The following is a 144179-nucleotide window of genomic DNA, read 5'->3' on the forward strand; positions in this document are numbered from 1 at the left end:
AGTAAAACCAGTGAAATTGTCAAGTGCCTCGATTTGCTTTGAAATCATGTGCTTATGTTAGGTTACTCTCTAATTTTGGAATGCAAAAGGTTTATTAAAATGTATGGTTTATTTAAAATGTTCTAAACCACTAAACATGAACAGACTGGAATCCCTGAATTTGTATACCTTAGAGGAAAGGAGGGACAGGGGAGATATGATTCAGACGTTCAAATACTTGAAGGGTATTAACGTAGAACAAAATCTTTTCCAGAGAAAGGAAAATGGTAAAACCAGAGGACATAATTTGAGGTTGAGGGGTGGTAGATTCAAAGGCAATGTTAGGAAGTTCTACTTTACGGAGAGGGTGGTGGATGCCTGGAATGCGCTCCCGAGAGAGATGGTGGAGACGAAAACGGTGATGGAGTTCAAAAAAGCATGGAATGAACACAGAGGATCTAGAATCAGAAAATAATAGTAAATATTGAAGAACTAAGGCCAGTACTGGACTGTCCAAAACCCAAAATCAAAAATATATAATGAAAATAAAAAAACAAATATGAAAACTTTAATCAAACTTTGTAATCCACTCTCTATAGAGTTTATACAAGGGTGTCCCTTCTGTCGCCATTTTGTTTGCCAGATTGGAGTTCTTCTTGACGAAGTTAACCTGAAACACGATCTGTGTTGAAGAAGGCCTCAATTTACAGATGAGCTCTATACGGAGTGGATTACAAAGTTTGATTAAAGTTTTGATATTTGCTTTTTGATTTCCATTATATATTTTTGATTTTGGGGTTTGAACACTGTTTTCACTGGGGGATCACTGGACTTTACTTTGGGGGATTACCAGACAATGGAGCAGTATATCGAACACGGAGACTCTCGCCTGTGACTACACGGCCTACCTTGTGTCAAGATAAGTAACATCTTTTTTGATTCATCCTTCTCCTGATTTTCAAATATCTTATCATCTAGGGAGGCAGGGGTGGGTTCAATGGTGTCTGGTACACTTGCGCTATTAATACCTTTGCCGGTATTGAGTGGGGTTCGACTGAGCACTTTTATTTTCATTAGAGATATGGTTTTGTGGTTTTTTGTGACTGATTATAAAGATTTTTTTTTTTTTTTGTGGGTAATAATTTTTTTGTAAGAAATCTTGTCTTTATATTTGCTCTCCCGCTGCATTTTGTATTTAAGTGATGTTAACCTTTGTTGCAAATGATTGGATTTCCGATTCCTTTGGGCAAACTCTAGTGACTCCCTCCTTTTGAATTTTGCCATACAGTGAGAAGAAGGAAATGGCAGAACTGTTTGGAGATATTAATTTTAACGTATCAGTTAAACTTACACCAGAGAAACCTGAAGTAAAAGTCATTTTGTTTGATGGAAAACTTAGTGTTGCAGTATTTGACAATCAGTAAGTATACTGTATAAGCTTTGCTATTTCTGAAACCCTAACAATGAAGAAGTCATGAGAAAGAAGAGTTCATGGCAAACGGATCCCTATTAGCACAGAACAATGAGATGATAATTGTTAATGGGGGAAAATGTGTTTGGGCCATTTCTGAACAGAAGGAGAGCCCATGTTCCTGGGGACTCCTTAGTCTTTTTATTTGTGTAGCATTATAAATATTCAGGTCAATATTTAAGACTCTGCAGTACATGTTTCATTGAAATCCTGCCCGCAGTGTTATGCCTGAATGTTCGGCATTGGGCACCCTCTGGATAGTGTCTTGGAATACTGAGGTATGTGGCAATCAGAGAATGACACGGGGACAAATTATTCCCCGTCTCCGCGGAAACTCAATTTTGTCCCATTCCTGTAAGCTCTGCCTTAACCACACAAGCCTCAAACACTTATGATATTAAAGTGTTTGAGGCCTGTGCAGATGAGGACGGAGCTTAGGCATTGGTGGAATGAGGCATTATGACATCACACTCCGAGCTCTAGAATGTTGCTACTTATGAGATGAGGACGGAGCTTAGGCATTGGTGGAATGAGGCATTATGACATCACAATCCGTGCTCTAGAATGTTGCTACTTATGAGTTGAGGACGGAGCTTAGGCATTGGTGGAATGAGGTATTATGACATCACAATCCGAGCTCTAGAATGTTGCTACTTATGAGATGAGGACGGAGCTTAGGCATTGGTGGAATGAGGCATTATGATATCACACTCTGAGCTCTAGAATGTTGCTACTTATGAGATGAGGACGGAGCTTAGGCATTGGTGGAATGAGGCATTATGATATCACACTCCGAGCTCTAGAATGTTGCTACTTATGAGATGAGGACGGAGCTTAGGCATTGGTGGAATGAGGCATTATGACATCACAATCCGTGCTCTAGAATGTTGCTACTTATGAGTTGAGGACGGAGCTTAGGCATTGGTGGAATGAGGTATTATGACATCACAATCCGAGCTCTAGAATGTTGCTACTTATGAGATGAGGACGGAGCTTAGGCATTGGTGGAATGAGGCATTATGACATCACAGTCTGAGCTCTAGAATGTTGCTACTTAGAATTTTAAAGTGTTTGAGGTTTGTGCAGATGAGGACGGAGCTTTCAGGAATGGGGCAGGGACAGGAAAAGAACTCCCTGGTATGGGACGGGAAAATGAGTTCCTGCAGGGATGGAGAAAAATTTGTCCCCGTGCCATTTACTAGTGGCAATAACTGTTATTATCTGTATAACCATATTTTAAAATAATGAATTAACCACTTTTAATTTAAAGTAATGAATTAACCACTTTTAATAAGAGATTCAGCCAAGGTAGTGTACTATAGGGAGAACTTGAAGATAAAGTTGCTGATAACCCAAAGCGATTTAAACGAGTAGGAGAGACTCCGGCCTGCTTAATCGCTCTTAGATGGGCAGTGCTGCTGAATATTGGTTCTGATTGGCCCTCAAAAAGTAGGTTGGTCTGAAACAAGGAGGAGCCAACAGTTATGCGAGTGTAGCAATATTCAGTTCTAAATAATCTGGCTTATAACTATGTGGGTCCCAGCATTGAATACTGATTGGGAGCCACTTAAAAAAAAAATTATTCCAGTTTCGCTCCACTCTGTTGTACCCTCCCTGAGATCCATAGCCCCCTTCCAGCCGACTTCTGATAAGAGAAGCTTCCCGTCCCTCTTTCACAGATCCATAATCCTCTCTATCCCCACTTCCCGTCTCCAATCCAAGATAGTCCCCTAGAGCCTACCTGAGGTGCCTGGTGTTTCAGCAGGGACAGTGAGGACAGGAGCCCCCAGTTTCTGAGAATCCAATATGGCCACTGCAACTTCTTCAGGTAGTCTCATGGTACTGACAGTAACAAGAATAGTTATTTAGAAAATTAGAGTTACAAAACCACTGCTCTAAATATTAGAACACAGGGTTTTGTTTTTTTCCCAGGTCTAGAGAAGGACACGGTGACAAAATTCATCACCATTCCCATCCCCATGGATATACATGTCATTCTTTAAGGAGAGAGGGAAGAATCAGAGTATGAATGGGCCCAGCCACTGACCCTCAAGCCTTGCATTGAAGGATGCTGGTATAGAAGGGACTGAGGTTGAGATAATCACTAAAGAATGACATGGGATGACTTCCCACAGTTATCCACAGGGACAAATTTTGTCCCTGTGTCATTCTCTATGGCTCCACATCGTTCTCTTTTTGGTTGGGCTGAGAACTTTTCAGCGGCCCCTCGTTTTGTGATGACATAATGCCTCATTCCACCAATGCCTAAGAGCCAACCTCACAATGGCTTTCTTTCCCTATACTTGTTCCCATTGACTAGATGCATTTGCTTCATTGAAATGAAAAGTGCCAAGAAAAGTATAGAATAACATGTAAGTTTCAAACTCTTTGTAGCGAATAACACCGGGACAGAATGTGTCCCAGTCCCTGTGTTTAGCCATGGGAAATTATCTCCATGTCATTCTTTAAGGAGAGAGAGAAGAATCAGAGTATGAATGGGCCCAGCCACTGACCCTCAAGCCTTGCATTGAAGGATGCTGGTGGAGAAGGACTGAGGTTGAGAGAGACACTAAAGAATGACAGCATCTGGTATCCAGAGCAGATACTGTGATGTCATAATGCCTCATTCCACCAATAAGAGCCAACCTCATCAGTGATGTCACAATGGCTTGACTGTCCTATGCTTGACTCACATAAGAATCAGAGTATGAACAGGCCCAGCCACTGACCCTCAAGCCTTGCATTGAAGGATGCTGGTGGAGAAGGACTGAGGTTGAGAGAGACACTAAAGAATGACACGGGATTGTTTCCCATGGTTATCCATGGCGACAAGAACGGTGATGAATTTGTCACCGTGTCATTAATATTAAGACCATCTGAGCTATTTGCAGTAGTGAAGAATTTGCTAAAAAAAAAAATTTCACACACTCCTTAAATCGTCTCATAACGCTGCTACTTAGTTTTTTGAATGAAAGTGATCTCACTCATGGCTCATCAACACTTACAAAATGTAGATGTTACACTAGTTGCTGGGAAATACGTAGAATGATTTTGTTCTGTTTAAAAGATTAATAACTGCTCAAGTCCTTTGGATATGGTGTTAACTCTTAATATAAAACCACTTATGGAACCCTTGACTGAACTGTAATCACACTAGTTTGCTCATACGTATGGCAACAGGAAGTGGTTGGGGTGTTTCTCTTTGCAGACCTACAAATAAATGTCCACTCTCCTCTATTGGAAAAAGAGTTCACTCTTAATATTGACTAATAAGAAAAACATGAATCTTCATTCAACAACTTGGGATATGTCATTTGACATTTACGATGTCTTTGCAAACAGCCCATTCCCACCTAGGGATCTATATATCTTTGTAAAATACTAGCAGACATCCTGCAGATATTGAGAGTCAAATGAACCCACGTACTGTATATTTACACCAGCTCAAGAGCAGGTGTTAAGCATATTGACCAAATTCTATAAATGGCCCAGAATGCTCATATCCATGCCCAACTTTTGGCACGAACCTTTTGAAACCTGGTGCAAATCCTTGCACGTACTTTAGGCGGGACAAAGGGATTGAGGGGTACAGATAGGAATAGAGGTAAGGTTATAGGGACAGGATTAGAGGTAAATTATAAATTTACTCAGAGACCACTGTTCAGGCAGTGGGCCTGACGGGCCGCCGCGGGAGCGGACCGCTGGGCAAGATGGACCTCTGGTCTGCCTCAGCGGAGGCAACTTCTTATGTTCTTATGTTCTTATTCCCCCCCCTGAATTGTATAATACCATGCCCCTGACCTGCCTGTGCTCCTCCCTTGGCCACATCCCCTTTTCAGTTGTACGCTAAGGGATATATGGGCATATCTGTATAGAATAGCACTTAACAAGATCCATGAGCAAATCCAAACCGGGGCCAAGTCATGTCAATGATTGATTGTTTGCACCCAGTTATTGGCGCTAATTGATTCGTTAGTCGATTAATTTGCACGCACATTTTGAGCACTGTATATAGAATCCAGGGGAATATGTGGCCTAGCGGTTAGATTCTGCCTCAGCACTCTAAAGTTGCAACTCCTGGTGACCATGGATAAGTCAGTCAACCCTTCATTGCTCCAGGTATCATAGTTAGATTGTGAGCCCACCAGGACTACCGTGTTTCCCTGAAAATAAGACCTAGCCCCAAAATAAGCCCTAGTCCCTGGATTCACCGGCAGCAGCACTGTCTCCGCACAGCCGAACCTCCTCCCGTCCAAACCCCTCCGACCACGCGACCTACAAAGAGCAGCGTCGCCACTCAACAAACAGGCTTCTTCACAGTCTTCTTCCACTGGGGCATTCCCTCTGCCGCATCACTGATGATGTCATCAGTAACGCGGCGCACAGAAGGCCTCGGCAGGAGAGGGCCGCGAAGCAGCCTGTTTAGAGTGCTGCCAACGCTGCTCTTTGTAGGTCGTAGGATCGGCGGGGTTCGGATGGGAGGGTCAGTGGGGGTTCAGCTGCTTGGCGGGGGTGGGCTGCTCAAGGGTTCTGCAGCACAGAAGGGAGGGATAGAAGCTGTGCAAGGATTCTGCTGCACGAGGAATGGGAGGGTGGGAGGGATGGATAGAAAAATGCTGTACGGAAGGGAGGGATAGAAGCTGTACAAGGATTCTGCTGCACGAGGGATGGGAGGGAGGGATAGAAAGATGCTGCAAAGGGAAGGCACAAGGGGATGGGTGAGAGGGGAGGAAAGACGCACATGTGGGAGAGAGAAACGAAAGAGGAAGAATTGGGGTGAAGGAGAGGGAGGGAGAGATGATCATGTACATGAAAAAATAAGACCTTCCATAAAAATAAGCTCTAGTGCGTTTTATGGGCCCAAAATTAATATAAAGCACTGTCTTATTTTGGGGGAAGCACGGTATTTAATATATTGTAAACCACTTTGATATCCATGGAGGAAAGGCAGTATGTGAAATAAATTAACTATAGCTCCAAAGTATTGATGTCAAATTTATGATACATCCAGAACCCCCGTTACAACTATAAATAATAGTTCTGGGAATAAAATTTCAGTTTATCTTTTGGCCTCAGACCAACCACTCCACCGCCTAATAAAAACTTATAGCGGAGAGAAGTACATGGCTCTTCATCATTGGCCCATCAAATCTTTTTCTTATAACCTAGTTTTTACTCATCTTATTTAATAATTTATAATATATTCAATAATTTAGGCTGTAATACTTTGTAATACTAAAACTTTGCTCAATATGGGTGACCCGGGAGGGAGTGACCCGACATGTTTCGCACTATTGTGCTTTATCAAAGGTCCCCCTACAAAAAAAGGAAAAACAATTAATATCCTCCATTAACCTGCTTATCCCATTAACTTTTATTCATATACATCTTCTCAACAATCAAAATTTAAAACTGACTTACCGCGGCCGCCGCTGCCATCCGACCCATATGATATTTAAAGAGCAAGATGGCGGCGGCGTCCTGTCTCAATGGTTAAATACATTCTCTAATCAGCTGATAACCCCTGCCTCCTATTGGACAAGTTTTTATCCTATCAACGACACCCATTCTACCTCCATATTTAAACCCCGTGGTTCCATACTGTCTAACTGATAAATCAACCGCTGTTCCCGTTCATTCAGAATTTTCTCCATATTTCCTCCTCCCCCACCCCTGTTGAATACTATCAATAATACGCCACTGCATCTCCTCCACCTTATGACCCTTAGTAATCCAGTGTTAGACCATCGAGACTTGAAGGCATATGCTGAGAGATTGGAGAAGCTGGGTCTATTTTCCCTGGAGAAGAGAAGACTTAGAGGGGATATGATAGAGACTTATAAGATCATGAAGGGCATGGAGGGAGTAGAGAGGGACAGATTCTTCACACTTTCGAAAAATAAAAGAACAAGAGGGCACTCGGACAAGTTGATAGGAGACAGATTCAAAACAAATACTAGGAAGTTCTTTTTTACCCAACGTGTGGTGGACACCTGGAATGCGCTTCCAGAGGACGTAATTGGGCAGAGTACGGTACTGGGGTTCAAGAAAGGATTAGACAAATTCCTACTGGAAAAGGGGATAGAGGGGTAGAGATAGAAGATTACTGCGCAGGTCCTGGACCTGTTGGGCCACCGCGTGAGCGGACTGCTGGGCACGATGGACCTCGGGTCTGACCCAGTAGAGGCATTTCTTATGTTCTTATGTTATCAATCGCGACTTATGTTCAGTTAATCTTGTCTTCACAGGTCTGCTCGTGCGCCCAATGTAAACCAGTTTGCACGGGCAGACAATTGCATAAACCACTTGACTTCTAGCTCAGTTGGTGGTCACCTTCGATCTTAATACAATACTCCTCCTCGGGACCTGCCAACGGTCACCCTCAATGGTCGTACTGCACCACTGGCACCTGCCACATTTGACATGACCCCCCCCCCCCCTAACTAGGGCCTTTCTCCCCCCAAAATTTTTGAAAATTACATTTTTGCCCTAAAGTCTTAACTACACATTGCACAAACTAAATTACAATGAGCTTATCAAAACTCCAACTGAATCCCCAAATAAACATGGGAAAACAACCCGTTTTACCCTACCCTTCTTCCCTTGTTTCGTATCCTTTGCGATCAAGTCTTTGGGCTCCTTTTACAAAGCCGAGCTAGTGGTTTTTAGCACGTAATAGCACGCGCTAAACCGCTAGCCGCTACCGCCTCCTCTTGAGCAGGCAGTAGTTTTTCAGCCAGCGCGGGGGTTAGCGCGTGATGAAAAGTCACGCGCGTTAACCCCGTTAGCGTGGCTTAATAAAAGGAGCCCTTTGTCTTGACCCTCTTCCCCCCTACTTCCATAGAGATTTTATTTTCTCCTATACTTAGAGTTAACTTTTATTTTTTTTAAAAAAAAATTTTATTTTCTATTTTTATCTTTTTACTATTGTAAACCGACCAGATACACGTGATGGTTGGTATATTAAAATACTAATAAACTTGAAACTTTAAACTTGAAGAATTATCTTTAACTTCTTAAGGATCTGGTGACTATGGGAGCATTAAGTTAAGTGCTAGCTTGAAAAATAGGTTTTTTAGACCTACGATCGAGCTTCATAGCATTAAATATACAGTTCAGCATGATCTGTTGAAAGTTCTTTGAGGGCCTTTTTCCTCCATTTTAATGCCGATAATTTTGACCCTCTTTTTATCAAGCCACGGTAGAGCGTTTCAACACTGGCCGATGAGATAAATGATCATTCAATTTCTATGAGCGTCAGAGCATTTCCCTCTCCGGTCAGGGTTAAGATGTCCTACCGCGGCTTGATGAAAGGGGGGCCGTTCTTTTTTGATTGAATAAGATCCGTATTGTTTGGTCTTATCACATCTCTTTAGAGTATTGGTTTCATATACTAGTGACAAAAGAGCCATATTTCACTCTTTATCTCCAGTTTGGAATTGTTGAGGGGGGGTCTATCCATGCCCTGTCAGGTTTATATCACAGATTCTTAATTCCCCACAATACTTTAAAATCTCTTCGTTCAATGTGTTCAATGTGTTCAATTGTGTTCAATTCTGGAGACCACACTACCGAAAAGATGTGTTGAGAATTGAGTCGGTTCAGCGAATGGCTACCAGGATGGTCTTGGGGCTCAGGGATCTCACGTATGAAGAAAGGTTAAAAAAACTGCGGATGTACTCACTGGATGAGCGAAGAGAGAGAGGGGACATGATTGAGACCTTTAAGTATATTACTGGGCGTATAGAGGTGAAAGATGATATCTTCAGTCTTACAGGGCCCTCAGTAACCAGAGGACACTCGCTGAAAATCAGAGGAGGGAAGTTTCGGGGTGATGCTAGGAAGTACTTCTTCACCGAAAGGGTGGTCGATCATTGGAACGAGCTTCCTCAGCGGGTGATTGAGGCCAGCAGCGTGCTAGATTTCAAGAGAAAATGGGATATTCATGTGGGATCTCTAGGAGAGTAAGAATCAGGGAGTGGGTCATTGGTATGGGCAGACTCGATGGGCTATGGCCCTTTTCTGCCGTCAATTTCTATGTTTCTATGTTTCTAATGTCTCAGAATCTTCTTGTTATACCTTCTTTAAAATTGATTAATACGTTGCACTCCAATAATTTTGCCGTCACTGCCCCTACTCTCTGGAATTCGTAGCCCAACTATTTGCGCAATGATTTAAAACAATTTAAAATAAAACTAAAAACATTCCTGTTCCAGGACACTTTTGGATAACAACAGTCCTCTTAAGGACTAAATTTAGATCAAATTGTTACTTTTTACCCTAACCTATTGTACTTTCCCTTTATGTTGTTCTTTTCTTTAACGACTGTAGCTCTTCCCCACTTTCCTATTGTTTGAAATAAGTCCATACGTCTTATCAGTGCTTTGTGATGACACTTGGATTTTATCCAGTATCCCTTGTTTTAATATGTTTTTAAGTAATCTTATATTGTACACCGCTTAGAAAACTGATTAAGCGGTTTAAAATTTTTTTTTAATAAACTTGAAACTTGAAAACCAAAAAACTGATAGTCTAAGAACATAAGAAATGCCTCTGCTGGGTCAGACCTGAGGTCCATCGCGCCCAGCAGTCCGCTCACGCGGCGGCCCATCAGGTCCAGGACCTGTGCAGTAATCTTTTATCTATACCCCTCTATCCCCTTTTCCAGCAGGAAATTGTCCAATCCTTTCTTAAACCCCAGTACCGTTCGCTGCCCTATAACGTCCTCTGGAAGCGCACTCTACTAAGAAGAGTGATTAGAGGGAAACATACAGAAGTCAAAAACGTCACTCAGTAGGTGTAACAGTGAAATTAATACTTCCAGAACACACACTTAGAATTCAAACATATGCTCAGAGACACGAAGGCAACAACATGGAGCCGCAGCCCCAAGAGAAAATTGCCTCGCCACCCAATCATTGCATATTGTAAATTCAAGGGCAAAACAAAATTCTTTGCTGCAAACTAGCCTAGAAAATGTTCTTATACTTTGAACAGTCACAAGCTATCAATTAGCTTGATCAAAGGTTCCGACGGGGCCCATTTCGATCCTGCGTCAGGGAACCAAATAGAGCACTCAGCAAAGCTCTCAAAAAGTGGTGGTGTCTCAAAAATTCAAGTTTCATTTATATATATGAGAATTTTTTTGAATTCTAAGTGTATGTTCTGGAAGTATTAATTTCACTATTACACCTGCTGAGTGATTTTTTGACTTCTGTAGGTTTATATCACATGCAATATAATTGGTATGTATTCTTTCTGAAAATAACACAGTTGTGTTTTGTTTTTGCTTTCCTTCTATTAAGGGTCCTGGGTTTTAGACTTAACATGAGCAAAATTAACCTATTTGCTCAAGAAATTCAATCACAGGTAAAACTTATCTTTAAAGAACTCATTATTGGATTTTAACTGTGTATTTTATTTATGGGGGAAGTACAGATAATTTTAAAGTGTAACTTTCAGATTAACACACTAGGAAATCATTCTTTGCTTCCTCTATTATTAAAGTGACCATAAGGCCGTTTTCAATGGTACCATCCCCTTATTGGACTGACCGTCCCGTTGTCCCGAGCCACCGCTTTGGGACGCCAAAATGTTTTGTCCCATTTTCAGGGACAGCGTACCGTAGCTGTGCGTGGGGACAAGGGGATGGTCCCTCCAGTGCCGATTTAAACCCCTGCAGTGTTCTCTGTGCCTGGCTAATCCTGCTGCCGCCGCCGATGCTCCTTCCCAGGCTAACTCCAGCATTCAAATTGAACCCACGCTCGGGGGCTCTATGTCCCGGGGGGGGGGGGGGGAGGAGAAGTGAAGGGAAGTCAGCACGCACATTTTGAGCCCCGGAGCAGGAGTTCGCTACGGGCAGTGACGGAGGGAAGTTAAGGGAGACAGGTCTGTGATGGAGGGAAGCTTACAACTTGCTTCGGCCTTCTTCACTGCCGGGTCCTGCCTACTTTCTATTTCCGCGAAGGCAGGACCTGGCAACGAGGAAGGCCCGAAGCAAGGAAGAGCAACAAGTTGTAAGCTTCCCTCTGTCACTGACCTATGGAGGAAAGCTTGCAACTCTGTTGATGGGAGGTATGGGAAGAGAAATGCTGCTGCTGCACCCAAAGGGGGAGGGTAGGAAGAGAAAAGCTGCTGCTGCCCCCAATGGGGGGGGGGAAGAGAACTGCTGCTGCAGCACCCAATTGGGGAGAGAGAGGGGAGAAGGAAGACCAGGGAGAGAAGAGGAAAGATATGCCAAGACCATGGGAGGGAGGGAAAGGAAAGGAGCTACCAGACCAAGGAGGGGGGTGAGAGATGTCAGGGCATATGGGGGGAGGGGGGAGGAGATGGATGCTAGACCAGGAGGAAGGAAGGAGAGAAAGGAAGAAGAGATGCCAGATAATGGAGTGGGAGGGGGAGATGAAGGAGAGGAGAGAGATGGGAAGGAGATAGAGGTGCCAGATCTTGGGGTGGAGTGGGAAGGAAGGAAGGAAAGGAGAAGAGAGAGATGCCAGAGCTTAGGGGAGCAGGTGGAGACAAAGGCTGGAAGGCAGTGAGGGGGACATAGGAAGGAGGCACTGAGGAGACTAAGGACATAGGAAGGAGGCACTGGGGGCACTTAGGACACAGGAAGGAGGCACTGAGGACATAGGAAGGATGGAGGGAGGGAAATAGAATGGGACAATTGTTGGGCCTGAGAGCAGAAAGAAAGAAATGAAAGAAAGGATACACAGACAGAAGGAAACGCAACCAGAGACTCATGAAATCACCAGACAGCAAAGGTAGAAAAATGATTTTATTTTCAATTTAGTGATCAAAATGTGTCAGTTTTGAGAATTTATATCTGCTGTCTATGTTTTGCACTATATTTGTCTATTTTTCTATAGTTACTGAGGTGACATTGCATATTTTAAACTCATCTACCTTGACATCTTTGAACCCCCCCCAAATATAAATTATAATTAACATTTTCTCTGCATATAGTGTGCTTTGTGTTTTTTTAATTTTATGGTTACCATTATGAATTAATAAGATATTATGTGTACATGAAAAATGAATGGAAGAAATTGGGGGTGGAGCCGGGGTGGAGCTAGGGCAGGATTGAGGGTATGGCTAGGGCGGGGTTGGGGGCGGGACTGAATATTAATAGATGTCCTGTTTTGATGAAAAAATAAATGGTCACGTTATCTATTATTCATATGCCCTTCTTGCTAATAATTAGGGCACAAAATGTATCTAGAACAGGGCTGACCAAGTCCAGTCCTTGAGATCTACTGGCAGGCCAGGTTTTCAGGATATCCACAATGAATATGCATGAGAGAGATTTGCATACCATGAAGGCAGTGCAGGCAAATCTTTCTCATGCATATTCATTGTGGATATCCTGAAAACCTGACCTGCCAGTAGATTTCGAGGATCGGACTTGGGCACCCCTGATCTAAAAGATCTTCAGTCTCATAAGATAATATGTAACTTAGGTTCATATTTCCATATGTATAGGATCTGTCTCGAGTATAAAACAAGAAATCAGAAATATTGGGGGACCCTCCCCCCAGTTAAACTGGGGGGATTGTTAACATTGCTGAGAGATTGCCACTTGACCTGGCATGAAGTTAGTGGGGAGGACTGGGAAGAAGGATTGAGGGGTAAGGCTGAAGGGTTGGGCTGAGTGAGGTTCTGCTGGCAAAGTTAAGAGTGGCAGATGGTAGGGACTAGGAGGGATTTTATTGGTTGGTAGTGGGTGTTGATTGGTGGTGCACAAAATGTGGTAGGGGTTTGAGGAAAGAAGAAGGAAATTGTCATTTAGTGTTTAGTGCGTGCTAATTCAATTAGCGCGCACTAGTCGGTAAGCGCACCTTAGTAAAAGAGGGGGGATAAATAAAGAGTAGAATTGTCCTAAACCATTAAAGAAATGTCCTTTCACATTTAGATTTGTAGTGGGATTGGTTGAACCAAACAGAAATTGACCCTGGTACTCCAAAACACTGTGGAGAAGATGGCCAAGATGCAGGCTTGATTGAAGATACAGTCATAAAATCCACATAATAAAATGTCTAGGACCCCTAAGATGGGAACTGTGGACCCGGGCCGTGTTTCGACGACCCTGTCTTCCTCAGGGTTCCGTAAGAGTTCTAAGTCAAAAAACATGGATCAAAGTTGAGAACTGTCCTGCTCGAGAGCTTTGATCCACGTTCTTTGACTTAGGACTCTTAGGGACCCCTGAGGAAGACTGGGTTGTCGAAACACGGTGATGGGATAATCGCGCGCCAGACGCCAGCGTGCCGACAATCCAGCGCCGACAATTCGGCACAAGACAGAAGCGCGCGGGGGAAAAAATAATTTTTAAAGAGCTCCGACTGGGGGTTTGGGGTGGCAGCCCCCCCCCACACTTTATTGGTTAGTGTTCGCGCTGCCATTGCGGGGGAGGTGTGGGGGGTGAAACCTCTCACATTATAGAGAAAACTGAACTTTTCCCGAAAAACATCAGAAAAAGTTCCGTTTTCTCTATAATGGAGGATTCCAAGCCCCCGAACCCCCCTCCAACAGCAACGCGAACACTAACCAATAAAGTGGAGGGGGGAGGGTTGCCACCCCAAACCCCCCATCAGAGCTCTTTAAAAATTACTTTTTCCCCCATGCGCTTCTGTCTTGCACTGAATTGTCGGCGCTAGATTGTTGGCGCGCTGGCATCTTGCGCGCCACTGACTATGAACCTCGAAACACGGACCGTGTTGGGTCCACAGTTCCCATCTTATGGGTCCTAGATATTTTATTATGTGGATTTCATGACTGTATCTTCAATCAAGCCCGCGTCTTGGCCATCTTCTCCACAGTGTTTTGGTTTTTGGTGGGATTGGGTGAGGCAAGTTGTGACGTAGGGAGGTTTGTGATCAATTCACCCACCCTGGGGCTCTCGTTGGGATGGGTAGTGTGGCAGTTTTTGGTGGCAGCCTCTTGGGGGCATGTTTGAGTTTGGGGGGGTTTCTGCACTTGTGAAGTGGTTGTGTATGTGCAATCACAGCTTGGCCTGGTAGGGAACATTTGTGTCACTAGAAGCAGCTGGTAATTTTATGAATTTGGGGGGGATATAGGATGAATTGAAATATTTGCTCATGGGCAGCACCGCCGCAATTGAAAGCGTGGCTTGACAATACCATGAGTCACAAAGGGTCCATTTGCGAAGGCCCGCTAGCCATTATATAGCGTGTGCTAAAAACTAACGTGTCCATAGAATATAATGGGTGCGTTTAGCACGCACTGAATTGGCTATTGCACCTTAGTAGAAGAGGGGATAAGGGGTCCTTTTACTAAGGCGTGCTAACCGATTTAGTGTGTGTAAATTGATTTAGCATGTGCTATCGATTAGCGCATGCTAAATGCTCATGTGTTAAGAACATAAGAATTGCCGCTGTTGGGTCAGACCAGTGGTCCTTCGTGCCCAGAAGTCCGCTCACGCGGCGGCCCTCTGGTCAAAGACCAGCGCCCTAACCGAGACTAGCCCTACCGCGCCTGTTCTTGTTCAGCAGGAACTTGTCTAACTTTGTCTTGAGTCCCTGGAGGGTGTTTTCCCCTATGACAGCCTCTGGGAGAGCGTTTCAGTTCTCCACCACTCTCTGAGTGAAGAAGAACTTCCTTACGTTTGTATGGAATCTATCCCATTTCAACTTTAGAGAGTAGAGAATATAATGGGTGCGTTAGCGATTAACGCACGCTAAATCGGCTAGCGCCCCTTAGTATGAGGACCCCTAAAAGAGGGGGGGAAGAATAGATTTTCAGTAATGGGAGCTTGTTTCGGCACTGAATGGATCCAGGAAGTTAGGCATCCGCTCTGGGCGAATACAGTTGATGATTTAGGAGTTAATACGTTGTATAGGACAGTTTAGAGATTCATATTAGAGAATGACACGGTGACAAAATTCATCACCGTTCCCGTCCCCGCGGATAACCGCGGTAAACCATCTTCATGTCATTCTTTAAGGAGAGAGGGAAGAATCAGAGTATGAATGGCCACAACCACTGACCCGCAAGCTTTGCTTTGAAGAATGCTGGTGTAGAAGGACCGAGGTTGAAACAGACACTACAGAACGACAGTCTCTGGCTTCCAGAGCAGATATTGTGATGTCATAATGCCTAAGAGCCAATCGCATCAGTGATGTCACAATGGCTTCATTATCCTTGGCTCACATAAGAATCAGAGTATGAATGGCCACAACCACAGACCCGCAAGCTTTGCTTTGAAGAATGCTGGTGTAGAAGGACCGAGGTTGAAACAGACACTACAGAATGACAGTCTCTGGTATCCAGAGCAGATATTGTGATGTCATAATGCCTCATTCCACCAGTGCCTAAGAGCCAATCACATCAGTGATGTCACAATGGCTTCATTATCCTTGGCTCCCATAAGAATCAGAGTATGAATGGCCACAACCACTGACCCGCAAGCTTTGCTTTGAAGAATGCTGGTGTAGAAGGACTGAGATTGAAACAGACACTAGAAAATGACATGGGATTATTTCCCGCGGTTATCCGCGGGGACGGGAACGGTGATGAATTTTGTCACCATGTCATTCTCTAATTCATATTTAAGAAATATGGAAAGAGTGAGTGGGAATGAAGACTGAATCAGTGCCTTCTAGGGTGGGAGCCATAACGGAGAAAGAGGAATTCCTATGAAAATCGAGAAATAATTGCCAAAATGAAAGGACAATCAGTAACGGTTGCTGAGATGAATACCCCGAGCTGCCCATTCCCCACCATGCTGATCCGCATGGAAACTCTTAGATGCTAGACTCTAAATGGGTACGTTTCTGTGCCTCGCGTCTGTTTAGCACACTTTCCTGCGCCAAAAATTCAGCGCTGGAAGTAACACCTAACTTCCAGTGCCATATACAGAATTCCCTTGCATATATGCGGTCCAACATGTCCAATGAACGTCTGTGATATCTGGATAAACTTCCTAGCTTGACCCAATTCTGTCCCCAGACAACCTCAGCACGTACCAAAAAGTCAGTAGTAATATCGCTGGCAATAACCAGTTTTTTAAAAAAAAAAAACCCAGTGAATATTATCAGCTGGGCTGGCTAGCGCAATTAAACAGGTTAAATCTTGTCCGGTTGAATCATTTTGAATCTCAGGTCCTCTATATTTCTAGAGGTAGAAAGAACCGGAATGGTGGGGGTAGGGGGAGTGGGGAAGCAGTTCTAACAGGGCAAAATGAGGTCGCCGTAACCATTTGCCAGTTCATCTCAAATGCAGTTCACAGCTGTAATCGACTTCTACCGCGAGGGTTGCCCGTTTTAGGTGCAATTTTATTTTCTCTGGGGGGGGGGGTTCATTATAATCCAGCTCATATTTCTGTCCAGTTCTTGCTGATGTTAAAGTTGGACCTTCTTTTCTTATCCTTTTCACATACAGTTCTCTGAACTATTGGAGAAGTATGCAAACATTTTGAAGACGTACCCTGTCATCATGAGTAAGTTCTCTAGTCTTTGTTTCAATGAATACACATATCAAAAAGTTCTTTGTATATTCTAATTGAGGAACAATAACTATTTTTCTTAAAAATCAAGCTCACCCCTTCAATATTCGAAGCTATTTAACTGGCCAGAAATGGCCGCTGACTGGTTAAATAGCATTCAACCGGCTACCTGCGAATATTCAGCACAAGATAACAGGTTATCTCTGCTAAATATTTGTGATTAGTGACTAACCCCATCTTTTACTAAGGTGTGCTAATCGTAATGCATGCTAAACGTTAACGCATCCATAGACTAACATGCACGCATTAGCGTTTAGCGCGTGCTAAATCAATTAGAGCACCTTAGTAAAAGAGGGTTGAATGTTAACTGGTTATATTGCGTGACAACGGGTAATAGGCAGCGCTAGCCTGGTAAGTTTTGTGGACCTAAATAGCAGTCCCATCTTTGCCTGTTATAACATAATGCTGAAAATCAGCTTAACTGGTTATCTTATAGCTGGTTAAAAAAAACAACAACAACCCACACACATATTCAAATGCTGGTCACTGGAAACAGCCCCAGCATTTAATATCTGGGCTCGCCCCTACCATGGAACTTAGGCGGGCTGCCTCCCGTGATCTGTATATCGGGCTCCATGTACATGTTACAACCATTTCAACAAAAAACAAAATTTCAGACATTATGACGCAAAATATTATATGTGCCAGTTTATACAACATAGTCACAAGGTCTTATCAAACATTTAGAAAATCTTTGAACACTTATTTATTTGATAAATTTGTTTAAGAATTTTCAGTCCAAAGACAGGCATGGGAGACGTCTAGTCAACCAATGAAAGGATCTTTATTCGTAAATGCAGTTCCAACAAGGATCCAAGTTTCGGAGTAATCGAAACGCCTTCCTCAGGGGACACTAATAGAACATTAAAAATACAGGTGTGGACATATGTACAAACACCACATAATTTAAAAAAAGAAAAAACAATCATGGTCTAAAATAAGCATAAATCTAAAAATATTTGAAACATGCAAAATAGAGATCTATAAATGGAAAAAGACATAATCCGGCATATCAAGCGTGTTTTGGAGGTGACGGGATAATCGCGCGCCAGACACCAGCGCGCTGAAAATCCAGCGCTGGCAATTCGGCGCAAGAAGAGGCACGCCGCGGGAAGACTTAGTTTTAAAGAGCTCCGACGGGAGGTATGGGGGGGGAAACCCCCACTTTACTGCATAGTGTTTGCGCTGCCATTGGGGAGATGGAGGGGGTGCAACCCCCCCCCCACACATTATAGAGAAAACGGAATTTTTCCCCAAAAATTGGAAAAAGTTCCGTTTTTCTCTATAATTGAGGGTTCCAACCCCCCAACCCAACCCCCCCCCCCAACAGCAGCACGAACACTATGCAGTAAAGTGTGGGGGGTTCCCCACTCACACCCCGCTTCGGAGCTCTTTAAAACTAAGTTTTTCCGCGGCACACTTCTTCCTTGCGCCGAGTTGTCAGCATTGGATTGTCAGTGCGCTGGTGTTTCGCGCGCGACTTACTATGAACCGTTTTGTATGTTATCTCTCTGCGTTTAGCAGATTCTCTTGATGTAAACTGCTCTGAACTGTTAAGGTACTGCGGGTTATAAATAAAATTGTATTATTATTATTGATTTAATAATAACTTTATTCTTATATACCGTCAGACCATAAAGTTCAAGGCGGATTAGAACAATAGAAAACTGAACAATCAGCAACAATGTTATGAGCGTCTATATTGGTTCAATCAATCGTTTGGTCAATGCTGGATTACTGCAATTCGGGCCCTGTTTTACTAACCAATTAGTGAGCGCTAAACGCTAACGCGTGCATGTTAGTCTATGGGCGCGTTAGCGTTTAGCGCGCGCTAATTTGATTAGCACGCGCTAATCGGTTAGCACACCTTGGGGCTCCTTTTAGGAAGGCGCGTTAGGGCCTCAACGCGCGGAATAGCGCACACTAAAATGCAACACGCGCTAGCCGCTACCGCCGCCTCTTGAGCAGGCGGTGGTTTTTCGGCTAGTGCGCGCTAATCCGGTGCATGAGCTAAAAACGCTAGCGCACCTTCGTAAAAGGAGCCCTTAGTAAAACAGGGGGGTCAGTGTATTTGGGTCTTTCAAAGGTCAGTCTGCAGAGATTTCAATTAATACAAATTATACAAATCGTGCGTTAAGGCCCTAGCGCGCTTTTGTAAAAGGAGCCCTTAGGTTACAAATCTATCGACTAACTGCGTCTTTACTGAGGGCTCCTTTTCCTAAGCTGCGTTAAGGCTTTAACACGCGGAATAGCGCACGCTACAATTCCGCGCGTGCTAGACGCTAACGCCAGCATTGAGCTGGCGTTAGTTCTAGCCACATAGCGCGGGGTTAGCGTGCGATAAAAACGCTAGCGTACCTTAGTAAAAGGAGCCCACAATTTCTAAAGGTATAATAACATGAAACACCTGGAATAATTTCACCGAGCCAATCGTTCATGTTGCCTGCCTGAAAGGCAAGGGTTCTATCAACAAATCTCTTAAAACGATAGGCATTTTACTGTTGGATATGCAAATAAATGAACTCTACGTGTGGCCTTGTTGAAACAATCCAGGGGAAAATGGGAAACCAGGTGGATTGGAGACATGCCAAATATTGATTTAAAACAAATACCAAATATACTTGAATATAAACCGGGATTTTGGGGCCAAAAATGGGGGTCCCAGTTTATATTTGAGCCAATACCCCCCCTTCCAAAATTATTGCAGGCCGCCGCCGCCAGGCTCTGCACCCTGCCGCCTTCCCTGCCCTAGCCTAGAGAATGACATGGTGGCGGGTTACCCGCGGCTAGCCGCGTTTAGCCGCGGGTAGCCCGCCGAAACGGGGAAGAAAAAATAGTGGCCTCTGCGGGACGGGGACAAGGCCATTCACCGCCCCGTGGAGCGGTGAATGGACTTGTCCCCGCAGTAAAGCAATCAAGGATCGCGCGGTCCCCGCCATCTCCCTCCCTCCTCCTTACCGCCGGTTGAATTTCTGCCGGTCCGCGCGAAAAAAAAAAAAAAAGCCTCCTTCCTTTTCCCCTGCTCTTACCGCCATGCTCATGCTGCAGCTACTAAAGCCGACAGGAAGTCTTTCCGACGTCAATTCTGACGTCGGAGAGGACATTCTGGGCCAGCCAATCGCTGCCTGGCTGGCCCAGAACGTCCTCTCCGACTTCAGAATTGACATCGGAAAGACTTCCTGTCGGCTTTAGTAGCTGCAGCATGAGCATGGCGGTAAGAGCAGGGGAAAAAAAAGGAGGCTTTTTTTTTTTTTTGAGCAGCAGGAAGGCAGCAGGCTGGCTTTGGCTAGGGAGGGAGAAAGGCAGGCAGGATTCGGGGATGTGGGTGGGGGTGGGACAAAGTGTAGAAGGCAGTGAGAGGGACATAGGAAGGAGGCACTAGGGGCACTAAAGACATGGGAAGGAGGCACTGGGGCGCTAAAGACAGGAAGGGGCACTAAGGACATGGGAAGGAGGCACTGGGGCACTAAAGACATGGGGAGGAGGCACTGGGGGCACTAAAGACAGGAAGGGGCACTAAGAACATAGGAAGGAGGCACTGGGGCACTAAAGACATGGGGAGGAGGCACTGGGAGCACTAAAGACATGGGAAGGAGGCACCGGGGGCACTAAGGACATAAGAAGGAAAGAAGGAGGGAATAGAAAGGGACAATTCTTGGGCCTGAGTGCAGAAAGAAAGAAATGAAAGAAAGGATACACAGACAGAAGGAAACACAACCAGAGACTCATGAAATCAATCACCAGACAGCAAAGGTAGGAAAAATGATTTTATTTTCAATTTAGTGATCAAAATGTGTCAGTTTTGAGAAGTTATATCTGCTGTCTATATTTTGCACTATATTTGACTATTTTTCTATAGTTACTGAGGTGACCGAGCTTGCGGAGATGGGGCGGAAACAGGGTTTTAAAATTTTAGTCCTAGTAGTTTGCCGGTCCCCAAAATAATTCTTTTATTTCTGCCGGTTCACGGGTGTAAAAAGGTTGAAAAACACTGATGTTTCTTTTTCGCCCAGCCGCATGCGTTCAAAAAGCCGCGCTTGCGCGGCTGCTCGAGTTGATCAATCTTCTCCTCTCTTACAACTTCCTGTTTCCGGTTGCATCAGAGGAGAATATTGAACAAATGAGCACCCGCACGTGCGGCTGGGTGAAAAAGAAAGCCGGCATACTCTACATCTAAGGTGAGATGGAGGGAGGGAGATGGCGGAACACTGCAATCGGTTGGGTGTCTTCTGTTTTTGCGCTCACCTTCCAGATCCTCCTGCATTTTTAGTGTGCACAATTGACCTGATTTGAGCTATAGGTGAACATGGGGGACACGTCATTGCAAGGGAGGACAAGTCAATTGATTTATTTTATGTTCTGTTTTTACTACAGGGCAGAGGCACTGAAACAGATTCTCAGTGCAGTAGTAGTAGTGGCAGGACTCTCTTCTGTCTTCATGGTGTTTCGCAGTACTTAGGCTTATAAGGATGCTGCGGGGACGGGGACGGGGCGGTGAATGGGATGGCAGTGGCAGGGACGGGGCGGTGAAAGGGATGACGGTGACGGGGTGGTGCAGAGGATGGTGGGCCGGGGACGGTGCAGTGACGGGGACAGATTTTTTTCCCCCGTGTCATTCTCTACCCTAACCTCATACCTCTACTGCCGATCCCCGGTGGAGGTGCAGCGGGCAGGAGCGAATTTCCAAGTTCCTGCCCCGCCGGTAACAGGCTTCCGTGAGTGTCTTCAGCCGCTGAGAAGCACCAGCAAGCATGCGATTTGGCGCTGCTGCTCAGTGCAGAGCGGCTTCCTTCATGGCTCCAGCGAATCCTCGTCCATGCAGTCTGCCCAGTAAGATTAGGGTCCTAAATCCTGCTCTGTGCAGCTTTTCTTGCCACGTCTTATATAAGTGGCAAAACCTATTCGCACTAGTTTTGAGCTGAAGCGCTATGCTTGGGAACCGATATTCAAAACTATTTATCCAGTTAAGTGGAAGAAAATTCAGCCTACCAGACAGATTCAATTGCGAAATCTTCTGCCCATCTCTTCTCGGTGCTTATCTCATGCCCTTTTCAGCACTTGTTATAAGCACAGAGAATAAAGCGGCTGGATGTGCCAGTAAGTTGCACTGTCCTCCTCTCTGTGCATTGCCATCTAGGGCAGTCTTTTATTGCTAGGGTCCAGCAAGTATCACTTTCAAAATTTTGTATGGAATTCTTAGGCCTCAAATTCTTTGCATTTGTTACAGTTTCAAGTTTCAAGTTTATTTAATTTTTGATGAATCGCCTATTACAAATTCTAGGCGATGTACATATTATAATTTAGATAGAAGAAACTTACAAAATAAATTCAAATTTCAAATTTAAAACAATACATACATGAGTTTGAGGAATAGGGATAAAAGTTACAATATTTGGGATTAGTTAAAAAAGGAAAAAACAAAAGGAGGGGAATTATAAAACCAAAGCACCATGTAAGAAATAAATTTTAAATTAGTTGAAAAAAACTAATGTTAAAAATCATAGGCATCTTTAAATAAATAGGTCTTTAACAGTATTTTAAATTTTACAATATCTTGTTCAGATCGAATATACTGAGGCAGCGTATTCCACCATTGAGGGCCCATAACTGTAAAGATATCTGATCTTCTGGCCCCAATAATCTTTAATGACGGTACCGAGAGGAGATTTTGTTCAGATGATCGCAGGGAGCGTTTCGGTTTATAAGAAATCAGTGATTTGGAAATGAACTGTGGTTCATTAGATGCTAATGTCTTAAAAATAAGAAACAATATTTTAAACATGATCCTGTGGCCGATAGGTAACCAATGCGCATCTTTCAAGAGAGGGGAAACATGGTCAAACTTTTTTGCTTTATAAATTAATTTTACGGCTGTATTCTGAATTATCTGTAGTCTCCTTTTTTCCTTATTAGTAATATTTAGAAATAAGGCGTTACAATAATCAATTTTTGATATTATAATATTTTTGATACAGTCCATGAAGTCAAGAAATTTCCAGATGTGTAAATGATCTTTCCCATCACTCAAAGGAACAAAATCTTTGCGACACTTCTCTGGATCTTTCTCATATGCTTTTACATCTATTTGAAATGAACTTCCAGTAAACATTAGAATTCTTCCTTTTCTTTCAAGCTTTAGGAAATTTCTCAAAACACATCTGTTTAATACAGGGGTGTCCAATGTCGGTCCTCGAGGGCCGCAATCCAGTCGGGTTTTCAGGATTTCCCCAATGAATATGCATGAGATCTGTGTGCATGCACTGCTTTCAATGCATATTCATTGGGGAAATCCTGAAAACCCGACTGGATTGCGGCCCTCGAGGACCGACATTGGACACCCCTGGTTTAATAGATCTTACTGAGGGCTCCTTTTATCAAGCCACGCTAGCGGTTGCAACGCGCATGATAGCGTGCGTTAAACCCCCCACCGGCCGCGCTAGCAGCCACTGCCTCCTCTTGAGCAGGCGGTAGTTTTTGGCCAGCGCAAGGGTTAACGGATGATGAAAAGTCACGCGCGTTAACCCCGCTAGCGCGGCTTGATAAAAGGAGCCCTAAGGCTGTGGATCCTGTTCAAACATCTTTTTTTTGATGGTTGCTAATTAGATCTGATATAAATATGGGGTCCTTTTACTGTGGCACGCCACCCGTTTAACGCGTGCTAAATAGCGCGCACTATATACTGACGCATCCATTATATCCTATGGAGGCATTAGCATTTAGCGTGCGCTACATCGTCTCGCGCGCCTTAGACAAAGAGAGAATATGTTAAGGATCTTTATGTAAACCGAGTCAAGCTTCTATTTGGAAGATTCGGTATATAAATCTAAAGATTAGATTAGATTTAACTAATCAAAAAGAGACTGAAGAGCAAGGGCATGGTCACGTCGACATACTCAAGCTACTGGCATCTGGGCCAAACTATTTCTGACCTTTTTTTTTTTTTACCACAGGCCTCTTAAATGTTTTCGAAAACCCATGCTAAAATGGGTCCTGTGTGTTATATTGTAATCGGGCACTATTATGCTGATGGACTGCGTTAATATCCACTTAGGGCTGCATTCTGTTAATGATGCTGAAAGTTATTCTATAAAGAACACTCTGGAATGAACACTCTATAGCAGGGGTGTCCAACCTGCGGCCCCGTGGAGTATTTTGTGCGGTCCCGGTTGAAGGCTCCCTTATGAGGTTGTTTTCCTCTGCTGCCCCCAGGTGTTTACTGTCTTGCCGGCTCCCTCCTCTGTCTTGCTGCAGCGTTTGCGTAGCCCCAGAAACCTTTTTTTCGGCCAGTGCGGCTCAGGGAAGCCAAAAGGTTGGACACCCCTGCTCTATAGCATAGAATAGAATTCAACACTCAACATTTGGCGGCAAATTTGGCACTCATGTCAGCTAAAACCCTGGTATACATCCTGGCACAACTACTATAGGATTGAAATGGAACTGAACCTCCTCAATGTAGATAACAAACAAACTTTATACAGGTTCTATATGCAATTGTATAGATTCTTTTGAAAATTTTTAAATTTTTAAGAATTTCTTAAATTTTTTCACTTTTAGACAGGAGGGGAAGACCTCAGAAGCCTGCACCATCAAGAATATCAATTCTCTAATGATCATACAGCAGGACAGGTTTTTAATCATAGGTCTCACACGCCCCTCCACACCGGTTGACAGCTCAATATTCTGATTGTGTGTTTAAACACTTCACTCATTTAAACCGGTGAAAAAATGAAATGCACTTATCTGTAGTTAAGGATAAGAGCCCGACGGGACCCGTTTCGCCACTCTCTAGGCTTCGTCGGGGGACTTTTTTTGAAAGTGCATTCAGTTTAGACTAACACTTCACCGGCGCCATTTTTTGAAGTGTTAGTCTAAACTGAATGCACTTTCAAAAAAAGTCCCCCGACGAAGCCTAGAGAGTGGCGAAACGGGTCCCGTCGGGCATACATCCTGGCACGCCTGAATGGGTCAATCACTATAAGCTACAAAGTATTCCTACTTTTCCATTGGATACTAATAATATTAGTTAACCCATCTTAAAATTATCTGTTTGTTTTTTATTTTTTTATTTTATAAATTTTCAAATATACATAATCAAGATTAACTTGTACGCAAAGCAAAATTCAAGACATAAGGAAAAAAAATCAAACAAGATTATACAAATTCAAGGAAAAAAAAATTCTAGCTTAAATCCAGCTCAAGTCCTCTAATAGGTTCCAAAATAAATTTAAACGGAATTAAGGAGAATTATTTAAAGAAGAAAACAGTTATAGGTTAGCAGAGTCAAAGGCAGCCATCTATCCTTCTAGCCTCGACAGAGACAGAAATGTTGTCAGTTGTGAGGGTTCAAAGAAAACAAATCTATCTGATTTATAATGAATTATACATTTACAGGGATAATGAAGGAAAAAAAGTCGCTCCCAAGGCTATTCTAGCAGGTCTTAACAGAAGAAATTCTTCCCTTCGCCTCTGTGTGTCCCGAGCCAAATCTGGAAACATTTAAACTTTAACATCCAAAAATCTGTTTATTTTAATATTAGTTCTAAGTGGAAAATTGCCTCAGACCTAGAGTGTCTATAACATAAAATGTTTTCTTGCGCTCTGAATTGGAGAATGACACGGTGATAAAATTCTTCACCGTTCCCGTCCCGGCGGATAACCGCGGGAAACCATCTTCATGTCATTCTTTAAAGAGAGAGGGAAGAATCAGAGTATGAATGGCCACAACCACTGACCCGCAAGCTTTGCTTTGAAGAATGCTGGTGTAGAAGGACCGAGGTTGAAACAGACACTACAGAATGACAGTCTCTGGTATCCAGAGCAGATATTGTGATGTCATAATGCCTCATTCCACCAGTGCCTAAGAGCCAATCACATCAGTGATGTCACAATGACTCCCATAAGAATCAGAGTATGAATGGCCACAACCACTGACCCGCAAGCTTTGCTCTGAAGAATGCTGGTGTAGAAGGACTGAGGTTGAAACAGACACTACAGAATGACAATCTCTGGTATCCAGAGCAGATATTGTGATGTCATAATGCCTCATTCCACCAGTGCCTAAGAGCCAATCACATCAGTGATGTCACAATGGCTTCATTATCCTTGGCTCCCATAAGAATCAGAGTATGAATGGCCACAACCACTGACCCGCAAGCTTTGCTCTGAAGAATGCTGGTGTAGAAGGACCGAGGTTGAAATAGACACTAGAAAATGACATGGGATTATTTCCCGCGGTTATCCGCGGGGACGGGGACGGTGATGAATTTTGTCACCGTGTCATTCTCTACTCTGAATATCAGTTTACTGGCTTTTTTCCACCATCGACCCGTATAAATCTGCTACGATATAAGGATATATCACAATGAAGATAAAAAATATGAGAAAATGATTTGCAAAGCTATAAAACCTTTGTATGAATGAAGACTTGAACAGTGATCTAAGGAAACATGAATTAAATGATTAAATTAAATTATTAATTTTTATAAATAGGAATTGAGATAAAATAGTAAATTATTATCAGATTATTATGGGTAGATGGTGGAAAAAAGCCAGTGACTGATATTCAGAGCGCATGAAAACATTCCACTCAGCATTAAATATCTTAGTTTTTTTCTGTTGTAAAAGTCACCCGTGGGCTGTCGTAACTGGTCATGACTAAACACATATGTGTGTGACATGAACAGTTATACTGGTATTCTATAAGGGAAAGTACCTCACCATGTCTCCCCGCTCCTGGCCAAGCTCCACTGGCTTCCGATAATCGCCAGGGTCCACTATAAATGCGCCTGTTTAACTTTCAAAATCCTATATGGTATCCTCCCTCCCTTTATCCCTCTTTCTTGGAATTCCTCAAACCCTAATACCACCAGATCCTCCCACAAATTAAAATTATCCTTCCCCTGGCTAAAAGGCATTTCCCACACAGGAAAGCTAGGGACCTCCCTCCACTTCAAAATCACTGAGCTCTGGAACAACCTTACCTCCCCTCTTCGGAACTTGAGCTCTCTCCAAGTTTTCTGCAAACATCTGAAAACCTGGCTTTTCTCAAAAAATGTAAGTCTCCCTCCAACTTAGGAATCAAGGAAACTCATATTAGAGAATGACACAGTGACGAAATTCATCACCGTTCCCGTCCCCATGGATAACCGTGGGAAACCATCTTCATGTTATTCTTTAAGGAGAGAGGGAAGAATCAGAGTATGAATGGCCACAACCACTGACCCGCAAGCTTTGCTTTGAAGAATGCTGGTGTAAAAGGACCGAGGTTGAAATAGACACTAGAAAATGACATGGGATTATTTCCCGCGGTTATCCGCGGGGACGGGGACGGTGATGAATTTTGTCACCGTGTCATTCTCTAACTCATATCTTGGCATCCCAAGTCCTCTAAATTTTCTTCACACTTCTACCTCTAACCCTCTGTTGTAGTTCCTTCCTGTTTCTCCTACTGTAAACCGCGTTGAGCTCTACGAACATGGAGATGATGCGGTATACAAACCTAAGGATTAGATTAGATTAGATTTGATAAATTATTGTGGGAACAATGGGCAAGGAAATAGGTGGAGTCTGATTTTTGCCTCTCCCACCAACCCCAGAAAACATCCTCTAACTTTTGTATCTTCATGGAGGAAATAACGTTCTAAAAATGTATTCCAGGTGAAACTAAATATATTTCTTTCTCATTTGATTGTTCTTTTTTTATTCTCTTCCAGACTGTTTTGGGAACAACACGGAGTGAAAGGAGGAATCTTTGTGACTGAAAATCTGCAAAATTTTGATTACTCATATGTCTCATAACTGTGTAATTAAAGAGGAACAAGAATGAAAATATAAGGGGAAAATTAAAACTTCTTAATTGATAAGTGGGAGAAAATAAACCAATCTAATTTATTTGGAGTAGAAAATGACACAAGGACAGGAACTCAGTTTCCCCGTCCCGTCCCCATGAATTTTGTTGCTGTCCCTGTCTGTGCCCCATTACTGTAAGCTCTGGCTTTAACCACGCTTATGATTTTAAAGTGCTTGAAGCGTGTAGAGATGAGGACGGAGCTTAGGCATTGGTGGACTGAGGCATTATGACATCACAATCTGAGCTCTAGAATGTTGCTACTTATGATGTTAAAGTGTTTGAGGCTTGTGCAGATGAGGACGGAGCTTAGGCATTGGTGGAATGAGGCATTATGACATCACAATCTGAGCTCTAGAATGTTGCTACTTATGATGTTAAAGTGTTTGAGGCTTGTGCGGATGAGGACGGAGCTTAGGCATTGGTGGAATGAGGCATTATGACATCACAGTCTGAGCTCTAGAATGTTCCTACTTATGATGTTAAAGTGTTTGAGGCTTGTGCGGATGAGGACGGAGCTTAGGCATTGGTGGAATGAGGCATTATGACATCACAGTCTGAGCTCTAGAATGTTCCTACTTATGATGTTAAAGTGTTTGAGGCTTGTGCAGATGAGGACGGAGCTTGCAGAAATGGGGCAGGGGTAGGAAATGAACTCTCGAGGATGGGAAGGGAAAAAGGTCCCTCGGGGACGGGGAAAAATTTGTCTTCGTATCATTCTCTACTTTTGAGTTCTTTTACCAAACAGCAGTAAAAAGTGGCCTTAGTACATCATTTCATTGTTCTTTTCTTTATGCTAAAGCCATTTGTACCACTGGGATAAAATAGCTACATTTTTTTTTTTTTTTTTTTTAAATTAAAGGCCATGCACTAATTTAAAACCTCACATGAATCGATGGAAAATAATTTGCCACATTAAAGCTTGAGAGAAATCCACTTATCGCAACTACTTTAGGGATTACTTTTAAGTAATGATGGAAAAACCTCAGACACCCTCTAGGAATAGGGTTACCAGGTTTTCCGGAACTAAAACTCGGACCCATGACCCTGTTCCCCAGGCCCGCCCATTTTTGCCCGAGTCACGCCCTGCTCTGGTCCCCAGCCCTGCCCCTTCAGCCTGTTCCCTTGTCGGGAGGGCATGTGCTGATGTGAAGCGATGACATCACACCCATGCATATGACATCACCACGTTGCATCCGACCACGCACAGATGCCGTCCCAACGTGCTTCTAGCTGGAAGGTTTTCCAAATCCGGGCAATTTATTCTCTGTCAATTCATGTGATGTTTTAAACAGTTTATGCTGTTCCCTGTGTTTGGTGATTAAGGACTCATCCAATAATTTCGCCAAGAGTCTGTGCCCATGAAAACAAATCAGTTTTTAATAAGACTTGACCTACCACCAATCAGTTGCTTTCATGGGACATTTACAATAATTGATTAATAAGAAAGCAGAAGAAAATACATCAATAAATAAAATATTCATGAAAAAGCATAAATATGTAGCAGTATTCTTTGGAACTAGTCCTTAAAGTGCAAAAAGGTGGAATGTTTTGGGTTATATGCATCCTGAAACAGTTTTGAAGTTAGATTTGAATTTTGTGAAGTATGGCTCTTTGTGTAAGGCAGGAGGAAGAGAATTCTAAAGCATCAAACCTTAATGTCACCCATTATGTACGAGGAGTTGCTGAAAATTTCTCAGCCCAGCCAAGAAAAGAATGACCTGGATATAGTTCAATCGATGATCTGAAACAATGTCAGAAACATAAAATTTCGTTTTTGCAAATTGGTACTTAATGAATTAAGATAACACTCTTTTCAGCTACAGTGGCAAAATAACGCTCAGCACCCCGTGGTATGTAGTAAAAGTGAACCAAGTATAGGACAATCAAGCCATTGTGACATCACTGATGAGGTCGGCTCTTATTGGTGGAATGAGACCATATGACATCACAATCTCAGCTCTGATTACCAGAGACTTCAGCCTTCACTCTACGAGGGTGTGTTGAAAAGTTCTCAGCCCAGCCAAGAATGACGTGGATACAGTTCAATCATTGATCTGAAACAATGTCAAAACCTAGAATTTTATTTCTGCAAATTGGTACTTAATGAAATAAGATAGCAATTACCAGTTTGCTGAAATGCTTTCCAACTGTGATCAAGGTCATTTCTAGAAAACAAGGCAATATTCAGCCATTGTGAACAGAGTTTTTTGTAATATTTAATGACAGCTATGTTGGCCTTAAAATATCCAGAATTTCAGCAACACCATTTCGATAGTAATAATAATAATAATTTATTTTCTTATATACCGCCCTACCAACAGTTCTGGGCGGTTCACAACAAGGAATAAAACTGAACAGTTCAGCGAAGAGGATACAATTTCATAATACAAAAAAACAATACATCGTAAGCAATCAAATGCAGCAGAGACTATTATACAATTTAAAATATTAAAAAGTCTAATGAATAGAAACACATAATATATATTTTAAAAAAGGCCTACAGCAGTTTATTTTTAAAAACCGATCAACTAGTAATTGAACCCATCAGAATAAAAAAAACCATCAATCTAATTTATCAAATAAATATGGTTTTAAATCTTTCCTAAATGTAGTATAAGAATAAGTTTAAGCGACCAATGACTAGTACTAAATATATGGATAAAGCAGTTAGCTGTGGAACTTATCTGGATAGTGGCAATATTCACTCTGATATCGAAATAATTTAGCCAAATAACTCAGGACAGCCTTTTATCTTTTCTTAGTTATCTGGACAAGTTATTCAAATAGCTCTGAATATTGCCTCTATTTGTTTCCCACAACAAAAAAGAAGGCACAACCTCATGTAAAGGAATGCAAAACAAGAAAAGTGGTGAAGGAACACCGCACATCAACCTCAAGGACAATCCATTTATTGAAAACTTATAAATAGTAAAAACATATGCGTATAAATAGCTAAAACATCAGGCAAGCTTTATGGAGAGTCTTTAATCCTTTTTGTACTGGACCCGCAACACGGTCCGTGTTTCGGCTTAAGAAGCCTTCCTCAGGGGTGTATTGATCAACTCTGTAAAACAAAACAGCACAAGCTATATCCAGTAGATGGCGCCAATCTGCATTCATTTCTCACAAAAGAAAACTCGACCATTTCAACCAAAACGGTCATATCACACCTACATCCCTCCATGTCTTCAAAGATTCATGCCTCTAAAAAAAAAAATATTTCCAAATTCTAAGGAGAGGGGGAGCAAACAACCGTAACACAGAAGACACTGGTTCAGTCTCATAAGCCTTCATGGAACAGAAACAAAGCTAAAAATGGATCATTAAATCCCTTGTACCACATTCCAAATCTCTACAGATTTACAGCTTTCCAGGACCTTCTAATTTCCCTTATTCTCAGTTCTCCCCTCCATGCAGACCCAGTTTTTGAATTAGGCACTTATTAATGGGTACAACCTTTGCAGGTGTTGTTTTTTTTTTTTTTTGGGGGGGGGAGGGATTTACTGAGATCTGCTGAGCACACAATTTTAGTTTTTTGGTTTTTTTTTTTTTTAATTCCAACAAGAACATACAAATTGTATATATTAGCTGGCACAAGGAAGTCAGATGAAAGGAACAGCTGTGCTTCACAGAAAAGCCAGGCTACACCATAATGCAGAAAAAGAAACTCTCCATCAGAAAGCTGCAGGCTGTATCATGCCCATACCTAGAGGAATGGCAAGTTTATCTTGGCATCTATGCAATATGGTGTAATATGAACATGAGAATTGCCACTGCTGGGTCAGACCAGGTCCATTGTGCCCAGCAGTCCGCTCCCGCAGCGGCCCTTAGGTCAAAGACCAGTATCCTAACTGAGACTAGTCTTACCTGCGTACGTTCTGGCTCAGCAAGAACTTGCCTAACTTTGTCTTAAATCCCTGGAGGATGTTTTCCCCTATAACAGCCTACGGAAGAGCGTTCCAGTTTTCCACCACTCTCTGGGTGGAGAAGAACTTCCTTATGTTTGTACGGAATCGATCCCCTCTCAACTTTAGAGAGTGCCCTGTCGTTCTCCCTACCTTGGAGAGGGTGAACAACCTGTTCTTATCTACTAAGTCTTCATTATCTTGAACGTTTCGATCATGTCCCCTCTCAGTCTCCTCTTTTCAAGGGAGAAGAGGCCCAGTTTCTCTAATCTCTCACTGTACGGCAAGCCTCAGCACCTTGAGGTTGTGGATTTGATCCCAGTGCTACTCCTTGTCACTTGACCTTCCTTTGTCCCAGGTATCAGAGCTAGACTGTGAACCCACTGGATAGGGGAAAATCTCTCACAATTTTAGGATGCAAGTGGTATAAAAATAACAAATAAATCCAAAACATTTTGGAGTCAGTTTTAAAAGCATCTAGGTCAGGGGTGGGCAACTCCAGTCCTCGAGGGCTGGAATCTAGTCGGGTTTTCAGGATTTCCCCAATGAATATGCATGAGATCTATTTGCATGCACTGCTTTCAATGCATGTTCGTTGGGGAAATCCTGAAAACCCGATTGGATTCCGGCCCTCGAGGACCGGAGTTGCCCACCCCTGATCTATATGTGTATATGGCAGCATTTACATGTCTAGATACCAGCATGGTGCAAAAATAAACTTTAAAATGCCAGTATTTGTATGTGTGTACCCCTTGGGATGCAGAAGATTAAAGGTGGTGTGGCAGGAAAATGGTAAGGGTGTTTTTTGGGTGTGTCTCCAAGACAAATGTTTTCTTATGATTTTGCAATTAGAAGATATACTTACAGTGCAAAGGCCAAATCTTTGTTTAAATCTGTTTTATTAGGGCTGGTGTAATAGCTGAACTCATCCCAACCTTCATACTAAACCTCAAACCTCCTTCCCAGCATCAACACAATACATTTACCCCCTAGCTTTATTATCAAACTCTGTCCTAAGGTCCCTTACCCTAGGACCCCCTCAACAACCAACAGATGCCGTTCCTTCAGAATCTGAAATCCAACAGGCCCTTCCCGTGGATCTTGCAACATCTAAGAGGCGTATAAACACAGCCCTGATTTGGCAACTTAATGGAAGTTCCTGAGCATCTGATTGAACTGAAGTGACTGGGAATCTTTCCTTTTTCTCACTACACAACAGGGAGACCAAGGATAAGAGTTGGGCGGATATGTAGAGAGGGGTGGCCTATTAGATTTCAGAGGGATCTGTATGGAACGGTTCAGCAGGCTATTGGGATGTGATCTATCACATGATGAAGGGATTTGAAACAGGAGAGGGAGGTCTGCTAGACATAAGTTCTTGGACTGGGGATGGTCTCCTCCCACCCCGCCTCTACTCATCACCAGTCCACTATCTGTATTTTGTTCAGATAACATATCAGGGCATGACTCAGGCATAATGGGGCAGGGGAAGGTGAAACTGGGCCGGCCTTGGGGGCGGGGCCATGGGTCTGGATTTTCGTTACGGAAAATCTGGTAACCCTATCCCAAACAATACAGCTCCAGATGGAACTATTTTACCAGGGCCTTGCAAGGATTAACCACATTGGCAGTGGAGTTAGCAGAAAACTCAGGGGTGGACACTTCACCCACTGGGTGGTTGGATTCATGGTTTGGGAAATGGAAAGGCATAATAATTGGACTATTAATATCCTTAGGGTGTCGTATAATCCCATATGTACAAGGTCTAATAAAAAAAAAAGATTTTCTACAGTAACTGAGGATTACTCAATTGCGCAGAGTTTTCAACTAGGATCGGTTGACTCTCATATTTGACCATCTTAGTTTTTAGCCTTTGATCCACGAGTTTTTTGCATTAGGACTTTTAGGGACCCCTGAGGAAGACAGGGTTAAGAACATAAAAAACATAAGAAGTTGCCTCCGCTAGGTCAGACCAGAGGTCCATCGCGCCCAGCAGTCCGCTCCCGCGGCGGCCCATCAGGTCCATAACCTGTAAGGTGATCCTTGTCTAAAGCCCTTTAGTCCCCTTTATCCTTCTATCTATACCCTTTCATAGCCGATCTCTACCTCTGTCTGTATCCCTCAATCCCCGTATCCTTCAGGAATTTATCCAATCCTTCTTTGCATTAGGACTTTTAGGGATCCTTAAGGAAGACAGGGTTGTTGAAGCATGGACCGTTTTGGTTCCATAGTCCCCAATCATTTGGGTCCTAGATAGTTCATCATGTGGATTAATTGACTGTATTTTCAATAAAGCCTGCATCTTGGATATCATCTTCTCCACAGTGTTTTTGTTTTCGGTTGCTTTTCGGTTCAGTGGAGTATTAAGGGCCAATTTTTGTTTGTGCCTTGGGAAATGGAAAATAACTCCCAACTTATTTTTGGTCTGGATTTTAGCTCAATCTTTGCAATAATATACTGCTTTTCAAGACGCCTCAGCCCCACCACTCCACCGCAGAAAGTTACATTCAAATCGCGGGAAGCTTCTGGTGGAACTTCATCATTGGCTGTCTTTGATTTGCTACAAAAATATTTTTTTAGAACTTTTTAATTTTTAATTTTTTCCTTAATTACTCTTATATATTGATAATAAATTTCTCAATTGCATTGGATTAGAAAGTGAAATCCTCCAGGGATAATACTTATCTCAGCCAACCAAGGGAGCCAGACCCGACATGTTTCGCACGTATATCGTGCTTTTTCAAGGGTCTCCCGAGGTGCGCCGCCGTCATCCGACTCCAGAAGATTAAAGAGCAAAAGAGGCTTTGGGAAATGGAAAGGCATGGAAATGAAGTTATTTACTTCCCTGATTGTAGTAATTGGACTATTAATATTCTTAGGGTGTTGTATAATCCCATGTGTACAAGGACTAACACAAAAATTGATAGAAACAGCCTTTACAAATACAGCAATCAATGAGTCACACGTTCTTGTTGAGGGAAGATTTTAACAATGAAAAAGACACTCCAGCTAAATATGAGAGTTTGGTGGAACGAGTGTTGTCTGAATCTGAAGTTGAATTTTCAACTAAAGCAAAATTAACATACGTATTAAAAGAAGAGGAGGGAGTTACAAGAAATAGAATAAGATTAATAAAATTATAAATGACGTTACTTGTTGCAGGTAATTGAGGATTACTCAATTGCGCAGAGTGGAGGGAAGTTGTCTAAGACTGTGTGCATATAGCAGTAAGAATTATTGCTGAATCAAGAGAGAAAGGGGGGGGGGGGCATTTTGGGGATAGTGAATCTGATGCCTCAGCATAACTAACCATAAGGGCTATTGTTCAAGTGACCAGCCTGCATATGTGACCACATGAGGGGTGAGCATATGAGGGGAGGTGCAAGTGCCCAAATATGGGCAATTGTAATTAGGGTTGGAGATCTGGGGAATAAGAGTAATGAGAGAAGTAATTAGGGGCGGAGAGACAGGAAGGAGTCAAGAAAGTATCTGATAGGTTGTGAACTGCTGTGGCTCCATCCAATGAGTAGGCAGGCGGGAGGGACTAAGAAAAGTCTGAACTAACTATATGACTGTATTGAATTCTGTGTGTGCCTACTTTGCCATTCTTTCAATGCAAATTGGACACCCTTTCTGGCCAGGAAGAAATAAAAAGAATTTCTGTTTTACCAAAGACTTTCTGGAGTTTCCTTGTAAGCTGTGTCACCGTTTCAGACACTCACTGCTGCCAATTGAATATGCTGACTCACACAATTCATTTCTTTGAAGGTTCAGCTTTCATAGAGAAGAAGTCTTCCTGTGGGTAGCCCAGCTCAGTCCTATTGACAGAGTTAGGACTCCAAGATCTTGTTTGCTGTACTTATCATTAGTTATTTCAGTTTAATAAGACAGGCACTGCACGCACGAAAGTTACAAACAGTAACTGAGACAACCAGAGCAAGAAATCAGTACTAAAGAGTAACGACATTTTGCAGATAGAAATAATGCTTTATTATTAGAGGTTCAGAAATTAAGCTTGAGTATAATTCTATTTTTGCTGACAAGCTGGTTGCATAAAGGGTCAGATTCTATAAGGAGTGCATCCCTAAAACTCCTTCGCCTTGTTCAATGTCTGAAGTGGAAAAAGAACAGAAAAATACATGTAAAAATATATTTAAATATATTTAAAAACAAAAGTGTGGTCAATGTTCAGTGTCATCGTATTAATTAAAACAGAAGTGCTGGCTTCTAAATTAGTACATGTGGGCCGGATTCTATAAACAGCCGCACTCGTAGGCACTGTTCGGCAAGGTCGTCAGTCAACCGCTAGGGTTCTCCTGACCTAATTTATCGGTGCCTAAAACAGACACCTGTCATACTATGCCTATTCCCTGCCCCTAACCATGCCTACTTTTTGGATAGGTGTGGGTAAGTGTTGCACCGAGTTCAACATGGAACTCGCCATTGTTTGTATTTCTTTTTTGCATTAGATTTTAATGGTGTGGCCAGTTACCATGCCAATTAAGCCAATTTACCAATTTTGAGGTCTGCACAGGGCTCGGCTAGGTGGTGCTAATCTAGGCTCTGTTTATAGAATGAGGCTCATATGTTTAGTCAGCAGTGCTAAATATACGTATTTATGGATTAACTCTATAAGGCATTACGAGTATCAAGTTTTAGGTACCAGAACAGAACATTTTGATGCAAAGCCATTTAAAAACTCCTGACTTACTTCTGCCTTTACTGAAATTTCTCTATCGAGATGCTCTAACCTCCGTGTTTTGATAGTATCCTTCAAAAATATCTTACCCTCAACCTTGTATTCTTGAAAAATTGTCTTTTCTCCACATTCTACAGTGGTTTAACAGCTATTCTGTTTCTTTTATAAACGTTAGCGCCAGCAGCCTGCTTCCACCGTGGTTAAGATGCATTTCACCCTTTTAGAATATGGCTTCTTCTAACCCAGAAAGTTGTCCAGTTTCTAACAAATCTAAGTTCTTCCAACCTGCACCTCTGTTCTCTCACCCATATATTGAGACGTCAGAGATCTTCCTGCCTTTCGAATCGTGTGTGTGGAAAAGGAAGCATTTCTGAGAATGCTACCATGGAGGTCCTAGATTTCGACTTTCTACCTTAAAGCCTAAAATTGTTTTCCAGAACCTCTCCTTCACTTTCTTATACTGTTTGTACTCACATATTTCAAGACAGCCAGATCCTCCCCGTTACTGTCTAAAGTCTTAACTTCATGATGAGGTTCGCTACCTACAAGTTATCAAACGGTCCTCATGTTTACCATCCACTCAGTTATCTACAGTAACTTCCTAATGATGGAATTGTAGGGTCATGAAATGGTTAACTGTTGTTTAAAATATTGCTCTGGCCTACATAGCTGAAGAAAGTTTACAATCTGTTGACTTCATCTGCCTAAAATGTATGTCCCTGCCTTACCACATTGTAAGCTAAATAGATAAGAGTTTGAGCCATGATGTACCCTGCCCTTCTGTACATTTAACATTTAGAACTGTAAGAGTTAGATAAGTGACCTGCTAGTGTGAGCTTAGGACCAATAAGAATTGTAGAAAGTTATAGAAGTAACAAATGAAAATTGTAGTTTTTGCATATATTAGTTTGCGAAAAGGGCATAAAAGTCCGTGTATTTCCTGTTTCTGACACTCTAGTAGGCGGGCTATTAACTGCACTAGAGTCCGGTATACCGTAATAAATCTCTTGTACTTTCTTCACGCCTCTGACTTTGTGTGTCCAAGTGACCTTTCAGAATGACCAGCTAAAATGGCTGCTTTTCCATTCGGGGCACAAACCGCTGGGGACACAACCTCAGTGAGAGACTATATTCTCCTGGAGGCTCACTTCCTGCCACATTAAGGATAAAGTAGTGTTGTTGATGTGTTAGTCCACTTCAAATGTTAATAAACCAAAAAAGGAAATTAAACTGATACCTTTCTATTGGATTAAGTTATTATGCTGTATTCTTTTTATTACCTTTCTGAGAGTAATATTGAATGGCTTAACACAATATGCTGGATAAAGGCCATTTAGGGGCTCTTTTACTAAAAGATATTAAGGGCTAGCTTCACTAAGGGCACGGATCAGATCCGATCCTTGACGGATCCGATCCGTGTCCGGGGGGCTGATTCGCGAATCACCCTCATGCAAATGAGGGCGATCGGAAACACGCCCCCATCCGACTGTTGGGTTCATTCTCTGGCAATCCCAACGCATGTGCAGACCATCTGTAGATGGTCTGCGCATGCTTAAGAGCAGCGACCTTTGTTTACTTAATTTTTTAATTTTTACTTTTTCTTCGCGAGCCGGTGGTTTTAACCCACTTTATATCCATGGGTTAAAACCACAGGCTCGTAATGCAGGGAAGAGCAGGAGAGCTTTGCGGCAGGCAGGAGAGAACCGGAGATTGGGGGCAGGCAGAAGAGAGCAGGAGATTGGGGGCAGGCAGGAGAGAGCAGGAGATTGGGGGCAGGCAGGAGAAAGCAGGAGAATGGGGGCAGGCAAGAGAAAACTGGAGATTGGGGGCAGGCAGGAGAAAACTGGAGATTGGGGGCAGGCAGGAGATTGGGGGCAGGCAGGAGAGAGCAGGAGATTGGGGGCAGGCAGGAGAAAGCAGGAGATTGGGGGTAGGCAGGAGAAACTGGAGATTGGGGGCAGGCAGGAGAAAACTGGAGATTGGGGGCAGGCAGGAGAGAGCAGGAGATTGGGGGCAGGCAGGAGAAAACTGGAGATTGGGGGCAGGCAGGAGAGAGCAGGAGATTGGGGGCAGGCACGAGAAAACTGGAGATTGGGGGCAGGCAGGAGAAAGTAGGAGATTGGGGGCAGGCAGGAGATTGGGGCAGGCAGGAGAAAGCAGGAGATTGGGGGCAGGCAGAAGAGAGCAGGAGATTGGGGGCAGGCGGGAGAAAGCAGGAGATTGGGGGCAGGCAGGAGAGAGCAGGAGATTGGGGGCAGGCAGGAGAAAGCAGGAGATTGGGGGCAGGCAGGAGAAAACTGGAGATTGGGGGCAGGCAGGAGAGAGCAGGAGATTGGGGGCAGGCAGGAGAAAACTGGAGATTGGGGGCAGGCAGGAGAGAGAAGGAGATTGGGGGCAGGCAGGAGAGAGCAGGAGATTGGGGGCAGGCAGGAGAGAGCAGGAGATTGGACCTCAGCGACTGGTCCTCAGCAGTCTCTTATTTTTGGATCGGCCAGCCCAGTCGGTGTGTAAAGTGTCGGTGTCTATAACATGATGAAATGAAAAGCACTCAATATTATGAATATTTCAACTGCTACAATCCAATTTATGATCAATTTCTCAGCATCCAATCTTGATAGTCTCAATGCCGTTTCAAATTAGTAACCAAAAAGCTGAACAGAACCGTCAAAGTCAAAGATAGTAGTTATCTTGCTGAGTTCCATAGCATGTTGATATCCACTTCATAAGCGTGCTACTTTCTGTTGGATTGTAGCGGTTGAAATATTCACAATATTGTGTGCCTTTCATCTCATCGTGATATATACACTGATACTTTACACACAAATTTTCACATGAAGAGAGATCCGGGGTTGTTTCACAAGTAAATACCCGCTTGAGTTTACCTAGTGGCAACTCTAGTTTAGGGGTTTGGTTCCCCACTCAGGAGTTGTGAATACTGAGGACTCTCTTCTCACTTTAAAAAAAATCCCTTCTGCTGCCTAAGTTTAATTCTTGTTTGGATACAAGTGGTTTCATTTGACTGAGTGATATTTCAACTGGTCTACTCTCCTATTATCATCATTTGAAAGAATCTTTGGAGTTTGAATATTCATGGTTAGCATCTAAAATTTATCGAGCTCTATCACGTGATAAGTGCTGATTTTCAGAATTAACCAGCCAAGTTTAGTGGCCAAATCAGGCCGTGCAAATAGTAGCCCTATCTGTGGCCACTAGAACTTAACCAGCCAGTGTTGAAAATTAACTTAGCCATTCAAGTTTGAGGCGGCCAACAATAAACCAGATATTCAATGCCAGACACTGGAAATGGTCCAGCACTGATTATTTGCGGTCAGCGTCAACTGTGGAAGTTAGCTAGCCTGTCTATTGGCTGGTTAATCAATCCCTAATTAAATTTTGTGATAAAAAATGTGTCCTTCTATCATCTGAATTGGGATGAAGGCCTATAAATCAATGGTTGAGTCTGGTGCAAGAAAGAGTTAGGGGTGGAGCGATAGGAATCGAATACTAACAGAAAGGTTCACCAGTTATCCTATTTCTCAACTGCCTTAAAAACAAATAACCACAGGATTTTAAACAGTCATAGGGCTCCTTTTATCAAGGCGCGGTAGGGGTTTAACGTGCGAAATACCGCACGGTAAACCACCTGCCGCGCTAGCCGCTAACGTCTCCATTGACGAGACATTAGTATTTTGGCTTGCCGCGGGGATTAGCACGGGATGAAATGTCCGACGCGCTAACCCCCGTAGCGTGCCTTGATAAAAGGAGCCCGTAGAGTTTATCAATTTATCCTATACTGTCCTTTCCCTCAAGTTTAATGACAATTTCCCACCAGTAAATACTCAAAACATGCAAGTTCCTTACCATAGGAGCAGGCCATGTTTAAGCGTTATCTTGAATACCCTACAAAACAACCAACAGTTTATCATAAAGTCTGTGGTGATTATGGACCCAACATAAATATGTCGATGGACACAGATAGTAGTCAAAGAGCACATACTACACAAACATTGAGCAAGGAATCCACTAAATAACTAGAAGAAAATTTCACACATTTCAAAAAAACTCCAGAAAAACTCATACCAACCCATCCTGCAACCTAGTAACATAGTAGATGTTGGCAGATAAAGACCCGAATGGTCCATCCAGTCTGCCCAACCTGATTCAATTTACATTATTTATATTTTTTTTTCTTAGCTATTTCTGGGCAAGAATCCAAAGCTCTACCCAGTACTGTGCTTGGGTTCCAACTAGAGATTGACACGGGGACCATTTACCGTGGTAAACCGCGAGTCACTGCAGTAAATCTGCAGGAATGGAGACATTTGCAACTGGTTTACCGCAGGAAAGGGGACAAGACTTTTTACCGCACCGCGGGAGCGGTGAAAAGTCTTACTCCTGTGGTAAAAAAAATTGCACCTGTGTCAGACTCGGCATCTTCTCCCCCAGCTCCTCTTGCGCCTAATTTACCTTCAGGAGCCAGCCATGCCACGATGAAGACAGAAGGAATCTAAAACCAAAGCCTGAGACCAATGTGATTTGAAGAATAAAATTACAAGACAACAAAAAGAAAAAATATAAATTTATTTTATATTTTGTAATTAGAATATTTCAGATTTGAAATATGTATCCTGCTAAAGCTGGTATTAGACATAACCGGGCACTGCAAAGTCCAGGCTGTGTTTCTTTAGCTTCCAGCTTGCTTAGGGCTCTCTCTCTGACCAGGGGACATTTGCCCTAGTTGAACTCCCCTAACATTATTCTTGCCATGTGTGACTAAAGTATTCTGTTAGCTTGATTTTTCTATATAGCATTCTGTAGTAATTTGGTTTGTTCAGTTTTCACAATAGTGAAGGATATTTGTGAAAGGGAGGGGAGAGGGGTTTTGTTGAACCTTGCTTTGTTTTATTTGTGTTTATAAAATGACAATTGTCAGAGAAGCTTCCGGCCACACACACGCGACTGTAGGGCGGCACAGGGAGGCTTCGCCAGCATCAGTTTCTTTTCTAAAGCACCGCGAAGGTAAGGGGGAGGGAGGGAGATAGATTTGGCCGGAGGTAGGGAGAGAGGGAAAGGGCCGTGCGTGATCGGTGACCGCACGCCTTCCCTCCCGTATGTTTCTTTACGCCGCGAAGGTAAGGGGGAGGGAGGGAGATTCTTGGGCCGCTGAAGGGCGGTGAGATGGTAAATGAAGGGTGGATGCTGCGGGGATGGTGCGGTGAAGGGGACGTCGGGTTCAGGGATGGGGCGCTGAAGGGGATGGCGGGGACAGGGCGGTGAAGGGGACGATGGTCCGGTGACGGGGCAGTGACGGGGACAGATTTTTTTCCCAATGTCATTCTCTAGTTCCAACTGCCAAAATCTCCATCAAAACCTACTCCAGCCCATCTACACCCTCCCAGCCATTGAAGCCCTCCCCAACCCATCCTCCCCCAAACGGCCATATACAGACACAGATGGTGCAAGTCTGCCCAGTACTGGCCATAGTTCAATATTTAATATTATTTTCTGATTCTAGATCCTCTGTGTTCATTCCAAGCTTCTTTGAACTCAGTCATCGTGTTCTTCTCCACCACCTCCCTCGGGAGCGCATTCCAGGCATCCACCACCCTCTCCGTAAATAGACTTTCCTAACACTGCTCTTGAATCTACCACTCCTCAACCTCAAATTATGTCCTCTGGTTTTACCATTTTCCTTTCTCTAGAAAATATTTTGTTCTACGTTAATACCCTTCAAGTATTTGAACGTCTGAATCATATCTCCCCTGTCACCTCCTTTCCTCTAGGGCAGGGGTGTCAAAGTCCCTCCTCGAGGGCCGCAATCCAGCCAGGCCCCCAGGACAATAGACCACTGCTTCTAGTGACAGCTAGTTTGCAAGGAAGTGTTGCACTTTAGCTGTCATGACTGCTGATATGATGGTTCTACTTAACACCACCTTAATGGTACAGGAAGGCTATTTTTATTTATTTATTTTCAAAAATGATATAATAGATCCTATGATTCTGGGTGCTGCACAATATTAAAACACACATAAAATAATAACATACATTATTCTTTATAAATTTATAAAATAACAGCAAGCAAACCGCCATATTCAAAATACCATCAATCTACGAGGAGGGGCTGAAATGTTCTCAGCCAGAATGACGTGGACACGGTTCAATCAATGATCTGAATCAATGTCAAAACACTGAATTTCGTTTCTGCAAATTGGCACTTAACGAAATAAGATCACGCTCTTTTCAGCTACAGCGGCAAACTATCGCTCGGAATTCAGGAAGTTGGCTGGTTGGGCTGAGAACTTTCAGCGTCTCCTCGTAGGTAGTAAAAGTGAGCCATTGTGACATCACTGATGAGGTTGGCTCTTATTGGTGGAATGAGGCATGATGACATCACAATCTCAGCTCTGGTTACCAGGGACTGAAACTCTTCACACTAGGAGAGGGGTGCTGAAAAGTTCTCAGCCCAACCAAGAAGAGAATGACATGGATTCGGTTGAATAAAAGATCCGAAACAATGTCAAAACGCTGAAATTCGTTTCTGCAAATTGGCACGTAATGAAATAAGATAACGCTCTTTTCAGCTACAGCAGCAAAATAACGCTCACAATTTAGAGAGCTGGTTGGTTGGACTGAGAACTTTTCAGCACCTCCTCGATTCATATGCCCCCCATGCTCACATATAACCTCTCCAGAGCGGTTCATAGACAGTGGCGCGCAAGACGCCAGCGCGCTGACAATCCAGCGCCGACAATTCGGCGCAAGACATAAGCGCGCGGGGGAAAAAGTAATTTTTAAAGAGGTCCGATGGGGGCTTTGGGGTGGCAACCCCCCACTTTGTTGGTTAGTGTTCGCGCTGCTGTTGGAGGGGGGTTCAGGGGGTTGGAAACCTCCATTATAGCGAAAACAGAACATTTTCTGATTTTTTTCAGGAAAAGTTCCGTTTTCTCTATAATGTGGGGGGTTTCACCCCACATTTCACCCCCCCCCCACATCCCCCCACAACGGCAGCGCGAACACTAACCAATAAAGTGGGGGGGGGGTTGCCACCCCAAATCCCCAGTCGGAGCTCTTTAAAAATTACTTTTTCTCCCGCGCGCTTCTGTCTTGCGCCGAATTGTCAGCGCTGGATTGTCGGCGCACTGGCATCTGGCACGTGATTATCCCGTCACCCCCCCCAGAGCAGACCTCGCAAGTAGCTATTGTGATGAATATATGGAATAGCTTTTCGATGGAGGTGGTGGAGATAAGGGCCCTATCTGAATTTAAGAAAACACGGGACAGGAAGAGGTAGTGGATGGGCTATTTGGCCCTTATCTGCCATCATGTTTCTAAGTTAGAGGCAAGGATTTATGCCAGCTGCTGTGCTGGGAAAAGAGCTTTGTTGTTCTCGCTATTTTTAAATGGTTTAACTACAGTCTCAACGAAATGATAATACATGCTTCTTTTTCTGTGTACTCTAGTCTTAATTATGTGAACAGAGTCGAGCTCCATTGGGAGATGACCCGGTATATAAACCGAAGATTAGATTAGATCGCATGAGGGGCATAGAGAGAGTAGAGAGGGACAGATTCTTCAAACTTTCAAAAAATAAAAGAACAAGAGGCCATTCGGAAAAGTTGAAAGGGGACAGATTCAAAACGAATGCTAGGAAGTTCTTCTTTACCCAGCGTGTGGTGGACACCTGGAATGCGCTTCCAGAGGACGTAATAGGGCAGAGTACGGTACTGGGGTTTAAGAAAGGATTGGACATTTTCTTGCTGGAAAAGGGAATAGAAGGGTATAAATAGAGGATTACTGCACAGGTTCTGGACCTGTTGGGCCGCCGCGTGAGTGGACTGCTGGGCATGATGGACCTCAGGTCTGACCCAGCAGAGGCATTGCTTATGTTCTTATAAGCATCTTTGAAAAGAAATGTTGTAAGACCAGATTTTTTTTTTTTTTTTTTACTGCTGTGGCTAGCATTATAAAAACCCACTGACCAACATGGCTAAATACTGACCCATATTTATTTTCAGCACAAATTATAGTCACCGACAGATGCGAGGAATTTTAAGTGCATAAAACAGAGGGGAAAAAAACTCATACTCACTATTACACAAGGTCGAAGCAAAGATGATACCGTTTCTACAGGATTTGTTCCCAAAACCGAAAGTGGCAATTTAGCTGAAAGAACAAGAAACTCATGATTCTCCTGAGAACAGCTACAACACTGAAGCTAATTGCAGAAAAAAAAAACTGTGGTGATGACACTGGGGAAATTCCCATTTTGACCCTGCCAGGCTGATATTCAGACAGCGGGAGGCAGTCCGGCTCTCTCTTGCAGAAAAAAAAACTGTGGTGATGACACTGGGGAAATTCCCATTTTGACCCTGCCAGGCTGATATTCAGACAGCGGGAGGCAGTCCGGCTCTCTCTTGCAGAAAAAAAAACTGTGGTGATGACACTGGGGAAATTCCCATTTTGACCCTGCCAGGCTGATATTCAGACAGCGGGAGGCAGTCCGGCTCTCTCTTGCAGAAAAAAAAACTGTGGTGATGACACTGGGGAAATTCCCATTTTGACCCTGCCAAGCTGATATTCAGACAGCGGGAGGCAGTCCGGCTCTCTCTCACAGATATTCAATGCGGGGCCACTTCTGGTGGCCGGCATCAAAGACCCGGTTGATTTTAACCCGCTATCTCAATAGTCACTGCCGGCTGTTTATAGCGGTGACAGTGAAGGCTGACGTTTGCGCAGCCCGATTTGTCCGCTAAACTTGGTTGATCAGTGCTGAAAATTGCTGGTTAGCTTTTAGTCTCTCTATTGGAAATTAGAGAGTTGCACGGGGACAGAAATCCCACCCATCCCCGCCCGTCCCCGTCAGGATCCTCTCCGTCCCCGTCAGGATCCTCTCCGTCCCCACCCGCCCCCGTCAGGATCCTCTCCGTCCCCGCCTGTCCCCGCCAGGATCCTCTCCGTCCCCACCCGTCCCCGTCAGGATCTTCTCCGTCCCCGCCAGGATCCTCTCCGTCCCCACCCGTCCCCGTCAGGATCCTCTCCGTCCCCGCCTGTCCCCGCCAGGATCCTCTCCGTCCCCACCCGTCCCCATCAGGATCCTCTCCGTCCCCGCCAGGATCCTCTCCGTCCCCACCCGTCCCCGCCAGGATCCTCTCCGTCCCTACCCATCCCCGCAAGGAATTACCTCCTTCCCCGCCCGTCCCCATAAAAAGCAGCAATTACTTCTGACAGGATCATCAATTCCACAGTTTCTTTTGTGTTTGCGCTGCTGTTTTCCTTGTGGAATCTCTTTGGTGGAACCCTTTTTTTATTTTCTGTTCAGGTAATTAACTTATAAACCCCCTCTTTTACTAAGGCTGACGTGTCCATTATATTATATGGACGAACCCTGCTTCCAAAGCCTTCCATCCCCGTGGGAGTCCTGTGGGCCAGAGGGGGGTCCCCGTGAGAGTCCCGTGGGTTAGGGGTGATTCCCAGGGGACCCGTGGGATTCCCGCAATCCTCGTTCCCGTGCAGACCTCTATTGGAAATCCCAGGGGGAAAAAAAGATTGCTTTTTCATCCTGGCTTTACAAGGGAGCTCCAGAAGGGAAACAGAAAAGAGGCCAGAGAGAACTCTCTTATAGAGAGTTGCGCGGGGACAGAAATCCCACCCGTCCCCACCCGTCCCCGCCAAAGTCCCACCCGTCCCCACCCGTCCCCGTGAGGACTCCCACCCGTCCCCACCCGTCCCCGCGAGGAATCCCTCCGTCCCCACCCGTCCCCGCGAGGAATCACCTCCGTCCCCACCCGTCCCCGCGAGGAATCACCTCCGTCCCCACCCGTCCCCGCGAGGAATCCCCTACGTCCCCGCCTGTCCCTATAAACTACAGAAATAGTTATTTCATTTAATTATGCTACTGAATTAAAGGCTCTGGTAGAAACCCATTTAAAAATAAGCAAAAAGACTTTATTAATTTGGAAATATTAATTGGGAAGAATACATACTTTGTAAACGGGTTTCTACCAGAGCCTCTAATGTTTATAAATTTTTATCAACACAACTAATATACTACTTTATCCTTAAGCAAAAAAAAAAAAAATAATAATAATTTTTTTCCTACCTTTATTGCCTGGTTTCTGCTTTCTTCATGTTCTCATTCAATTCCTTCCATCCACTGCCTCTCTTCTCTCTGTGTCTTCCATTTGCTCTGTTACTGTGCCTCTCCCTTTCTCCCCCCTCCCAAATTGGTCTGGCACCCATCTTTTTCCCTCCGCTCCCCCCATAGTCTGGCACCTCTGTCTTCTTCCCTGCCAGCGTCTTCTTCCCATTCCCTCTTCCCCATTTCCTTTCAGTGTCCTTCTCCCCCACCATCTTTCCCATGTCCTGTCAGGCAGCATCCTTCTCCCCTCTCTGCCTTCCCCATGTCCTTTCAGCGTTCTTTTCCACCCCTTTGTCTTCCCCAGTACTTTCAGCGGCCTTCTCCCCCCTTAAGCGTCTTTTCTTCTCCACTCCACCTTTCCTCCCTCCCTGCCTCCACCTTTGTGGCGCTTTTGCACCCGACCGACAACAGAACAGGCCCGGTCGGACAAATCTCCCTATCCTGTAGCCGCGAATCTAAATTACCTTCTTACAGCAGCTGGAGTAGTGAAGCTGCTGTAAGAGGTAATTTAGATTCGCGGCTACAGGGCAGGGAGATTTGTCGGCCGGGCCTGTTGTCGGTCGATCGGGGGATCTGACCGGCTGTGCACATTCTCCGGGGCGGTCCGCCCCCTCCCCCTCCCCCTCCCCCCTCTTTCGTACACCATTGCCTTCTTCCTACCTGCCCTGCCGCACACAGCCGACCGGAAGTCTTCCCGATGTCAGCGCTGACGTCGGAGGAAGGGAGGGCTTTGCTTAAGCCCACCCTCCGACGTCAGCGCTGAGATCGGGAAGATTTCCGTTCGGATGTGTGCTGCGACAGGGCAGGTAAGGAGAAGGAGACTACCCTCGCGGCTCGACCAACCCCGCTGCGATCCAACCCCGCAGGAACCCCGCGACCCTCGGAGGCGTCCCCACGGGATCCCCGCGACCCTAGGGGGCGTCCCCACGGGATCCCCGTGACCCAAAGGGGGAACCCGCGGGATCCCCGCGGGTCCCGCGGGATTCCCGTCATCCCCGTTCCCGTGCAGCTCTCTACTCTCTTACACGTGTCAGGAACTAACAGGAGATATCCTTGATTTAGGACCTGGCTAAGATCAGATAAGGAAGGGAAAGGGGGTGGGACTTGATATACTGCCTTTCTGCGGTTACAGTGAAAGTGGTTTACATATTATATACAGATATTTATTTTGTACTCGGGACAATGAAGGATTAAGTGACTAGCCCCGAGTCAACAAAGAACTGCAGTGGGAATTGAACCCAGTTCTCCTGGTTCTCTTTCATAATAGTCAATTAATCAGAGCAAATAAATAGCAAAAACTTACACACTGCATGTTGCAAAGACTTGCTCAAAAGACCAATCATTTTTTGAATTGCTGGACACATCTATAAGATAATACAGAAACACACAGATCTAGTGACTAAGGAAAATACAATTTGCACTGAAATGTATTACATATAAGGCGGGGACTTTTACTGCCCCCTGATTTACACAGCATACAGATCAGGCATAATTGTTGTGTTGTATTTGATACCACCTTTTTAGGGGACCCCTGAAGAAGACGTGTTGATCGAAACACAGACCGTGTTGGGTCCTATATTGCAAGAAGTGGTTTATTTGTACGCAACAAATTGTTTCTTTGTTCATAATAAACTAGTCTTATAGCCCATTACATTAACGGGTACTAGAATATATGTGTGTGTGTGTGTCTTTATTTCTTTTTCTCTCTCCTTAGCCGCTTTCTGTATTTGTCTGTCATTTTTTTTTTTCCTTGGCTGTCCACTACCACCCCTTGCCTGCTCCCCCTGTCCATTCTCCCTTCCTTTTACCTCCCCTGTGTCCTCCACCACCCCATCACTGCTCACCTTATCGAGCAGAAGCCCTTCTCCCTTTGTTTTACCTCCCCCTGTCCATCATCACCTCCTTCCTGCTCCCCCTGTCCAGCAGTAGGCCTGTCTTCATTTTTCTGCCCCCTCCCTGTTCATCAGCACCTCTTCCCCTGTCCATCAACCCCTTTTCTGCCCCTCCATTTCCGTGTGTTGCAGCATTTCCCTCCCACCCCACTTCCCTGTGCATTTTCCTCCCCCCATACCTTCCTCCTGAACTCCATGCCCTACTTATGTTAAAATGCTTTCCGGGTTTGGCTGCTGCGGCCTGCAGCTGCCGACAGCCGCCGCGGCCGACATCTGACTCGGGCCGCCGCGGCCGACATCCGACTCGGGCCACTGCGGTCGACATCCGCCTTGGGGGGGGGGGGAGGAAGAGAGAGAGCTTCGGACGGCCAGCAGCCACCGCGGCCGACATCCGCCTCGGGCCGCCGACAGCTGCCGCGGCCGACATCCACCTCGGGGGGAGGGAGAGAGAGAGCTTCGCATGCAAGCGCACTCCTATCTGAAGTGCCCTACAGCTCACAGAAAACGGACGCACGCTATGGGAGTGCGCATGCGCGGCCTAGTGTTTTATTATATTATCATAATCATAATCATAATAAATTGTGCCTGTATCTTGTACACTTGTCTGCAGTTCCTTTCTTTGCCCTTGGATGAACAATGCTGCTTGCAAGCCACCTCAAAAGTAGGGTTGTTCCAGTGGCCCAGGAGCATCAGACAACCAAGCCAAAGGAGCAGCTGCAGGCTTGATTATTACCACATAAGTATCCAAACTATTATTATACACCTTTTCCGTCTGTACTTTGGGGGTGAACATAATTGATACAAGTTTTATTATTGTTTGATATGCCACATTTCAAAATAATCTAAATGCAGGGTGCCATTATTACAATAGAAGTAAAAGGAAAAAAGGGAGATGAAAGAGAGAGAGAGTTTAAAAAAAAAAAAGGAGAGATTTGGAAAAGCGGAACCCACAATTTATAATAGAAAAGGTAATGGTGGCAAGGTAATGAAGAAAGAGAAAAAATATATATAGAACATATCTGCGTCTTGCATTCAGGGCCCCGTAACCACGTAAAACTGAGTGGAGGGGAAGAGAAATTAGAAATTGAAGGCGTCTTGGAAATGGAACGCTTTAAGGTTGGATTTAAATTTCTCCAGTGTTTCGGAACTTCTCCGATACAGATTCTTTGCTTCATGGGTTCAAAATTCATTGATTGCCACAGACAGGAGGAATCGGAGAGCTCTTAAAACCAGCCAAATTTGGAGGATAATAATTAGCAAAAGTCCCAACTTTTTCTTAGCAGGCAAGACCTATGAGAGGAAGTCAGTGCAAGGACAGAACAGAACTGTATTTTCATTAGAAATGTATCGTTTACATACTTACCAAGGGAGTCACCAGTTTCTCAAGGTTAAAGGTATTGTATAGCAATTTTTCTGTTTTGACGACATCAATGCTAGGAAATTTCAAATATATTGTTAGAATCTATACAACTATGGGGGAAATATTCAGTTGCTGGCAGTCAGTATTTTCTTAAACATTCAGGGTTGCAGTGGAGCGGAGGGTCTTGGGCTCCACCAAGACCTGGAGAAACTCTGAGATGGTTATAAACCCTGCTATTCAAGAAATCCATCAAGACCAACTAACTCCACAGAAAATATCTTAATCCCCCAAAGTAAACTGCTCGACTATGTAATCTCTTCTGGAATTGTCCAGATAACCTCTAATGTAATCCACCTTGAACCGCAAGGTAATCTAATATAATAAAACCCTAAGCCGCGCATGCGCACTCCCACCTGTGTGCTCCCGTTTTCTATGCGGCTGTAGGGCAACGCAGGTAGGAGTGCACATGCACGCGAATCTCTCTCTGGCCGGCAGAGAATCAGCGTCGTCTTTGCCCCTCTCCCCGACACACCCGAATCCCCGTTCAGCCTCCCATCCGACCCTCCCTTCGGCTCCCTTAGTCCCTTGAGACAGTCAGGGAGGAACTGGAGGGGGAGAGGGAAAGGGGCCTGTTTGGGGGGAGGGGTGTGCTGGGAGACAGACAGCTTTGCTTGGGGGGGAAGACAGAAGGGGGGCCAAGGAGAGACAGTCAGGGAGGAACTGGAGGGGGAGAGGGAAAGGGGGCTGCTTTGGGGGAGGGGTGTGCTGGGAGGCAGACAGCTTTGCTTGGGGGGGAAAGACAGAAGGGGGCAACGGAGAGACAGTCAGGGAGGAACTGGAGGGGGAGAGGGAAAGGGGGTTGCTTTGGGGGAGGGGTGTGCTGGGAGGCAGACAGCTTTGCTTGGGGGGGAGACAGAAGGGGGGCCACGGAGAGACAGTCAGGGAGGAACTGGAGGGGGAGAGGGAAAGAGGGCTGCTTTGGGGAATGGATGTACTGGGAGGCAGACAGCTTTGCTTGGGGGAGGGGAGAAAGAAGGGGGGCCACGGAGAAACAGTCAGGGAGGAACTGGAGGGGGAGAGGGAAAGGGGGCTGCTTTGGGGGAGGGCTGTACTGGGAGGCAGACAGCTTTGCTTGGGGGGGGAGACAGAAGGGGGGCCACGGAGAGACAGTCAGGGAGGAACTGGAGGAGGAGAGGGAAAGAGGGCTGCTTTGGGGGATGGGTTTACTGGGAGGCAGACAGCTTTGCTTGGGGTGGGAGATAGAAGGGGGGCCATGGAGAGACAGTCAGGGAGGAACTGGAGGGGGAGAGGGAAAGGGGGCTGTTTGGGGGAGGGGTGTACTGAGAGGCAGACAGCTTTGCTTGGGGGAGGGGAGACAGAAGGGGGCCACGGAGAGACAGTCAGGGAGGAACTGGAGGGGGAGAGGGAAAGGGGGCTGTTTTGGGGGAGGGCTGTACTGGGAGGCAGACAGCTTTGCTTGGGGGAGGGAAGACAGAAGGGGGACAGAGAGAGACAGTCAGGGAGGAACTGGAGGGGGAGAGGGAAAGGGGGCTGCTTTGGGGGAGGGGTGTGCTGGGAGGCAGACAGCTTTGCTTGGGGGGAGAGAGAAGGGGTCCACAGAGAGACAATCAGGGAGGAACTGGAGGGGGAGAGGGAAAGGGGGCTGCTTTCTAGCACCCGTTAATGTAACGGGCTTTAACACTAGTGGCAAAATAAAAGTCACTAATGTAATATAATAAAGAGGAAGAAGATGATTCGAAACAGCAAGAAAAAGTGATGAGTATCTCCTGGTGATGCTGATGTTGAAAAAAGCAAGGCAGAGAGGGGACTACGGGGTCCTTTTACAAAGGCACGCTAGTGTGTCTTAGCGCATGCTAGAAATGAGCGCACGCTGCGTGCTAAAGTGTCCATTATATCCTATGGATGCATTGGCACACGTTAGAATTTAGCGGGTGCGCTAAGACGCACTGGCGCGCCTTAGTCAAAGGCCCCCTAAGTCTGAACATGTTCAAGGTCTCAACCATAAAGGACAATGTGTGTGTTCAATTCTGGTTCAGTTAGGAAGTTAGGCTTTGTTTCATTCTAGTATGCTAGGAAGCCCATAAGGGTATTGACCCATTTGCGAGGCTTTAAATCTAGTTTGCAAATAACAAACTTTTGCTTAGTGGGGGGTCCACCACTGGCTGAATTGTGGTGACACCAATCCAAGAAGAACCACTGAATGGGCATAGGGTGAGATATTTACCAGTTAGCTTGTTTGCGATCCTAAGTTAACTGGATGGTTATGCATACTGTGGTGCCCAGATAAGTCCTGGCCAAGCCCACACTCTGATCCTGAACTGCTCCAGCACTAAGGACCTGATTCTAGAAACAGTGCCTAACTTGTAGGCACTGGTCAATGTGGTTGTCAATCAACTGCTAGGCGCCATTTATACAATCATGCTAAGCGGCACCTAGGCGTGCTCATAGCTAGGCCAAGTATAGGACAATTAAGCCATTGTAACATCACTGATGAGATTGGTTCTGAGGCACTGTGGAAAGAGGCATTTTGACATCACAATCTCAGCTCTGGAATGTTGCTCTCTTTGGGGTTCTGGAATCTTGCTATTCTTTGAGATGCTGGAATGTTGCTACTCTTTGGGTTTTGGCCAGGTACTAGGGACCTGGATTGACCACTGTGAGAAGAGGCTACTGGGCTAGATGAACCATTGGTCTGACCCAGTAAGAATATTCTTATGTTCTTATGTTCATGAATCCTCCAAATACATTTTCAATATTTCTGGAAAGCAAGAAGGTTTAGAGAAGCTTATTCTACAAACTAGGAACACCAAAGAAGACACAGGTACAAGCTGCAGCAGAACAAACTCTTGTGGCCAGGATCCCCGCTAAGCTCTCATTCTCTGAAAGCAGACTCATTACCTGGTCATACCGGCTCACTTTCTCCATAAGACATTTTGGCCCCGATTCTATATATGGCACCCAATAAATTGGCGCCGAGTGGGGTGGTGCGAAGCATGGTTCTTTAAAAGTTAGGCGCACTGTACAGAACTGTGCTTATTGCCGCCTAAGCAGTGCAAGGTGTCACTAGGCCTAAACACAAGTGCCTAAGTTAGGCGCTCAATAGAGCCTAACTCAAAAACATGCCCACGATGTACCCCCTTAACCATGCCCACTTTTAAGTACATGCTTTGGATTAGGCGCCTACGTTTTATAGAATCACATTTTTCGAGTTAGGCGCTGGACTTTCAATTAACTCCAATTAATGGCAATTATGAGGTGTTGCTTTGCCAACTATTGGCGCCGATTAAGCCTATTAATCAACGAAGTACCTATATCGGCTAGGCGCGCTGATGTAGGCACCTGAATTGAGGTGCACTTTATAGAATTTGGGAATTTATCTCCATCTTTCCCGATACTTTCTACACTATCAGCGATATCTTAAATTGGATTTTCTTCAGAGGACCTCAGCTAGTCTAGAGGAATTTGGTTCCCTAATTGCTCGCATTGATACCCTCAGCAGCTGCATTCTGTACCGACTGAAGCCCCAAATTTCAGGTTCTATCATTTCAATAGATACGATAGAACTGAACTGCACAGTCAACGTGGTATTATACCAGGAAACACACTGAGCACCCCAGATGGGGCATATATGTTCTTAGAATGAAAAGGTCCCATCAGGAGATAAAAGGCACTTCTTAAAGTCTACAGCAAACTTTGCTTATTGGTAATCTTGATGCTTGAAATTCCAGATACAAACCCAGGCTTATCAGTAGCCAATGAAAGTCTTGGTTCAGTAATTTTGCATTTTTGCATTGAAAGTTTAACCTTGTTTTTCGAGTCTTTCAGAACTTTCATTTCGGTGTTCGTAAACATCACCAATGAGATATACATGTCTCCAGGTAGGACACCTTTTGAGATCCCCCTAAAAAAAAAAAAAAAGAAAGAAAAAGCACAAAGTAAGGCCAACAATTCTCCTGCCATGTACTAATGATGAAGATCATTACAGAGACTGCATTATTTTGCACACTGGTATATGAGGTGTGATTAAAATATATATATATGGTGGATGTTGCTGCCGAGCGCCATCCAACGGGAAGGCAGGGATCTTCAATACGAGAAACGATGCGTCAAACCTTAGTAACAGTGTGTGGCAAGTTTTAAATTGTTCGATGTAATCGATCAGTTGTGAGCTACAGTTAAGAGAAGGTGTGTTTTAAAGTGTGCCGCAAATCATTGGATCACAACGCATTAGCGTGAAATTTTGTTTCAAACTACCAAAAAGTGCTAGAGAAGCACACAAAATGTTAAAATTAGTTTATGGTGATACTGCAGTGACCATGAAGATGGCTTATAAGTGGTTCGAGCAATTTCATAATGGTTGTGAATAGGTTGAAGCCGAGGAGAGATTGGGATGTCCTTCAACATCAAAAACCCATCAAACAGGCAATTGAATGTTAGGGAAATTTCTGAGGATACGAACATCTCGTATGGTGCCATTCAAAACATTTTAACAACGGATTTGAACATGAGAAGATTACTGAACAAGCTGAAATCGATAGGATTAGGAGACACTCTAACTACATGGGTTGGGGATTGGCTGAGCGGTAGACTTCAGAAGGTGGTGGTGAACGGTACCCCATCCGAAGCATCGGACGTGATCAGTGGAGTGCCGCAGGGCTCGGTGCTGGGCCCGATTCTATTCAACTTATTCATAAGAGATATGACGCAGGGACTTAGAGGAAGGGTATCACTGTTTGCCGACGACGCCAAACTTTACAACATAGTAGGAAGAAGCTTATTACCTGATAATATGACACATGACCTACTGCTTCTTGAACAATGGTCGACTACTTGGCAGCTAGGCTTCAATATTAAAAAATGCAAGATAATGCACCTGGGTAAGAGAAACCCGCGCAGAACTTATGTACTAAATGGTGAGACCTTGGTTAGGACCACGGCGGAACGCGATCTAGGAGTGATCATTAGCGAGGACATGAAGGTTGCCAATCAAGTGGAGAAGGCTACCTCCAGGGCAAGACAAATGATGGGATGTATCCGCAGAAGTTTTGTCAGCAGGAGACCTGAAGTTATGATGCCGTTGTACAGAGCCATGGTGAGGCCTCACTTGGAGTACTGTGTTCAGTTTTGGAGACCACACTACCGAAAGGACGTGCTGAGGATAGAGTCGGTACAGCGAACGGCCACCAGGATGGTCTTGGGGCTCAAGGATCTCACGTATGAAGAAAGACTAAAGAAATTGCAGCTGTACTCACTTGAGGAAAGAAGAGAACGGGGAGATATGATTGAAACGTATAAGTACATCATGGGACGCATCGAGTCAGAAGATGATATCTTCTGGCTCATGGGACCCTCGACCACCAGAGGGCATCCACTGAAAGTCAGGGGAGGGAAGTTTCATGGCGACTCCAGGAAGTACTTCTTCACCGAGAGAGTGGTGGATCATTGGAACAGACTCCCACTCCAGGTGATAAAGGCCAGCAGCGTGACGGATTTTAAGAGAAAATGGGATACTCACGTAGGATCTTTAAGGGAGTAAACTCAGGGGGGAGGGATACTTGGAATGGGCAGACTTGGTGGGCTATAGCCCTTTTCTGCCGCTTTTTTCTATGTTTCTATGACAACACTCCAGTCACATATGGCTTCTGTTATAGCAATTTCTGACAAACAAAAACATTATGGTGTGTCCTCATCCATCTTATTCACCAGATCTGTCACTGTGCAATTTCTGGCTCTTCCCCAAAGTAAAAGTGACCATGAAAGGTAAACGTTTTGAATTGATTCAGGACATCGAAACAGCCATGACACTTCAACTAAAGATACGAAAGAGGACTTCCAGAATTGCTTCAGAAAGTGGCAAGAATGATGGGATAAGTGTTTTCAAAGCGAGGGGGGAGTATTTTGAGGGGGATGAATGGCAATGTGGCTTTTACTGTAATATATATATATATATATTTTTTATATATCTTTATTGATTTTTAACAGTGCAATACAATTAATTTAACATAAACACTACACAGAACGCACTTTAAATACACAATTAATACATAAAACATTCATTTTCTCCCCCCTCCTCCCCTAACTAATACAAGAAGACATACATATGTAATTACAATATTATATATAAGTAAATTTAGCAAACCAGAATACATACCCCTCCCCCCACCCACCCGCCCTGGATGTGTAAGGAAGTCTAATCAAAGGAAGGATCCATAACAGTTATTGCGACTCAATAAATGCTGTCAATGGACTCCACACCATCTTAAATGCATTACTATAACCCAAACATTCCACATTCATTCGTTCATACTTATAGGTAGAATATAAGTTTGCCCAACAAAAAGTGTAATTCAATCGATCATAGTTCTTCCAGTTACATGTAACCATTTGCATGGCTATTTCCGTCATTATCAAAAAAAGCCGGCTCATATGTCGATCCAAAGAAGGTTTAATATGCAAAAGAGTACCACAATGGCTTCATAAGTCTTTGGTATCGATGACCCAAGTACAACATTGATTTGTCCCCAAATTGACTCGATCATAGTTCTTCCAGTTACATGTAACCATTTGGATGGCTATTTCCGTCATTATCAAAAAAAGCCGGCTCATATGTCGATCCAAAGAAGGTTTAATATGCAAAAGAGTACCACAATGGCTTCATAAGTCTTTGGTATCGATGACCCAAGTACAACATTGATTTGTCCCCAAATTGACTCGATCATAGTTCTTCCAGTTACATGTAACCATTTGGATGGCTATTTCCGTCATTATCAAAAAAAGCCGGCTCATATGTCGATCCAAAGAAGGTTTAATATGCAAAAGAGTACCACAATGGCTTCATAAGTCTTTGGTATCGATGACCCAAGTACAACATTGATTTGTCCCCAAATTGACTCGATCATAGTTCTTCCAGTTACATGTAACCATTTGGATGGCTATTTCCGTCATTATCAAAAAAAGCCGGCTCATATGTCGATCCAAAGAAGGTTTAATATGCAAAAGAGTACCACAATGGCTTCATAAGTCTTTGGTATCGATGACCCAAGTACAACATTGATTTGTCCCCAAATTGACTTTGCATGTAATGGAAGTGACAGGTATGCAAATCTCTCTCATGCATATTCATTAGGGATATCTTGAAAACCCAACTGGCTGGGGGGGGGGGGTCCCCAGGACAGGGTTGAGAACCGCTGGATTAACACAACCAATAGATTTTCCACATTTTGATAAATATTGGTATTTGATAGACATTATAACAGTAGGATTTTTATATGTGCTAATTTCGCCATTAGGGTGCGACCATTAATTGCAAAAAAAAAAAAAAAAATAGAAAATCAGTCATATTCTGACTACAGTAAAAATGATCTTAGTGCACGGCAAAGACCCATATTAGGACTGCACCAGGGCCACATTTTACTGCTGCTTGGTAAAACATCCCTGTGTTCTTTGTGGAACCAACAAAAGTTGCTGGTCTTAAATGCTGGCAGCAAAGCAAAGATACTGGCATGAAAACCTCACTTACGTGACCGCAGAAGATTGATATTACTTTCTAAACCGTCTCACATCTGCCATCAGTCTTCTGCACGCTTCTCTGTATGTTCTCAGAATAGCGGCAGCGGCATGTCGGTAACAAAAATCTCATGCACGAATACAGGATGTCCGGGGCGATACTTGGAGACACCTCCCGGGAAAGAGACTTGGGAGTTCTGATCGACAAGTCGATGAAGCCGTCTGTGCAATGTGTGGCGGTGGCGAAAAGGGCGAACAGAATGCTAGGAATGATTAAGAAGGGGAATCACAAACAGATCGGAGAAGGTTATCATGCCGCTGTACCGGACCATGGTACACCCTCACCTGGAATACTGCGTCCAGCACTGGTCACAGTACATGAAGAAGGACATAGTACTATCGAAAGGGTCCAGAGAAGAGCGACTAAAATGGTTAAGGGGCTGGAGGTGTTGCCGTACAGCGAGAGATTAGAGAAACTGGGCCTCTTCTCCCTTGAAAAGAGGAGACTGAGAGGGGACATGATCAAAACATTCAAGATAATGAAGGGAATAGACTTAGTAGATAAAGACAGGTTGTTCACCCTCTCCAAGGTAGAGAGAACGAGAGAGCACTTTCTAAAGTTGAAAGGGGATAGATTCCGTACAAACATAAGGAAGTTCTTCCTCACCCAGAGAGTGGTGGAAAACTGGAACTCTCTTCCAGAGTATGTTAAAGGGGAAAATACCCTCCAGGGATTCAAGACAAAGTAGATAAAGACAGGTTGTTCACCCTCTCCAAGGTAGGGAGAACGAGAGGACACTCTCTAAAGTTAAAAGGGGATAGATTCCATACAAACGTAAGGAAGTTCTTCTTCACCCAGAGAGTGGTGGAAAACTGGAACTCTCTTCCGGAGTCTGTTATAGGGGAAAACACCCTCCAGGGATTCAAGACAAAGTAGATAAAGACAGGTTGTTCACCCTCTCCAAGGTAGGGAAAACGAGAGGACACTCTCTAAAGTTAAAAGGGGATAGATTCCATACAAACGTAAGGAGGTTCTTCTTCATCCAGAGAGTGGTGGAAAACTGGAACGCTCTTCCGGAGGCTGTTATAGGGGAAAACACCCTCCAGGGACTCAAGACAAAGTTAGACAAGTTCCTGCTGAACCAGAACGTACGCAGGTAAGGCTAGACTCAATCAGGGTGCTGGTCTTTGACCTAGGGGCCACCGCGAGAGCAGACTGCTGGGCACGATGGACCACTGGTCTGACCCATCAGCGGCAATTCTTATGTTCTTATGACCGATGTTAACAGTGGAAAGCGAGGTTTCATGCAGATTAAGCTTCTACAAAAAATCTTTTTTTTTTTTTTTTTGCATTTGTGCCTCCTCCTGGCTAGGATTGCCAGATTTTCCAATCAGAAAATCCATACTTCTAGACCCGTCCCCAGGCCCCGCACAGTTCTGCCCATCCCCGCCCTAATCCCACCCCCAGTCATGCCCTAGCCATGCCCCCCCCCCACACACTGCCTGTTCTTGTCACGCACGTGCACATGCCACGCAATGATGTCACACGCGTGTGCACTCGACATCATCATTTTGGCATCCACGCAGGCGCGGACTTCCTCCCTGCCTGACGCGATTTGAGGAGGCTTTTGAAAAGCCGAACAAATTGCCGGGTTTTGAAAAGCCGTCCGGACCCCTGGACATATCCTCAAAAGGAGGACATGCCATGAGAAATCCAGACGTCTGGTAACCCCTAACCCTTCCTTTCCAAGAAAACATTGTGCGCTAGCCTTGCCCAAAGACTTGCGGACTTTGCTCTGTTTATGCAGTCTAATCCTCTCTTTCCTTTCCCCCTCCTTCTTTATACTCTGCTTCCCTCTATGTTTCACCTTTAATGGAAGAACAAACAGCCATTTTTTTTTTTTTCAACTGATGAGAACAATTTCTCTGAATTCCACTCATTCCATCGCTTCATAGGCTTTGCTGCACTTGGTTGAAAGGAGATTCAGGTAATAATAAGATAGATAGGGTTCATAGACAACCCCGCGAAAGACAAAGGCGCGCGCCGACAACTGAGCGCAAGACGGAGGCGCGCACCGAAGAAAATTACAGTTTTTAGGGGCTCTGACGGGGGGTTTTGTTGGGGAGCCCCCCCCCCCCCAGTTTACTTAATAGAGATCGCGTCGGCATTATGGGGGGTTTGGGGGGTTGTAACCCTCCACATTTTACTGTAAACTGAACGTTTTCCCTAAAAACAGGGAAAAAGTGAAGTTTTCAGTAAAATGTGGGGGGTTACAACCCCCCAAGCCCCCCACAACGCCCCCACAACGCGGCGCGATCTCTATTAAGTAAAGTGGGGGGGGTTCTCCCCCACGTCCCCCGTCAGAGCCCTAAAAACAGTAATTTTCTGCGGTGCGCACCTTTGCACTCAATTGTCTGTGCGCGCCTTTGTCCCGGCGTGCTTTTGACCTGACACCGATACATAGATAGATAGATTATTTTTTTTTTACCTTGAACTAGATTTGCCTGTTAAATTGGTTCTTAGCTGCATAGTGAACAAGTTTGCAGATATGTGGGAAACTTGTAACTCCAGGAGTTCTGCCTCCAATAGTTGTAATCTGGAAAAGGAAAACAGAAGTGCTGAACTAGGCACATCCTTCTTGCATAGACCAATTGATCCTCTGACAGGCTGAAGCTCATTCTAAGACGACAATAGAAACACACCATCAATTAGACTAACAGTTTCCAGAGTTTTGTTCTATAAAAATGATTGCGTGCATGAGCCTTGTTGGTTGGGGTCCTAACCCCCAACTCTAGGGTCACCCCTGGGTAGACTCTCCGTAGGTATATCTTTATGTAGCACCTCGGGGGGGGGGGGGGGTCTCACAATTTAATTTGGCTGTGATCAAAAGGTCACAACCACAAAATGACTGGTAAACAATGCATTGGAAACTTATGACAGCATAATATTTTTCATATAATGCCTCAGGAATATCCCTAACAGTGGCCGCCCCATGCGCCATGCTGGTGTGGGAATCATCTCTAAGCACCAGTCTTTAAAAGGTGCTGTTCCCAAAGCATCCTCCCTTTATCCCTCTTTCTTGGAATTCCTCAAACCCTAATACCACCAGATCCTCCCAGAAATTAAAACTATCCTTCCCCTCGCTAAAAGGCATTTCCCACACAGGAAAGCTAGGGACCTCCCTCCACTTCAAAATCACTGAGCTCTGGAACAACCTTACCTCCCCTCTTCGGAACTTGAGCTCTCTCCAAGTTTTCCGCAAACATCTGAAAACCTGGCTTTTCTCAAGAAATGTAAGTCTCCCTCCAACTTAGGAATCAAGGAAACTCTTATATCTTGGCATCCCAAGTCCTCTAAATTTTCTTCACACTTCTACCTCTAACCCTCTGTTGTAGTTCCTTCCTATTTCTCCTACTGTAAACCGCGTAGAGCTCTACGAACGTGGAGATGATGCGGTATACAAACCTAAGGATTAGATCAGATTAGATTAGAATAGTGTTTAGTGCTGCTTTTTACAGCATGGATTTTCGGCCATCCATTTGTAGAATTCCCTCCTATGTCCACATTTCCAAAGAGGACTATGGCCCAAATTATGCACATGGAGCCTTAAGTTGTGGACATAAATCAGTGTGTCAGTTTGCACACGCAACTTAATCATTTAACCAGCCAATCAGTGCCAATATAATAGACAATGAACACCCAGTAATTGAGGCTAATTGGTACTAATTAGAAGTTATGCGCACAATTTTCTAAGTATCACAAATCACAAAATCAAAACATGGAGGACCTGGAGTAAAAATAAATTCATAAATCTCAAAGAAACTCCAGTTTATCACATGCTGGGTACTATGGCAATTGTTTCCCTCACCACAAACGGTTCATAGTCTTAAGTGCGCGAGACAGACGCACGCCGACAATTCAGCGCAGGACTTCATCGTGCCGAAGAAATACCTTCATTTAATGGGCTCTGACAGGAGGTCTTGGTGGGGTACCCCCCCCTCTAATTAATAGTGATCGTGCTGGTGTTGGGGGGGGGATTTGGGGGGGTGTAACCCCACATTATACTGTAAACTTAACTTTTTCTCTTTTTTAGGGAAAAAGCTAAGTTTTCAGTATAATGTGGGGGGTTACACCCCCCACACCCCCTCAATGCCTGCACGATCTCTATTAAGTAGAGTGTGGGGGGGTTCCCCCCACATCCCCCCCACATCCCTCCCCCTCCCCGTCGGAGCCCTTTAAATTAAGATTTTTCTTCGGCGCGATGAAGTCCTGCGCTGAATTGTCGGCGCTCGTTTGTCGGCGCGCGTCTGTCTCGCGTGCTTAAGACCCGTCACCCCACAATCACCAGTGAATCCACTGAGAGAACTTTTTTAAAGAGGAAAAAAGGCCTCCGAAACCACGGGGCACACCTTTGAATCGGAGCTATTAGAGAGAGCTAGGCATTCTCGTCAGCTCTCCATCTTTAGATAGCAAACATTTCAAAGTTATAATACTGTACACTGCCAATATCTCAGCAATATCTCAGCAAATTAAATATCTATAAAGGAGTGAGAAGCAGCCATAGCTTATCTTTGAAAGTTTGATGCTCACTTCTCCGTATCTCATTATCTGCTCACTTCTCTGTCTTTGTGCAGACTAGATTTATAGTGGGAATAAATCCCTGCTGCATTCAGCCGACGATGGCCAACATGTAACAGTTTACATCATCATTTCTTTAGGGCTCTAAAGGGACAAAAGCGCTTGCTGTCTTACGAGGTACGGAGAAGCGAGCTGTTCTCAGTGGAGCATCAAACTTTCAAAGATAATCAGTTAGTACATCTACGTTTTTATGTGCGAACTGATAAGTACTTGATTAGCAAGTGAGCTCTTACCATCTACAAAATAGGTGTCTATAAGTGCCCATGTGCTAATATTGTATAATGGCTATGTGCTAATTTTAATAAATACGTGGAAATTCTAGTGGTTGTGTTAATCTCTTATGCACTTGTCCTTATTATTAGTGCGGGGGGAAAAGGCTTCAAGGATTCGCAGATAACTGACGTTAGAGTGTTCTTGTCAGGTTACCCTTAAGTGAGCTACCATTAGGCTTCAGACAACCCCCTGTACCTATGTGACTTTGTCTAGAATAAGGCCTGGTTAGCACCTGGATGGGTGACCACCTGGGAATACCACTCCTTCATAGATATTTAATTTGCTGAGATATTGGCAGCAGGGCCGGATTTTCCTATAGGCTAACTAGGCTTCAGCCTAGGGCCTCAAAATCGGTGTCACATTTTTTATAAAGGTTAGTACCAATAACAACATGTTTCATTTAACATATTGATATATATCACAGTCATGATGTATTTTATTATCTCTCGTGTAATTTACAAGCTTAAAAATGGGAAGTGAAAGGGCCTCATAAGTGGAATAGCCTAGGGCCTCTTTTCATCTAAATCCGGCCCTGATTGGCAGTGTACAGTATTAGAACTTTGGAATGTTTGCTATCTAAAGGGGGAGAGCCGACGAGAACGCCTAGCTCTTTCCAATAGCTCTGATTCAAAGGTGTGCCCCGTGGCTCCTGAGGCCTTTTTTCCTCTCTAAAAAAGTTCTCTCAGTGGATTCTCAGTGGATTCACAAAAAAAGTTTGTGGCTAGGGAAACAATCGGCATAATACCCAGCAAGTGATTAACTGGAGTTTCGTTGAGATTTACACAATTTTCTAAGTGCATTCTAGAAAGCGGTGCACATAACTCCCAGGGCATGAATCTAAAAGGGGGCATGGCCTGGGGGAGGATCATGGGTCTTCCTAAAAGTCAGGCGCACTGTTCTAGAATATGCCCGATCTGCGTAATAAAAAAAGCAACGGTCCCAGCACAGATCTCCATTGAGAATATTGACCACGTAACCCTATTCTCTGTTCCCTGTCTTTTAATGAGCTCTTAAATCCCCAATAGGATACTGCCTCCTATCCCATGACTTCCTAATTTGCTCAAGGGTTGTTCATGCAGAACTTTGTCAAATGCCTTCTAAAAATCCACATATGCAATATCAACCCACTCACCTTTATCCACATGTTTATTCACCCCTTCAAAGAAATGTTGCAAAATGTGTTCACCAGTAATATATTACACTTGCAATTTACTTGCTTAATAAAAGTAATGTTAAGTTGTCCTGACCATATGAAATAATGAGTCATTATTATATTACTTGTTAGTGGAAAAAGTAATGATTAAAGTTATTTCATATAAATGCATGAAAGTAATCATTACAATTACATGCTACTTTCAAAAGTAATATATTACTACTCAACACTGGCCCAATTCCAGATTTCAAAGAGAAGCTCCGTGTGAAATTTTCCTCTAAAAATGGGTTGCAAGATCCACGATGAGTCTTAGTGTTGACCTAAATAGATTTATTATTGCTGTCAACATCCTTTAATTCCAATATGTAACTTACCCTGTGAGTTCTTTAACCATTTTCTTAGCTTGTTCTACAAGCTTGAGGACAAACTTTTTTCTCATGTCTTTGTCCCTCATTAACTCTTGAAACGATGCTTTCTTGGCTCCATAAGAAGCATCTTTCAGAATCTGGATTGCTAATCCTGTAAAAAGATCCCATGAGTCCAAGCCTTTTAATACATAGGTTGAATAACTATACGCTCATTCTGCACCAGGACTAGCTCACCATACATACTAACTAAATCAGTTCCTGATAACATAATATAGCATTACATTCTGCTTATATACCACAGAACCGTGAAGCTCTATGCAGTTTACAAAAGAGAAAGTTGTTACAATTGAATAGAATAACTTAGGGGTTCTTTTACTAAGATAATAATAATAATAATAATAATAATAATTTTCGCCATACCCAGCGAGTTCTAGGCGGTTTACAATAAATTAGATTAGGATCCGCATAGACCTGTAGATTTACAACAAATTTATCGGATTTACAACAACTGTCGCCAAACTTGGCAGATGAAAAAGGGAAATTTACAACAAATTTAGCCAACTTCGTAGATGAAGAGGGCAGAATTACAACAAATATCGGATTTACAACGGATTTGGTCAGACTTGGTGGATGAGGAAGGAAGTGGGTAGGAGAAGCAGGGGGAGATAGGAGCTATCGTGAAGGAGAAGAGTCGGGTAAGGGGCCCTGAGATTATCTGAAGGGTCGGTTAAGGGTCTTGTTTGCTGAAAAGGTAGGTTTTGAGTGATTTTCTGAAGTCGAGGTAGGTGGGGGCCTCGAGTATCATTTGGGCTAGCCATGGGTTCATCTTGGCTGCTTGGAAGGAGAGGGTTTTATCTAGGAATCTTTTGAGTTGACAAAGCTTTAGCGACGGGAATGCGAACAGCTGAATTCTGCGGGATTTCTTATTGGCGCAGTGAAGATTTAAGTGGGGAGTGATGTATCTTGGCGAAAGACCATTTATCGATTTGTAGCATATGCATGCGAATTTGAAAAGAACTCTGGATTCGAATTGCAGCCAGTGAAGTTGGTTGTAGTATGGGGTGATGTGTTCCCATTTCTTCAGGCCATAGATGAGGCGAATGGCGGTGTTTTGGATTGTTTTTAGTCTCCTGGTGGTTTTCTTTGTGGCGCTCAGATAGATAATGTTGCAGTAGTCCAGAATGCTGAGAATGGAGGATTGTACTAGTAGGCGGAAGGAGGTGTCATTGAAGAATTTTTTTATGGTATGATGCGTTAGCCGATTTAGTAAGTGCTAAATGCTAACGCATCCGTAGAATATAATGGGTGTGTTAGCATTTATCGCACGTTAATATTTGGTGTGCACTAAATCAGCTAGCATGCCTTATGTACTTGAGGCTGCTTTTTTACAAAGGCGCGTTAGGGCCCTAACGTGCGCTAAAATGCCCCGCGCGCTAGCCACTACTGCCTCCTCTTGGTGAACAACTATGTTTTCAACTGCCTCCTGAAATCTAAATAAGTGCTGGAAATCATAATTAAGGGCTCCTTTTATCAAGGCGCGGTAGGGGGGGGTTTAATGCACGGAATACCGCACGTTAAACCGCCTGCCGCGCTAGCCGCTAACGCTTCCGTTGACGAGGCGTTAGTATTTTGGCTTGCCGCGGGGGTTAGCGCGTGACAAAATGTCCGACGCGCTAACCCCCGTAGTGCGCCGTGATAAAAGGAGCCCTAAGAGAACTAAGTCTTTGTCCCAGGACGCTGCCTGACAGGATAAGAGGCGTTGGTGGAATTTTTTAAAAATTTACATCCTTTTACTGATGGAAAAATGAAAATGACATGTCAACGTCTGGTGTTTTTATTAGACGTTATACCCAGATTGCCTCGCATTGCGTTACATTGACTGAGCCACTGTAAGGCAACATAGTTGTTGGGGGAGGAGGGAGTGGGAAGGGGTTATTAAGTATGGTGATTGGCAAAAGGATTAGTAAGGATAGAAGGAGTTTGATTGGGGAATGGTGTTGCAAGGTTTGTGAAGAGGAAAAGCTGTCAGGGATTGGATGAAGAAGAATGGAGCTGATTGGTTAATTTTGGCGCGATTGCTGGGAAAGATTGTGTGAGAAAATTGTGGGATAACGGGAGGGTAGGAGACAGAGGGAGAATTGGGTAGCAGGATATTTAGAGGGAATTTTGGCCTATTTTCAGTGGCCCTCCCATCCCACCCAGTTTTAGGGGTTGGTGGGGTGGGGTTTCTTATTTAGGTTTGGTTTGGGGCATTTTCCTTTGGGGGGGGCAGTCGCAGCTTGGCAGTAAATGGGGTTATGCCAGGCGGCCACTAGTTGGGTGAGGGGTGTAATAAGTATCTAAGTTTATTATTCTGTGTACGGCATCGCCACAGAAATTGTGAGGCCTGGCGACACCGCAGGTCTCGCAAATAGGATTTGAAAAGTGAACATGATTACGGGAATTGGGGGTTGAGCAGCTAGGTGACCGACTAGCTGAAGGGAGGGAAAGGAGAGTTGGGGGAGGGGGGGAGTGGTCGCCTAGGAAGAAAGATGATTTATTATAAAACATGGTTATTAAAACTTGTTGAATTTAAATAAAGCTGCGGCCAAATTATTGCCAATAATTGAGTTGGATTATTTATTTATTTATCATTATATTTGGTTGATTGTTGTAGAGTGCAGTTGTGCGAATGTCAAATGTTACGCCAAAGCCGTTATGAGTTCCAGGCGGATTACAATAAAGCAGCTGACTGGAAACAGACCAGGTTAATCAGGCAATACTGGAAAAAAAAAATCATTAAAACAATCAGTTCAAAAATTTTTTGAATAAAACTGTTTTTGAAAGCTTTCTAAAAATTAGCCCCCTTCCTTTACAAACACATAGAGCGGGTTTCAGCACCGGTAACTGCCGCAACGCTCATAGAATTCCTTTTGTAAAATACATTGTTGAATGTGAACACCCCAGACTGGATGTTCCATTTACCAAACTAGGGATGCACACCAAGTGTGAAATACTGCTCCTCAAAAGCTCCAGCAGAAATATATTCATTGGGTTGATTTTCAAAGGCGTTTAAGTAGGCTGGAAAAGTTTCTGTCTGCTTAAACCAGGGGGTGGTCAACTTCGGTCCTCGAGGTGTAGGGTCATGAAATGGTTAACTGTTGTTTGAAATGCTGCTCTGGCATACATAGCTGAAAACAGTGTACAATCTATTGACCTCATCTGCCTGAAATGTATGTCCCTGCCTTACCACATTGTAAGCTAAATAGATAAGAGTTTGAGCCATGATGTACCCTGCCCTCCTGAACATGTAATAGGTAGAACTGCAAGGCTTAGATAAGCAGATAAATGAACTAGTTCCCTATAGGACTATAAGTTGTACCCCCGAACCTATCATAAGTGCTGGCTTAGGACCAATAATAATTGTAGAAAAGTTATAGAAGTAACAAATGAGAAGTTGTAGATTTTGCATATATTACTTTGCATATGTTTAGTGAAAAGGGCATAAAAGTTCGTGCATTTCCTGTTTCTGACACTCTTGTAAGCAGGCAGCTCACTGCACAAGAGTCCGGCATGCTGTAAATAAAACTGTTGTACTTTCTTCATGCCTCTGTCTGTGTGTGTCTAAGTGACCTTTCAGAGGGCCGGAATCCAGTCGGGCTTTCAGGATTTCCCCAATGAATATGCATTGAAAGCAGTGCATACAAATAGGTCTCATGCATATTCATTGGGGAAATCCTGAAAACCCGACTGGATTCTGGCCCTCGAGGACCGGAGTCGTCCACCTTTGGCTTAAACCCTGATCAGTCGGCCATCCTGGATATCAAATGACACTCAATCACACGGTGTCAAGGAATATCCCCTCTGACCACTGTTTGGTTAGTGCCAGTGCTGTCTGCCAGGAAGTTGCTGGCAGTTACGGAGGCACTGGCAAGATTCAGTTCCAGTGTCCATAAGGCTAACTGGGAAAATTGTATCAAACAAAAAGTAATCCTATCTTTTCCTGATTAGCTGTGTGGGTGCTGGGCATTGAGTATCTGTCAGTACCCACATAACCACTGTGTCCACGGATGACCCATGCAGTCAATGGTGGCCTGGCATTGAATATGTGGATGAGATGCAGCCCAGAGTGGTCTTAACACCATTCACCAGCCTGGGCTGAACATCAGTGGGACTGAGTAAAATATATAAACTGAAATTATTGCAAACAAAAACGTCTCTGCAGATCCTAAAAGCAGATCTGGTTGCTGATCCAATGGACTGGCATTTGTTATCACTGCAGTAATCTACAAAGGCCTGAGATGGAGTCATCCAAAGGTTTCTCCTAGCCTGTGTTCTTTGAAACACACTGATCTACCCGAGTCTTTGGTTTTAGTTATATAGGGATTGATATACAAAGGGTTAACTGGGCAGGAGAGGCTCATGTATGGTTTAACCTTGCTGAATGAGCCAGCCACTCATATTCAGTGGCACTTAACTAGTTAATGCTGCTGAATATCTCTGCTAACCAGCTATCCCCTAACTGGCTAGGTTAGGAGTGGACTGGGAACAGAGTAAGGGCAGAGTGTCAACTTAGCCAGTTAGTGGCGATATCACGCCTACGAACCAGCTAAATAAACAGCTGCCCTAACTTTATGTGGATAGTTAACCAGGCCCGGGTCTGACTATCAGCTAATACCTGGTTAATTTCAGGCACTGGTTAGGTCAGCAGTGACTGTTGGTGACCCTTAGATTGAGAATAAACTTCACGGACAATCTAACATTTTTTCAAGAAACTAGTTAACAGAAATAGACTGTTGTATGCACAGTGAGAATTAACTTTTGCATAGACAAGACATACCTGCTTCCTTAGAAAAATCAGGGAACCGTGGATTCAATGGAAGAAATCAGTAAAGAGTTCAAGATAAATACAGATAAGACTGACTTCAAAAAAGTTACAGTCTCCAGGGAGTGATCAAATTTTATATAATGCACTCAGAGATATGAAACTCCAAAAAAGGGGGAATGTGTCACCACCCTCGCGGTAAGAGTTCACTGTCCAGTCATTACGATCTTTATATATATATATGATCACTCTCTGAGACTTGATGTTAGTATGTAACTGTAATTTGGTTTAATTATTAAGTTCTTTCATTTCTTCATTCTTCTTCATTTTCATAAAGGATTCATAATTATCTTAAAATGCAAAGAGCCCCCCAAAAATCACTGGATTAATTAACTCTTTACTTAGCTTTTGAAAATGGTCAGGGGGGGTCCCAACGTGGCCCCGTTTCGAGATTTACTTCAGGAGACCCAATAGAAACTTTCAAAAATTCTCAGCTCAGAGTAAAGTTTAAAGAGTTTGTAAATCTCCGTGTTTTGCGGTCGTATCACTCCAGAATGTCGATGTCAGTCTTATCTGTATTTATTTATACAAGACATACGGCAGAATACAAATAATATCAATAAGAATAAGTGATATTAATGAAAAAAGAAGACCATACAACAAGATGTTCTAAGCAGAGTCAACTTTAATTACATTTTTAATGTGAAACCAATCTTACCTTCTGCAAAGGAGGAGCAAAACTTATCACCATCGTCAGAAGCAAAATTGGGAGACAAAGTCAGAAGATAGCACAAGAAAACGATGAACCAAATCTTCAACATTGTTGGTACCTGTATCAAACATTCTTGTTCAGTGTAATGAAAGGAGAAGACAATGACACCGGCAATGCCAAGGCAATCGATTATTCAATTTTAAAAAAAGAGAAAATAATAACAAGAAAAAACAATGGCAAACTTGATTCAATTAAAGTTAAGATGGAATCCAAAATGGAGAGTTTGGTAAAAACAAATTAGAGATTAAAAGTTAAAGACTCAAGTATGAGGAAAGCTCTTCAGCTTGGAATGGAGATGGCTGAAGGTAGATATAATTGAAGTCTACAAAATCCTGAGTGGTGTAGAAAGAGTGCAATTGGATCGATTTTGTACTGCATCATTTACAAAGACTAGGGGACACTCGATGAAGTTACAGGGAAATACTTTTAAAAACAATAGGAGGATTATTTTTTCACTCAGAGAATAGTTACGCTCTGGAACACATTGCCAGAGGTTGTGATAACAGTGGATAATGTAGCTGCTTTTAAGAAAGGTTTGGACAATTTCCTGCAGGAAAAGTCCATAGTCTGTTATTGAGAAAGACATGGGGGAAGACACTGCTTGCCCTCGATTGGTAGCATGGAATGTTGCTACTCTTTGGGGTTCCAGAATGTTTTGTTACCCTTTGGGGTTCCGGAATCTTGCTATTGTTTAGGATTCTGAATGGAATGTTGCTACTCCTTGGGTTTTGGCCAGGTACTAATGACCTGGATTGGCCACTGGGCTAGATGGACCATTGGTCTGATCCAGTAAGGCTATTCTTATGTTCTTATGACTCAAGAGATGTGTTACAAATTATAAAATTACTCCTGAAATTAATTTTTGGAGGCCTGGCGCCTACGGTATTTACCTCTGGAACATATTTCCATACATTTGGTTATTCCCTTCTATTTTAGATCTTAAAAAACTTTTTTGCTTACTATATTTATGTTTATTATTGACTTTGCTGATGGGCAGATCAAGGTGGTTAACAAATAAAAATATTGTATGGGAAGAAATGCCAAAATATTAAAATAGGAAAGACCTATTCACACAGATTAATTTTCTTGTACACTAAAGGCTCCTTTTACTAAGCTGCGCTAGTGGTTTTAGCGCACGTTAAATTGCTGTGTATGCTAGACGCTAATGCCACCATTGAGCTGGCGATAGTTTTTACGCATAGCGTGGGGGTTAGCACACGCTAAAAACCCCAGCGCACCTTAGTAAAAGGAGCCCTAAGGGACAGATTCTGAAAATGGCGCCATAATTGGTGACTGTCTACATTAACGGCACCAATCATATGTCAGTCATGCTACGGTGCCGTTTGTAGACTCATGGCTCCCGTTAAATATAGGTGGCGGTAATATAGAGGCCTACATTACCAGCGCATTCCTTTCACGGCGATTCAGCCCAACAGTGCCTAAGCCCAAACCACGCCTACTTTGACTTTCTTCTGTAGACGCACGTTGGGTGCTTTTTTTTAAATGAGATTTTTAATTAGTTTTTAATCAGTGCAATCAATTAGCGTGCTGATTAAACCAATTAAAACAATTAAGTTAGGCGGTGGTACTGCCTACTACATCCCCCCCAATAAATGGTCAAGTGCAAAAGAAGAATTCTTTGAATACCTTTCATCCAATACCATAAAAGGCCCATACAACTTACTTCTGGGAGACATAAATGTTCACCTAGAGAAAAAGGAAAAACCGGAAGTGACAGAAATCGACTTGTTCCTAAATACCCTGGGCTTTGAAATTCCTGACAAAGAGGAAACATATGAAAAGGGACACCAACTGGACATCGTCACTTTTTCCCACAAAGACCGCGACACAAAAAAAATACAATACCATGCAGGAAAATGGGTTAAGAACATATGGTCAGATCACTATACTCTCAATTTTGAATTATGTTGGCAAAAGAAACACTCAACAGCAAAACATATAAACAAAACCAGTTTGAAAAAAACAGTCACCTGCAGAAACATCACCAATCTAACAGAATTCTGGACCCATTATGAACTACACCCCAAAATAGAGGAAGAGCAAGACTTCCCCACTAGATGGGACAAATTCACAAAAGACACACTAACCAAACGATCTTATCAAGTGGTCCATGAAGGAAATTACTCTGAACCCTGGAAAAGCCCCTCGGGAGTCCCACATGGATCCCCCCTATCTCCCACCTTGTTCAATATATACATCTCTTCTCTAGGCCACCTTTTACAAAAGCTTAACCTAACTTATTATATATACGCAGACGACATCTCCATATTAATACCAATAACAAATGTGACCTAAACCAACTCAAAACATATCTCCTCCATCATGCTCGAAATAGAAAAATGGACTTTAAACTTCAAACTGAAATTAAATTCAGAAAAGACAAAGATTTTCCTTGCTAGCCCAAACAAGAAAATCTCTGCAACTACAATATATGTAAACGGCCATGATCACCCAATACTAAAAACCATAAAAATACTGGGAGTCACCCTGGATACCCACCTGACCCTGACCGAGCACATAAACTCGGTGACTAAAAGATGCTTCTTCATCCTTTGGAAACTGAAAACCATAAAAAAATACTTCGACCCGCTATCCTTCAGAATATTGGTACAATCACTAATTTTATCCACCCTGGACTACTGTAACATTGTCTACTTGGGAATATCTAAAAAAAATGTGAGAAAACTGAGAATAGTTCAAAATACGGCCATCCGTCTAATATTCGGACTAAAGAAGAGCGATCATGTTAGTCCATTCTACAAACTCCTTCATTGGTTACCAATTGAAGCACAAAATCTATTCAAATTCTCCTGCCTCTGCTATAAACTAATCTGGGGACTGGCCCCCAGCTACCTACTACCTCACTTCGAATTCCACTCCTCGATTAGGCCTACCAGAAACCGTAACCTCTTTACCTACCCAAATATCATAGGCTGTAGATATCGCACCTTCTTTGATAGAACATTCAAATTCCAAGCAGGTAGACTGCAAACTTGGACAGGCTACTTCACTGATGCCGCCAGAGAATCAAATAGTATCTTTAGGAAAGAACTAAAAACCACATTGTTTAAGAAATTTATAACCTAACCAGACTTCTCCCCTAAAATCGGAGCCTCCTCCCATCCCAAGGAGTCCGTCTACCCTCTTCTGCCAAAATTTCTATCTTTAATTTTTCCCACTGGTGCCCGTCCTTCGTTCAAATGTACCAAGTTAACAACTTACTTCTCATCAACATCTTATGTTATCTTTTTCACCTTCGCAGCCTTGCACCTTTGTAACTCAAAGCGCAATCTCCTTTCTCTTCTCCTACTTATGCTCTGAATATCGTCGACTGTATAATGCTATTCATTGTGAAACCATGTAATACACAACCCTGTAACTCTCCTGTTACTATCACTAGATGTTCAATGCTACACTCTGTAATTCGCTGTCTGTAGTTTCTCTTCATTGTAAACCGCCTAGAAGTCGCAAGATTGTTGGCGGTATATAAGAATAAAGTTATTATTATTATTATTACTACTGTCTAATCTACGGCACCATTTCTAGAATCTTCCAGTATATAAAAGCAAACACCGTAGAAACATAGAAACATGATGGCAGATAAAGGCTAACCCAACTCTTCTATGAAACCGCGCTAGCGGTCTTTAGTGCAGAGAGGCGTGTAGAATGGCCCGCGCTGCTCCCGACGCTCATTGAGTTCCTATGAGTGTCGGGAGCAGCAAAGGCCTTTCAGCGCAGCTCCCTGCACTAGAAACCGCTAGTGCGGTTTCATAGAAGAGGGGGGGGGGGTAAATGGCCCGTGTAATTATGCTTCATGTTTTCATATTATGACAATTATGTCATCTTTTGGATCCCTTTTAAATACTAATATTATGTTTCGATATATGTGTTGTAGAACTTTGCCCCAGACGCAGCCCTGTCTTGGGCGAAACATGGCCCACGTTGAGTACTTTTAAGATTGTTTGAAATAAAGGATTACTATCACTACACCTGGGATCCCGCTCTTCATTCCCTGTTCATACCTCTCCCTATGCACCCTAGCATTCTGCAGTCACCTTTTAAACTTGTTTGGCCATCACACACTATCACAACCGAGTCCCCCTAAACTCTACCATTCCCTCGACTCAAGGGTCACTTTCCAAAGGATATACTAAAAAAAGAAGTTTTAAGTAAACTTTTGAACTTCCGATGCAACTTCTCTGCAGGAATACATCTAGAGAGTTTATTCCATAATTTAGGAGCTAAGAAATAAAAAGCAGAATGTTGTGTTGCCTTGGCTTGCATGGGACCAGGTAAAAACCAGCCAATGGTTATCTAAAGATCTAAGTGACTGAAAAAATGTATAGGGAATGGTTACCGGGTAAAGCTTTGGATTCTTGCCCAGAAATAGCTAAGAAGAAAAAAAAAAAAAAATTTTTAAATTGAATCAGGTTGGGCAGACTGGATGGACCATTCGGGTCTTTATCTGCCATCATCTACTATGTTACTATGTTAAAGAGAGTAAGTAAGATGGGATTTTTAGTACCATATATAGAATTAGGGGGTAGATTGATTTATGGTTCTGATCTCATCATAACTGTGGAGCGATTAAGACAGGTTGAACTAGAGTTTGCCATCTTCTAGAAATCCTTTGGTCCACCTATGTTGACATTTAGTAAACGAGCAATTGGTTTAAGACTTGTAGTTTCACCCCTGCAAGCTGGAAGTTTAAAAATATATACCCGTCAATATTCAGATGGTGGTGGTGAGCATTTTTCTAAATGCTGCCAGCTAAAATAAACCCGGATATTCGAATCTGGGCCTGTTCTAGGCACCTGCACTCAATAACGCCACCAGAAACGCAGATTCTCGTCGTTGTAAACCGTTCTGAACTGTTAAGGTATAGCGGGTTATAAATAAATGATTAATTATTATTAAAATAAAATGATATCTGAGTCCTTCTTACCTCTGTCATCCCTGCTGAATGAAGAACAGTAAATGATCAGTAGCTGTCCAAAATCTTCTTGCTCTCCTTATATATTTGGTAGAGGGTGGCGTGAATGATGAAAATATAGCGCATGGCAGAAGGAAGAAGAATTGCTAATCTGTTATATTATCACTTATTCCTTGTACTGTCTTCCAAGATAAATCACATGCTTGGATAATATAGTAGATGCTCTTTGTTTGATGAATGCCGTAATAGTTTCTTCAGGAGACTGCCCAGATCTTGGGTGCCTTTTGGAGAATATTTGATCTCCTAGAAGATAAGGGCAAAGCGATTTTGGAACTTAGGTTCCTTTGCCAAGTTTTGTGCTCATCTAGGTTTGTTGGAGGAAGCTACCTCTTGCCTAGTTTTGCCTCCATCTGATGCAGTGAGTTTCTGCCTGTCCTTTGTACTGGGCTGAGATGTAGTACCTCACAACAGTACCATTGCCTTACAGCAAAAGTGTTGTTTGGGCAATATCTGCAAGGAATTAGATCAGTGGTCTCAAACTCGCGGCCTGCCAGGTACTATTTTGCGGCCCGCTCTTTGCAGCATCCTCCGGCTTCTCTCCTGGCCTCCCACTCTTACCTTCAGATAATTACCGCAACCTGCAGAGAGGATTGTTGGTGCTATAGCGATCCTTGCAGGCTGCCGTCATCCTCAGCAGCACGTTCTCTCTGCCGCGATCCTGCCCCTGACGTCAGAGAAGGGGCGGGACCGCGGCAGAGGAAATGTGCTATGGAGGTCGATGGCAGCCTGCAAGGAATGCTACAGCACCGGCGATCCTCTCTGCAGGCTGCGGTAATTAGCTGAAACTAAGACCGGGACAGGTCAGGGGGGAAGCTGGAGGACACTGCAAAGAAAGGGGGTGAACATGCAGGCCTTCGGGGGGGTGGGGAAGATTTATAAACTATAAGGAGTTTTACCTCATGCAAAATTGTAATTTCTTTAATAAGACATTAACTCTTTTTTCTGCGGCCCTCCAAGTACCTACAATTCCAAAATGTGGCCCTTCAAAGGGTTTGAGTTTGAGATCACTGAATTAGATAGATGTTTCTGTAAGATCTTCTTGAAGGCCAAACTGTTGTATCTTCTGAAAGATCGCTTAGTTCCACAAAAACTTGTTCAAGAACACAAGTGATGGAAATCCCTCCCCCCAAAAAACTACTTCCATGTAATTGCAAAAAGGAGAAAAAGAGACCCCCAGACGCCTTGCTGTGATATTACTATGAAGAGTGAGTGAGTGACAATCAGTTTGCGTCTAGCATTTTGATTCACAGTCCCCTGATGATGTGGCCTGTGAAACGGGTCCCGTTAGATCATGTACCATATAAGACAAGTGTTTCCTGCTCTTTAAGGATTATATATTTTTGGGAAGTTAGGTTAATAAGAAGGATTTTTTTTGACCTATGATTATACTGACTCCAGTTGGCTATCACTGGCCAACACTCATTTTGGTGCCTCAAACGTTAGACCTGTTTCTAGGTATATTTGACCTGCCGATTCCAAAAATGGCACCAGTTTTCTCCTATCAGCTCTAGTTTTTGAGATACAAAACACGTGCCATAAATAGGGTTACCATATGGCTCCAGACAAAAAAGAGGATGGATTGAGATACCTGGGTTTTACATCCAATGAAAGCAATGGGAGTAAGGAGGATAGATTGAGACATCTGGGTTTTACTTCCATTGAAAGGAATGGAAGTAAAACCTGGATGTCTCAATCCGTCCTCCTTTTTCTGGAGCCATATGGTAACCCTATACCACTCTTTGCTCTGCTCGCCCATTAAAAACGCAGGATATTTTAATGCAGTGTTTAAATTCATCTTTTAAGCATGAAAGAAACATATTCAAAATTAAAAGTGTATAACATGAAAATCTACCTATTTTATACCAAAAGCACAAGTTTATGATACAAACTTTCCAGTCATTCGACACACAAGAAGCTCCTTTTGTAAGACTTCCGAGAGCGGGATCTGCCAGTACAATCCCGCATAAGATTCCGACAATAGTCTGCCATCGTGTGTGCATCCCATCTTCCTTGGTGTCTGGCCACACATGGTATTTGTCCACATGAAATTTCATCTGCCATTGGTGCGCCCACTCTTCTAATTTCGTAAGGTCTTCCTGCAGTTGTTCACAGTCCGCATGCACTTTTTTTTTTAGTTCAAACATTTTTTTATTGATTTTATCAATAAGTATAAAAGTATGACGCATTCATTTTAACAGCTTTGAACAGTTTAGTGTCATCTGCAAATTTAATCACTTCACTGTAGTTCCAATTTCCAGATCATTTATAAATAAGTTAAATAGCACTGGTCCCATTACAGATCCCTGTGGCACACCACTATTTACCCTCCTCCATTGAGAAATATGGCCATTTAACCCTACCCTTCGTTTTCTTTTCTTTTTTTTTAGGACAAAATCTGGTAACCCTAGCTTTACAAGTTAACATAAGAACATAAGCAGTGCCTCCGCCGGGTCAGACCATAGGTCCATCCTGCCCGGCAGTCCGCTCCCGCGGCGGCCCAAACAGGTCACGACCTGTCTGAATCACCAGAAGGGGCTCCCCTGCCTCCTTGGCTTCCCATTGAAGTCCCATCTTCCCATCGAAGTCCTAACCCTCCGGTCTTGCGCATGCACGACCTGGTTGGGTTTCTATACTTATTAGCTTTCTATACTTGTGTTACATCCCAGCTCCTCCTTCAGTATCCCACGATCCCTTTATCCCTCAGGAATTCGTCCAATCCCTGTTTGAATCCCTGTACCGTACTCTGCCTGATCACTTCCTCCGGTAGCGCATTCCAAGTGTCCACGACCCTTTGCGTGAAAAAAAACTTCCTTGCATTTGTTTTGAACCTATCTCCCTTCAGTTTCTCCGAATGCCCCCTCGTACCTGTTGTCCCCTTCAGCCCAACTTGGAACACTACGTTCAGTTTTGGAGGCTCTATCTTGCTAAGGATGTAAAAAGGCTTGAAGCAGTTCAGAGAAAGGTGACATAAGAACATTAGAATAGTCTTACTGGGTCAGACCAGTGGTCCATCTAGCCCCCAATTGTCCCCATCTGCATATTTACTTGTTGGGAATTCGTTGGAACTGCCCAGATTGGTCCTGCTCGGGCAGGTTAGTGAATCTGGCCCTAAGGGGTCTTTTGACTAAGGCGTGTTAACTGATTTAGCACATGTTAACTCAATTAGCAGGCGCTAAATCGGATAGCACGCCTTAGTAAAAGGACCCCCTAATCTTCCCCTGGAAGGTGAGCGCATAGAAAGATTACAGATAATTTCTCCTCGACTGAGTTTCCTCACTTTCCTTTGCCAGTCCTGGATTTTGAAGAAGGAAGCATTTATCAAATTATAGCATCCTTCATTTAATCTCTCCTTTCTGCTTTAATTCCCCTGGATTTTTATCTCTGATGCGAGTCTGTAAGTGTATTGTTAATTTTGTTATCATTCGCATAGTATTACAAGATACTGTATAATTGGATCTTTAACGAGTCATGTGAGACAGCCCTTGCTCCTCGGAGCTTAAAATCTGCTCACAACAGAAGGGCATGTCATGCAGACAATGAACAAGAGGCTTTGAGTTTAGACGGCGAGGAATTGACTGTGAGATTATAGTGGGATCAGCTGGTGAAAAGACGTTGGGGGGGGGGAGAAGGGCACCATCAGGAAAGTTTAACATGTGGAAATTGTTGCAGTTTAGAGAATCAGCTGGGGAGGGACCGTGACCAGGTGGCTACAGCTAATGCTTCAACGCCATGAGGTTGTGAGTTCAATCCCAGCCTGTTCCTTGTGACTCTGGTCAAGTCACTTAACTACTGCAGTTACTGTCCAAGCCCACCCCAACCTAGCCTGGTCTGCCTTGCCTTACATGGGGCACCGACTATTGTTCTTAATTTCCAACTACTCGAGTCGCCATCTCCAGCCAATCCTAATGTGTCTTTGTCATATACAGGGGGAACAAGCCTCAGATTATGGAGCTTCGCCCACTTCGGGTTTTTCAAAGAGAAAATGTCCGTTCTCTTGCTCCTCATTACATCACCGGCTTGAACCCATCCTCCCTACCTTTCACTAAATTTATATCTTTAAATGTTATTAAATCTTTTTTATTGATTGGATGAAATTAATCTAAAAAAAAAAAAGTCTCTCTAGTTCATTATTTGTAAACTCATGTTGGACTTAGGGCTCCTTTTACAAAGATGCATGAGGGCCTTAACGCGTGCGCTAATCCAGTGTGTGTGCTAAAAACGCTAGCGCACCTTTGTAAAAGGAACCTTCAATCAATTTCATAAACTTATTACTTTAAAAAAAAAAAATTAACCTAACAGCTCATTTCAGAAAACAGAACCAGCAAATTCATGCAAAAATTGTACATATCTTTGAAAACTGCGCTGATGCTTGAAAGCGCGTCAATTCGTGGTTGGTTTTATAGAGGAGGAGCGCTTTAAGAGAACAGACATTTTCTCTTTGAAAAACCCGAAGTGGGTGAAGCACCATAATCCGGGGCTTGTTCCCCCTGTATATGAAATCCCTTCAGCGTCATTTGGGTTTTCACTAGTGGTTCTGAGTGTTTGATTTAAGACTTAGGTAACCACAAGTTTCTTCAGTTTATTTTTGTCATACATGGGACACAGACCACAGAAGTCTATTCGACACCGTTCCACCGGATCGAGAGGTCATCAGATGCAGGCCCTTGTGCGTGTGACTTTGTGTTGCGTCCACACGTGGGCAGACGCCCTCCCGATGCGGTCCCGAGGACGAGAACAGGGGGGGGTGGGGGCTGGGGACAAGGCTGGGACATCATGGGATGTGACATGGGCGTAACAGGGCGGGGCTAGGTAAAACTAGGCTGGCCTGGGGGGCGGGGCTATGGATCCGGATTCTACAGGAGTAAAATCTGGTAACCCTAATCAGGGCTGCCTTAAAACCCCTAGTCCTGCCTAAGGGGGCAAGTGACACGGGATGGGTGGAGCCAGAATGCCATGACCAGGCCAGGCTAGAGCTAGGTTAAGGAGGCCGAGAGTGACGGAGTGACGCCCACTGCTTATGCCTGCACCGCTTATGTATGACGGCCACTGCTACAACCAGATAGGCCAAGGTTGACTTGGAACCTTACAGTATGGTACTTTGATCACTGATCTGTTCATGCTTGTGCTGGTAACTATGGGGAGCCAGACCACAGCCCAGCAGCACATGTTGCAAGCTGTGATTCTGCAGGAGAAGAGCACAGAAGGACATTCCTACCAGATTTCCTCTTTAAAAAAAGAAGACACTGCTCCACCCCCAGTCCTGCCCCTAAGCAAACCTGGTGTCTCCTTCTCCGAGCTCGGGCCCGCCTCTGGAGGACCTTTTTTTGCCATTTTTGACCGCAGGAACGTCCAAGTTAGCAACGTCCAAATCGGCACCATTTAAACATGGGAGGGACCACATACACATCCCAGTAGGGCAGCGGAGCACTTTAAAGGCACTGCTGCGAACTTCACATAAAGAGTGTCACAAACACATCTCACCATAACCCCCTTAAAATGTATGGTGAGCCCTCAAAAACTCCCAATAGCCCTTATAGCTGCAGGTGGCATATATATGGCAGTTTATAGTGGCATAGTAAAGGGGGGGTGCTCTGCCCCAAGTGCCATCTTGGTGGGGGCAGTGGCACGCCTCTTCGTCTCTGCCCCACACTCCTTCCCCTACCATGCGCACCTTCACTTTCCCCAAAAGTACCTCTAGCTCTTCGCCAGTACGAGCGGCAACCCCCAACCTGCTGCTCGCGCCAGCGTCGGCTCTCCCTCTGATGCCGCTTCTGGGTCCCGCGCCTAGGAAATGACATCAGAGGGAGAGCCAACACGGGCAGCAAATTCGTAACGCCGCTTGCACCGGGAAAGTTAAAGAGGTAGCGGGGGAAGGGAAGGGGGTGCATGCACACGATTGGAGGGGGGCGTCGAAAAGAGCGGGGGAGGGGCTCCATCACCCCGGACGCCTCTCATCCTCGCTACGTCACTGGCAATATATTAGGATTTTGGTGTGTTTTGATAGACTCACACTTTCCATCATAAATGTGGTGGTTAGAGTAATAATAATAATAACTTTATTCTTTTATACCGCCATAACCACAAGTTCTAGGCGGTTTACACTAAAAAGAACTGGACAATCAATGAAATACAATAATACAGTAAAAATACAGTTATATTATAATATACTGTTTCAATATAAACGTCTCATTAAGTAATAAACTTATCGAACAGAGTGGTCTTAATTAATTTCCAAAAAGAACAATAAGATAACATAGCTTGTTAGAAACATAGAAACATAGAAATAGACGGCAGATAAGGGCCCACGGCCCATCCAGTCTGCCCACCTTAATGTCCCTCCCCTACCTTTGCCCTGTGAATAGATCCCATGTGCCGATCCCATTTGGCCTTAAAATCAGGCACGCTGCTGGCCTCAATCACCTGTAGTGGAAGACTATTCCAGCGATCAACCACTCTTTCAGTGAAAAAGAATTTCCTGGTGTCACCTCGTAGTTTCCCGCCCCTGATTTTCAACGGATGCCCTCTTGTTGTCGTGGGACCCTTGAAAAAGAAGATATCTTCCTCCGCCTCGATGCAGCCCGTAAGATACATTTACCTAGCCAAGATTGTTGTCTACCAGCTTGAAACACTGGGGTTCTATCTAAGAAGGCCTGGCTTCTCCTCTCTAAGGCTCATTATCCCATCCACCAGGCTACTTAAGACTAACCTTTCCTATACCAGATGGGACATCCTGGCCAAAAATATAGGCCTTACTTACTGTATGTTTGTTAACAGCGATGCAGTCACAACTCCTATATCTCTTGGAATAAGCATGCTTAGGGGCTGGTCTCAGCGTGGCTGCACTTTTCAAGGCTGTACTGTTTGTTCCCCTGATGAGCCAAACATTGGGAAAACAAGGTCGCTTGGTGGGCAGATTGGAGAAGACGTGACAGGTAAGTCCTTGAACGTGCCTCCGGGTGACTTTGCCCTCGAAAAGGCTGTATTTGTTCTCCTGATGAGCCAAACATTGGTGAAACAATGTCGCTTGCTGGGAAGATTGGAGAAGACGTGACAGCGTCGGAGCTCAAGTCGTCTTTTGTCAGCTAAGTCCTTGAACGTGCCTCTGGGTGACTTTGTCCTTTTCTAAACCTGAGCTGTTCTGTGAGGGAGTTTTTATTGCCAGTGAAAGCATCAAAAGCAGTTTTGATTTGTACCTTTTGGTTCTTTACTGCTACATTAGTCTGAGGCCTTTTCTCCCTCGTTTGGGTTGGAAGAGGAAGGTACCTCGGTGCTAAGATCACACATTTTAACTCATTATATGAACATATTATCTGTTGTGCTTCCTCATATAATTAGCTAATCTTTAATGAAACCAATTTGAATGGAGAGACTAAAATAATTACTTCAGAAGAATGTAAGATTCACTAGATTTTGACCTTTACTCTGCACAGAGGAACAATGCAAACTGTCTTTAAAATCAGTGATAATGTGATGGTTGATTTATTACAAGGAGTGTCCCAAGATAGCGTATATTATTTTGCCATTTGATTTGGTAATTGAAAATACTATCAAAACAAAGAAGAAATTCAGCTTTCTTAGCTCTGTATTTGCTTTCTTCATTACAAATCTAGGGTAGAAAGAATAGATCTTAAGGTCAGTGGCGTACCTAGCATATGTGACGCCCGGGGCCCATCATTTTTTGACACCCCCCCCATCTATATGAAAAATATATTTTTTAGTAACAATCCACATATCGCACAACAAGAGTGTACCTAGGAAAAGGCAGCATCTTAAACACTGCAGTGAGCACAAGAACACCAACACATACATTATAAAACTAAACAAGCCAGATCCCGCACAGTCAATTGATCCTGCAGTCAATGCCAACTGAAAACTATGTCCTTTTCATACACACAGAACAGAGATACACCCTCGCCCAATATGGAATAATCACAAACTAAAAATAGAAATATGTAGACAAAAGTTAAACTGAACCGCCAAGAAACCAGACTCTGCATACAATGCAACACCACAAAAACAGTGACACATGTCCCCTAATACTGTGCAAAATATAAAGACAGTAGATGTAAATTTGAAAAAACTGATACATAATGTGACAGGGAAGCTCCTGTCCCAGTGAAAACTACTGCTAAAACTCCCCAGAATGCAGCACAGGGCTCTGTGAAACCCGGCATGGAGCCAGGACAGCTGGTTCAGCCAAAAGAATGCAAGAAAAGGCAGGGCCCAGCACAGCTCAAGAGCCAGATGGGGAGGGCTCTGAAAACCACTAATTTCCCCTATCACTCCTTTCCCCAAGTCAGAGAGAAACCTGACACCAATTTGCAAAGGGGTGGAGTCAGACCCTGGAGTTTGGAAGCACAGAAGCCTCAAAGGCAAAGTGAGTTAGAGTGGAAGGAAGAGGACACAGCTGGCCCTGATTACAGAGGCCAAACGAATCATGGAGTTGCCAGCTCTCACAAGTTACCTAAGCCCCAGCAGGACCGTGGTGCAGGAAACCAGCTCATAAGGAGAGGCAGGACAACACTCGGGAGGTACAGTGACTGGCAGCTTAAACCCCAGGGAGAAGGGCTGGAAAATGATCCCCCTGGAAATGCTGCAGAGGTTTTGGCAGACATGCAGAGAGGGGGATGGGATGTAAAGCCTGGAATGAATGTGGACATGGAAAGCCAGGGTTCCCAAGAGTGTGAGTGGGAAATGTACAGTGACCCTGGGGATAGTATAAGTGAAGAGGACATGGACCTGGGAGGGTACTGTGTGTGAGAGTCCTCAACTGATTGCATGAAGAAAGTTGTCCGTTTTTGTTTTTTTTTCACACTGAAGCCAAAGCATTGTGGCAGGCAGAGCTGAGGCAGCCCGGCCTAATTAGGTGAGAAAAGCTGACACGTAAGCCGAGCTCAGCTATAAAGATATAAAGGGACTGTAGTTCTGAGAGACTGATAATTCCCAGAGGGGATATGAGACCAGGAGAGCACTGGACTAATGTAAAGTTTTGAGTTTGAATTATATTTTGTTGGATAAAAATGGGCAATCCAGTTCCTCAGTCAAAGCCCATATGACTCACCTGGACTGAGCTATACCAGAGTGCAGGAAGCACCTAAGGGAGTCTAAACCCAATTGTGAAGATTTTTTTTTTCCATATTTTGATTTGGGACATTAATAAACCTGATACTGTTTTCCAGAAATCCGGTATTCGGGTTTTCCTTCATACAACCATATAAAAGGCGTTTCAAAATTCTTGCTTGTGGTCTGAGCCAGGCTTTCCCACCTACTCAGGGACAGGCCCGGCCACAATAACAATCACCACTTTACAAATTAACAATTTACAAATTAACAAATAAAAATAAAACAAATAATGAGAAATAAGAAAATACCATTTTATTGGACTAATCCATTTTTCAATTAGCTTTCACAGGCCAAATCTTTCTTCAGAACAGTACAGTATACTGATGTTATGCTATTCTGTCCTGAGGAAAGGGGTGTAGTCCAATAAATTGCCTTATTTCCATTTTCTATTTATAAACTTTTATCAATACAGTTACAATACTACTTGATTCTAAGTAAAGCAACAAAAAAAATCTTTCTACCTTTTGCCGTTTCTGCTTTAATCATCTACTCTCTCTTCTTTCTATACAGCGCTTGTCCTCTCTCCCTTCCATGCAACATCTGCCCTCTCTTTGCCCCTTCCACCCAGCTTCTGCCCTCTCTCTCTCTACCCCTTCCATCTACTGCCCACACTCCCTCTGCCCCTTCCATCTACCGTCCACCCTCTCTCTCTTCCATATGGCATCTTCCCTCTTTCTATGTCCCTTCAATAAACTGTATATCCGGGGTCCCTTCTCTCCTTTGCACATGATTCATTTCAGCTTCACCCCCCTCTCCATTTTTCTGTCTCCACCCCCTCCCCTATGGTTTGGCATCTCTCTCTTTCTCTTCTCCTTTCCTTCCTTCCTTCCTTCCTTCCTTCCCACTCCACACCATGGTGTGGTATCTCTATCTCCTTCCCTTCCCTCCCCCCATGTCATGGCATCTCTTTCTCCCCCTCCATGGTCTGGTATCTCCTTTCCTTTCCATCCCTCCCATGGACTTGGCATCTCTGGTTCCTCTCCCTTGTCTTCCTTCTCTCTCCCCAATTGGGTGCAGCAGCAGCAGCATTTTTCTCACCCCCTTCCCTGTGCAGCAGCAGCATTTCTCCCCCCCCCATTCCCTGTGCAACATTTCTTTCCCCCCCTTCCCTGTGCAGCAGGAACATCTCTTCCCTGCCCAGCATATCTGGCCAGTTCCCCTGCTCAAAGCAGCAGGCGTCTACACCTCACACAATCCGCGGCTGCATTGGAAGCCTTCTCTCTGACATCGTGACGTCAGAGGGAACACTTCTTTTTTTTTAGTTCCAGTAATTTTATTGATTTTATAAACAATAGAGTTACAGAAAAGTAAGATAAGCTTCCGAAAACTACGGAAGAAATCGAAAGAGAAGGACACCAACAAGTATATCACATTGCATAACAATGGAGGGTGGGTTATAAAGAATAATCAATAATACAATACAGCAGGTAAATAGGAATACATCAACTATCAATAATGAGCATGAATATAAAAGAGATACGAAATATAAAATGATGTGTGACATGTGCATACTATGTCAAAAATAAACATGTCTGATTATAGTCATACGAAGTCAATCATATAGTTATCAAATCGGCAAATACAGCAATCAAATTAGTGCTCATAATAAACATATTGAAGATCACCATGAGTAAGACAAAAAGATCACGTAAGTGTACAGTCAAAGGTCCATACCACAAAAGTCCAGCATAATCGACCAAGTTTTAGTATAGGAAAGCGAAGCGTTACAACGATCCGCCATGTGGCGTTCATATTTATTATGGAGACATACAGAATTCCACCATTGGTTGAAGTCAATTTTTGTAAAGTCTTTCCAATTTTGTAATATTATTTGAAAAGCAAGAAATAACAAAAGGGTTAGAAGGCGGTCATGATACATAGAGAGAGGTGTGGAAAGAGCTAGGGATCCCTGAATTATGATATCAAAAGATAAGGGGTCATTAAGAGAAAAAATTTTGGTAATCATCTGCCAGATAGATGTCCAGAAGATCTGCAAATGGGGGCAATCATATAGCATAGGACGTAAGGATCCTTCAAAGGACTTGCAGGTCCAGCATAGATTGTCCGAGGATCTCATGACTTTAGCTGTTTTGGTGGGAGTCCAGAAGGCTCGATGGTAAAGGAAGATTGCTGTTTGTCTATGAGAGGCAGAGTGAAGGGATTTAAAGAGTTTGGTCCACATAGTAGTCCAGACTCCATCAGTGATAGGAGACTTCAACATCTGATTCCATTTGGTTTTGGAAATTGGGAGTGCAGGAAAACATTTAGATTGAATAAGTTTATACCAATTGGAAGATTGACCCCTGGAGGCTGAAAAGGCAAAAATCTTGGAGTGTAAGTCAGAGTTAGTATGAAGAGAAGAAGGAGAAGAAAGTTTCGTAGCAAGACAATGGTGAAGTTGTACCCATCTAAAGTATTGAGAAGTGGGGATATTAAATTTTGCCATAATATCAGAGAAGGTAATCCAATTGTCGTTTATGATAAGATGTGATAAGTTCCACATTCCCTGACGATGCCAGGTTTTCCAGGCCACAACTGCATTATCAATCTTTAGTTTGGGATTGTGCCAAATCGGAGCTAGTATCGATTCACCCAGTTTTTTCTCTGAAAGGGAGTCTATGCGATGAAGCGCCTGCCATGTGTTAAGCAAAATTGGATTTTGTTTGGCTAGTGGAGGAAGAGGAATGGCAGGAGCATGCTGTAGAATGTAGGGGTCTACAATCGAGTGTTCTAATGACAGCCATACGGGTATTGTGTTTGAGGAGCAATGAGTCAGCCACATGGAGCCTTGAGATAACAAGAAAGCATAGTGATATTCCCGAAAACTGGGAAAGTTGACTCCGCCTTCTAGTTTAGAACACTTCAATTTACACAATGCTATGCGAGGTTGTTTGTTTTGCCAAAGGAATGACGAGAGAAGGTGTTCAATTCTTGAGTATATAGAATGGGGGAAGAGGCAAGGGAGCATGCTTAGTATATAATTGATCTTGGGCGTGATCATCATTTTTATGGTAGAAAGTCTGCCCCACCAGGATAGATTCAAAGGGGACCATCTGGAAGTGCAAGAGCGAATAATAGAAAAGATAAAGTCAGAATTGAGTCTTAAGGTGGAGTCAAGCGAGGATCCAAAATATAAGCCTAGATATTTAATCTTAGTAGGGGACCATATAAACCCGTATTTAGAAGATTCAGATTGAACATCAATACAGTTAAGCGGAAGAATTTCAGATTTAGTGACGTTTAATTTATATCCAGAGATGGTAGAATAGTGATTAATTTGTTCAAGTACGTATATTAGGGATTCAGGCGTGACATATAGAAGAATATCGTCGGCATACGCCGAAAGTTTTACTGAGAAGGGGTCTGATTGAAACCCTTCAATCCTAGAATCAAATCTAAAGGCAGCTAAGAGTGGTTCTAGGGCGAGATTAAAAAGTAATGGGGAAAGAGGACATCCCTGTCTCGTACCACGGGATGGAAAGAAGGGTTTAGAAAGATTTCCATTGATCATGATCCGAGTCGTTGGGTGGGAATAGAGAACTTCAATCATAGATATAAAAGATTCGGGAAAACCATACCAACGGAGGATATGAAAAAGAAAATGCCATTCAAGACGATCAAATGCTTTTTCAGCATCAAGGGCTAGGATCAGTAGGCGGTCGGAGTGAGATGAGGCATGTTGTATAATGTGAGAAAGTAAGCGGGTGTTATTGGAGGAATACCTATTGTTCAGAAAGCCTGATTGATCAGATGAGATGAGAGAAGGAAGAACAACCTGTAATCGAGAAGCAAGAATTTTGGCAAAAAGTTTTGCATCGACATTGATTAGGGAGATGGGACGGTAGTTTTTAACATCGGAAGGATCCTTACCTGGTTTGGGGAAAACAATGAGTGTAGCTTCTGTAAAAGAGCCTGTGGAGCAGCCCTGAACACAGAGAGACTGAAAAAACGATAAGATGAAAGGTAGTAGGGTAGGAAGAAAGGCTTTGTAGAATTCAACAGTAAGGCCGTCCGGTCCCGGAGATTTATTAGGGGACATGGAATTAACGGCATCTGTAATTTCTTGGGTAGTAAAGTCAGAGATAAGTGAAGTAGACTCTAATGGTGATAAAGAAGGGTGAGGGAAAGATAGAAACGATTTGAGATGGGCATCAGAGGGAGAGGTTTCAGAGGAATATAGATGCTGATAAAAATCATAAAAGGCGGAAGAAATGCCAGTAGGGTCCGTGAGGAATTGATCATTTGCATCTTTGATAGAAGATATTGTGGATTTATCCTGGGATTTTTTAAGGTAATTCGCAAGTAAATAACCTGGTTTATTATTGTCCGCATAGTAAGTAGAAGATTGGGCGAACACCGATTTAGCAGCAGATGAGCTCAACAAAGAATTGTATTGGAGTCTAAGGTTGCGCAGGTTCGTCAAGGCTGTAATATCAGAAATATCGGAAGTGTGGCGAGATTCAGCTTCACGAATACGGGTTTCTAGATCCAGTCGTGATTGTTTCCGAGAAGAGTGAAGGCGTGTAGTGAACTGAATAATAGTGCCCCGTATGTAAGCTTTGAAAGCATCCCAGGTATTAGTCCAGTTGGTGTGTGAGGGGATATTGAATTGAAAGAATTCTTCTATAGCAGCTGTTATGCAGTCTGAAAACTGGGCCTCAGCCAGAAGTGAGGAATTGAACCTCCATTGTTTGCTACGAGGTGAGAGAGAAAAATGAGAGCATGTGATAGAGATAGCAGCATGGTCAGAAACTGTAATGGAGTGGATATGAGAAGCGGTGATATATTGCAAGAGAGAGGAGCTGGTTAGAAAATAATCAATCCTGGAATAGGTGGAATGAGGGGCAGAAAAAAAGGTATATTGGTCAGAGTCATTATGGTGAAGCCTCCAGGGGTCAGTCAATTGTAGCTGAGATAAAATATCATGTAGGGCATACCATGATTTAGGTTTTTTATATATGGCATGTGATTTTCTATCTTTCAATGGATCAAGGATAAGGTTGAAGTCTCCTCCAACAATGACAGGAGTGTCAGGGTCCTGTAAAATATGATTAGCTAAATTATGAAAGAAATCTGGGGAATCCAAATTTGGTGCATAGATATTAATAATTCGCAGGTTGCGATTGGAGATTGATAGTTTGGTACTTACCCATCTTCCATATGTATCATGAGAGCTGGCAATAAGGGAAATGGACGGGTGTTGTCTTATTAAAGTAAGGACACCATTCTTCCCATTCAATGCAGGAGAGAATACAGGAGGGCAAAATCCCTGTTTAATGAACTTGGCTGAGTCTGAGTCATTGAGATGAGTCTCTTGTAGGAGAATGATATCAGATTTAAAATCATCAATATAAGATAATATTTTACGCTTCTTGATCATATTGTTAAGACCTTTGACATTTAAAGAGGTTATAGATAAGGACATTGTACAAAATATAAAATAATCTGCATGAGCTTTAGAGCATCTAGATTAGTGTTGGATATCAAGAGATAAAAGAACTGAGCTGTATGTAGTGTCAATGAGGAAGCAAAAGCAGAAGTAAACCCAATTATGCAAATAAAGTAAAAGCATATATAGCAATGAGACATACCTGGTATGGTGAGAGGAAGGCCCATTGCACAAGGCAAAAGGCACTAGCTGTGGAAGGCTGAAGTAGCAGGAAAAAGATAGCCAAGCAGAAATCCATACCAGCAACCAGTGTAGATAGATTATGTAAAAAAAAAGCCCTGGGTGAGCTCTATGAATTTTACAAGCAGCAGGGTCAAGAGAATTAATTGTGAGAGCTAAGTAAACATCCTAAAAGAAACAATGGCTGATTAAAAGCAGCCAGTTAAAACATGTGAGTCAGAAACACAGTGAAGTAAACACTTTTATGAACAAGCAGAGCAGCACGCTGGAAACAAACTGATAGAGAGAACAGACCTGAGCAATCCAAATATAGGAGTGAGGCTCCTTACCGTGCAAGAAAGGATTTGTAGGAGATAAGGAGAGAAAGGGTAGAAACCAAGCTGAAAGTAAGGGGTCAAAAGCACAGCAAGGCAGCAGCACATTGAAATCTTCCTAAGGTTACTCAAAGTCTCTGTAAAAATCAGTGTGTAACCATGGCAACAGGCACAAGGGAGTCAAGCCTCACACAGAGTCTATCGGTGTCGGTGAGTGTTCTTCTATAAAGGCAGCCAGGAGCTCGGGATCGGAGTAATCTTTTGTTTGATTAAGATGTGTGACCCGCATTCGCGCCGGATAAAACAGGCCGAAACGGGCACCCATCTGCTTTAGCTGCGGTCTGAAGGCAAGAAGCTGCTGGCGGGCTTTCACTGTATTTTTATGAAGATCAGGCAGGAACAAGATCTTGTTGCCCTCGTGGAGCACAGGCGCCGCGGATCGTGCCTTTTGCTGGATCTCAATGACCTGCGGATACCGGAGGATCCTCATGACAATAGGTCGTGGTCGGCGGTCACGTGGCATTCGGGAAGATGGTGTGCGGTGAGCACGCTCGATTTCGAAGGTATGTTTAAATTGAAGATCCAATAGTTTGGGGATGAAGGACTCCAAAAATGCCACCATGTTATTACCCTCCTGACCCTCCGGGACCCCCAAAAGTCGTAGATTATTCCGGCGTGAGCGATTACTCGCATCTTCCATTTCCTTTTCTAGGGCCAGTGTGCGTTTCACATGGCCCTGTAGGGCTTTAATGTTAGCATCTGCAGTTGCTGTTTTGATTTCCAAGTCGGCTATTTTAGACTTAAAAATAGTCAAATCAGTATGGATAGTTGCAATGTCATCTTTAAGTTCAGAAATAGCATCTTTAGTGTCTGTCATCAAGTCCTGCACCGTTTTGATGGCATTCCATAAATCAGACATGGAGGGAGCCTCCATTTTATCAGGTGCCTCCGATGTTGATGATTTTGCTGGAGATAGAGGGTCAGGTTTGTGCCTTTTACCTTTTGAGGTGGTAGCCATGATATAAAAGTGCGGATGGATCTGGATGGAGATAGCAATCACCAGAATAGAGCAGCCAGAGAAGAAAAAATATGATCAGGGTTGCTGGAGCTGAATGTTCAGTCAGCCATCTTCATCGGGCTCAACAGCGCCCCCAGAGGGAACACTTCTAACCCAGCCATGGATTGCGTGAGGAGCTGATACCCGCGGCTTTGAGCAGGGGAGCCGGCCAGAAGTGAAACAACCACCGGAGGGAGCACAAGCTGGGACGGACACCACTATTTACAGAAGGGATACCCACACTTTTTGGGCTTGGAAGTTACTTTTAAAATGACCAAGTCAAAATGATCTACCAATAATAAAATAAAAAAAAAAACACAAAGCACACTGTACGCAGAGAAAATGTTAATTATCATTTATATTCGGGGGGTTTTTCAAAGAGGTCAAGGCAGATGACTCTATGCAATGGTAACAATTAAAGATAGAAATTTTGGCAGAAGAGGGTAGACGAACTCCTTGGGATGGGAGGAGGCTCCGATTTTAGGGGAGAAGTCTGGTTAGGTTATAAATTTCTTAAACAATGTGGTTTTTAGTTCTTTCCTAAAGATACTATATGATTCTCTGGCGGCATCAGTGAAGTAGCCTGTCCAAGTTTGCAGTCTACCTGCTTGGAATTTGAATGTTCTATCAAAGAAGGTGCGATATCTACAGCCTATGATATTTGGGTAGGTAAAGAGGTTACGGTTTCTGGTAGGCCTAATAGAGGAGTCTTCAAGTTCTGATACTGAGGATGAAAAATTATTTTGCTCTGAATTTGAAAAAGGTAAGATTGGGTTCACCTGAAAAACATAATCATGACTGACACTGCTTAAAACTCTTTCCCCCTCGTCTAAGAAACCACACTAGCGGTTTCTAGTGCGGGGAGCTGCGCTGAATGATCTGCGCTACTCCCGATGCTCATAGGAACTCAATGAGCATTGGGAGCAGCGCAGGCCATTCAGCGCGGCTCTCTGCAAGTTTTCCGCAAACATCTGAAAACCTGGCTTTTCTCAAAAAATGTAAGTCTCCCTCCAACTTAGGAATCAAGGAAACTCTTATATCTTGGCATCCCAAGTCCTCTAAATTTTCTTCACACTTCTTCCTCTAACCCTCTGCTGTAGTTCCTTCCTATTTCTCCTACTGTAAACCGTGTCGAGCTCTACGAACGTGGAGATGATGCGGTATACAAACCTAAGGATTAGATTAGATTAGGATACCAGGCAAGGCATTCCATAGTTTTATGCCAGCCACAGATATCATTGATCCTAGCATGCGTAGTCGACAAGTCTACCCTCCAAACCTAATTTCATCCCATTTAAATCTCTAAACACTCTTCTCAGTTTATAGATCTGAGATTGTGCTTGGAATGTTACTACTCTTTGTGTTTCTGCCAGTTATTGTGACTTCCTTATGAGTAGATCAGGGTTATTAAAATATCAAAAAGAAGAAGCCAGAAAAGGGCTTTGAATGCAACTGAAAAGCTGACTTCAGTAAGAAATGGTCTTTAAAGTGTGATCAATTAAATATATAAAATGCTCAGAGACGTGAAACTCTGAAGGGAAGGCTGCTAAACTTCCCTAAAAAAGAGTTCACCTTCCAGTCATTGCAACTTCATAAATCCACGATCACACTTAAGACTCTGAGGACAATTTGGAAAATTTAAAGTTCTTATAATTCTTTGAATATATTGAGAATGATATCTTCTCTTCTTTATCAAAAAACAGCCATCACTATGTTCATTAGATGTATTAATGTTCACTTAGCTTTTAAGTTTGGCTTAAGGGGTCCCTTTTGTGTCTTGGCTTAGCCACAGTGGAAACAGGATACTGGCTTAGATGGACCATTGGTCTGACCCACTATGGCTCTTATGTTCCCAGCAACATTCCATGCAGAATCCCAAAGAGTTGCAAGATTCTATGCTACCGATCCAGGGCATGCAGTGGCTTCCACCATGTCTGTCTCAATAGAAACTTGACCAAATCTTTCTTAAACCCAGCTATGCTAACTACTGTAACCAATCTAGTCTGAAGGTATCAGCAAAGGAAAGACAAGAGAACATGTTATTAGATCAGTGGATTTCAAAGAACATCAGTGCTGGTTAGTGAAGTTTCTTCCTGCTCCCCCTGTCCAGCAGTAGGCCTCCCTTCATTTCCCCCCCCTGTCCATCAGCACCTCTTCCTGTTCCCCCTGTCAAGCAATAAGCCTCCCTTCCTTCCTCCCCCTGTCCATCATCACCTCTTCCTGCTCCCCATGTCCAGCAGTAGGCCTCCATTTCCCCCCCCCCCCGTGTCCATCAGCACCTCTTCCTGCTCCCCCTGTCCAACAATAGACCTCCATTCTTCCCCCCCCCGTCCATCAGCACCTCTTCCTGCTCCCCCTGTCCAGCAGTAGGCCTCCCTTCATTCCCCCCTGTCCATCAGCACCTCTTCCTGCTCCCCCTGTCCAGCAGTAGGCCTCCCTTCATTTCCCCCCCTGTCCATCAGCACCTCTTCCTGCTCCCCCTGTCCAGCAGTAGGCCTCTCTTCATTTCCCCCCATGTCCATCAGCACCTCTTCCTGCTCCCCCTGTCCAGCAGTAGGCCTCCCTTCCTTTCCCCCCCGTCCATCAGCACCTCTTCCTGTTCCCCCTGTCAAGCAATAAGCCTCCCTTCCTTTCCCCCCCCTTTCCATCATCACCTCTTCCTGCTCCCCCTGTCCAGCAATAGGCCTCCCTTCATTTCCCCCACCCCTGTCCATCAGCACCCCTTCCTGCTCCCCCTGTCCACGGGAGTTAGTACAGGGCCGGTGTCTGCCATTCTCCCCAGAGTCCTTGCGCCCCCCCCCCCTTTCCTTCCCACGGACCTGACTACCTACTCGGCGATTCAAGCAGCGTGTGCACCAGTCTTCACACGCTGCTTCGGGTCCTTTTACTGCCCTGATTTAATCTGGCACGTCCCTGATGACATCATCAGAGACGCGGCAGAGCAAATCAGGGAAGTAGAAGGGCCCGAAGCAGCGTGTGAAGACTGGTGCACACGCTGCTTGAATCGCCAAGGTAGTCGGGTCCGCGGGAAGGGTGCTGAGCGGTAAAGGAGTCGGACTCCTGTGGTCTGTTGTGGAGGATGGCCAGGCTCCATTTCAGCCGCAGGGAAGGCTCACTGCCCCAGCTCCTTACCCGTCCGCAGCCCGGGCCAGGTCTCCCGCGCTTTCTCAGCGGCTCGGCTCGCTCGGTTGTTTGTTTTTTTTTGTTTACCTGGCCACTCAGCTTCCTGCATTCGCTGCTCTCCGTCAGCGACGTAATAAGCGCGCAGGCGCACTTGTCTTGCCACATCCCGACAGAAAAGGGATCAGGGAACATGCGAGGCAAGTGCGCATGTGCGGCTAGCATTTTATTATTTAAGATTCCTTGAAGCTACATAGAAAATGGGGAACATTATAGACCAAAGGTAATCCACCTGGGAAGAAATAACAGGAACAGATATACACTAAAACAGAAATAATAATAAAGGATACAGTATGGACTGTATCAGGGAAAGGAAAAGAGGCAAAATATTGGAAATAAACAGGAAGGAAAAAAAAACTAACAGAATCTATTTCCCAAACTCATTTCAATTTCATAGAAGAACCACTAAACCATCATTTCAACGTGGCTAGCCATGAGATACCACAAGTTGTGCTATTTTACCAGTGTGTCTTTGCATAAAATAGCCATTCTTAGCTTTAGCACACAATGGCGAATTCCTCCCTTAGTTATGGCAAACATTCCTGCATCCCCATTTCGTGTTCCTGTATTCCTGAAAATATCCTGATGAAAGAAGATTAAAATACATTTGAGTAAGGATTTTCTGTTCAGATTAGAGAGGAAGTTATAGAGTATAGACTACTGTTAAGTCCAGGGTTCTAAAAAAAAACAAAAAAACATTTTCCCCACAATTCATGTTGTTTTAGCCTAGGGTCCCATTTTAAGCAACGACCCTCTGTGATAGAATAACCTGACCCAACAGTAGCCCATGTCGAAAACTTCCCCCCTTAGTCATGGAATCCAATCTCTCAATGCAGTTTTTCCCATATTTACCTCAATCAGCTCTTGATCACCGAGCGAAGGGATCTCTGTTTGCTGATTATGGTTATAAGAAGAGGGCTTTTTATACTGAAGAAAAACAAGGCATGAAAACAGAGACCTGAGAAAGTAATGAAGGAACTGAAGCCAGCAAGCCAAGAGCACAAAGTGATGTAATGTAAATAGTGAGAGGATTGGCATATTTTCCAAAGTACATTACGTACAAACTTTTAAGCTGGCGCTACAGTTAATAAGTTTAAATGTGAAACTGTCTGCAAACATACGTAATGCTGGATGCCACGTTAATGAAAATAATCGTATTATTGAAGGTGCTATAAGGTTTGAGGATTTAATATATCATATTGAGGGGGAGGGGGGGTGTTTAACAACATGGGCTACCATTAAGAAGGGCTATTTTACCAGAAGATGTGTGGGTCCTCATCTGCACAAGCCTCAAACACTTTAAAATCATAAGTGTTGGAGGCTTGTGTGGTTAAAAGACAGAGCTACAGAACCAAAAGAAAGGAGGTCCAACCTCGTCTGCAGTAAAAAAAAAACCAGCCAGGAACAAACAAACCAAAACTGCAGATATGTACAACAATGTAGGCAAATTTTATTGTGACAAGCAAACTATATATTAAAACCTTTTTACCAAACGGGGGACCCAACACAAAAGGAAAAAACATATGTCACAACAAATATTGAAAAAGATAATGTAAAACCAAACAGATGATGTGCCACGCCGAGAGTCTCTGCAAATAGTAAAAATCGCTTTTTCCTTTATCTACCATGGACCCCTGATGAAGGTTGTCCGAAACACGGACCGTGTTGGGTCCCCCGTTTGGTAAAAAGGTTTTAATATATAGTTTGCTTGTCACAATAAAATTCGCCCACATCGTTGTACATATCTGCAGTTTTGGTTTGTTTGTAAAAGACAGAGCTTACAGGGACCGCGACAGCGACAAATTCCTCGGGGAAATTGAGTTACTAGGGGACGGAGAAAAAAAAAATTGTTCCCGTGTCATTCTCTACTCCTGATTTCTATTTGTCTCTTAGGGTATGCGTGTGGAGCAGAGAAGCATTTCTGAGAAGTTGAGGATTTCGTTGTCCTACCTGAGTGACAAGGTGCGGTGGCCGGGTTAGTCCAAGGTGCTATGTAGAAATAAAGGAAAAAAATGATAATACCTTTTTTATTGGACTATCTTACCACATCCCCCCCCTCCCCCTCAATTTGCAGGGGGTATCTGTCCTGCTGCAAGAGGGTTGTCGCCGCCATTCTGGGGGGGGGGGGGCGTGTTGTGTTCTCCACCTCTGCAGGGAAGGGATGTTGTGATGCAGTGGAGAGAATGGGCATCTCTCCCGCTGCATCACAACACAGATGGCTTTTCTAGCAGTCCCCGACACTGACCGGTACCCCTGGACCAGCCGCTTATATTTGTCGCCGAAAGCCGACGCCGCTTTATGAAAATGCCTCTGCGTTTTTTTAAGAATCCACCGGAGAGCTCATTTCAATGCTGAAGAGCCCATTTGCACGTCAGTGTCAGAGACGGCTAGACACCACACCACAGACGCCGCTAAACTGCTTACAGGCTGAACCGCCGGAAAACAGCTTAGCGACGACGTTAAAGTTTTGAGAATCTGGGCCTGAGTGCTATGGTCTGCTGCTCTAGAACCTTTAATGACCTGTAAAGCTGGAAAAGAAAATGTCTTTTGTTTGGTTCTGCCCCTCCCCTCTTCCCCCATCTTAGTTTAAAAACCGCTCTACTGACTCACTCTATATACTACTGGAAGTTATAGCAAACAATCCCCTCCCCCCCCCCCCTTTTTACAAATCCACGCAAGAGGTTTCTATTGTGTTGCACTGCTACAATGCTCATAGTAATTGTGTGACCATTGGAGCGGTGCAGAGTATTCAGCGTGCCGGCCAGAGCTAAAAACCTCTTGTGCGGTTTTGTAAAAGGGGGTGGGGATATTTTTACACGTTCAGCACTCCCCAATTACCTTGCCTCTATCAATCTACTTACTCACAAGAATTATACCGATAACTCTTCATTCACGGATGCTGGTATAAGAATGACGCTCGCACACTGAACCTTAACAAATAGCATGTGATGCGCTTTTAATAATTCTGCTTGAGGTGCTCCTACAAAATAAATAAGAAAGTTAATTAGTTCCAAGTGTCCTCCCTGAGCACAAAGTCACTGTTCTGCTGGCGTTCCATTGTACCATCATCTAATCTTTTTCAGAAGGTTATTAAAGGTCATCTTCCCCATGTCCAAATCATAGCCCAAAATTCAGTAATAAGTCATTTTGTACCATGTTTGTCACACAAATGTAGGCAAGGTTTTTAGAATTATGCTAAGTATGCTTTTTCCACATTTATTTTTTTGGTGTCACATGTAGGTCCCCTTTTAGCAAGCTGTCCTAGAGGTATTTAACACGAGATGGTCCGATAAATGCTCTGTCACTCATAGAACACCAACGAGCATCAGAGCACTTACCGTGCTGGCCCATGCTAAAAAAAAAAAAAACCCTCTAAGGCAGCTTGATAAAATGAGGATAGAATCTAAACCTTAGTGAAATGATCACCGTTCATTCTAATGAAGACAAGAGAGCTTGGATGACATTTGTGATTTTAGGAACTGTGACTCTCTCTTTGATTCTGCAGATCTTTACGGGGCTGGACCAAATAATTTCTCTTCTTAGTTTGAATAGATCCACAGTGGATGAGAAAGTGGTCTGATCAGATGACTGGATTACCTCTTGGATCGTCCATGTCTGAGATAAGGTTTTTGATACAAATACCGTGTCAAGAATGTTACCCAGCATATGCGTAGGGATCAAGACAAGCTGACCAAAACCCAAATCTTGCATTGTTTGAAGAAATAGGGTTTGAAAATTGTTAGGGCCTGTATTGCTAGTGAGGTTCAATTTGCCAAGAACTACCAGGTTTGGGAACTTAGCAGCAGATTTAAGAATAAGCTCCATTAGGAGATTAACAGAAGAACAGCTTGTGCTCAGTGTGGTGTATATTAGAAATGTTATGTGGAGAATATCTGAAGTTATTAGTAGGTGTTCAGAAGGATAGAAACATAGAATATGATGGCAGAAAAGGGCCGACTGCCCAACAAGTCTGCCCACTCAAGAACCCTCCCTCCCAACTAGTCTGCCTATTCAAGAACCCTTCTTCCCTGGAGTATCTATCGTTTGAGCATAACTCTTTAGTACTCCCACCTGTTTGTCCCATCGACTCTTGAAGTCGAGCATGCTACTGGCCTCGACCACCTGGCGGGGAAGATCATTCCATCGATCAATCACCCGTTCGGTGAAGAAGTATTTCCTGGTGTCACCACGAAATCTTCCTCCCTTAAGTTTTAGTGGATGCCCTCTTGTCACCGTGGGACCCTTCAAAAAAAAGATTTCCTCCTCCACTTTGATGTGACCCATGATGTATTTAAATGTTATATGGATATTCATGGATTGTCTTTTATACAACTTGAAGCAGCTCTTGAAGATAAAAAGTCCCTCGGTTGCTAATAAGGTTGTATATACCATTAGAGTTTGAAATAAACAGTGCCTGCATCTTGTACATAGTCTGCAGTTGTTTTCGGTTTTTGTTTTTTGTTTATTTATTGTTGACGTTATTGCTGAGATCATATGAGCTGTGATAAGCAATTAAAGCGAGGGGCCTGGTGTTTAAGGGGAAAGAGGGAATGGGGGAGGCCGGGTGCCAGGGGAAGACAACTCAGCCATATGTTATTCAAATTATATCATTATGCTTATATAATGGCAGCTGGTTTTCACCGATAGAAGAAGAATGTAAGCCACGGTGGTTACAGCTGGAGAAAGCTTTGGCCTTTCCTATCCTCATAGTAAATTTATGGACTAAGCAAACATCGGCCGTGGTGCCATTTTCCCTTGTTTTGCAGTCTACTCCAGGTGTGCTTCATTTGTTAACAGATGGCTTGCATTTGTCTTGAACAAAACAACGAAGGAGACTCTGGTGCTCAGTGCCTTTTATTATGTATCAAGACTCGACACGATCTTGTCTAATAGATGCTGGCATTGTCATAGTGATATAGGGACTTTGGATCATCTGTTATATTATTGTCCTTTGATACTTAATTTCTGGAAGTCGATTTGGGGACAAATTAATCTTATTCTTGATTCAGCCATTCCCTTAACCTATGAAGCCGTAATTTGTGGTACGCTTTTACACGTCAAGCCTTCTTTGGATAAATATAAAAGTCGTCTTTTTTTGATCGTGACGGGAATAGCTATCCAAATGGTTACACATAATTGGAAGAGCTAAGACAGACCGAATTACACGTTTTGGTGGACAAATGTTTGTACCACTTATAAATATGAGAGAATGAATTCCGTAGTGTTTGGGGTTTACTAATACATTTAATAGGGTGTGGAGCCCATTGACTGCATTTGTTGCACCGCAATAATTGTCATGTATCTCTCTCCTTATTAGATTTCCTTACATATCCAGGGGTGGGGGGAGGGAAATGTATTTTGATTATTAAAATTACTTAATTATAATATTGTAATCACATAATATGTCTTCTTGTATTAATAATTGGGAGGGGGAGAAAATTATTGTTTTATGTATTCATTGTGTATTTAATAGTGCATTTTATGCAGTGTCTATGTTCAATTAATAATATTGCACTGTCAAAGATTGAAAATCAATAAAGATTTATAAATGCAAAAAAAAAAAAACCAAACAAACCAATGTTGTGAAGCATAAAAAGATGGCTCAGAGAGCCGACGTAACAGTCCTATTTGAAAGTTTTGCCGCAATCCTTATGCACAATTTCCTCCAAAGGCATAATAAAAAAATAAAAAAATCTAAGTCCGTTTTGGGCCTAAGGTAGTAGCCGTTCATAGTCGATAGCATCCAAAGCCCATTCTCGAAAAATACGTCCAAAAATTTTATTTTTTTCAAGAATCGTCTACTTCTACGTCCAGCCGTTTGATTGTCCAGACCACTAAGTTGTCTATCTTTATACCCCATTCTCATTCCCAAAATCATCCAAGCCTAATGCGCCTAGAAAAAGGACCTTTTAGACGTGGGAGGGACCAGCAAAGTGATGGGACTGGCCACCAGACAGAGTACTGGGGCACCTTACAGGGCACTGCTGTGAACTTCGCAAAAAGAGTACCACCATAAACATCTCACCACAACTCCCTTATAGCTCATGCTGAGCCTCCCCAAAAAACCCCAAACCTACTATATACCCTCCTGTCTCACCACCCCAATAGCCCTTATTGCTGCAGGTGGCACCTATATGGCAATACAGCAAGGTTTGGGGGGGATTTTGGTGGGTGCACATTTTCCAACATGAATGCAGTGGTTAGGGTGGCTTATGAGCCTGGGTCCTCCTTTCTATGGTTCACTAGTCCACCCCCCAGACTACTTAAGTCACCTCGGTACAGTTCTACTAGGCTTTCCTATGCCAGGTGCTGATGATCTAGAAGCAGTCATGTACTTTTTTATTCCAATTTTCTGGCTGGAGTCGGTGATCAATGGGGGACTGCGTGGGGAGTCTTTAATTTGTCCCTGCAGTGGTTATTTGGTCACTTTTCATACCTTCCGGGCCCTTAGACCTCTTTTAAATCGCCAAAGTCACAACGTATAAGTTCCGTCTAGGAAGTCTCGTTAAACTTCTGGATTATCGCTGCTGGATGACTAAGTCTAGGTCGGACCATATCCCTCCGACCTCCCGCCTAACCACTCCTTCAAAACACCCCTTTTCCCTCTGGGCGCACAGCAGCACTGAAAAGGCCTAAGCTGCTTTTAGGTACCTGTTTCGATTATCGGCGCTTGGACGACCTGTCTTTTTGATCGGCCAAGTGCCAATTTAGGCGGGTTTTTAGACGTATTTCCGTTTCGATTATAAACCTTATATTGTTTTACGATCCTTAGCTTTATCGCATATTTTGCAAAAATCGGAAGCTAGGTTATTAGGAATAGCGATACAACAAATATTAGCAAACTGCAAAAATAACTCAGTTTTGTCAGAATGTGTTTGGTGGAATGCTCTTTGCTTGGTAAGGAAATATGAAGAGAGAGCTGCTGTTAAAATGCACAATTTATCAAATTTTTAACAAGATTTGGAGACTTTTAGATGACTATTGTCAGACTTCAGTTTAATTTACAGGTACCTATGCCTCTGTAGTAAATATTATATTATGTGATGTTAATTTGGTTCACATCTGTTTATATAAATTGAATAAAAAATTAAAACAAAAAAGAAATTGCAAATACTCTCTGCCTTTATGCATAAAGCATGTCTTCCATGCACTTTTTCAAGGGTTCCAATTGTCTCCTGTATTATCTGACTTTTTTACTTATCCAACAAGCGCACAGTGATTCATATGGGAAAGAGGATCCCGAACAAATAGCTATGTGATGCTAAACTAAACTAAGCCTTAGGTTTATATACCGCATCTTCTCCACTGAAGTGGAGCTCGACACGGTTTACAGAGTTTAAAAAAATATGGGAAGAAAGAAGAGAAAGAGTTTACAAAGCATAAAAAGAGGGGATGTAATCAGGAGAAGAGATGATTATATGCTAGAGAAAAGCCAGGTTTTCAGTTGTTTTCGGAATAGTTGGAGGGAGTCCAGGTTCCGCAGCGGGACAGTGAGGTCGTTCCAGAGGCCGGTGATTTTGGAGAGGAGGGATCTACCCAGTTTACCTGCTGGTTTCTATGTTAGGAGACACTGCCCAGGAAAAAGGATCTAGGTGTCGTGGTTGAGGATATATTTAAACCCTCAGCTCAATGTGCGGTGGCGGCTAAGAAAGCAGCATAGAATGTTAGGAATTATCAGGAAAGGAATGGAAAACAAAGATGAAAATGTTATAATGCCCTTGCACCGCTTTATGGTATGGCCACAACTTGAATACCGAGTGCAGTTCCGGTCACTGTATTTCAAAAAAGATGTAGCAAAATTAAAAAGCATGACTTAGTAGATAAATACAGGTTGTTTACCCTCTCCAAGTTAGGGAGAACGAGAGGGCACTCTCTAAAGTTAAAAGGGGATAGATTCCGGACAAATGTAAGGAAGTTTTTCTTCACCCAAAGAGTGGTGGAAAATTGGAACTGAGGAAGGGTATAGAAGTCCTGTGTAGAAGAGACCAGGTGAAGACCCCTGAAATTCCCCCCATTTAAGCAGAAACAGGCCAATACGGATGGAGCCTAAAATGAATGCTGAAAAAAGTGAAAATGGACTCTGACTAACAAACTCTAACAGGTCAGCTCTGAAAGACACTTCTGCTTTCTTGAAGGAAAGGTTCAACCACAAAACACAGCTGGACAGGAAGACACAGAGATTGATGTAAGAAATTCATCAAGAAACTGGGCTGTGCAGCGTAAGAACAAGGGATGTAAGGAAGTAAAAACTAACCACAGAGCTAAAAAAAAAACATTAGGCCAGGTGCTCGGTAGGCGGGGCTTGGTATATTAACAGGACATTTACGGGAAATCAGGGTAGAATTAGATCATAAGGGGTGTGGTAACACAGTATCACTCATGTTAACCAATCATTAGATTAATAAATGAGATAATAAATATGCTTAACCAATGAAAATGTGAAATGTAACATGCATCAAGGTGGGCCAGAGCTGTCAGAGTTCCTATAAAAGAGGGCTCCCGGGAATAGAGCTTCAGAACTCTTTGGAAGTTCTCCATCAGTCTGGCCAGCCTGATGTATGCTCTATCACTCTGTATGCTGTGTGATTTGTTCCTGTAAGCTACCATTTGATTATTAAACTCATAATGTTTGAACCAGCATCTCTTTGGTAAATAATCTCTAAATCTGACCTATTACTGTTATCTATATATATATATCCATTTTCTGTCAGCATGCATCTTTGTGAACCTTCATTATCATAAGTGTTGGGGAACTGATGCCTGACTTCTTTTATCTTGTTCTTCCTAAATTTTCCTCCTGGTACCGGCTGGTGCATACTTGGTGTTCAGGCATATTTTTGAGGGCGGTCTTTATGCCAGTAATCTCTACTGAACGCCCATGAAATATATGTCCTCAAATCTATCTTTCTCAGCCTCTCTTCTCCATGAGAGTCCTGGTAAGAGGAAGTAGGTAGGACAGACATCAGAGGATCCTCAGGCCTGAAGATCACATTCTGTTACTCTATATGCTGAATGATTTATTCTTGTAAGCTGTTTCTGATTTGCTAATAAATATACTTTAATTGAAATCAGTGTATAGTGTGTGAGGTCTCCATTTTGAGGTAGGCCTAGACAGCGGCCTACTTCAGAACGCTCTTCTGGAGTCTGTCATACGGGAAAACACCCTCCAGGGACTCGAGATAAAGTTAGACAAGTTCCTGCTGAACCAGAATGTACGCAGGTAAGGCTAGTCTCAGGGCACTGGTCTTTGACCTAAGGGCTGCCACGTGAGCGGACTGCTGGGCACGATGGACCACTGGCCTGACCCAGCAGCGGCAATTCTTAAGTTATGTACAAGGATAGGGGTGGCAAATATTATAAAAGGAATGGGATGACTTCCCTATGATTAAAGGTTTAAAGCGGCTTTGGCTCTTCAGCTTGGAGAAGAGGTAAGCGCAGGAGTGATATGATAGAGGTCTATAAAACGCTGCGTGGAGTTGAAAGGGTAAATGCGAATTGCTTGTTTACGTTTTCATAAATACTAGGACTAGGGGCATACGATGAAGCTACTAAGTAGTAGATTTAAAACAAACTAGAGAAAATATTTCTTCACATAATGTGTAATTAAACTTGGGAATTTGTTACAGGATAATGTGGTGAAATCAGTTAGCTTAGCAGGGTTTAAAAAAGATTTGGATAATTTCCTAAAAGAGAAGTCCATAGGCCATTATTGAGATGGCTTGGGGAAATCCACTGCTTATTCCTAGGATTAGCAGCATGAAATCTGTTTACCTACTTGGGATCTAGCTGGGTACTTGGGACCTGGGTTGGCCACTGTTGGAAACAGGGTACTGGGCTTGATGGACCCTTCGGTCCGTCCCAGTATGGCAGTCCTTAACAACACGTCAGTTCTGTTTAAGTCAGATAATCAGAACTGAACTGTATTTGGGAAAATATTGGGGGTCTTGCTTTTTCCAAACACCATATACAGTATATAGGTCCAAATGTGGATGACTACGCAGCTTCTGTTTAACATAATAATATACCCCTTCTTCAGATTTTCGTGTTTAGAATATAGTTTTCTCCTTCCTCCACTTTTCAAAGTTTCCTTCCATTTTTTTTATTTGGCTAATATGCTTTTTGGAGTGAAATATCTGAACACATAGTTGATGCAGATACAATAGAATTCTTTATTGAAAGAGAAACAGAAAGGCTCAGCCTATAGTTCAGTGTTATAAGAAGCCATCACACATTTCAATTAATTGATTTCTAAAAAATCATGCATTGACAATCGCATTAGTTGAGTTCTTTCTTCATTGATGTATCAGATTAGGCAGAAAGACACAGGTATAACTAAAGATATATATATATTAAGACATTTTGCCACAAATGAAGTCAGAATTCTTCAAGCTTCTGATTCTTTTCTATTCTGACATGAAATGGCATTTGTTCACCAGACGGAGACATAACTTCCTATTCTTGAATTTCATTGGGTTTTAAGCACCCCATAAGATTAAGCTGCCAAAATAGGAGGAAAAATTCCATATGTTATATCTCCTGGCACAAAGAGTTCATTTTTTTCCCCCCAGTATATTCATTCATTGGTTAAGAACTAATTTAAGCAGATTTTCATGAAATAAAATGCAAAGGTTCTCGTGCATCTTGGAGAGGGTGTATTATTCACGATGAATGTGCATTATTGGGAATTAGCGTACATTCTTTCCCAATTGTGCAGCATGCATTTCTTGCACATATTTGCACCATTGGGTATCAAGAGCACGGACATGAGCACAGGTGTGAAGCATGGGCTGGATATAGTCTGGACTGTCCCTTACACACATAACTCACAGAATACAGTAAGTTACCTGCATTCCTGCCACATACAGATTCCCAAAATATGAAGTCGAAAGAAGTAGATGAGCAGAGGGAATAACCACCATAGATGGACCAAGATTGAAGCAAATTATTGGATCAATCCCGGTTCATCCATGGTGGTCATTCCCACTGGCCTTTGTGGCATTTAGGTCCCCACACTTAGGGCAGGTCATTGGTTTGGCATAAATGTAGATTGCCTATCCCTCCCTTTTATCATGCTGCTCTAAAGGTTTTTAGCGCGGACCAGGGTAATAAGTGCTACAACGCACATAGGAATTCTATGAGAGTTGGAGCATTTACCAGGCTGACTCGCATTGGAAACCCTCTAGCGGCAGCTTGATAAAAGGGACCCTAAATGTTTTCCACTGGTAAACGGCAAAGAAAAGCCTCTTTGCTGCATCATTTCCACAGCCGCTGCAGAGATTTCATTACTCGGTGACACGTCTGTGGCTGTATAGAAGAAGATTGCTTTTATAGACTTTTTGGCTTTATCAACCTTCATTGGTTGAATTATTGGGCTCCTGATGAAGGCTAACTGTGCCAAGACAGCCATACCTCCTCACCACTTGTACATAATAAGTATGTTTTAAGAAGGAAAGCTGATTGGGGGGGATTAAGGTTGCTGTGAAGCTTTAATCACTTTTTCAAATAATATCAGAGGAAAAGAGAGCCCCTCAAAAAATATTATCCCACCCGAATGGCACAGCATGCACATCCCAACTACAACCTTATGTACTCCCCAGCAACTCTAAACACTGCATGGCATTTGGATTTTATTTTTTTTTTTTTTAAAAGCCAAAAATGGCTACTTGCCCACAGTGCACAAGTTGATTTCCATGGCCTCCGCCTGGTTAGGAACTGGCTCCTGATTTCAGCACAGTCCATGCTTTCCACTCCTGGTAATAGGCAGGCTTGGAGAACATGAACTGTTTCCTTCTTTGAGAATTGGTTGGAGTTAACAATTGAAATGCAAGTGCCTGATGAAAAGGACTTTGGACTACTGATAGTCCAGGCACCTTGCTGGATCTGTGGTCTTTTTTGCCAGCCCTAAGCAAACCTAGTGTTGTGAATTTTGTTTTTGTTTCTTTTGGTACATTAAGCTTGCTTTATTGTAAACTTTTGGTCCTGGGCTGGTTTGAGACTGTGAAAGTAGCCCAGACTGAACTGAACTGTTTAAGACTGGCTAAGGACTTGCGTAGATATCTTGAAGCCAGAATTTTGAGGGGTTTTTTTCTTTGTTGGTGGCTGTTTTGGGCAGAATTAAAAGGCCTATTGGATAAATGTACCTTTTCAAAACTCTCCTGTTTGAGAAGTGCTTTCTTTTACTGTTTGGAAATTATTGAGTTGAAACTTACTTGAGCAGTTATACCTGCTCACCCTGAAGGGCCATCCTCCCTTCTGAGTGGCACGCAAAAAATCGGCTTAGTCACCCTTCCCCGCACTTGCGCTAGCCAGCGGAGGGCCGGGTGGGGTGACAGTCTTAGGCATTCTAGCACTGGGTTATGCTTATATTCTAGAGTATAATAGAACCTGGGTGCCTGAGTTTAAAAAAAAATAGAATAGGATCTTATCACATGGCTTCAGGTTACCTAAAGTATTACCTCCTTGGTTTTGGTCTGCCTTAATCCTGCAAAAGCATAGGCATATTTTTCCATTTTAGATGTATATATTTTGGCTTTATAAATTGGAATTTAGACATGTATACAATATACACATTTTAAATGTCGGTTTATGCATATCTGAAACATAAATAGTACTTCTACTATATTATATTTTTTGCTTTATAAATAATGATCACCAAAGCCAAGGGGAATTTTTAAGTGCCAGGAAACCTCAAATCATAAAACAAAGGACAATACTTACGTTTCCATCTTGAACATTTTCCCATCCATGATTTTACTAGTGTTTAAAGGGTGACATCCCAGAGCTGGAGGTGGTATCATGTCTGAAAGAACAAGAAATCCATGATTCTCCTGGGAATGGCTACATCCCAGAACCATTGCAGAAAAAATTGCCATCTGTTGATTGCCCTTTCTATACCACCCTTCTGAGTTGACACACCAACGTGGCTTACAAGGAAATCAGAAGAGTAGAGGAAACACCAGTAAAAGCAGGTTGGATCAGGACTATTAGAACTGAAAGAAAATTGTTCGCTTTGAGTGATTCCAACCTATCATGTCCATTGTCCGGCCAACAATTTATCTGGGAGATTTCTAGAAAAAATCTAGGGTAGAAAGAATGAATCTTAAGGTCATTTTGGGTCTTTTATAGGATGACTGGACAACAGTTAAAGGGGTTTCTAGAGAGAAGTGGACAGAGAATCAGAGAGCTACTCATCTCTTGGATTCCAATTGGGTGCAGGCAACAAACTAAACTAAACCTTAGGTTTGTATACCGCGCCATCTCCACAAGCGTAGAGCTCGGCACGGTTTACAGGGTTAGGTTGAAAAGGAGCTACAATGAAGGGTTATAGGAAAGGAGCTAGGAAGATAAAGAACCAAAGAGCGGGAGGTGTAGATTTTTGAAAAGAGCCAAGTTTTCAGGTGTTTGCGGAAGGATTGGAGGGAGCTTGGAAATTCTGAGCGGTGGATGTGAGGTTGTTCCAGAGTTCTGTGGTTCTAAAGGGTTCTAGTTTTCCTACGCGGGATATATACCTTTTGCAGAGGGGAATGATAGTTTCAGTTTTTGGGAGGAATCTAGTGGAATTAGGATTAGAGGAGTTCCAGAAGAGAGGGATAACGGGAGGGAGGATGCCATGTAGGATCTTGAAAGCTAAACAGGCACATTTAAAGAGGACTCTGGAGTGAACTGGGAGCCAGTGAAGTTTGGACAGGAGTGGGGAGACTGGGACTGGAGAGAGCAGGAAAAGGTGAAATTTACATCTTGGTTCTTAGTATGTGGTCTAAAACTCTGATAGTATCAACAAGATTAGGAAGAAAATTGGTGAACTGGATTAGAAACAGGTTGGCGGACAGAAGCCAGAGGGTGGTGGTTAATGGATTCGCTTGGAGGAAAGAAAAGGGAGTAGAGAGGAGTCCCTCAAGGAGCGGTGCTGGGGCTGATCCTGTTCAATATGTTTGTGAAGCGACATTGCTGATGAATTAGAAGGAAAAGTTTGGTCCTTTTTGCGGATAATACTTTAATTTTGTAAACAGAGTAGACACCAAGGATGGAGTGGAAAACATGAAAAAGGATCTGCAAAAGTTAGAGGAATGGCCTAATATCTGGCAACTAAAATGTAATGCAAAGAAGTGCGGAGTAATGCATATGGGGATTAGAAATCAAAAGGAACCGTATGTGCTGGAAAGTGAGAGATTGATATGCTACGGATGAGGAGAGGGACCTTGGGATGACAGTGTCCAAAGATCTAATGGCGAAGAAACAGTGTGACAGGTGGTGTCTGTTATCAGAAGGATGCTAGGTTGTATAGACAGAGGCGTAACCAGTAGAATAAAGAAGGTGTTGATGCCCCTGTACTGAATCGTTCGTGAGGCCCCAGTTGGAGTACTGTGTTCAATTTTGAAGACCGTATCTGACAAAGGACGTAAGAAGTCATGAAATGGCCAGAGAAAGGTCATGAAAATGGTAAGAGGTTTGTGCCAAAAGATGTATGAGGAGACTGGAAGCCCTGAATATGTATACCTTAGAGCAGGGGTGTCAAAGTCCCTCCTCGACGGCCGCAATCCAGTCGGGTTTTCAGGATTTCCTCAATAAATATGCATGAGATCTATTTGCATGCACTACTTTCATTGTATGCTAATAGATCTCATGCATATTCATTGGGGAAATCTTGAAAACCCGACTGGATTACGGCCCTTGAGGAGGGACTTTGACACCTCTGCCTTAGAGGAAAGGAGGGACAGGGGAGATATGATTCAGACGTTCAAATGCTTGAAAGGTATTTAACATATAACAAAGAAAGGGAAATGGTAAAATCCAGAGGGTGCTAGACTCAAGAGTAATGTTTAGGAATTTCTCTTTACGGAAATGGTGGTGGATGCCTGGAATGCGCTCCCGAGAGAGGTGGTTGAGAGGAAAACGGTGACAGAGTTCAAATAAACATATGGGATGAATACAGAGGATCTCGAATCAGAAAATAATGGGTATATATTGAAGGAACTAAGACCAGTACTGGGCAGACTTGCACGGTCTGCATCCCTCATATGGCCATTCGGTTGAGGATGGACTAGGGAGAGCTTCAATGGCTGGGTGGTTTACAAGGGCTGGAGTGAGCTTTGACTTCAATAGAAAGAACCGAAGCACACTACCGGGCAGGAGCTCTGGGTTTCTGACCCAGAAATATCTAAGAAAAAGGACCAGTTAAATTATAAATTTATAGAACGTGTATGGTTGGGCAGACTGGATGGACCTTCTGGATCTTTATCCGCTGTCATTTACTATGTTACCATGTTGCTATTATTCTATAGGAAACAGAATTTGAATTACACAAGAACATAGTACATGAATATTGAATCTATCTGAGCCCAGTATAACTTTTGTCATTTTGATGGCAATGCTATGCACAGAATTCTTGGTGGGATGAACTGTTTGATCCACATCTTTGGGTGGTGAGAGAGGTCGGTGACCACTGAGGGAGCAAACGGGGGGGCTAGGCCATCATGCCTCCAGTGGGTCATCTAGTCAGTTTGGCCAATTGTTTGACCCTTAGGGGTCCTTTTATCAAGACGCGGTAGGGGTTTGACGCAGGTAATACCGCGCGTTAAACCGCCGGCCGCGCTAGCCGCTAATGCCTGCATTGAGCAGGCGTTAGTTTTTTTAGCCGGCCGCGGGGGTTAGCGCGTGATGAAATGGCCGACACGCTAACCCCACTAGCGCGGCTTGATAAAAGGAGCCCTTAGTCGTTATTGAAACATGTCTACTTCAAGCGTCCAAGTGTTGCAATGGATGTTTTCTGCATTGTTTACTATTGCTGTCCAGCCTAATCCTGCCTAAAACATGCCCTTGTGAGATTGAGATGAACCACAGACAAACAGCAAAGAAAACCATCTAAAAATGTGTTTTGAGAAAGGCAAGTTGGGCATTTTAGCTAACAAAACATCCAAATGACACATTATGCTATTTTTTCCAATGTTTCTGCCTTTTGAAAATGAGCCCCAATATATGCACTTAGAGAGTAGTTTCCAGATGCAGAATACTTCAGGTATGTGCAATTGGCGCTCTCTTTGCAAATAGTATACACTCTCTGAAAGGAGGTGCACTATTATTGCCAAGTGATAAAACACAAACATTTTGCCTTTTTTTGTGCAAAGAATAGTTAAGCTCTGGAACTCATTAAGAGGATGTGATAACAGCAGTTAGTGTAGCTGAGTTTAGGACAAATTCCTGGAGGAAAAGTTCATAGTCTGCTATTGAGACAGCCAGGGGGGGAAGCCACTGCTTGCCCTGGGATCGGTCGCATGGAACGTTGCTATTACCTGGGATTCTAGAATCTTGCTATTCTTTGGAATTCTGCATGGAACGCGGCTAGTGTCTGGGTTTCGTTCAGGTACTTGTGACCTGGATTGGCCACTGTTGAAACAGGATGTTGGGACAGATGGACCCTAGGTCTGACCCAGTATGACTGTTCTTACGTTTCTGCTCATTTTTGGTCGATTATACCACACAACATGGGATATGTCATCAAAATCTTTCCACATCATTGTAAACAAATGTCCATCCATAACCAATAATGGGGAAAAAAACTTACCAGTAGCTTTTTGTAGGGCAATGTTCATTCTTTTGATTACGTTTTCATATAACATGCATACCTATAAAATAAAGCACAGAAACAAAGCACTAGTGACAGGAAAATAATATACGTGAAGGTCATTGAGATCAGAATTGAGGCGTTCAGTATGGGATGTGCTCAGTTCTCCCTCTGTTTTACAAATGTCTGCCACAGAACCTTTTATCAATGTATCTAAGGATATGAAGGAGAGCGTGAATTAATGCACATAAGTGAAATAGCATCAACTCAGGAGGGAGAGGAGGAAGGAATAGGAGGGGAGGGAGAGCATAGCTATGGGGGAGGGGGGGCAGGGTTTCTTGTCCCCCTTCTTTGGGCTGAAGCAATTTCCAAAGCTGCAGGAGGTGATGCTGGGTTGGGGGACCTTTAGAGAGAAAGACAGGGATCATGCTGGATTGAGGGAAGGAGGGAGAGAGACAGAGATTGAGTGATGCTGGAGCTTTGGCAGTAAATGTTACAATTAGGAAACAATGAACAATTTTTACAGTCAAAAACCTATGGGGTTAATAATTAAAAAAAAAAAAACCGTCTAAAAAGTGTCCTAAATGGCTACTTGGACGATCAAAAAGCCTGATCGTCCAAGTACCCATAACCAAAGCTGGTTTTTAGACGTATCTAAAAACAACTTAGGCCTTTCCCCTGCCTCTAGACGCACAGAGAGAAAAGAGGTGTGTTTAGAGGAGGGGAAAGGGCGGGCAGTGGGCGGGAGGTGGGCCGACCTACACCTAGGCGTACAACAGGTATGACCAAAACATTTACAGGTTGCCTAGTTGGCACTTAGACCTTTTTGATTTAGACGAAGTCAAACCAGGTCTAAGTGCCGAAAAAGGGGCCGCTGAGCTGATGGCCGCTGGCGCCATCAGTTCAGCGGCCCAGCAACCTACAATAAGGGCAGGAGGAATCCCAGGCCCTCTTGCCCTTGACATACTCCCTTCCCCCAATGACCGCCCCCCCTAGAACCCCCGATCGGAACCCCCCCACCAACCCATGACCTCCCCGGCTGACTCCACGACCCTCCCATCCCCACCCCCACCCCTTCCCTGTACCTGAACGTTGGCCAGACGGACGGGTGCCAATCCCGCCCGTCCGGCAGGCCAGCCGGGTCTTGATGGGGCCGGATTGGCCCAGGCGGAAGAAACCCCGCCCACAGGTGGGGCTTGAGGTGCCTGGGCCAATCAGAATAGGCACGGGAGCCTTAGGCCTCTCCTGTGGGCAGGGTTTCTTCCGCCTGGGCCAATCCGACCCCATTCAGGACCCGGCTGGCCTGCCGGATGGACGGGCTTGGCACCCGTCCATCTGGCCAATGTTCAGGTATGGGGTGGGGGGGGGGTCGTGAAGTCGGCCAGGGGGGTTAAGGGTTGGTGGGGGAGGGGTCTGATCAGGGGTTTTGGGGGGGCGGTCGTTGGGGGGAGGGGGTGTGTTAAGGGCAGGAGGGCCTTGCCCGTATTGTAGTGGGTGGTGGGGGGTAGGGGGTCGCCGGGGCCAGGGGGGCTTGGGCTCTCTCCTGGCCCGTTACTTTCGGAGGGGGGTCGCCGGGGCCAGGAGGGCTTGGGCTCCCTCCTGGCAAGATCGATTCGGGGGGGGGGGGTAAAATCACCGGGGCAAGATGGCTTGAGCTCCCTCTGCCCCAATGTTGTCGGGGGGGGTCGCATGTTGGACGGGGCAAGAGGGCTTGTGCTCCCTCTTGCCCCGATGTTGTCGGGGGGGGGGGGTCGCGATTCAACATGGCAGGAGGGCTTGGGCACCCTCCTGCCTGGATCGTTGTGGGGGGGGGGTTTCTGTAACCGGTGTTGTTTTTGGCAGACACCGATTACAGAATCCAGCTTTTAGGCGAAGGACTGGCTCCTCCTGTTGGACGTTTGGGGCTTAGGCGTTTTTTTGGTTCATTATGGCCAAAAAGTGTAGATGTCGTGGGGGTGTACTTGTAGACGTAGTGGTGATCTGGGCGTTTAGTAGAGGCAGGCCATAATCAAAACAAGGACGTTTGTTTTGGTTATGGACTCTTTCCCTGCTTCTGCTTTGAACGTTTAAGGACTTAGGCCAAAAGGGGACTTAGACGTTTTTTTTAATTATGCCCCTCCACGTGTTTTATGACTCTCCTAACATGGTCTAATTCAGTGAGACGTAAGATTTCAGTTTCTTTGTACGTTTTCCCTGCAAATATAACAATTTTGATAACTGTCCCAAAACCCCAAGTAGTCTGGAATTTTGGACGTGGACTGTATTTTTATTCCTGTACATCTTTCCCTTCTGTGATGTGGGGATAACATGATTAATACAATTTGATATAGATTCTTTGGTTCACGGGTTGAAAATTCAGATTGCCATAGATAGGGGGAGTCGGAGAGCTCTAAAGAAGGCAAACAATGGAGGATAGTAATCAGCCAAAGCTCAAACTTTTCTTAGCATGCAAAACCCATTAGCGGAAGTCAGCGCAAGGTCAAAATAGTATAGTTCCAACAGAAATATATTGTTTGTATACTTACATGATTTTTTGTGGCCTTTTTATGGTCTTTTCCCGTTATCTTATCTTCTACTGTCTTGCCTAATTCACTAGGATATTTAAAATGACTTAAGTTAGCATCTATTCAACTTTATTTTCTTTTTAACACAGTAGTCCGCTGTGATCAATTAGCAAAGCCAAAGAATGGTAGGAGCAGTAGGCAGACGGAGCTTCTGAAGAACATGGTACCACCATGCTGCAATTGGATTGGAAGAGCATCCTCTACAGCTGACTCCACACACCCAGGGCCTGATTCTATAAATGGCGTCTAACTTGTAACCGACACTCCATGCAGTCCTTTATAGAATCACGCCTGGCGGCGCCTAAGCAGACTTAGATATCACTAGGAGTCCTACAGGAAGGTGCTGGATGGAAAGGGGAGGGGGGATACGCTGTATAGAAGGAGAGAAACAGAAGCCTAGATGGTACAGGGGGAGATAGGAGGGAGGTGATGGAAGGGAGAAGTGAAAGGGGAGAGAGGGGGGGGGCACACTGGAAGGGGGAAGAGACAGAGGAAGAAGATATTGATGGAAGGGGAGACAGTGTGGAAATGTTAGATGAAAAGTGGGAGAGATGGGGCAGATGTTGGATGGAAGAGGAGAGAGAAATGAGCAGATATTGGGGGGAGAGAGAGCAGGAAGATAACGATGGAAAGGGAAAGAAAGGACGGATATAGGGGTCAAACACTGTAGAGCAGGGGATTCACTGAATCCCCTGAAAGCCCTCTCCACACGCCACTGAAGACCACTGAATGACGGAGAGAGCTAAACATTAAGACTGAGAGGGAGATGATGTTACATAGGAAGGAATAAAAGATGCCTTTGAAAACAGCTATAAGACTCACTCAACATTATCTGGTTCCGGAGGGTGTATAAAGCACTCAAATCGATCTAAACTCATTACATAGTTCTTAAAAATGATTGATCAGCTGATTCTGGGATATACGAGCACAATATCACATTCAAGTGTGGCTGAAACAACAACCAGGTGACAGAGGCATTTTTTTTTTCATGTTATTCCATTTCAATAGTTATTAAATGGACTGGAAAAAAATGAACCGCGGTCCAGATTAGTGCCCTAGATGGGCTATGTAGGTTTCTTGAATGGAAAAAAAAAACCCTCCATCTGGAAATACTGGGAACTCTTTATGGTCTACTGAAAAGGTCTAGCTTTGTGTTACTGAGACATGTGAAATTCTGAATACACACCCGGTGCAATTAGAAGTTACTGAAGTATTTACATCAGCGTTACAGTCTGTCGAGATAAACTGGAAGTTGCCGTCCATGCGCTGTTCCAATCTCAGTTTGAAAGACACAGTTATGTTTGATGTGATCGTAACATTTCCACCTGAGTTGCCATTGCATGCCCTAAAAAAATAGAAATATACAAAATGAGGTTAACATCAAACACCACAGAGACTGCGTTACATTACACGCTGTATATGTGACATAAATAATGTTAGATTTTGTTACATTGATAACCTGCTGGATCTTTTATAATTTAGTAACACACGGCTGCATTGTTTACAAGGGATTCTTTAATGTTCCTGGTGCAAGCAGGTAAACCCTACCTTTTTTGAAGTTGTCATTTAGGACCTAACCCAACCACCTTGTAAAGTACCCATTTCTGCGGGTCATTCCCGCCATAATCCACCTCATCATTCCCCCTTCTAATTTCTTTACCTGAGCATCGTATATTAGATTCCACCCTTTTGTCATATGTGGTCTGTCATAATTAGATTGTAAGCTCTATCGGGCAGGGACTGCCTTTTGCATGCCCAGTGTACAGCGCTTTGATTGCAGGATTCAAACTGCAACCAAGAAACTGTGTTGGAGCCTCCTGAGAATGGTTTCCGCAAAGAGAAAGTGGGGTCTAGGGGTTTTGGGTGGGATATAAGCCTCAGGGAGACATCTGCGTATGCTCTGAAGAAACCTACCTATCAGCTTCCAAGAAGGACAGACATACAGAAGTTCTGACAGAGGCTAAGGCTGATCAAGGCATCTATTCCTGCAGATTTTGGATGCTTTTCAAATATATTCCCTGTCCTATTCAACGTTAATTAGCATGCACGTTAGGGGGTGGTTATCTAACTAAACTAAACCTTGGGTTTGTATACTGCGCCATCTCCGCAAGCGCAGAGCTCGGCACGGTTTACAGAGTTAAGAGGAAAGGAACTACAATAAGGAATAAAGGAGAGGGACTAAGAGGAAAGAGAGGGACAGAATCCTGGAGAACGGGAGGTGATTAGATTTTTGCAAAGAGCCACGTTTTCAAGTGTTGGCGGAAGGATTGGAAGGAGCTTGAGTTTCTGAGTGGGGATGAGAGGTTGTTCCAGAGTTCTGTGGTTCTAAAGGGGAGGGATGTTCCAAGTTTTCCTGCGCATCAGGGATTTAAGTCACAATATTTGCTCTGTAACACAATTTAAAGGGCTCTAACACAGCCTGATTTGTTTTACTGTGGATAGAGCTGAACATCAGGTAGATGGTAAATGGACAGAAAGAGTTCACTCGCAAAGGGGTTCTGGAGAAGGCCTGTTCTTACAGCTGATTCTTCTCCTTCCTCTCATCCGTCTTCTCCATTAAGAGGCTCCCCTTAGATTAGGGGTGTCAAAGTCCCTCCTCGAGGGCCGCCATCCAGTCGGGTTTTCAGGATTTCCCCAATGAATATGCATGAGATCTATGTGCATGCACTGCTTTCATTGTATGCTAATAGATCTCATGATAAGAAAGATACAAATATAAACTTACGATACATTGCCTGAGATGATTGCATTAGATGTTATCTTCAGAGTCAGGCTTCCAGAATTATAGATTAAGATTATATTATCGATTTTTATCATCTTAATAATGAACCTGGAAAACAGAAGCAGAAGTCCTGATGTTGTAAAGCAATGTATATCCCAGTTGAATAAACCACTTGATTCTCTCAAAGCCTGAAACTCATTCTAAGTTGATGTAGAACAAGATGAATTAGGCCAACCATTTGCAGGGCTTTATGCTTTAAAAAAAAAAAAAATTATGTGTGGGAACCTTCTTGGAATTTACGACGGTATTAAACTTTCCATGTTATACCTCAGGACTATCCCTAATACCCTCAGCAGTTTAATCTATTGCCACCTGTACCTGTCTATGTCCAGCAAAAAACCAAATCCAAGGAGGAAAACAAGGTTCAACTATCTGCAGTGAAAAACAATCCAGAACAAACAAAGCAAAAAACTGCAGACCTTGTACACGATGCAGGCAGGCTTTATTATGACAAGTAAATTTAGGTTAAAAACCTTTTACCAGGTGAGGGACCCAACACGATCCGTGTTTCGGACTAACCTTCGTCAGGGGTCCTAATAGGTACAAATACAATATTTAAAACAAACATATTTAAAAATACAGTATATTTAAAAAAAATTTTTTAAAAAAACAATATATTAATTACAATAATGGTCCAATTTATTCAATTAAAAAAATAAATTATATTAAAAAATAAAAAGAAAAGAAAGAAGGAAAAATATTCCATAAAAAGAATAAATGATATGATGGATAATTTAATTTTTAATTAATCTATATATATCTAATGAGAAACACATAAAATATACCGAGGAAATAAAAAAAGGAAAGTGAAGAAAGAAGAACCAATAAAAACAAATTGAATAATGTAAATATATGATACATACCAATTTTGGTAAAGCAGAAAATTATCAAAAGAAAAAAGCCTTGGGTGATTAGCTATCAAGGGACATAAAAAAAGGCATATCAACAATAAAAATCATCATAAACATATAACTTAGTCAAAATTAAAATGAATAATATAATTTGGGATGAAATGTAACACTAGCCAAATAAAAATCATAAAACACTATGATATACAGCAATGATAACAATGGTAATTAAAAATAAAGACAATTAACAACAATTAGAAACAATTAGAATATTAGCACTAGCCAAATAAAACACTAGCCAAATAAATGTCATAAGTCACTATGATATACAGCAATGAAACAACAATGATGATTAGAAATAAGGAAATTGACACCAGTTGAGAGCAATTAGAAACAATACAACCATTAGGTAATTACTAATCGTATGCTATTGAATGTGAAAGGAAGCCAATTAACAACAATTAAAAGTAATTAAAAACAGTACAACCATAGGATAGTTACTGATCATATGCTATTAAAATGAGAAGACAACCCAGATAATGAGAGGTATACTCATGTTAAAAAATCATCATTTTTTATGAAAAACCTTAACCCTGCAGTGATTATGAAATCAATAAAGAGATATATATGTATATATGCCAAACCACTATATATTTACTCATTTGCAGAGGCACCCCAACCAAATATTATATTATATTCTATTATAACAAGAGAAACACCATATAGAAATACTTGTGGCTTACAAAAGAAAGTAGGATTCAGAGCAGATGTCACAGATTGTATGCTTTAAAGACAGATATTACAAAATAAAGAATATGCAGAAAAAATGGAATCAAACTTCAGTTTCACTCGGGCGGTTTTTTCAGCATGTCACCTATCGGGTAAGTCTCTATTTTCATCTTTATTTGTTGTTGTGACTTTTACTTCTCTCCTCTCTTTTGTATATGCCTGCTTTTCTCTTAGTTCTGCTGTTTATCTTTTTCAAACGCTCTGCTGTTCAATTTCATCCATTATGTTTCACATTTTTTCTGCATATTCTTTATTTTGTAATATCTGTCTTTAAAGCATACAATCTGTGACATCTGCTCTGAATCCTACTTTCTTTTGTAAGCCACAAGTATTTCTATATGGTGTTTCTCTTGTTATAATAGAATATAATATAATATTTGGTTGGGGTGCCTCTGCAAATGAGTAAATATTATAGTGGTTTGGCATATATACATATATATCTCTTTATTGATTTCATAATCACTGCAGGGTTAAGGTTTTTCATAAAAAATGATGATTTTTTAACATGAGTATACCTCTCATTATCTGGGTTGTCTTCTCATTTTAATAGCATATGATCAGTAACTATCCTATGGTTGTACTGTTTTTAATTACTTTTAATTGTTGTTAATTGGCTTCCTTTCACATTCAATAGCATACGATTAGTAATTACCTAATGGTTGTATTGTTTCTAATTGCTCTCAACTGGTGTCAATTTCCTTATTTCTAATCATCATTGTTGTTTCATTGCTGTATATCATAGTGACTTATGACATTTATTTGGCTAGTGTTTTATTTGGCTAGTGCTAATATTCTAATTGTTTCTAATTGTTGTTAATTGTCTTTATTTTTAATTACCATTGTTATCATTGCTGTATATCATAGTGTTTTATGATTTTTATTTGGCTAGTGTTACATTTCATCCCAAATTATATTATTCATTTTAATTTTGACTAAGTTATATGTTTATGATGATTTTTATTGTTGATATGCCTTTTTTTATGTCCCTTGATAGCTAATCACCCAAGGCTTTTTTCTTTTGATAATTTTCTGCTTTACCAAAATTGGTATGTATCATATATTTACATTATTCAATTTGTTTTTATTGGTTCTTCTTTCTTCACTTTCCTTTTTTTATTTCCTCGGTATATTTTATGTGTTTCTCATTAGATATATATAGATTAATTAAAAATTAAATTATCCATCATATCATTTATTCTTTTTATGGAATATTTTTCCTTCTTTCTTTTCTTTTTATTTTTTAATATAATTTATTTTTTTAATTGAATAAATTGGACCATTATTGTAATTAATATATTGTTTTTTTAAAAAATTTTTTTAAATATACTGTATTTTTAAATATGTTTGTTTTAAATATTGTATTTGTACCTATTAGGACCCCTGACGAAGGTTAGTCCGAAACACGGACCGTGTTGGGTCCCTCACCTGGTAAAAGGTTTTTAACCTAAATTTACTTGTCATAATAAAGCCTGCCTGCATCGTGTACAAGGCCTGTCTATGTCCACCCACATTGGCATCCTCCTGCCAACCAACTGGCTCTCCAGTTCTTCTAGACAAGTACGCCATCATCCAGGCCAGTGGTTCGGGTTTTCAAGATATCCCTAATGAATATGCATGAAGCAGAGTTGCCTACTACTTGTTTGATATGCAAATTTGCCTCATCCATATTCATTAGGGATATCTTGAAAACCTGACCGGCAGGGGGTCCCCCAGGGACAGGTTTAAGAACCACTGATGTAGTTATACAGGGCTATAATCTGTTCAGGAAAGACAGGTTAGGAAGAAACGGAGGGGGAGTAGCGTTATATGTTCAATTTCGTATTAAAGCCACGCAATTGTAGGATCTGCAGAGCAAGAAAGAGGCAAAGTGGATGAATTTGGAACGAGGGAATGGTGAATATTTTTACAGTGGTGTGATATACAGGCCTCCTTCACAGCCAGAAGAAGTTGACAGAGATTTAACAGTAGACATTCAGAATATATCTAAAAAAGGGGAAGTTTTACTAACATGCGAGTTGTTGATTGGGGTATCCCTACTGTGGGGTCTTCTAGAAGTAGGGAGATCCTGGATTCTCTACAAGGAGAACTGTTCCAGCAGTTGACAATGGAGCCCACGCCGGGTAGGGGTCACACTGGACTTAGTGCTTACGAACGGGGAAAGCGTTTCTGATGTTACAGTGGGTGATCATCTGGCATCCAGTGATCACTGCATGGGACGGTTTAATATTAAGACGGGTATAGCTACTCACCAAATCATTCGCCACTGGAAAGACAACTGTAAATTAAACTTCACTGAATGGTGGAATCATTAGGAAATATGAAGAAACTGTAGCGACCAAACATGGTACTTTCTCAAGCTTTCAAAAGACTTGAGCACCTCTGGATGAATATTGTAAGATTCTTTAGGCTAATTCTGAATGATTGTTTCATGCATATATCTTCCATTTGTCCAGATACAGCTTTTTTGATTATTGTTGTTTCCTTATTTGGTTTCCCTTTATACCTGTACTCAAAAAATTTTCAATATGGGAGGTTGGTACCTATTTGCATATGTGGTGGCAGTGTGGGCGGGTGTGTGGATTCTGGACTGAGGTCTTTGCTCAGGTGTCCCGGATCCTGGATGTCCAGATTCCGGCCGATTGGCGACACGCCTTATTGTTTTGGCATCAATTGGACCTGGCTCGGGGGGACTCTTTGTTCTGTAAATTGGCTTTTACTGCTGCTCGATTGGCCATTGCCTCTCGGTGGAATCAGTTGCCTCCTCCCACGTGGGCCTTGGTGGAACAACGTCTGCTCTCGTGGCAGAATCTGTATCACTTAACGGCTTTGAGGCATGGTAAACTGCATGGCTATGCCCATGTGTGGCGTCAATTTCGGGCTTCTGTGGGGGTTTGTGGTAGGGGTGGTCGAGGGCCATGAGCTGGTCATGGAGTTGTACTGGGTGGGTAAAGCCGGAGGGGATCCCATATATCTATTTCTTCCCAATTGGTGGTTTATGTTTAGTATAGATTGTTCTCAACCTTATTGAAAGCTGTGGGTATTGTGGTTTGTCCCTGGGGGGTGGGTGGGGGGGTATTGGTTGTGTATGGGTGGGGATTATAAAGTGTTATTCTTAGCTGGTAGGAATTGCACATGTCTATTTAGTTGATTGTATTGCCGTGCGTTGTCTTGGAAGGTACTATTTTGCCTTTTGTATTTTTGTTCTTGTATTTCCTGTGCAATTGCTATGTATTGTTTGGAGTGTTTTCTCAATAAAAGTTATTCAATTGAAAAAAAAAATTTTTTTCAATATTATGATGGAAAAAAAATAAAACAAGCCTGCCCCCAACTATCCAACCTACTGCTAATTTTTATGTTAAGTTCCAAATTTTTATATAATAAACAGGAGAGAATATAAATTCAGAAAAGCTTGTTTATAAACGACATCATCACAATGCAAAGGGTATGCATGACATTTCTAAGAACTATCCCCAAACCGTCCCATCCCACCCCATTTGCAGAGAGCGAAAAACTATACACACATACATACCTAGCCTTCCGCTAATTAACATTTTGCTCTCTAATTTCAACCTTATGAACGCTTCCCCTCCCCCAAAGAGTCATAACACACACACACTTTTAGCATATAAAGGGCTCCTTATACTAAGCTGTGTTGGTCTTTCATCGGAAAAAAAGGCATATTGCAGCCATTTTAGAGACCTATTAAAAATTGGCCTCAGCACGAGGGACAGCCACAAGCTTAAAATAGTCCAGGCCACTTTGGTGTGGCTTTGTAAAAGATCCCCAGAATATGAATACTTGATCCTGACCAGTCGTCGTCTCTTTCAGTACATACATAATTAGAATTTCCTGGTATCAATTAGAGGGGGTACATTGGTACAGAATTCTGAAACCAGTGGCATAGCTAAGACAAGAGGACCAATATGGGACCCTCCCCAGTTCCGACACCCCGCCCGAGTCCAAAACCCCCTTCCCAGGTCCATCACTTCCCTCCCACAAAATCCAGCATTTCTCCCCCTCTGCCCCCTTTACCCCCAGACATTCACTCATCTTTCCAAGGCCACCTCTTCTCTCTGCACCTGGCATCCCTCCCTTCTTGCTTTCCCTCCATATGCCCATGTGGATGTTGCCTCCTCTATCTTCCCCCACCCACCACCAGTTTGCCACACACTGCTGCAGTCATGGAAGAGGCAGAACTGAAACTGCCTCTTGGAGCAACGGGGCCTTTCCTCTGCCACATCCCACCCACAGGAAGTTGCATCATAGAAGCAGGACACGGCAGAGAAAAAGCTCAGCTGATGACTACATAACTCCCATATCCATGGAGTTTTGGCCATGGGTCAAGTAGTATTGAGCTATCAATAGAGATTTTGGGGGAAGGGAGGGATTCTATATGAGTACCAAAGGTTAGGCCCTGAAAGATCCGTACTGAGGACCTAGTCTGTAAAGGGGGCCAGACCTTTCTAGAACACTGACATAGCATGCAGATCATGCCTAACTTTGGGAGCCAAACTTAGGCCTGATAGAAATAGGTGTAAATTCAGCATGCAAAGTTAGATTGGCAAAATCCTATAACTTGGCATCAGACCTTTGGGAATGCACATGATCCAGCCGTGCCCTTCCAATTGCGCATCCTTTTGACTTGGGAGCTGGAAAAGTTAAGTGCCAAATTCTGCAACAGCACACAGGGGAGACCCACGTGCAAATTCAGTTATGCATCAATCGGTCCCAATGAAGCGGCCAACTGGAGCCCATGGCCTTGTGAAGTTGTACACAGATCTTGGATCTACGTGCAAATTCCAGCACTTAACTCTCAGCGCTATATGTAAAATCTGGGGGAATGTGCCAGCACTGCCTGATTAATTTAAGGCTGGTATTTGGTCTGCCTAAAATGAATATAAATTCATGGTAGAATCACTGCTGAGAGAACTAAAGGAGGGAAGGACATCTCACAAGGTAATAGATAAGCAAACTGAGCAGTGAGAGATATTTGGCAATTCAGGTGAAAGTGATAAGTGGTCAACTATGAGGCTTGACTAATGGTTCACGTGTTCAAACCTTTATTGTAGGCTGGTTTGGTTTTATATATCACTTATTTAGCTGGATCCAAGAGAATCTCCATGACAATTTGGTTAATGGACTCCTGATGTAGACATCATTGCCAAACCACAGCCGTGTCGACTCCTTCAACATATGACTTTCAGATTCATCATTGCTGACCACATACTATTTTAGCTCACCGTCATCCCACCTACCCCACATCTGGCCCATAACTTACCCTGAGCATTGTTGCGAAGAACTTTGGCTTGTATGTGTTATTACTTTTGATGTTTGCATGGTAGCAAGTATTTGTTCCACGGCTTCTCCCTCGAAACAACTGAGCGCGTGAGGCAGGTACGAGCACCCTGGAAGAGTTAGTTTTCAACTGTTTAACAAGATATGAATTTTACAGGCAAAATTTGAATAAGGCAGTCCAGTTTGAAAATGAGCTTTGGGTCCATACGATGAAAGCTACAAGAGTAGTTTAGGATAAAATGCATGTGTATGGAGGCAAAAACAGAGGAAGAAGAAGTTATTTTACATGAGTCCAAGTGGCATCACTTTGGACTTTCACATATAAGTAACAGTATTCACAAATATAAGCACTGAGGTTCCTACTTATTCATGTCTATGTGTAGCTTGTGGAGATTATAATACGTTAGCAATTATAAAAAGAAACTGAATGTTACAGAATGACGCAGGGACAAATTATCCCCCTCTCGTCTCTAGAAATCCTACTCCTTGGAACTAGCCTTTTCTGGAGTGCTGAAACACTGATGGTTCCCACATCTGGAACTCGGTAGATACAGGCTCTGTCACTTTCAAATTTTTATTTTTCCCTTATACCCTTTCTTTGCCTTTTCTCTAAGCCCTGAACTGGCATGAATAAGTACAGTTCTGTTTGATTTTGTAGTTCCTTTTCTGGGTTTTTATATCGTTATTCTATTATTTATATTGTAAACTTCTTTAACCTTCTGTAAGATCAAGTACTTGGGGAGTGTGTGGCACAGTGGTTAAAGCTATAGCCTCAGCACCCTGGGGTTGTGGGTTCAAACCCACACTGCTCCTTGTGACCCTGGGCAAGTCACTTAATCCCCCCATTACCCCAGGTACATTAGATAAGATGGTGAGCCTGCTAGGACAGAAAGGGAAAAAATGCTTAAGTACCTGAATAAATTCATGTAAAACGTCCTGAACTCCTTTGGGAGAACGGTATAGAAAATTAATTAAATAAAAAATCAAGGTAAGCATGAACATAAGAACTGCCATCTCCGGATCAGACCCATGGTCCATCGAGTCCGGCGATCCGCACACGCGGAGGCCCCGTCAGGTATACACCTGATGTAGTTTTAGTCACCCATATCCCTCTATGCCTCTCGTAAGGAGATGTGCATCTAATTTGCCTTTGAATCCCAGCACAGTGGATTCCTTAATAACCTCCTTTGGAAGACCATTCCAGGCGTCAAACATTCTCTTCCAAGGAGAGACAGTTACGGACTTGAGCTTCAAAACTCAAATGTTTGCAAATTGGAAGGTGGTTCTTAACTCCAGGAGATAAGTGCTATGTCTTCCTCAACTATTCCTCCAATGCCCAGGTCCAGATTAAAAGTTAGTATGATCTAGGAGAAAAACTTGGTTTTTTTTCCTGTTATATAGAGCATTTTGGACCCCGGTTCATTTACAGAAGTTACATAGCTCTAAATCTAATAGATTTTGGCACTGTCATCTTGAAGCCGAGACATTAGATCATTGGTTATTCTATTGTCCATTAATATTTGGTTTTTGAAAATCAATATGGGGTCAAATAAATAGTTTGCTAGATAATCCGGTAGCATTATCCTATGACACCGTATTGTTTGGCATGTCAATGAGGGCTAAAAGCCAAATATCCTCTAATAATAAGCTTCTACTCATTACGACAGGGGTTGCCATACAACAGATTACGAATAATTGGAAAAATTGGGATAGGCTGAATTATAGCTTTTGGTGAAACTCTTTGTGTCACATATTCAAAATGGAAAGGATAATTGCCATGCAGCAGGGAAATTTTAAGAAGTTTCAGGTTATTTGGGAGCCATTAACAAGATACTGTAAAGATTGAAATTACTGCATAGAATAAATATTAATTTTTTTCCCCCTTTTGTTCATACACGTCCAGTGTGGGGTGGGAATAGTTTATGATTTCTTTTGCTTATGAATAATTGTTGGGTATAAGGGAGGGGGGGATATTTGTTGCGAGTTAGAATTTGATGATATATAAAGTGTTCTGCAGCCCCGCTTTGGACACTATTTACTATACAGCTTTCTCTGACACTTCACCAGTGCTTGACCCAGAACTTCCGTATGCACCGTGCCTACTTTCAAGACAGATTCTTGATAAAGGCGCAGATGCTGAAACACTGCCAGTGTCGGGTCTTTCAGCCATTGCGGCATTTCTACAAATAAAGTGATTTTTGGAACCACACACCCTCGTGCATGTGAGGACAGAGTTTGCAGGGTTGGGGTGGGCACAGAGATGCGTCTCTGCGCCCGCCCCAACCCTGCAAACTCTGTCCTCACGTGCACAATCCTCAACCACTTATAATTTTATGTTTAAATCTTTTTATTAAAGTCTAAAAAGGGCCAACATTCTGTACAACTGTTAATAAATCACAAATGGAGCCTTCCATTTTGATCTGGTTTTGGTACAGCCTTCCCAAAGATGCAGTTGCCTATGTTTGTGCATCATCTGGGAAGGTTTTTGGGTGTAGAAGAGAACCTAAACTGTGTAGTGGATAAGCAGGAAAATTAGTGTCTGTTAAATGTTAGAAATGTTCCTTGATGCCAGGAGTGATGGATGAATCTGTTGCAGTAACAGTAAGATGCTTGAGCAGCTGGGCACAAGATGGAAGACAAAACACAAATGATGTCATTTCACAGTAGTTCATTGAAATCCCAAAGCACTTCTGCAGTTTATTTAATTATTGAATTCAGTTGTCAATTGTTTAAGATTTGTTAAGTTTTTACATATTGATACCAAGTCTCAAGTTTTTAGAGAATGGCATGTGGACAAAGTTTGTCCCTGTGATCACAGGCTCTGTTCTTATGAGCTGTGTCCCCTCTCCTTGGGCTTTGTCCCCATCCCATGGGTACCCGCAGGTACCCTTTCCTGTGATATTATCTAGTATGATGTTCCCTTTAAGTTTTAAAGTTGGAATTGAGATGTAGCCTAATGGTTAGTTATAGGATACAGTTTAAGTGTGCATGTGTCGTTTTTAAATTCCTTTATGGAATATTTGATCCTTCAATCTCACTATGCTGGAATGCTGTCAGATCCTGTCATTCAAGGATTACAACAATTTATAAATTATCATTTCCATCTTCTAGAGGACTTAAATTTTCCAGGAAACTCAGCAAAACTTTGTCATTTAAATTGGTGGAAATTTGGAACAAATTACCAGACTCTTTAACACTGTTAGGTCAGTTACAGCAATTTTGGAAAGATTTAAAAACTTGGTTGTTTACGCAATAGCCATTCTGACCAGTTCCTTTAAAAATTTAAATAGCTATCTAATCCTAATAGTACTCTTTCCATTCGATCTACTAGATGTTATCTTATTTTTTAATTAACTGTAAACCGAATCGAGTTCCTTCGGGAAATGATTCGGTATATAAATTGAAGACTAGATTAGATTAGAACCTCCCCTCTTCGGAACTTGAGCTCTCTCCAAGTTTTCCGCAAACATCTGAAAACCTGGCTTTTCTCAAAAAATGTAAGTCTCCCTCCAACTTAGGAATCAAGGAAACTCTTATATCTCGGCATCCCATTCCCAAGTCCTCTAAATTTTCTTCACACTTCTACCTCTAACCCTCTGTTGTAGTTCCTTCCTATTTCTCCTACTGTAAACCGCGTCGAGCTCTACGAACGTGGAGATGATGCGGTATACAAACCTAAGGATTAGATTAGATTAGATTAGATTTGGCTGAGAATGAGGGACACTGCATTCAATTCCAACTGCACTTCCCTGTGACCCTGGCCAAGTCACTTAACTTTCCATTGTCCAAGGAACAAAAAACTTAGATTGTGAGTAGGATTACCAGATGTCCACGAAAACCTGGACATGTCCTCTTTTCAGAGGACTGTCCGAGTGCCCGGACAGACTTTCCAAAACCCAGCAGTTTGTCCAGGTTTTGGATAGCTCTGTCTGCGTCTGGAGTGAGTCTGAGCATGTGCGGATGACATCAGACATGACTGCACATGCTCAGAGGCCCTTGGATATGTCAGGAATGAAAAGACAAAGCTTTCTGGGGGTGGAGCTGGGGGTGGAATGGGGCTGGGCTGGGGTGGGAAAAGGTAGGGCCGAGACAAAATGTATCATAGGTATGCGTCCGGGATTTTTCAACCTAAAATATGGTAACCCTAATTGTGAGTCCATTAGGAACAGAGAAATACCTGTACATCAAATACATGACCCATACTATACCCTTTCCCATAAGCTGTGTAGGGGGGGGGGGGGGGAGAAGGGGTGATGCGTAAATATCATGTTTCAAGTGCTACGGACAGGCAGGTCTTCTGGAGTCGTGGAGAACTTGCCTGTCCATCACTATTGAAAATGTGATATTGAAACAGCACCACCTACTGGTAAGAATGAAGGACTCTCGCACAACTTAGAGAGAACATTGGTTATGAGTGACTCAAAACAGTATAAATATCAATGCTGAAATTTTTTTCACATATATCCGTATTGAAATTCTAAAATACTGTATAAACGTGCAATTTGAAATCACACCCACCGCTCGCCACTATGAAATTTATGTGTTTCCCTGGTACCTTCATATCAGTTGTATACCGATAAAGTGATTTACAAATTTAAATAAACTTTTTGCATATATAAATAGCACCTAAGTTTTTAAAGGTAGATATGATATATCCATGTAATTTTTTTTTTTTTTAATGGCCTTATCACATGGGAAAAACATGTAGGGTGCTCAAAGGCTGCTTTCTTTTTTTTACTTTTGCTTAGTAAAAGGCTCACTATATGGATTAGTCTGTGAGGGGTGGAAGGGGACGTATACAGATGGGTTAAACACTGGTTGGCAGGCAGAAAGCAAAGGGTTGAAGCAAAGGGCCACTACTCAGACTGGAGGAGGGTCACGAGCGGTGTTCCTCAGGGGTCGGTACTGGGACCGTTGCTGTTCAATGTATTTATTAATGACCTAGAAACAGGGACAAAGTGTGAAGCTATAAAATTTGCGGATGACACTAAACTCTGCAGCAGGGTTAGAACTACGGAAGAATGTGAGGACCTACAAAGGGACCTGAACAAACTGGAGGAATGGGCAAATAAATGGCAGATGAACTTCAATGTAGAGAAATGCAAGGTCATGCATATAGGGAAAAAGAACCCGATGTTCAGCTACAAAATGGGGGAATTAGTACTAGGGGAAAGTAACCTTGAAAAAGACTTGGGTGTGCTGGTGGATACGGCAATGAAGTCAATAGCACAATGTGCAGCAGCCTCAAAGAAGGCAAACAGAATGCTGGGTATTATTAAGAAGGGTATTACAACCAGAACGAAGGAAGTCATCCTGCAGCTGTATCATGCGATGGTGCGCCCGCATCTGGACTACTGTGTCCAATATTGGTCACCGTACCTTAAGAAGGACATGGCGATACTTGAAAGGATTCAGACAAGAGCAACGAAAATGATAAAAGGTATGGAAAACCTTCCATACGCAGACAGGTTAGAAAGGCTGGGGCTCTTCTCCCTGGAAAAGCGGAGACTCAGAGGAGACATGATAGAGACTTTCAAGATCATGAAAGGCATAGAGAAGGTAGAGAGGGACAGATTCTTCAGCCTATTGGGAACCACAAGAACAAGGGGGCACTCGGAGAAATTGAAAGGTTTAGAACCAATGCTAGGAAATTCTTTTTCACTCAGAGGGTGGTGGGCACCTGGAATGCGCTTCCGGAGGTTATGATAGGACAGAGTACAATACGGGGGTTCAAAGAAGGATTGGATAGATTCCTGAAGGATACGGGAATTGAGGGATATAGGTAGAGATAGGATTATGAAAGGGTATAGGTAGAAGGATAAAGGGGATTGAAGGGTTTTAGACAAAGGATCACCTGATGGGCCGCCGCGGGAGCAGACTGCTTGGGCACGATGGACTTCTGGTCTGACTCAGCAGAGGCAACTTCTTATGTTCTTATGACTCATGATATTGAGGTTTAATGTCAACTTTTCTGAGCACCCACTTTTTAAAGAAATATTCTGTTGATTACACTTCCCCCTCCGTATTCACGGTTTCCGTATCTATGCAGTAGCGTACTAAGGGGAGGGGGGAGGTCCGCCCCAGGTGCCAGCTGTGAGGGGGGTGCTCCCGGCCTTGCTGTTCAGTCCCCCCACCCCCGAAGGACCGCTCGCCCCCCTGGCCTCCCTGCACCACCTATGAGGCAGCCCGCAGCGGGATCGCGATGTCGGCGATCCCTGAGCTGCTTCGGTGCTGCTTCCTGCGCCGTGGTCCTGCCCCTCCCCTCCTCTGACGTCAGAGAAGGGGCGGGACCGATGCGGAGGAAGCAGCTCCGAAGCAGCGAAGGGATCGCTGACATCGCGTTCCCGCTGCGGGCTGATTCAGGTGGTGCAGGGAGGCCAGGGGGGCGAGCGGTCCTTCAGGGGGGGACTGAACTCAAGGCCGGGAGCACCCCCTCAGGGCCTGATTCAGGTGGTGCAGGGAGGCCAGGGGGGGCGAGCGGTCCTTCGGGGTGGGGCGGGCAGGCAGGCCGGCAGGCAGGCCTTAAAGGGGGAGGGAGGGGTGACAGGCAGAAAGGCCTTCAAGGGGGGGGGGACAGGCAGGCCTCCAAGGGGATACAGGCAGGCAGGCCTTCAAAGGGGGGACAGGCCTTCAAGGAGGTGGTCAGGCAGGTAGGCAGGCTTTCAAGGGAGGGACAGGCCTTCAAGGGGGGGGGGACAGGCAGGCCTTCATGGGGATCAGGCAGGCAGGCCTTCAAAGGGGGGACAGGCCTTCAAGGGGGTGGTCAGGCAGGTAGGCAGGCTTTCAAGGGAGGGACAGGCCTTCAAGGGGGGGGGACAGGCAGGCCTTCATGGGGATCAGGCAGGCAGGCCTTCGGGGGGGTACAGGTAGGCAGGCAGGCCTTCAAGTGGGGTGCAGGCCTTCAGAGGGGGGGTGCAGGCCTTTGTGGGGGTGCAAGCCTTCGAGGGGGGGAGTGCAGGCCTTCGGGGGGAGTGCAGGCCTTTAGGGGTGGGATGCAGACCTTTAAGGGGGGGGCAGGCCTTCAGGGAGGGGGGCCCTGGTGTAGAAATACACGGAGGGAATGAGGGGGTTCAAAGAGACGCACATATGCCAGACTTTGGGTGGGAAGAAATAATGGGTCTGAAAATAGAGATGATGGACCATAGTTTTTAGAGAGGGAAGGAACAGAAAGGGAGAGAAGTTGGACACAAGGGATGGTGTGGAGGGGGGGATAGAGATACTGGATAGGAGGGTAGTTGGGAAAAGAAAGGGAGAGATGGTGGACCCTGGGGCGGTGGGGAAGGAGGGAGAGAAGCTGGATGAAAGGGTAGTTAAGAAAAGATAGATCTGTGGAGGGAGACGAAAAAAGGATAGATGCCAGACCTCCTGGGGAGGGAAGGGAAACGGGGAGGACAGAGATGGCAGCTGAATGGTTAGCAAGAAGGAAGAAGGAGACCCTGGCAAGCAAGTTATCAGAAGACAACCAGAGCCTTGGACCAACAAGATTTGAAAAATAACCAGACAACAAAAGGTAGAAAAACTAATTTTATTTTCTGTTTTGTGATTACAATATGTCAGATTTGAAATGTGTATCCTGCCAGAGCTGGTGTTAGACCGCAAACGTGAGCTAGGATTTAACAGAGAGGAAAAGCCCTTTTTGTTTCTTTATTTTATTTACACCACAGCGCCAGTGTGGTTAGGAGAAGCCAAAGGGGGGTGAAAAAGCTATAAAATAAACCCACCAGGATGTTTAAAAAAAAAACCCAAACAAATACCCAATTGGGCAGGAAAGTTGGATCGAAAAACCAATTCAATAGGCTGAATCGAATCGAAAAAAATTTTTTTCTTGAATCGGGCAGCACTAGTTTGCACTACTGTCTTAGACTTTAGGACCTGGGATTGGAGAGAGATGGCATCCTCAGTACTTTATAATGCAAGTGAAACGAGGATTTGGTCAGACTTTTGAAGGGTCTGCAGAAGAAAAATATTGTATAGGCCGGGGACATGAGACAGCAGGAAACGGGAACTTTTCTTCCTTCTATTTTTGTGAATGGCAAGGCTGAGGATGTCAGAGAGTTCAATTAAAATATGTGCTTTATAAGAAAATATAATAATGTGTTTTATAAAGTTTATAAGCATTGCTGGCCTACCCATTGAGGTGTTCCTAATGGTGGTGGTGGTGGCGGCAGCGTGTTAATGTGTTGAGAGGAAGAGGTGGTCTGGGAAATTCTGCTGAGCAAACTCTGGGCCCATTTCCACCCCCCAGTTAGTCCACTCCACTCAACTGGTTCACACACTGAGTGGGTCTTTGGGTGTTGTGCCTGGGTAGTTGTTTTGGGATCTCTTCTAGTGGTTTGTCAGTATCTTCTTGTGGTCCAAGGAAGGAAACTTTTTTAACCTTAGCATTGACCTTCAGAATATGTTTGTAACATCGCTGCTTGTGTGGCATTAGACTATGTAGTGATCGAAAGAAAAAAAACAGATCTTTGCACATTTTTGCACTATATGGTGGGTGTATGAGGAGATTCACATTTCCTGCACAGCTAAGTCCTTGTGAAATTACCTTGTTCTTTCTGTATTTGACATCTAGCAAGGTCTCTGTTTGGAAGGAAAGAACTAAGCTTAAAAATGAAGTGGCCAGAAGTTATGGTAAAAGCAGATAGCATTGCTGATTTTAAGAAAGGTTTGGACAAATTCCTGGAGGAAAAGTCCATAGTCTGTTATTAAGACATGGGGGAAGTGACTGCTTGCCCTGGATCGGTGGCATGGAATGTTGCTACTCTTTGGGTATTGACCAGGTGACCTGGATTGGTTACCATGAGAATGGGCTACTGGGCATGATGGACCATTGGTCTGACCCAGTTAGGCTATTCTTATGTTATGTTCTCATCTGTAGGGGCCTTTGTTTTCACTTCTTATTTTAATGTATTTTTTTTCTGGGAACTTATCAGTGTTTTTTATAATGGGAACAAAAATGGAAGAGAATTAATGTGTGTGGGATGAGGGGGTAACTAATTTCTTCAGTTAAATAATTCAATCCACTTCAAACAGACATAGGAGAACTCACGCACCATTCACACACCCTACAACCAAAATCGTCAAAAGAAAAAAAACTGTTCGACAACCTCCTAACACTCGACCCCCAACTCTACAACCAATTGACATCGACCACAGACTGCAAAACCTTCAAAAAGAAATAAAAACCCTTCTATTCAAAAAACACATAAAACCGAACTAACACAATCAGAACTGTCCCAAGCATCACCTGCAACTACTCCATATGTACTTCTCATGTCATGACAATTCAGACATAATTTATGTTATGTTATGGTATGTTTGGAATAATGGTTACATATATGAGGTTCAATAAAAGAATATTTTCAGTGCCTGTTTCTATTATGACCATTTATTTTTCATGGTTATTACAAAAAATATTTTTTTACATGGGGGGTGTCAAAAAATGATGGGCCCCGGGTGCCACATACCCTAGGTACGCCACTGTATCTATGGATTCACTTAGTCGCGATTTTAACCTAAAATTACTTTTTTTGGGGGGTGGGGGCTATTTTAAGCCCTGAAAGCCCCCCCCCCCCCTTAAGCCTTACCTGGTGGTCTAGTGGATTTTCTCTGTGCAGATCACTCACAGGAAATGGCTCGAGAGACTACGGGAGCTCAAGGCAGCCATTTCCTGTGAATGACCTGCAGGAGCGTGGGAAGATCGTTCCTGCCTGAAAACCCGCTAGACTACCAGGCTTTCAGGGCTTAAAATAGCTGGGGGACGTGGGGGTTAGGGGCAGAACTGGCCAGAATATTATTCACAGTTTTTTTTAATATTCGCGAACCGGCTCTGCCCTTGGAAAGATATAAACAATTAGATAACACATTTATGTAGATTTTGTAATGTCTTGGAAGATAAAAATAGGGCATTGGTATATTGTCTTAGGTTACAATATAAATTATCTCCCAATTTTCTTTTACAGTGCAGAGATATTAATGACAAACAAAGGACTACACAAAGTTTTAAGCAGTGTCAGCCATGATTATGTTTTTCATGTGAACCCAATCTTACCTCTTTCAAATTCATAGCAAAATAATTTTTCTTCCACAGAAGCAGAACTTGAAGACAGGGTCATGAGAAAGCACAAGAGACCAGTAAAGAAAGTCGTCCACATCATTGGCACCTGCATCAAACATTCTTGGTCAGTGTAATATCTTAGAATAAAATTTGGCGGCCGGGGCATGATAGTTGCCCAAGTGATAATGAGTCAATCAATCCTCCAATAATATAGAAAAGAAAAAGAAAAATAGTCAAGGCTATCCTTTGATTCAATTACAGTTAAATTGGAAGCCAATAGGAGAATTGAGTAAAAACTAGAGATTGAATTTTATAGATGTGACAGATGCATTACAGATTATCAACTTACTCATGAAATCATTTCTCGGGCTTGAAATCCATGGTTTCTACCTCTGATCTTAACATATTTTCTTCACTGTTGGTGACCCTTTGCCTTTTAGAGCTGCTTTATTCTTTTGGTCTACCATGCCAAATTTTTATCTGCTTTTTATTCATGCCTATTATATGGGAAGGACTTTAGTAGTTCCTGTTCCAATGTGGAAGAAACTTCACTAACCAGCACTGATGTTCTTTGAAATCCACTGGTCTAATAACATGTTCTCTTGTCTTTCCTTTGTATCTAGATAGCTGGTGCCTTCAGACTAGATTTTTCTGGATCTTGTTGCCAGAGGATGTGGTTACAGTACTTCGCATAGCTGGCTTTAAGAAAGATTTAGACAGGTTTCTGGGGAAAAGTCCATAGTCTCCTACTGAGACAGACATGATGGAAGCTACTGTTTGTAGCATGGAATCTTGCTACTCTTTGGGATTCTACATGGAATGTTGCTAATATTTGGAATTCTGTCAGGTACTTGTGAGTTGGTTGGGCCATTGTTGGAAGTAGGACATTGGGCTAGTCCATTGTTCTGACCCAGTCTAGCTAGTCTTATGTTTTTAGAAGAGGAGCTGGGTTAGAGAACAGGATCATTGTTCTCTGCTTTGATCTATTCCAGGTCTAGCTTCTTCCCTTCTCTTCACTGCATGATGCCTAGAATGGTAGGGCTGGTTCAGGAGTCTGAATCAGGGTCTGGGAGTTTCCAGGATTCACAGAAGCCCAGTCTGGGCCCATTTACCTTGAAATTTAGGTGGGGGGGGGGGGGAATGATCAATTTGTCTATTTTAGCAGTGTCTCATTGTATAAAACGGAACTTGTACTAAAATAAGGGTTACCATATGGCTTCAGAATAAGGAGGACAGACTGAGACATCCGGGTTTTACTTCCATTGTGGAAGCAAAACCCGGATGTCTCAATCTTTCTTCCTTACGTCCATTGAAAGCAATGAAAGTAAAATCCGGATGTCTCAATCCGTTCGTTCTCTTTTTTTCTGTAGCCATATGGGTAACCCTAACTGAAATAGCACGACTTGTACTAAAATATACCATCTTAACAATAGCCCGCATTGATAATGTCCCTCCTTACACCTTAGTGACTAAAGGAGCCGTTTGTCTTGCCTTCTCCAACTTTTGATAGTATACAATAATATTTCTGAGCTATGAGCTTTAGCCTGCTTACCTCTGTTATCGCTGTTGAATAAAAAGCAGTTCGTTGATCAGTGGCTGTCCAGAGCCTTCCTGTTCCTCTTCTGTTCTGCTGCTACTCCCTGATGGGCCCTCCTTATATAGTTGAAAAGGGTGGCGTGAATGACGAAATTGAAACAGAAGGCCTAAGGAAGAAGAATTACTAATCTGTTATATTATCATTTATTCCTTGTACTCTTTTCCAAGATAAATATGCATTGGTTCAGTAGAATATTTGATTATATGCCTGGATGACAACTAGAGATGTTTCCTTGAGTCTTGGGTGGTATTTGGACATGCATGGTCTACTAGAGATCAAGAGTAAAGAGATTTGGAAACTGCTCTCTTTGCCAAGCCACGTGCCCATCTAGGCCTCAGTTAGCTATCGCTAGTCTGCCTTCCCTTTTTCATGTACTCGCCAACCCCACCAGTAGCCTAATATTTAGAGGCACAGACCGGGAACTGGAAGGGACCACATTCAAATTGTGGCCAGAGTCACTAACCCTTCCATTAGTTGGGAAAAGGCAACGGTAAAACACTCCTATGTCGTGCCAAGAAAGCCACAATGTTTATTGATGTGACCCCTAGATGATGCTTAGAATTTTGAATAAACGATTCATCAAATTTATAATAAAACTTGAAACGTGAAACAAAATAACTTCCCCTCTATTACCTCACTTTTTCCTTCTCCACATATCTGCACAACAAGAAACAAAACAAGGAGAACAGCCCCATTTCAGGTGATCACAAAGCAAATAACATATGACTCTGAAATAGCAAATATCGCTAGCAAAGAATAAATGCAAATAAACATCAAGCAAGACATGCAGAATATTTAAAAGTTCTGTTCTGTTTAGTTTCCCATGTTTGTACAATGTTTTTCTTTTTTAAAAATTTTAATTTTGGAAGGAAGGGAATGTCAATAATGTGCAGACATATAGAGGGGTAAATACAGCACTATATATGTTTCAAAAAAAAAAAAATCAACACTTAGCAATAGTCTATAAAGAATCTCTGGAGTTAGCCACACGTAGCGCTCATCAGCATGACTCAGGCATCTATGCCAACGAAAAGCAGGCCTAAGTTCACAGATTGGGTGTATTCTATAAGAGTGAGACTAACTTTTAGGAATGCTCAACACCTACCCATGTTCCTCCCATGACCACACCCCCTTCTGAGATCTTCACACTAGAATTTACATGCGCCACTTTATAGAAAATGTTTAGAAAGTAATGCAAGTAAATACTAATGAGTGCCAATTAGTGCTGATAATTGCTTGTTAATTGGCAATTATCGGTGCTTTTTGGTTTGGTTCTAGACCAGAGGTGTCCAACCTGCGGCCCCGTGAAGTATTTTGTGCAGCCCCGGTCAAGGGCAATGCAGTGTTTTCCTCTGCTGCCCCCGGGTGTTTACCATCTTGCTGGCTCCCTCCTGTGTCTTGCTGCAGCGTTGTGAAAGTTTGTGTGAAACATTTTTTTTTGGCCAATGCAGCCCAGTGAAGCCAAAATGTTGTACACCCCTGTCCTAGACTTTAAAAAAAAAAACACTAACTTTGTTCGAATGGGGGTTTAAGTCAAGGAATTATTGTCTGGATGGGAACGTCTGGAAGGAGTGGAAATGCGGTGGGAAAACTGAAAGGAACGATTGTAAGGGCGACAAACGTTTTGGGAGGCAAGTAAGTAAAAGTAAGAGGAAAAGAAGGCCACTTTGGTTCTCAAAAGTAGTAGCTGAGAAGGTAAGGAATAAGAGGTTAGCTTTCATAAACTACAAAAGATCGCAGGCAAAAATATCTGGAAAAGTTAAGAGAGGCTGGTTGAGTAGTCAGGAAAGCAAAGATGCAACTGGAAGAAAAAATAGCTTTCATGGTAAAACGAGGAGATGAGACATTTTTTAGATATATTAGTGATAGGAAGAAGTGCAAAGGTGGCATTGTGAGACTCAAAGGTGAAGGGGAGAAATATGTAGAAGCTGATAAAGAAAAGGCTGAATCGTTTCACAAATATTTCTGTTCTTTGTTCACGGTGGAAGTTCTGGGAGCGGGATCGCAGAAGACAAACGTGAATAGGGATGGAGGAGTAATAGATCCTGATCGATTTTCAGAGAGTTGTGTTCGTGAGGAGCTAGCTAAAATAAAGGTAGACAAAGCGATGCGACCGGATGGAGGATGCTGAAGGAACTTAGGGAACTTCTGGTGGCTCCGCTGACTGACCTTTTCAATGAGTCTCTAGAGTCAGAAGTGGTACCGGAGGACTGGATAAGGGCGGATGTGGTCCCTCTGCACAAAAGTTGAAGTAAGGAAGAAGTAGGGAATTACAGGCCGCTAAGTCTGACTTCTGTGGTAAGCAAATTAATGGAAACACTTTTAAAACAGAGAATGGTCAAGTTGTGGAATCCTGTGGATTACAGGACCAGAGGCAACATGGATTCACTAGAGGCAGGTCATGTCAGACAAATCTGATCAATTTCTTTGACTGGGTGACCAGAGAATTGAATAGAGGATGTGCGCTAGATGTGGTTTATTTAGATTTTAGCAAAGCCTTTGATATTGTTCCACACAGATGTCTAATAAATAAACTGAGTGCCCTCGGGATGGGTCCCAAAGTGAAGAGCTGGGTCAAGAACTGGTTGAGTGGAAGGTGACAAAGGGTAGTGATCAATGGAGATCGCTCTGAGGAAAGTGAGGTTACCAGTGGTGTGCCTCAAGGTTCTTTTTAACATTTTTATAAACGATATTGCTGAAGGGTTGTCGGGCAAGATTTGCCTCTTTGCGGATGATACGAAAATCTGCAATAGAGTAGACACGACGGATGGTGTGAATAACGTGAAGAAAGACCTGGTGAAGCTTGAATAATGGTCTGAAATTTGGCAGCTAAAATTTAATGTAAAGAAATGCAAGGTCATGCATTTGGGCTGCAAAAACCCGAGGGAATGTACAGATTAGAGAGTGCACGACAGAAAAGATCAACTTGGGTGTGATTGTATGTGATGATCTAAGGTAGCCAAACAGGTTGAAAAGATGACGGCGAAAGTTAGAAGGATTCTAGGTTGCATAGGGAGAGGTATGGCTAGTAGGAAAAAGGAGGTTTTAATGCCCCTGTATAAGACTCTTGTGAGACCTCATTTAGAATATTGTGTACAATTCTGGAGGCCGCACCTTCAAAAAAATATAAAAGGATGGAATCGGTCCAGAGGAAGGCTACTAAAATATTCTGTGGTCTTCATCATAAGGCGTGTTGGGCAGACTTAAAGATCTCAACCTGTAAACTTTGGAGGAAAGGCGGGAGAGGGGAGATATGATAGAGACGTTTAAATACCTACATAATGTAAATGTGCATGAGTCGAGTCTCTTTAATTTGAAAGGAAACTTTGTAATGAGAGGGCAAAGGATGAAGTTAAGAGGTGATAGGCTCCGGAGTAATCTAAGGAAATACTTTTTTTACAGAAAGGGTGGTAGATGCATGGAAGAGTCTCCCGGAAGAGGTGGTGGAGATAGAGACTGTGTCTGAATTCAAAAGGGCCTGGGATAGACTAACAGCCCTTGCTTCCCGAATAGTTTCTCCAAAAATAATATGGAAGGAGGAAACAACTAACTAGTTCAGTTGAGTGGGGCCTAATGAACGTGACGTGGAATACGACACTGGAAGTCGAGATAAGAATACTGGTTGATTTAAATAATAAATTGTATATAAGAACATAAGAATTGTCGCTGCTGGGTCAGACCAGTGGTCCATCGTGCCCAGCAGTCCGCTCATGCGGTGGCCCTCTGGTCAAAGACTAGCGCCCTAACATGCTGACTGCCACAATTGGGCCTGGGTTATAATACAAGTCCAGATGTCTCCCCTGTTGAAGGTCTTGACCCATAGGATGTTAGGACAAGTCAGCTGAATATGTCTTTGGAATAAACATGCATATGTCATCTATAATAAGAACAACTCCAAACAAGAAATGAAAACAACTTGAAAAGTTCAAAAGAATCACCAGATTTTGACCTTTTTTTCCCACTTTGTAGAGGAACAATGCAAACTGAAGGTCAATTTATTCCAAAGAGTGCCTCATGATAACTCTTGTTATTTTGTCCTTTTCGATTTGTTTCTTTTTTTTAATTGAAAATACCTGATGATACCCTGAATATCAAAACAAACATAAAGTCACCTTTCTTTTGTTCTGTAATTGCAGCCCGAGGGCTCTCATTAATCTCTCTGTTAGCCACACTAGATCTATTGTTCCTTTCCTCCACGTAGACTTGAGTGTGGTGCAGTGGTTACAGCTACAGCCTCAGCACCCTGAGGTTGTGGGTTCAAATCCCACGCTGCTCCTTGTGACCCTGGGCAAGTCACTTAATCCCCCCCATTAGATAGATTGAGAGCTCACCAGGACAGACAGGGGAAAATGCTCGAGTAGTGTTATGAGCTCCCCTGGGAGAACAGTATGTAAAACTAAATAAATAGTGTGAAGAATTTCAGCCTCTGATCACCAGAGCTGATTTTGTGATGTCATAATGCCTCATTCCACCAATGCCTAAGAGCCAAGCTCTGCAGTGATGTCACAATGGTTTGCTTGTCCTACACTTGGGTTCACTTTTGCTACATTTTGATTTCTAGAGTGATGCAGTGGTTAAAGCTACAGCCTCAGCACCCTGAGGTTGTGGATTCAAACCCACTCTGTTTCTTGTGACCCTGGGCATATCACTTAATCCCCCCATTGCCCCAGGTACATTAGATAGATTGAGAGCTCACCAGGACAGACAGGGAAAAATGCTTGAGTACCTGGATAAATTCATGTAAACTATTTTGAGTTCCCCTGGAAGAACAGTATAGAAATTGGAATTAATAAATAGTGAGAAAATGTTCAGCCTTTGATAACCAGAGCTGGTCTTGTGATGTCATAATGCCTCAGTCCACCAATAAGAGCCAACCTCATCAGTGATGTCACAATGGCTTGATTGTCCTAGACTTTGCTCACTTTGACTACATTTTGATTTCTAGAGTGATGCGGTGGTTAAAGCTCAGGACCCTGAGGTTGTGGGTTCAAACTCACACTGCTCCTTATGACCCAGGGCAAGTCACTTAATCCCCCCACCATTGCCCCCAGGTATATTAGATAGATTGTGAACCCACCGGGACAGACAGGGAAAATGTTTGAGTACCTGGATAAATTCATCTATAGTATTCTGAGCTCCCCTGGGAGAACAGTAGAGAAAATGGAATGAATGAAAATAATTTCCATCTGTGTCCTAATATTGAAACACCCCCATCTGGTTTTCCCTAGATTTAATAATGTCTGGGACCTTGGTACTTGGAAGATAGCACACTCTCAAGGTCATCTTATCTGGTTATCAGATATTGCATGCCCTTCTGAAGGGATTCGCCAACCATCATCAACTTTTGCTTCTTAGGCAAAGTAGTTGTTAATCAGGCAGTTTTTGGAGCCTCCTAGATCCATAGTTCCCTCCCCCTTTGTGCAAGTCCCTCTGATAAATACACTCCCCCTTGGAACAATGGAGGGGAGAAGAGGCCTAGTGGTTAGGGCTGTAGCCTCCGCACCCTGAGGTTGCAGGTTCAAATTAAGCGCTGCTCCTTGTGACCCTGGGCAAGTCATTTAACACTCTGATTGGAGCCCACCAGGACAGTTAGGGAGAAATAATTTGAGTAAACCACTTAGGCTATAAGTGGCATACTTATTTGTTTTCCCGATTATTAAGCCTTGTCGTTACAAGAGATTCTTTGATAAATTGCTTGGTTTTCAGGCAGGTAAAATGGACTCATGGCTAAGTTCTATTATTTCTCAGGCCCATTCATACATGTCCTTTAGGAAACTATTGAAAACTGATTTATTTGAAAAGTTTGTAAATTAATGCTTCAGAATATGGATTGGAAATTTGCACATTGATTTTACAGTTGTACTTTTTAAGGAATAACTATTTATTTTCGCGAATGCATTTTATTCAATTATTGTATAATTTTAGTTGTTTTTAGTTTTCGTACTTTTATTCACTGTTTGCATATTTTTAGTACTGTATGTGAACCGCCTAGAACTATGTGGTAGGGCGATATATAGAAATAAAATTATTATTATTATTATTATTAAAATAGATAAATAAATGTCCCACCCCAGTCTAGACATCCTTCATCTAACCTTCCCAGTAAAGCCCCCCCCCCTCCCAGTCCCCAAAGACAGATCCCCACTCCCGTAGACATACTGTATGTCTTGATGGTCCAGTGGGTGTTTGGGGATTTGTAAGTCTTGATTCCTCTTCATCCTTTGGGACAATTTAATTCCTTAGGTTCCTCAGTTCAAGAGAAGGCAGAATGTGGGCGATGAATCTACTGGCTTTCATGCTCTGTGTCCAGCTATCATCTCTTGGTCCAGATTCATCTTTGCTGCTGCTAGAGATCTTAGATGTTCAAAACACATATATTCAAGGTAGTTCTCGTTGTCACAGGTGCTGTTCAGCTTCTAAACCTCCAGCTTCAGATTCTGCCATTTGCTTCCTGAGGGAATCCAGTTGCAGGCATCTTTCGCTTAGAACTGGCTTCGTGCAATCAGGTTCTCAGTCTGGACAGAGGGACAAGTTGCGACACTGCTGACAGTTTTTCTGACATGATGTTTCATAGACATTTTCCTGCTGTTCGTAGCTCTGGTTCCTTGGGGGGGGGGGGGAACTAAGAAAACACAATACCTTTTCCTCAACTATCCTCCAAGTATAATCAACTAACCTTTTCTTCTTTGAGATCTAACCTTCCCACACACTTCCTTGTGTGTAGTCCTAACATTATCCAACCCACCTCTATACAATAGACCCCCGTGAATTTGCAATTCGCGAATCGCGGACTCAGTCATTCGCGGTATTTTCTGACTGCCTCTTCCGGTCAGAAAATACAGGGAATGACTGAATCCGCAAATCAGCCTTCTGCACAGCCGATTGCTCCTCCTTTCCCCCCCACCAGCCAATCAACCTTCTGCACAGCCGATTCCTCCTCCTCCTCTCCCCCCACCAGCCAATCAGCCTTCTGCACAGTTGATTCCGCCTCCTCTCCCCCCAGGTCAGCCAATCAGCCTTCTGCACAGTCAATTCCTCCTCCTTTCCACTTTCCTTAGCTAAGGACTTTTGAGGGAGGTCCTATCTGTTCATATAACTATCTGGACGCTGCCGTTGAATATATTTGGTAGCTAAATAATCGATGGCTCCTCCCTAACTCTGCCCCTCGACTACTCTGGCACTAACGCTATTCTGCTGCAGTGATGAAAGGGGATAGTCAGTGATTCTGCGTGGCTACATGCCACTGAACATCCAGGTCTGTCCTGCTAAGCAGGGTTTAAGTTAGGATAAGTGTTTTCCTGTCTGCTTCAACCCCATTGAATATTGACCCCAATAGGCTTAGCCACAAAATCTTGAATGTACTTTGAGTGGCCTAGTGGTTACAGCTGCAGCCTCAGAACCCTGAAGTTGAGGGTTCAAATCCTGTGCTGCTCTTTGTGACCCTGGGCAAGTCACTCAGTCTTCCATTAGATAGATTGTGAGCCCAGCAGGAAAGAAAAGGAAAATACTTGAGCACCTGACTGTAAACCACCTAGATAACCTGGAGAGTTGGTATATAAATAAATAAATTTGCAGAAAATGTGGTTAAAAACAGCTTAGCAGGGACTAAAAAAAAAAGGAATAATTTCCCAAAAGTCCATAAGCCACTATTAAAATGGACTTGGGAAAATTCACTGCTTTGCAGTTGGTACCAAAATCTGCAATAGAGTAGACTGTTCGTAGTCATTCGCGCGCGCAGACAATTTGGCGCAAGACCCCAGCGCGCCGCCGGAAAACTTACTTTTAAAGAGCTCTGACGCAGGGTGTGAGTGGGGAATCCACCAGTTTACTTCATACTTTTCGCGTTGCCTAAGGGGGAGGGGTTGGGAGGTTGGAACCCTCCATTATAGAATAAACAACTTTTTCCCGTTTTTGTTTGTGTTTTTTTAGGAAAAAGTTAAGTTTTCTCTATAATGTGGGGGGTTGCACCCCCCACAGCCCCCCCAACGGCAGTGTGAAGACTATGAAGTAAAGTGAGGGGGGTCCCCCCACACCCCCTGTCAGAGCTCTTTAAAAGTAAGTTTTTCGGCGGTGCGCTGTGGTTTTGCACCGAATTGTCTGTGCTGAAGTCTCACGCGCTATTGTCCCATCACCAGAGTAGACAGCGCAGATGGTGTGAATAACATGAAGAAAGACCTGGTGAAGCTTGAAGAATGGTCTGAAATTTGACAGCTAAAATTTAAGACTAAGAAATGCAAGGTCATGCATTTGGGCTGCAAAACCCCGAGGGAACGGTACAGTTTAGGGGGTGAAGAACTTATGTGCATGACAGAAGAGCGGGACTTGGGTGTGATTGTATGTGATTATTATTAAGGTGCCAAACAGGTTGAAAAGGTGATGGTGTAAGCTAGAAGGATGCTAGGGTGCATTGGAAGAGGTCTGGCCAGTAGGAAAAAGGAAATATTGATGCCCCTGTATAAGACTCTGGTGAGACCTCATTTAGAATATCATATGTAATTCTGGAGGCTGCACCTTCAAAAAGATATAAAAAGGGTAGAGTCAGTCCAGAGGAAGGCTACTAAAATGGTGTGTGGTCTTCGTCTTAAGGCGTATGGGGAAAAACTTAAAGATCTCAATCTGTATACTTTGGAGGAAAGGCGGGAGAGGGGAGGTATGATAGAGACGTTTAAATACCTACGTGGCATAAATGTGCATGAGTCGAGTCTCTTTCATTTGAAAGGAAACTGCAAAGAGAGGGCATAGGATGAAGTTAAGAGGTGACGGGCTCTGGAGTAATCTGAGGAAATACTTTTTTTTGGAAAGGGTGGTAGATGCGTGGCACAGTCTCCCTGAAGAGGTGGTGGAAACGGAGACTGTGTCTGAATACAAAAGGGCCTGGGATAGGCATGTGGGATCTCTCGGAGAGAGAAAGAGATAATGGTTACTGTGGATGGGCAGACTAGATGGGCCATTTGGCCTTTATCTTGTTCTATGTTTTTTTTTTTTCTAGGATAAGTAGCATAAAATCTGTTTTACTCTTTTGGTATATTGCCAGGTACTTGTGACCTGGATTGGTCACTTTTGGAAACAGGATTCTGGGCTTGATGGACCTTTATTACATCACATTAGTGATTTCTATTCCGCCAATACCTTGCGGTTCAAGGCGGATTCATAAAAGTTTTCAGAGATTACATAAAAGTTTACATGAATAGCATAAGAGATGTCATAAGACTTACATAAGAATTATCAAAGAGATCTTAAGGTGATAAATGTTGGGTAAATAGAGGCATTTTAGCATTAGTTGGGTAGTTAGAAGCATATTAGAGTACCGTATATAAAGGGTGTAAAGTGGGTAGGTGGGGTTTAGGTAGGAACTTGTCGTATTAGATAGGTTTTATGTATTTTTTGAAGAGTAGGGTTTTAGTATCGTTCTTGAAGGTTTTGTAGTCTGTGGTCGATGACAACAGAATGGTGATTTGTCTGTCCAGTTTAGCTGCTTTGGTGGCTATTTATTCTGTCCTGGTATGGAAACATTTATATTCTTGTGTTCTTTATTCTATAAGCTGGTGCTAGAATACTCAAGCTAGGTTCTAGAATACTCAAGCTAGGTTCTAGAATACTCAAGCTAGGTTCTAAAATACTCAAGCTAGGTTCTAGAATACTCAAATGTGCACCAAACCTTACCAATATAGGGGGAAATGAACAACAATCCTCACAAAAAAGTTTCCACCCTTATACTTAAACATCAGTGTGATATTCATATAATTTGTGTTGGATCCATCAGAATATTTTAGTATCTAACCCATTCTGCATATTCAGCACTTGGGCAAATCCTTATTTGTCATTGATCCAATTATTTATTCATTCTTTTAATCTTCTATATTAAGCATTTTCATCACTTTTTTTCAATATAATAAAAGAACTTATCTTTATAAACAGAAGACAATAGCAGGAGACATTTAGTGTCAGTTAACATCAATGATTGTTAACGGCTCATAAATGAATTCATTTGCGTGTGGATCTGGGATCTGGTGAACAGATTTG

The 144179-nt window shown here is 43.2% G+C and overlaps 1 protein-coding gene across 6 annotated transcripts; it reads right to left on the reverse strand.

Annotated features, from left to right (window-relative positions):
* Positions 1-35678: 35678 nt before the first annotated feature.
* On the reverse strand, positions 35679-94651 carry LOC117345639. Of its 6 annotated transcripts, XM_033914566.1 has the most exons (11): positions 89078-89117; positions 88636-88799; positions 69296-69407; positions 63780-63924; positions 59830-59937; positions 53571-53735; positions 49817-49886; positions 47865-47925; positions 44513-44586; positions 40285-40323; positions 35679-35835 (listed from the first exon to the last, which is right to left on the reverse strand). In XM_033914566.1, exons 1-10 carry the CDS (start codon positions 89100-89102, stop codon positions 40303-40305), a joined length of 945 nt encoding a protein of 314 aa, XP_033770457.1. In that variant the 5' UTR covers positions 89103-89117; the 3' UTR covers positions 35679-35835; positions 40285-40302. The 6 variants fall into 6 exon arrangements, with proteins under 6 accessions (XP_033770457.1, XP_033770462.1, XP_033770458.1 ...); XM_033914571.1 differs by lacking the exons at positions 88636-88799; positions 89078-89117 and adding an exon at positions 94519-94651 and having other exon boundaries at positions 69296-69421; XM_033914567.1 differs by lacking the exon at positions 88636-88799 and having other exon boundaries at positions 89078-89181.
* Between the last annotated feature and the right edge of the window lie 49528 nt (positions 94652-144179).

Source organism: Geotrypetes seraphini, chromosome 11, assembly GCF_902459505.1.
Source record: "Geotrypetes seraphini chromosome 11, aGeoSer1.1, whole genome shotgun sequence".
Classification (NCBI taxonomy): domain Eukaryota; kingdom Metazoa; phylum Chordata; class Amphibia; order Gymnophiona; family Dermophiidae; genus Geotrypetes; species Geotrypetes seraphini.

Bases quoted from the DNA above. Each gene is read 5' to 3' on its own strand.
- LOC117345639 (XM_033914566.1), bottom strand. From the start codon at position 89,102: ATGGGCCTTCCTCTCACCATACCAG. The intron at 49,887-53,570 runs GTTTGTATCTGG...GAAATTTCCTAG, and splicing joins TTGGCTACTGATAAGCCTGG to CATTGATGTCGTCAAAACAG. The intron at 47,926-49,816 runs GTAAGTATGTAA...ATTATCTTATAG, and splicing joins AGAAACTGGTGACTCCCTTG to ATGTGTCCAGCAATTCAAAA.